The sequence below is a fragment of the Passer montanus genome, unplaced genomic scaffold, assembly GCF_014805655.1.
Source record: "Passer montanus isolate IOZ18808 unplaced genomic scaffold, ASM1480565v1 scaffold41, whole genome shotgun sequence".
In the NCBI taxonomy this organism is placed as follows: domain Eukaryota; kingdom Metazoa; phylum Chordata; class Aves; order Passeriformes; family Passeridae; genus Passer; species Passer montanus.
This window is the reverse complement of record NW_024368930.1, coordinates 1,092,557-1,232,458: the sequence shown is the minus strand read 5'-3', so window position 1 is coordinate 1,232,458 and position 139,902 is coordinate 1,092,557. Positions and strand designations below refer to the sequence as shown.

The 139,902-nt window shown below is 48.6% G+C and overlaps 2 protein-coding genes across 6 annotated transcripts in view; both read left to right on the top strand.

The window, feature by feature from the left end:
• Positions 1 to 43,654, top strand: part of ATP9A (ATPase phospholipid transporting 9A (putative)) — a 48,228-nt gene extending 4,574 nt beyond the window's left edge. For 2 of the 3 annotated variants that reach the window (XM_039719341.1, XM_039719340.1), the window contains exons 2-28: positions 2,021 to 2,165; positions 2,479 to 2,592; positions 4,016 to 4,124; positions 9,135 to 9,193; positions 10,054 to 10,105; positions 10,652 to 10,746; positions 11,094 to 11,174; positions 11,364 to 11,439; positions 13,491 to 13,567; positions 14,160 to 14,320; positions 14,993 to 15,135; positions 15,856 to 15,968; positions 17,764 to 17,976; positions 24,028 to 24,189; positions 27,767 to 27,859; positions 28,706 to 28,789; positions 29,670 to 29,840; positions 31,563 to 31,661; positions 31,918 to 32,007; positions 32,551 to 32,695; positions 33,123 to 33,187; positions 33,935 to 34,090; positions 34,432 to 34,496; positions 35,235 to 35,343; positions 36,575 to 36,632; positions 38,472 to 38,675; positions 39,821 to 43,654. In XM_039719341.1, the coding sequence (XP_039575275.1) occupies positions 2,021 to 2,165; positions 2,479 to 2,592; positions 4,016 to 4,124; positions 9,135 to 9,193; positions 10,054 to 10,105; positions 10,652 to 10,746; positions 11,094 to 11,174; positions 11,364 to 11,439; positions 13,491 to 13,567; positions 14,160 to 14,320; positions 14,993 to 15,135; positions 15,856 to 15,968; positions 17,764 to 17,976; positions 24,028 to 24,189; positions 27,767 to 27,859; positions 28,706 to 28,789; positions 29,670 to 29,840; positions 31,563 to 31,661; positions 31,918 to 32,007; positions 32,551 to 32,695; positions 33,123 to 33,187; positions 33,935 to 34,090; positions 34,432 to 34,496; positions 35,235 to 35,343; positions 36,575 to 36,632; positions 38,472 to 38,675; positions 39,821 to 39,957 (3,076 nt within the window). In that variant the 3' untranslated portion in view covers positions 39,958 to 43,654. The remainder of the gene's footprint in view (positions 1 to 2,020; positions 2,166 to 2,478; positions 2,593 to 4,015; positions 4,125 to 9,134; positions 9,194 to 10,053; positions 10,106 to 10,651; positions 10,747 to 11,093; positions 11,175 to 11,363; positions 11,440 to 13,490; positions 13,568 to 14,159; positions 14,321 to 14,992; positions 15,136 to 15,855; positions 15,969 to 17,763; positions 17,977 to 24,027; positions 24,190 to 27,766; positions 27,860 to 28,705; positions 28,790 to 29,669; positions 29,841 to 31,562; positions 31,662 to 31,917; positions 32,008 to 32,550; positions 32,696 to 33,122; positions 33,188 to 33,934; positions 34,091 to 34,431; positions 34,497 to 35,234; positions 35,344 to 36,574; positions 36,633 to 38,471; positions 38,676 to 39,820) is intronic. The other variant, XM_039719342.1, reaches the window with a different exon arrangement.
• Positions 43,655 to 59,933: 16,279 nt separating this feature from the next.
• NFATC2 (nuclear factor of activated T cells 2) lies at positions 59,934 to 133,068 on the top strand. Of its 3 annotated transcripts, XM_039719435.1 has the most exons (11): positions 59,934 to 60,284; positions 67,836 to 68,862; positions 70,240 to 70,408; positions 79,263 to 79,465; positions 81,314 to 81,486; positions 91,263 to 91,403; positions 102,094 to 102,149; positions 102,912 to 103,038; positions 104,561 to 105,250; positions 125,853 to 125,940; positions 130,205 to 133,068. In XM_039719435.1, exons 1-10 carry the CDS (start codon positions 60,128 to 60,130, stop codon positions 125,894 to 125,896), a joined length of 2,787 nt encoding a protein of 928 aa, XP_039575369.1. In that variant the 5' UTR covers positions 59,934 to 60,127; the 3' UTR covers positions 125,897 to 125,940; positions 130,205 to 133,068. The 3 variants fall into 3 exon arrangements, with proteins under 3 accessions (XP_039575369.1, XP_039575367.1, XP_039575370.1); XM_039719433.1 differs by lacking the exon at positions 125,853 to 125,940; XM_039719436.1 differs by lacking the exon at positions 125,853 to 125,940 and having other exon boundaries at positions 60,174 to 60,284; positions 68,353 to 68,862.
• The last annotated feature ends 6,834 nt before the right edge of the window (positions 133,069 to 139,902 follow it).

Genomic DNA, 139,902 nt, shown 5'->3' with positions numbered 1-139,902 from the left:
GGAGAACTAATGATCTTATTGATTCTTCCCCAGTGAAGTTTAAGACTTCACTGAAAAGTTTTAAATAATTAAAAATTAAGGTAATTGGCTACCTATGGGAGGAGTGATAAACATCTGTCTGGAAGAATGAGCACATGGTTCTGTGCTAGAGAAATTGCTCTGTTCTTACCAAAACTTCATTTTAAACTCATTTCAGCAATTCATGGGCTGTTACTGTGAGCAGTTTTTGTGAGATAGCATTCCTGCTGGAGCTGGCTTTGGGTGGTGGATTGCTGTGCCCACAGGAGGGAAAACACAGCCACAGAGTGCTGAGGGTTAAACACCAGCACGGGGGTGGAGTTGGTGCCTTCAGAACAAAAATCCTGGAATGTTTTGGGGTAAAAGTCAGGATTTGCTGTCAGGATTTTCCTCCCTGGCACAGGAGGCTGCAGCCCTGGGATTCCTGAGAGCTGAGGAATCTCCCCAGTTCCAGTGGTGCAACCTGGGGCTGCCAGTGCTGGTTGTAGCATTGTGTTCATTGGGAATTTTCAAATTAAATATTTTACAGAAGCCTGGTGCTGTAAGGCTGTGGAGGAGACTCCCAGCAGAAATTCTGGATATTCTTTACTCGGGCATCCATGCTCCTGATATTTGCCTTCAAACCTTGCTGGGCAGGAAGTTTTTCTTTTGTTTGTCTAATTAGTTTTTCAGTTTGCTTTCCCTGTAATTCAGGAGCTTGCAAAAACTGACTCCAGCCAGGCAGGGATTTCACAAACCTGTTATTTTTACTCGGCAGATTCTCCCATGCCCTTTCTTGCTTGTTCTTGGAGCTGCATTATTTTTAGGTTGTTTCTCAAGCCCTGTAGTAGCACAGCATTTGTAAATTACCATTCTTACAGCACCAAGTGTGATTGTGGGGGAAATGCTGCCAGGGTCACCCTATTGTAAATATTATGATATAGGTGTGGGGCTATTTTGCTGTTGAGTACAATCCCTGTAAGAGGCCCAGCCTCAAAAATAAACAAAGGTAAATGGTTTCAGCTGTCTGATTGCAGGGACTGGCTGATTTTTCCTAACTGGAAAGCACATTGTGATGAAACAGGCTGGTGGACACCAGGTTTGCTCCCTTGCTCTCTGCACTGAGGCTTGGATTGTTCCTGGCACACACTGGAGAAAATCCACATTTCAGGGCTTGTCTAAGACTCTTCATGAAATAGAATAATGTCCAAATAGTTTGATTAGGCAGGAGTGCTTTTGTGCAGTTCTAAAAGCCTGGGAGAATTCATCTTGCCAGTCAGGCTGGTGGAGTGAAGGGCTGTGCCTGCTCAGGGAGCCCTGCATCACATGGTGACACCTCTTTATTTTTGGAAGCAAAGTTGAGTTTTAGTCCCCTTCTCTACTCAGGGAACTGACTTAACTGGTAACACTTCTTTCTATTTGCAGCCAGCAGGGCTTGAAAGATGAAAAATTAAGTTCTTTGTAGATGGTCACCTTCTGTGAGCTCTGCTCAGTGCACTGTGTGTATCCCTGGCAAGACTTCCAGAGTCTCTTGCACCTCCTTCAGTAATTATTTCTTTGTCAGCTGTGCACTGAGCTGAACTTTTGGGGCAGAATGCTTGAATCAAGAACAGATCTTTGTGGTACACTGTGGAAGGATGGAGCTCTGGAGCTTTAGGGGATCAGTCTGGCTCTGCCAAATGTCGGTGCAGGTCTCTAGGTCTGTTCTTAAGGAGCAAGGGCACTGGCTGTCAGAAAGCAGCAGGGACAGCAGAAAAAGGCCCTTTTTGGCTCTGGGAGGTGGTTTGGAACAGAAAGGCTGTTCCAAGGTGCAGGGAGGATGGCTGGTGCCTCTTTCCTGAAGGGCCTGACCTGGGATTGGTTCTGTGCCTCGAGTCAGGGTTTGTAACGTGGGGCAGGGCAGGGTTTCCTTCACTGCAGCTGCTGTGAGCAGAGCTCCTGGGGCTCCTGGGGCGGCAGGGGTGTGTGACAGCTAGAGGTGTGCTGGAAATGAGCTCACTGATTGATCCGTGTCCCTGTGCAGGTGCTGTGAGTGCCTGAGATGCTGTGGCAGGAGGGAGCCGAGGCCTCGCAGTGTCTGGCTTGGCCACCCCGAGAAGAGAGAGCAGAGGTACCCCCGCAATGTCATCAACAACCAGAAGTACAACTTTTTTACCTTTCTCCCTGGGGTAAGCATGAGTGAAGTTTTTTTTTTCAATGTCCCACCCCACTGCTTTCCCCATTTCTCAGTGGTTTTACAGTAGATAAGTGCAGAGTCTGGAGCTGGAGAAAATGATGGGCTTGTGTTTGGTGGAGTTGATGCCAAGGCTGCCTCAGGGCAGCAGCAAACCAGACACAGAAGTGTCCTGAGCGTCCAGGACTGCTTTAAAACTGCCCCAAGCCAACATTTAGTCACTAGGAAAGCATGCAGAAATGTTTCTGGTGGTTCCTTCAACATGCATAACATCCTCCCTCCTCTTGTTGTCTGCTTTTTTTTTTTAGGTGTTGTTTAACCAGTTCAAATACTTCTTCAACCTTTATTTCTTGCTGTTGGCCTGCTCTCAGTTCGTGGTGGAGATGAGGCTTGGTGCACTTTACACATACTGGGTTCCTCTGGTAGGTCCTTCAAGGTTTATTTATCCAAGAAACGTCTGGTGTTTGACAAAATTTCTTGTGTTGCCTTTTCTGTGGGGTGTAAGTTTGCACCTTCAATCATATTTTTAACTTGTTCCTGGGGCCTGTGCTGTGCATGTTGTGGGGTTTAACTTTCAGTGCAGTGAGATCCCTGCTCAAAGCCAGAAAGAAGTGAAGGGGCAGCTTTGGGACACTGCTGTTAAAATTCATTTCTTTTGGAGCCTGGATCTCCATGCATTTTCCATGAATGACACGTGAGATGACACAGTCAGCTGGAACATGGGAGTATTTTGGGGTGATTATTTGAAGTCTCTTCAAACAGCTGAAACCTAAGTTGAAAATAGCTGATGCTTTTTGAGTTTTATTTTGGGAATCAGGTAATAATTTCTAGGTAAATGAATGAATGCATTTCATTGCTATATTAATTAATTAGAACACACTTTTACATGTATGTAAGTACTAGAAACCTGCAGTTTCTAACATCACCTTGCTCCCTTCCTAAAGTTCCTTCTTGACAGAGATAATCAGTACCTGGTTGCAACTTTCAACACAAGTTGTGAAAAAATCATTTTCTGTGCTGCATGTGTTTTAACTGTCTAGTCTGAGCTAATAGTCTCTGGTAGAAACATGACTTTGTGATACCAAGCCCACATAGAATTGGCTTGCATCAGTTAATTATTTTTTACACAGTGAAGGATGTGATGCAGGCAATTCCTCATGGCAAGAGGAAATGAAATGACTGCTCATATGTACAGAAGAGTAGGACTGAAGCCCTAATCAGGCAAACGTGTAATTATAGCATGAGTAGAGCACATAAATATCTTTAGAGTGTTATTTGTGTAGGTGGAATGTCTGTGTGCACACACATGAAGGCACATGCATGCTCTCTTTATCTGTGTATATAAAAAGGAGTTTGTACAGATTTCTGTATACATTTCCATACAAAGAAATCTCCCAGATGAGTTGTGCTGACTTCAGTGCTCTGAGGTGCTGAGCACTGAGATTTGAGGGGTCTGCCTTACCCTGGGCTTCTCACTCTCAGTTACTCAGCCGTGGGGTGAAATGAGATCTGCTGCTTGCATTCTTCAGGCAAACTCCACAAAGGTTTTCTTGGGGATAAACTTTACAAAGACTCGCTTGGGGGATTACCTTGACAAAGGTGTGCTTGGATAGAGCACCGTGACAAAACTGGAAAGTTTCTGAGGCAGCAAGTGTGTTTTTAAGAGCTGGTGTGAGTTTGGTACTGGGGTTTGCACAGCAGCACATCTCACTGAGACTGAGGACGATCAGCTAGGAAAAGGCAATGCAGATGGTTGTGCTGGCCCTGATAACTGTGCTGTTACTCGAGGCAGATGTGCTTTGCCCCTGACCTTCTGCTCCCTGCTGTCTCCCCGTGCTGTGGCAGGGGTTTGTGCTGGCTGTCACCGTGATCCGCGAGGCGGCCGAGGAGCTGCGCTGCTACATGAGGGACAAGGAAGTGAACTCGCAGATCTACAGCAAGCTCACGGCCAGAGGTCGGCTCCCAGGCCGGGGAATGCAGCCCTGCTGACAGCCAGAGCAGAGCTCAGGCGCTGGGAGGGGGCTCGGGGCTCCCGGGCGCGTGGCTCGGTGGCCACGCTGCCGGGCCTGCTCCTGGGTGGCTCCTCAGCAGGCTCTGGTGGAGCTTGGGGTTGGCTGAGGGGTTCATGGGATGGTCTGGGTGGGAAGGGACCCTAAAGGTCACCCAGTGCCACCCTGCCATGGGCAGGGACACCTCCCACTGTCCCAGGGTGCTCCCAGCCCTGTCCAGCCTGGCTGTGGGCACTGCCAGGGATCCAGGGCAGCCACAGCTGTGCCAGGGCCTGCCCACCCTACAGAGCCTAAAAAGACCCTAAAAAGACTGTGAGGTGTTTGTCAGCAGCAAGCACTGTAGTTCTGAGGACTGGCAGCATCAGCTCCTGCATTTTCCATGTCCATCCCCTTGAGGCTCCTCTCCAGCCCAGGGAGTTTGGAGCCCCAGTTTGGGACTGGACTGAGCCCAGGCTGGGCTCAGCTGAGCCTGACCCGGCTCTGGCCATTGTCTCCAGCTGTGCTGTACCTAACAAAGACATTTAAATTCTCATCTCAACAGTCCAGTGCTGCCCCACTGTGCAGTTACTCCTAAAACGACGACAAAGATGGTGAGGCCAGGGTTTTGTTTCAGAAAGGGAATTAACAGAATTTGAGCAAGTTTTGGTCCTTTTCCGTTTCCAGTTTCTTAGTTATCAAAGTTTATACCCCTGAATTAAGATGCAGTGATATAGGTGTAGTAAAAAAATGCTGCATTTGTAGGAATAAGGCTGCTTTTCAAAGGTAATTGCTTAAGGCTGGATATATTTCACATGCCAGGAGTTATGAGGCAACTCCAAACTGGGGAGTTTGAGTTTCTGAATATTAAATCCCCTTTTAATAACATGTTCTTAGTACAACACTTAAAATGCTTGGCAACCAACAAAAGCCTCATCCAAGAGGGGTGTACTACATCTATTTAAAGATATAAAAGAGTTGCCTTCTGGATTCTATTCAGTGATCTATAAGGGGCCTGACCTCTCCTTTAGTTCTTTTCATATTGCTATTACGTTTCCCATGAATGATTTCCCTCCCCCCAGTCCTTTAACTTTTCTAATTTTTGTGAAAGAAGCCAAGAAGGATTGGCAGCTGGGCACTAGCTGAAAATCTCAAGCCACTGCATTTAACATTAATTTTGTGCAGAAACAGGAATGAGACTGTAGTATAGTTTAGAGTAGAAAAAAATGCAGGAAATTATGATTGTCACATGGTTTGGGGAGAAAAGTAATTTTCTGTCCCTCACTGAATCTCAGAAGTTAATTTTTTTGGAGAGCTGATCATCTTTTCCACTGATTAAAGCCTCAGCTCCTCTGGGAATCACCTGGAAGCAGGGAAGGGCCTGGTGAGGCTGGGGATGGAAATTTGGGGCTTGATTTATCTCACCCCTTTGTACAGTCACAGGAAGGAGCTGTTCAAGGGAGGGTGTCACCAGCTCAGGGGTAGAGGCAGCAAAAATCAGAATAAATTTGGAGCAGCTGATGTCAACAATTAATTGTCAGTGTAGCTGACAGTAGGACTTGGGCTATTTACAGGCTGTTCCTTTTGTTGCTGCTGTGGCACAGCACAGGTCATGCTGCAGGGGTTTGACACTGCCCTGTGCTGAGATCTGATGACAAAAACCTCCATCCTAAACCTTTTTTATCTTTTTACCCATATAACCCATTTCTGTTCCAAAATGATGAAACCAGCAGACTTCTGGAAAACTTTCTTTTTTTTTTTTTTCCAGTGGAAAGCTCTGCATTTAAAGGAGTTGTTTGGATTGTTATAAAAAATAATCAAATTTCAATCCCCTATTCATGAGCCACAAGCCTCCCTGTGTTCAGGGGTCTGTGTTCTGATCTGCTTGATGGAAAGCTCGAACTGTGCTTGCAAATTCCTGGCTTGTTTTTCTTCTCCTGCAGCCCCCCTCCCTGGGTAACACTGCATAATGGAGAGAAACTCCACAGAAAAGTGGGAAGGGACCTCCTACTGAGGGGTGCTACTTAAGATACAGATCATTGGCATTTACCAGCCATAAAAAAACCAATATTTTCCCAAACTCTGCAAGTCCTGCTCCACAGCAGAAGGCTACAAAAGCCAAAAGTTTGGTGCAGCACATCAAACAAACCCACCCTCCTTCTTTTTTATGTTTTAGATGCATTTCACTTGTTTTAGTAAAACTCTGGCTTCATCTTTAATTCCAAAGTAAGTGTTTGGGTCTGTACTTCAGTGCAGCTTTGCAGATCTATTGTGAAATTCTGACCTAAGTGCTCACTTAGGGCAAAAAGGGGAATTTTTTTCTGGCTAATATATTTATTACTTGAAATTATCTGCTTTGTGGTACATCCATCGCTCTGCAGATTTAGTGATAATTTCAAAAACCAAAGGTTAAATTGGAGCAAACTGTTTGCATTTGTTTATGTTTACTTTCTTGTCTTTAAAAAAGATAAATCAGGGCACAGCAGAGAATGAAACAAATACCAGACAAATTTTAACAATATTTTGAATGAGAGCTCAAGACTAGTTCCTTTTAAAAGTGATAAACACCAACTTCTATTCTGATTAACATAAGGAAGTACAAACTGAAAGAGATAAAAATGCTGAATAAACCTGTGTGTATTTACAGGAAGAATTTATAGTTGCACTTAGAAAAACAGGAGTTTATAATTACAAAAATACTTAAATAGCAGAGCAGTTCTGGGAGATGGAACAGTTGTGCTTATTAGCTGCTTTTAAACACATGAGAAAACATTCTGATGTTTAGGTGGCAGTTCCCCCACAGAAAGAGAAGGGAATTACAGAATTCCCAAGATCAAAATAAAACTAATTCGAGTAAATTCTTTATGGGAGCCCTGAGTCAAAGGAAACATCTGGTCCTGGGCCTTCTTAGCAGGACGTGTGGTGCACACTGCAGAGATGTCACCCACGGGGCCAGGGGGGCTGCAGAAGCAGAATTAGCTACCTAAAAAGGGCATCTCATTTATCCAAGAGTTACAAAAACGTGTGCTGCTCAGAAAGGTCCCTCTTTGTTTTACCCCCCAACAGCTGAGCTTGGGAGGGGTCCTGAGCAAGACAAATCTGCTCCAGCTGCTTTGGGTTTTCTCAAATTGGAAAAATTATCAAGTAGATGATACTGTTTTCAGCATAATGATCCCAAAAGCCTTTTATGTACGTAATGGTAGGAAATCATCATGTTACAGCTTTGTCCAGGCATTAATTTCTCTTTTGCAGAATGATTTTTTACCTCGTTAAGGAAAGCCTTACAAAAGTTTGCCTGAACCTGCAGGTAGCACTGCTTCTGCTGACCAGATAAATCCTTGTGATCTTGGAGAGAATACAGAAAATATGGTTAAACAAATCCCCAGCTTTTCTGCACTTTGGGTCAGGAGTGGCTGTGCCCGTGTGGGGAGAGCACTGGGGCCTTCCCCCCTCCCTCTACACAGGAGAATATTCAAAAGCACTTTTTGTTGCTTTGTGAATAACCGTATTAAAAGGGGAGGAAGAGATGTTATCTGTCAGACCCTTTTAGTGTCATAGTACCTAACTTTGTATAGCCCATACAGCAGACTGCCAGGGATGCTTTTTTTGATCCTCTTGGAGTGCAGCTTTTCTTTTCAAGCCCCAGCGTAATGGACTCTTAATCCCCGGTTTGCTTCCTGCCCCGGCAGAGATGTCTTCAGCCCAGCATTTGTTTTGTTTACCTTTTTTTTTTTAACCAAAAACCCTCACAAGTCAAACTGCAGAGTCCGTGAAAGACCTATGAGATATTTGTGAAATGGGCCATGACTGCTTATAATTTGTAGGAATAATTACAGCATGCAAGGAAGTCTGCATTTATTAGCACAGTGATGAAGCATGTTGTTAGGCACACAGTGTGTCACCAAAGCAGCAGGCTGCCCCCAGCCCAGAATGGCTTTCATTGTTAATTTGGAGCAGAAACACTGAAGCATATCCTGAGAAGGATGCTAATGAAGGGACTGCCAGTAGTAAAATCCCAGTGACCTTTGTGCTTTGTGCTAATTTCTATTCCCCCTCCCTTCCCCCTCCTGCTTTCCCCTGAGCTGCTATCTGGCCAGTTAGCCCGTGAATTTTGAGGTACAGTAGGAGTGTTGTCCGTGCCAGGGTGAGCTCCACGTGCCTCCCCCACTTCCACTCAAATCACAGCAGATTAAAGAGGCTTTTGTTGAAATATAACAGACACGTGGAGGCAGGGTTCAAATTAACTGATTATAAATCACTAGTTAGTCTGAGAAGCCAAATCTAGAGCTGGCTAATGATTTGAAATTACTAGCCAATTGTTAAATTAATCCCCTGTTTTAAAGCAACTGGGAAATGTTTGACAGCTGCACAGGAATAAATATTTACATGAATTCTGTAGGACCTGTTCTCTGCTTGTTTGGCCAGTCCTGCCAGAGGCAAAGGAGAAGTGGCAGAGCTGAGCCAGAGGCTGGAGCTGCAGCAGGGCAGGAAATGAGGCTGGATTTTGGATGGACCCATTGCACTTCAGCTTCCAGGCCTTGGCTTGAGAGTCCAGCTTTGCATTTTCAGGCACCTGAGGAAAAGGAGTTGGATTTGATGGTTCCCTGCTGTAACTTTCTGCTCTTGCTCTGTCACCTGCCTGAAGCTGGAAGTGTTTCACTCATTCATGAGTTAAGCAGTACAAAAAGGAGTTTAAGGAGTTGTTTCAGAGTTATGACCAGGGAGTGGCTGGGCTTTCTGCAGCCAGGGCTGGTGTCTAGAGCTGTTACAGGAGGGGTTTCAGCCCTTTTTGGGAGATCCACCCCTTAGTGGGGATAGTGGGCTCAGAAGTCTTTCCAGGGCAGCATTGCCCAGTTCCTGGGTGGAAACATTTCCCATTTTCACCCCACAGTGCAGGGGAAGGAAGGAAGGGAGGGGGGGAGCAGCACACAGCACCCCAAAGCCTGCTCTGCTCTAACACCAGCACCTTTCCTTCGCAGGGACTGTCAAGGTGAAGAGCTCTAACATACAAGTGGGTGACCTCATCATTGTGGAAAAGGTTTGCCTTTATATTCTTCTTCCCTGTGTAATTTTTTTTTTTTTGCAAGACCATAGAAAACAAGATCTTTTGAATTCCTACTTACTTTACAATAGGCTTAGACTATCAGGTGTTGAACACCAGTTTAAATATTTAATCACTTTACAGTGTTCTCCCACCTCAACAATAATATAATTTTCTTTACAAATGAGGGCAAATCTGTAGGTATGCCTATAACCTGTTGTTTTACTTGTACTATAGCAAGATAAAGAGCTTCCCTGTCCTTTCTGTGACTGTTGGACACAGGTTACATACCTGGAACAAATGCAGCAGCATCCAGGTGTTTCTTAGGGTATAAGCATTGCAGTTTTGGGAGACCCAGTGATACATTTGTAGATACTGGTATATACAGGTATATTTCCCACTTTGTACAGCTTTTAATATGTTTTTTTTTAATCCACTGATTTTATGTTTTTCCCATCCACTCTCTGCAAGCAGCTGTGACCTCTAAAACCATTAGCATGAAAATACTCAGTACAAAATGAGAAACTTGGTGGCTGCAGATTCCAGATACAACCTTTCTGCTAACATGGGACTCCTTGAAAGGAAACCAGCACTAGTTTAAGATTTCTTCCTACTTCTAGAATTACTTTCCAGCCCTTTTGTAAACCTAACCCTTGGGTCTGGTCAGTGGGAGCTGGCACCAGTTATTATCGTGCACTTGGAATTCTGCAGGGAAGCGAGTTCAGGATTCAAAGCAAACTGAATCCCAGGCTCCAGGCTGACAAAGGAATCCTCTTTGTGCCTCTGCTGCTCTGGGGAAGGCGCTGCACACGCGTGCAGGGCTGCCTGCACAATAATGGCCTTTCTTCTCCCCCCAGAACCAGAGGGTCCCTGCTGACATGATCTTCCTGAGGACGTCGGAGAAGAATGGTAAACATCTGGAACCAATTGTCAAAATAGCCATTAACCTTTCACTGGTTGTTTGGAGAAAATTATCTTTTGGAAATGTGAAAGAAATAGATAATAGTAAAATTTTAGAGAGAGGGGGAACTCAAGTGGTTTTATGGAGCACCACTTCTCAGGATGTTATACTTTAGTTTTGTTTGCTAATCAAAGAATGTAGGGGTTGAGTCCAGGGTAAATGAATCTGGTTGCATTTTAGATACATTTACTTACTGCTCAGGCTTGCTTTGTTAAGTGTGGGATAAGGAAATGTTTGATCACAAGGATTAGAAAACAGATTAATGGGAACATTTCAAGTGCCTTGAAAAAAGTTTAGCACAGAGAATTCTGGCCCAGTGGAGGGAAAGGAATGTGCTGCAGGAACGTCATCATTCCATTATTAACAAATGCAAATCAAACCCTGTTTCCAGAGAAAGAAGGGTGTGCATGTCCCGAGGGGAGCCATCCCTGAGTGAGCTGTAGGTGTGCCCAGCTCAGGGCTGGCAGGTCCCTGACTGCTGTTCCCATCCCCAGGGTCCTGCTTCCTGCGCACGGACCAGCTGGACGGGGAGACGGACTGGAAGCTGCGGCTGCCCGTCACCTGCACCCAGCGCCTGCCCACGGCCTCTGTGAGCCCCTGCCTGGCACGCCGTGCCCGGGAGCGTGGCCAGGCTTTGCCTGGAAACCTGGGGGTGCTGCACTGCTGTTCTCAGGAACCACTGAAAGGAAAGAAACCACTCCTGAGGTTGCTTTCCTGGGGCGCAGATAAGTCTCAGGTGTCACCCCGGGAAATGCCCTCGGGGCACTGCTGCCCCAGGTGTGTTTTCTGGGGGACTCCTGGGCTGCAGTAGGTATCAAGATAATTCTAAACCGTGCCAAGTAACTCTTGGTGAGGTATTCTGGTAAAAGTGCTGTACATTTAAGCTGTGGCTGGCTGGTAGGAGCTGGTAGGGCTTATGGATGTTCTGTTTGACAGGACCTACTGCAAACCCGCTCCTACGTCTACGCAGAAGAGCCCAACATTGACATACACAACTTCGTGGGGACCTTCACCAGGGTGAGTCTGCTGCCAGGGCCTGAAATCAACCTGGGAGTCACCAGGGGTTATAAAAACTCTCCATCCTGTCAGAAATCCTGTGCCAGCTCGCCCAGCATCCCTCCCCAAACACCTCTGTGGACTCCTCTCATCCTCTGCTCTTTTCCATTACTGACAAGTTTGTTTATTTTTCTCTTTTTCCCATTGTAGGAGGACAGTGACCCTCCAGTAAATGAAAGTTTAAGCATAGAAAACACCCTGTGGGCCAGCACAGTGATTGCATCAGGTAAGGTGGAGACCCATGTAACATTATTTTTGAGGGAATATGTTAACAATTTTTAAAGGTATTTCTGTGATGGAATAATAATTCTGTCAGTTGGAGAAATTAGCAGTTGGAATGAGGTTTCCCCCTTGTCCTAACACCTCTGGGGAGCTGAGCTGACATCTAATTGCCTCTTGGACATTCCTAGATGAGAAAGAAGTGGAGTGGCCTTTGGGGCCCTTCTTTAGCATCTAGGAGCAGAATAGCACTTAATTGCTCTGCACATTGACATCCTAATCTGTAACAGAAATGGTGTCAAATGGATTCTGGGAACAGAAGCTGAGATGAAAGATTTCCAGGTAAGTGCTTCCATTGAGTTTGTCCTATATACTCTTAAGAAAGGAAAAAAATCAAGTCTTTGGCAGATTTTGACTCATATTTACGATAAACTCCCGAGGCCTGAGATTAATCAATGCCCCCCTGAAGGGGCTTGTCAAAGTAAAAGCCTTGTTCCTCCCTGCCCAGTGTGTTTGCTGGGCAGTGGCTGGAGGAGAGTGCAACTCTGGAGTCCAGCTCTGGAGTTAAACTTGTCAAATGGAGAGACTTGACAGTGCATTTGCAAATATAATTTCAAAGGGTTTATGCAATTGATTCTGTTTGAAATGGCCATAAACCAACTAGAAACACTCCTTTTTCACAGATCAGTGTGTCCTCAAGCTTCTCCTAGTCCTGGCAGGTGCTTCCTTTCATTTTGACTGACTTATGAATACAATACTGGATTTTGTTTCTGCTGTGGTAGTAACAAATAGCATGTTGTAGGTTATTTCTGTTAGGAGAAAATGGGGATATTATTTCTCTTCTGCTGTGAGTGGAAGCTGTGGGGTTGTGGTGCCATCTCACTGGGGCAGCCCCTGTAAGGTGAAGCAGAGCAATGTGTCTCTCTCCATCTGCTGCAGGAGGGCTGGGTCTGACTCTGACTGTTTGCAGTGGATTTGGAGTAGCTGTGCCATCTGCTGATCTGAATTGTGATGATCTTACCACCACCTGCCATCTGGCTCCAGGGATTTGTTGTTGGTTTTGAGTTTGTTTTTTTTTTTCAAAGGAATGATTCTCAGCATATTTTTAGAAACCACCTCTCTTGAATCAGCCTTATTTAAAAATAAGTCACCTGCAGCTTGTTAAAACTGATCATAGGTGAGAGCAGGGGAGCAGTAGAGCACCAAGTAGCAATGTATTGGCAGTAGTGCTTTTTTTAGAGTTGGTTTTCTCCATTTTTACAGACTCCTAACACTGACCAATTGCAGCTTTTAAGTTGCTGATGGTAGACAGTTTTTCTTCATGGCTCTTTGCAAAGTCTTTAGGAGAAAACCCATAGAAACCCTGTAATTTATGGTGCTGAACTGAATTATGTTTCTGCAAGAAAAAAAATTGAGGACTTCATTGCTCTCAGCTCTTTAGCAACTGTGGGACAGAGCATTGAAATTCACTGATGGGCTCCCAGCAGCTCCATCTGTTCCAGGAAGGTAGGAGTTGGTATGATTCACTTTGTGGTAGGAAGAGTATTTAGATAAAAACTTAAAGTGAATTGTAGATTTTAAAATAAGGTAATTCTGTCTTTGAGCTCTGGAATTCATTGGATTTGCTCTGATTGTTTCAACCTTTACCAATAATAACCCTAGCCCAGAGCTGGTTTAATTTGGACACACAATGAAGGTTTGGTGGAAGGCAGCACCAGAGTGAGATTCCAAGTGGTGGGAGGAAATCCAAGAAATCCTCCATCCCTACCAACTTTATTTATAGTCTGGAGAGACAAGTGGATCAAAAGGGGGTCAGGGAAGGTAGAGCAGAGCTGGCTGCTCTTCCCATGAGCTGATGGAGTCTGTGATGCTGCATCAAGTCCAGCCCTGAGCCTGAATTACTGCCTGGGAGGATGTTTGCTGTGCCAGTCTGTGTTTTCATAGGTGTTGTGTTGCAGATACCAGCTTCTTGAATTTCTGGTTGCCTCTGAAATCAGCCTGCTGAAAATGCTCTTCACCTGAGAAGTATTTTTATGGGGAAAACCTTTGTGTGTGCAGGTACTGTGGTGGGAGTTGTCCTCTACACGGGAAGGGAGCTGCGCAGTGTCATGAACACCTCCAACCCAAGAAGTAAGGTATGGTGAAGGAACAGGTTGGTAATAAATAACAAGGGTCTGAAACGGGTCATTTTTTTAAAAGAAGAGCCTTCCCAATCCATAATGTGCACACTGTAGGGACAACCTGATAGGAATAATTCATATTTTCCAGCGTGTGATTTAAGATGCCAGAACAGAACCTATTTCCTCTGGATTTCTATAGGATTTTTTCATCCTATTATATGTATGTCCTGACACTTTTTTCAGGTTGTCAAACACTGTTTTATATGTTTATAATGAGACAGTCCCTGTTAGAATAGAAAAGCTTCTTTGGTTGCATTCTTCCATTGTAGAAGACAAGGTGCAGGGATTTTTACACAGCTTTTGGCAGCGTGAGCCCCTCACACCTCTGCATCCTCTGCTGAGCTTCTGAGGGATGGAAATCTCATTTAATAAGCTGGCAAGAGCATTGATTATAAATTTAAATATGTTTGTAGTGTTTTAAAAGAAGAGAAGCTGACTAGTGGGAATGGCTCTTTGGGTGGAGTGGCAGCTCCCTTCCTTTGTGACTATTGCCCTGAGCTGACACCTTCATCTGCGCGCCTGAAATCTCTCTCTCCTGCTCTTCTAGATTGGCCTCTTTGATCTGGAGGTGAACTGCCTCACCAAGATCCTGTTTGGGGCTCTGGTGGTGGTGTCCCTGGTCATGGTGGCCCTTCAGCACTTCGCAGGCCGTTGGTACCTGCAGATCATCAGGTTCCTGCTGCTGTTCTCAAACATCATTCCCATCAGGTGGGCACAGCTGGCAGTGCTCCCAGCACTGCACTGCCTGCTCGGGCACCTGAGCTCTTACCTGTTCCTCATCTCACAGCTCAGCAAGGCCACGAGTAGAAATGGAGTTAAAACATGAGAATTGCTTTGTAGTTTCTGCTGAATTTGTTCAATTTATTAACCTGTTCACTGGCTCAGGCTGTGGATAAGACATTTAAATTCTCTTCTCAGTGTTTGGAATACCTGCTGGAACAGAGCAAAAAATGGAAAAGGAGGGTGTTTTATACAGAATGTAGGGGAATGCATTTAGAGGGCAATGAAACTTTGATATGAAGTTGTACTGTATTAATAAGTACATTAGTAACTTACTTTGGGTGCAGGATGGGATTCATTTCAGTTCCATTTTTAATCTGCTCTCTGGTATCCATCACTGTCCCTACTCTTTCCACCTTCCCCTCAAATCATATCTGCTCTTCCCATTGTAATTTTGTCATCTGTCTTTGAATGGCAGTGTAATTACATTGGCCACCAGAGCACTGACTTTGAATAAACTTCTCCTGAAACTCTCCTTTGGCACCTTAGGTTCCCTGTGGAGCTTGTCGTTCTTTCATTGCACTGTGGCAGTTCACGAGGATTTTTTCTAAATTTTATCTGATACTTTTTATTTTCCTTTTTCTCCCTCCTCCTGTGCAGTTTGCGTGTGAATCTGGACATGGGGAAGATCGTGTACAGCTGGGTGATCCGCAGAGATTCCAAAATCCCTGGCACTGTGGTTCGGTCCAGCACCATCCCTGAGCAGCTGGGGAGGATTTCCTATTTGCTTACAGACAAAACAGGTACTGGTGCAGAAAATACAGCTTTGACCCATGGCATGTTGTTTGGATTTTGTTAAGTTTTTAGCCAGGAAAAGAGAATAATGCGAGATTTCTCTGGACTGGAAGAAATATACATTTCCTGTCACTTTGACAATATGATTTAATCAGTTTTTGAAAAAATCTTCTGCTTCTTTTTGTTCTGAATGTGCTATAAGGTAGGACAGGAATATTATGCTACTTGAAGGAATACTTAAAGCATGCTATTACAACAAAAGCTGAGGGTAAAAATAGTATTTAAATCAACTTTTTAGAGCTAGTTCTCAAAGCCAGGTTAGGATAACTTACATATACAGGCAGAAGCTGTCTGCTGCTGTCCTTTGAAGCTGAGCTTGAATTGGAGGCCTGGGCTGTGATGGAAAGCTTGGTCTGACATAAAATCCTGGTCCCACTGAAGTAGTTTCCAATTGTTTTGGTTCCGGTGGGACCAGAACTGTTCCTGCAGCTCCTGCTGGCACTGCCTGTGGGGTGAATCTCACTGTTATTTACACACCCCCACCTCCCAGGAGAAGCAGCCCTCAGGTCTGTTATTTTGGGTTTTTGCCAGCCCTGGCTGTGCTGGGAGTGGCGCGGTGGCGGGTTCAGCTGCTGGCCCACGTTCAGGTTTCTGTGCTCGAGGCACAGCAGGACAGGAGCTGTGCTGGGCTGGGGGGTTGTTCCCACTCCGTGGTGCTGTTTTCCCAGGGACTCTCACCCAGAACGAGATGGTTTTCAAGAGGCTCCACCTGGGAACGGTGGCGTACGGCCTGGACTCCATGGACGAGGTGCAGAGCCACATATTCAGCATTTACACACAGGTACAGCCAGCTGCCTTCCCTGTGCCCAAAACTGCACAGCACTGGGGAATTCCTGTGGTGGGGATCTGCTGATGAGCTGCTTTGGGGAAAGCCTGAAGGTCACTGGATGCCTAATTAACAAATAAGGTCATGATTGTTCGTTATGTTCTGTGGGTCATTTCACATCATGTGCAAGTGTGTCCTCTTGCTGAGTCTAAAATAACTTTTATTTAGATATCCAGCTATCTCTTTTCTTTCTCCTTCCTAGCATTTAGTTCTTCTCTTGGTGTTGAGACCCGTAAATGGCAGAACTGTATTTAAAAAAAAACAAAACCAAACAACAACAAAAAGCCCCCAGACTTCAGCTTTATTTGTTTATTTGCCTTCATTTTATACTGAATCTCTAGAGAAAACTTGACTACTGATTAATTTTTTTTCCAAAGTGCCCAGTATTTGTCAGGAGCATTTGGGTGACTGACTAGTCCAGTGTGTGAGCAGTGACTGACACTTCAGTTGAGGGTTTGCTGTTGGATTTTGGCAGCAGTGCTGATGAGCAGTGATACTAAATTTGAAGATTTTATGAATCCTAATCACTAGTGTGGAAAATAACATGTGGAATTACCCTGGTAATGGATATATGTCTCATAAAACTTTCATAATTACCAGGTGAGATTCCTTATAATGAGAAGCATTTGCTGGCAATGATTCATTTTGAACTGTAGTTCTTATTCTCTGTTCTTATTTTTACCATGTTGTGGCCCTTTGACCTGGAAGTGAAACTTTTGTCCTCTTGACACTAAAGGTTAACAGAGCAGGAAACTGGATCACTGTGTGTCCCTTCTTCAACTGGGATAATTTAGTAATTGTGCAATTATCTGAAGAGTCCCATTCTGATACTAAAAATAGTATTAAAAAATAAATGAATGTAATTAAGATTTTCTAGCTCCTTGCCAGTCATCTGTTTTGTGTTTTCACCAATTATATTCTCTTGCACATGAAACCAAGTGACTCTAAATTTCCCAAACCACTGGTCCTTTGTGGAGTAAAAAAAGTGGTTTCGCTGAGTCTTTTGAGGCTGGCGTGTCCCCCTTTGGTGGATTTGCAGCAAAGGGGCTTTTTCTTGGTGTACTGTCCCAAAACTTCAATCTTTTGTGGCCTTACAGCAGAGTGCTCCAGGGCTTTTTCTTGGTGTACTGTCCCAAAACTTCAATCTTTTGTGGCCTTTCAGGAGCAATGCTCCAGGAGCTGAGCTGCACTGGGGTGTTCCTGGGGTGGCCTGAGTGAGGGGGTGGGATGTAGAAGTGTACCCCATGTTGACAGACTGACAGAACTATCCTTTGTCCCCCAAAAAAGGAAAGAAGCCCAGAAGTTTCTCTTGTCGATTAGGTGAAAAGCCACCTCATAGGACCCAAAAGACTTCACCTCAAACTTAAGGGCAGCTAATTGGATAGAAGCCAAAAAGTCCCGCCTGACCATTTGGGTAGAAAAAGAAGAGAACAAAGGAACTGAGGGCTTTTGTGAGGTGTTCTACCAGGAGCAGATCTCTTGTACCTGGCTGGGTTTTTTCTGTTTGTTATTTTGCCTTTTATTAAACCCTTTTGTCTGTAACACTGCTTATTTCATGCCCCCAAAAGCAGCTGAGCTATCTTGTGTGTTTATATATTCCTCCAAGAGCTTGTAAGACCTGGCTCGAGGAAGAAAATATAACAGTGGGAAGAGCGTGCCTGCTTTGTGGGGACACAGGCCTGCACGAACTGAACCAAAATGTCATATTTCCCTGCCAGTAAGAGCGTGTGGTGTTGTCCCCTGTCCCCAGCAGCCGCAGGACCCCCCGGCCGTGAAGGGGCTGTCCCTGGCCACCAAGGTGCGGCGCACCATGAGCAGCCGCGTGCACGAGGCCGTCAAGGCCATCGCGCTGTGCCACAACGTCACGCCCGTCTACGAGTCCAACGGCGTCACCGACCAGGCCGAGGCCGAGCGCCACTACGAGGACTCCTGCCGGGTGTACCAGGCCTCCAGCCCCGACGAGGTCAGTGCCGGGCCCTCAGGAAAGCCCTGCTGGCTGTAAAAAACCCGCGGTTGCTTGGGGGAAGGGCTGGGGGTTAGCAAATGTCATGCCGGGTGTACCAGGCCTCCAGCCCCGACGAGGTCAGTGCCAGGCCCTCAGGAAGGCCCTGCTGGCTGCAAAAAACCCGTGGTTACTTGGAGGTTAGCGGATGTCGGGGTCAGCTGTCACTTGTCTCTGCCCCAGCATGGGAAAAGGTGGTTCTGGGCAGGCCGCACTTTGAAAATGAGTCTGGACTCTTGCTTTTTCGGTCTTCAGTTGAGTTTATTGTTCCTTATCTACAAAGTTTTTCTGTCTGTCCAGCCGAGGTCTGATCAGCAAGACAGCCAAGGGCACTCTCCCCCGCCCACGGGGTGGTTGTCTCTTTTATAGTGAAAACGACGTATTAGATATTTACCTTCAATTTCCAATACTTTTCATCCTTGTTAGCAAGTGTACCTTCTCCACAAACCAATCCACACATGCCAACATCATCCTGAACATGGATGCCAAGGAGAGGAAAGAAGGAGGACAGGGCACGCCCAAATCCCTCCATCTGGGGACTCCTGACCCCCATGTACAGGATTCCAAAATCCCTCCATCTTGGGAATCCTGACCCCCATGTGCAGGATTCCAAAATCCCTCCATCTTGGGACTCCTGGCCCCCATGTACAGGATTCCAAATCCCCCTGTACAACATACAAAACCTCCCGTACAGTGCATTAAAATCTGTGTTTTACCCAGTGAATATCATCCCCTCGCCATTCAAACTTGAAATTCTCTCAGCTCCTCATACTCAGGTGTCATTTCTTTAGAAGGATCAAAGTCAAGCCACCAGGCACTTTTGGCAACATTTCAGGGCTTCTGAGCCCTCCAAGGGTTGTCTCAGTAGCTCTGGACATCCGGAGTGATGTACTGAGTTCCCACGAGCAAAGGGGATAATATTGTAATGGGTTTGTTGCTCTGGTGAGCTGGGAGTGGGCTGTAAGTGCCCTCTCAGATGTTCTGCCTCTCTGCCTGGAGCTCCAGGCTGCTATCTGGCTGTTCTGTCAGCCTCTGCATCACAGAATTTTGTGCTTGTTTCTGGACCTTTTGTTCTGGGTGTATTTTTCATTTCAGCTCTGGGAATCCCTTTGACCACGTTTGGTAAATTATGAGCAATCTTATCTTGTCTGGGGGAGGACAGCTTGTAGAAGAGGGTTGGAATGCTCCCTCAGCTCTGTTCTGCGAGGTGTGTGACCTTCCAGAGCTGGGAAAAGCTGGAAATCACTGTCAATCACCATGGCACATCCCACGGGCAGGTGGGCAGAGCCAGTGCCCAGGGTACTTCTGGGGAGGGAGTGACGTGCACAGGCTTATTGGAGAGCAGAGCTGGGCCCTGCCATTCTCTGCCAGCACCCAGTGCAGCCAGGGCTGTGCAGGTGGCACAGGGGGTGGAAGCTTTGGGGCTCTCCAGACACTCACAGGAGACTTTTACTGAGCATTTAGGAGATCAGGTTCAATGCAGCACTTACAGTTTGAGTGCTGTTTGCCACCCCCTGCAAAATCTGGGAAATACAATTCTGTGACAAATACAGGAGGAATAAAATGTGGTTTCATATATTGGTTATGCTTCTTGGATACACCTTTTAGTGCAACAAAAGCAGCACAATTTGTTTTCTATTAATTAGTACAATTGTGTTTGCTCTGTGCTGGAGGGACACTGAAGTTTGAGAATCCCACTGACGGTGTGAGATCAAATCACCCTTTTGACTACATTCAAAAGGTTCTTCCATGTACTGCCTCAGACAAACCAGCTTTGCCTCTGATAATAACCTTCCCACCTTTGCCATCAGAAGAAAGGCTGGCTTGCCTCTTGCTGGAGAAAAGCTTTACATAGAATTGAGTGCACTCGTTGGAAGCCCAGCTGAGTGAGGATTTTGGGGCTGTTGAAAGGCTGGCACAGAGCTGGTTTGCACATTTACATACATTCAGAATATTCCCTGTAGTGTTTTTCTCCCAAAGCAGGCAGTTCATTTGTTTCATTTGTGTTTATATATATTCATTTTCCTCTGTGCATTTTCCAAAGGCTGCGTTTCTGCCGTGCCCCCTGCATGGCTGGGCTGCAGTGAGTGCCAGCAGCAGCTCCTCCCTGGGCAGGGTGAGGGGGTCCTGGCTCACGGGCTGGGGCAGGGCTGCTGTCCCCTGAAAAGGCAGTGTACAGAAAGCAACTGCCTTTGCACTGAAACGAGTTCCAAATGATTTCCAGATGGTCATTTTTGTCATCTGTATCTAAGTTGGTTTTTTTTTTCTCCTAAAGCATTTACAGGCAATTTTTGCACAGATTTCTGTTTATTTACATCTATACTGTGGTATATAGTGAAGTCAGTGATTTTGTCTTTTATTTTTACTCTTTATACTGTTCTGTCTTTAAAATATTTACACAGCAATTTGTCTGAAATACCCAGGGGATATTGTTTATTTGTTTTACTATAGCATGATAACTAATCCTTCCAAGATTATTGTTTAAATTCTTTTTTCCTTGCTTGTGATATCTTAAGTAGAGAATTACAGCAGGTTCAGAAATCAGATATGCTTTGCTGCACTGAGGAAATCTTGTCTGTAGGTCTTGGATATACAAATATTATTTAGCCGTGCTCTGTATGTCATCCTAGATGGTACAAAATGCAGGAGCTACACAAGTGGAGCCCTTGAGAAGGGAGTAATGCTGTTAAATAACATTCCCTGTAGGGGAATGGCTTGGGACTGCTGTTAAAGCCAGCCTTTGAAATCCTATATCAATAAAATATTGCCATGGCAGGGAAGGTCAGTTTATGAAATGAGTACAAAAACTTGTATTCTCTTTACTTTAACAGCAAGGGTAATTTCTACCAGTTGGCATAGGATTCATTTCCTGTAACAGAAAGCAGGATTTCCTAAATTTGTTTCCTGTGCACGCTGCCATTTAGAAGTCTTGAAGTATCTTTATTCAGATATCAGTTACAGCCTTGGGGCTCTGCGAGCCAGTTGTCAGTTGTAGCCATACAGTAACTAACAGGGGAAATGAAATAGATATAATCTGATCAGAGATAAGAGGGCCTGGGATTCCTGGGCAAACAGTCTTTAACCCTGACAAGGGCGGCAGCTGCCAGGACATGAAAGGGTGTGGGATCAATTGGTCTCTGCCTGCTGTCTGCCTGCCTGGGCAGCCCAGAGGGGACCCTGCCGAGCAGCTCATGGCACACAAGGATCAATTTGTCTCTTTAGGATGAAATTTATTAGTCGATATTCACTTCAGTGGTGGCTTGGGTAATTTAATTGTCGGGGAGAGCAAAGTTGGAGGGTACTGTGCTGGGCTGCTGTGCTTTGAAATGCTCAGATCTGTGTCAGGCCTGGCCTGGCTGGAGCTGCAAATGCTGGCAGGGACTTCATTGGTTTCCCTCATCAGTGAGCATGGGCTCCCTTTAACGTGTTTGAGGGATTTCCAGCCTGCTTTTAATTGTTCTTCCTCTAAGCTGTAAATACACTTCTGCATCTTGAATATTTCTCATCTTTCTGCTGTGGCTGAGAGCACCTTGGGTTTTAGAGGGGGCAGAGCAAACCTGTTCTGTCTGGGAGAGAGCTGGGCTGGGCTGGGGAGCACATCCCAGTGCCCAGACACTGCCAGAAGAGCTGCCAGTGCTTCTGCTGCCAGGGGTGCTGCTGTCCCCTGGTGCCACCTCCCACGTGCTGCTCATCCATTTGCACAAGGCTGTGCTTCCAGAGCTGTATGGGATGGCAGTGGGTGCTGGCAGGGAAGGAGGGAGGAGGTGTCTGTGCAGAGATCTTTAATACACCAGGCTGGAGCAGAGATTTGTTCCTCTGTGCTGGCAGGGAAGGAGGGAGGAGGTGTCTGTGCAGAGGAGATCTTTAACACACCAGGCTGGAGCAGAGATTTGTTCCTGTATGCTGGCAGGGAAGGAGGTGACTGTGCAGAGATCTTTAACAGGCTGGGCTGGAGCAGAGATTTGTTCCTCTGTGCTGGCAGGGAAGGAGGGAGGAGGTATCTGAGCAAAGATCTTTAACACACCAGGCTGGAGCAAGGGTTTGTTCCTCTGCTCACCAGCACAGGCAGAACAGCCAGGGCTGCACACGCTGAACATCATGCTGGGAATAATTCCCAATCATTATTTATTAACCAGAGTATTAGAAAGCCAAGCTCCATCTCTGCTCTGGGAGGCTGCTAGGAGGATTATCCAACTGCACACTTTAATGCACTGAGCATGGCTTGAAGAAACTTTGGAGAAAGATAAGCTTGAAAGAGCCTTTGATTTGTCGTAATCTTTGTGAGTAAGCCTGCACAAACTTGTTAATATTAAGCCAAATATTGATTCAAATTGACTTAAAGGTCTTTCAAGGCAAAGCCAACTCAATTACTTTTTTTTTTTTTTGTAATCTGACAATTTAAGACTACTTTATGAAAGGAAAAGTTTGGTTTAGGTTCTCTTTTAAGCTTTTGGATGAAAAGGAGCCGAGTTCACAAAAGCTTCTTCAGTTAGTCCCAATTGTATCAATTCATTAATAAAATCTCAGTGCAAGTATTTACAGGTTCTGATTTTATTTGTATCTCTTGTATGTTATTTTCCCAAAATCAATTTCATTTTTAACTGAGGTTTTTGTGGTCGCTTGAGGCAGTAGAGTCAGAACCTGAAAGGCAGAAAGGATAATTAACCTTCAAGTCGACAGCAACCATGTGCCCAGCACTCTTGTGCCTTTGAAAATGTCACTGTAAAACACTTCCAGCATTTCATGTCTGTTTAGGGAAAGTATCCCTTGATCCTTTCTGGGGCCAGTGATAGATGGGCTCGTGTCAGCTGCTGCTCCATCTGTTACTGCCCAGACAGTTCTGAGTTAAATCTCAGCAAGCTCGGGCTGAGATGGATGTGTCAGCTGAGCTGGGCACTCTGGGGCATTCTCAGGGAAGCAGAATAAAGGCTTTGGTCTTCTGAAAGCTTGCAGGGAACTCAGTTTTATAGGTCCTGAAATAGTAGAGGCTGCAATCAAAATGATGCCCATCTCAGTTCAGTTAAATCTTGAACAATCTGTGGTTTTTGGGAGTGTGTTTTTTGTTTTTTGTTTTTTGGGGTTTTTTTTTTATGTTTAGGGAGAAGGGTTCTCTGCTAAGAAGTGTCTGAGCCAGCCTTCAGCTGTCTTGCTGATCACTGCAGAATTGTTGAAATTGGTTGATGAGCTGTTGCTACTGAACACACAGAGAATACCACAGAGCTCGTTTTGTTTGGGTTTTTTTAATATGAATTTTTAATGTGCTGCATTAGTGTCTCTGGCTTTGAAATTGTAAATGCAGGGTGAGTGTGTTGTTTTGAATTCTTAATTTCGCAGACAGCAAGCTGGGAAATGGCTTTCCAAAACAAAGTGTTTGTAAAGGGGTTTCCCTGAGGTGCCCACGAGGTTTGGGCTCCCTGGGGCTGGGTGGGGGATTCCAGTGCCTGCCCCTTGCTGAGGGCTGTCCTTTGGAATGAAATCATGGAATCATTTAGATTGGAAAAGCCCTCCCAGTGCAGAGTCCCAGCTGTGCCCAGTGCCCACCCTGTCCCCAGCCCAGAGCTCTGAGTGCCACCTCCAGGAATTCCCTGGACACCTCCAGGGATGGGCACTCCAGCCCTCCCTGGGCAGCCCCTGCCAAAGCCTGAGCGCCCTTTCCATGGGGAAATTCCTGGTGTCCAGTGGAACGTGGCAGTGAAAGGCAGGGAGGTGACCACAGACACCTGGGCAGTGCCACAGCAGCATCAGACGTGGCTGGGCTGCCCAAAGCCTGCCAGGAAGGGTCTGAATCGGGCAAAAGCCACTGGGAAAGCCATGGAGGAGCACCTGTGTTTGTCAGTGGAGCTGTTTGATAGCACTGTTAATTAATAATTAATTTAAAAATTGGTGAATTGATGACTGGTGAATTGATGACTGGTGAATTAAGGACCGATGAATTAATGACTGGTGAATTCTGTGCAATCCCTGCCCTCGGGAGGTGTGGCAGGAGCTCTCACCGTGCCCTTCTCCTCTCAGGTGGCCCTGGTGCAGTGGACAGAGAGCGTGGGCCTGACGCTGGTGGGCAGAGACCAGTCCTCAGTGCAGCTGAGGAGCCCAGGGGGGCACATCCTCAACTTCACCATCCTGCAGATCTTCCCCTTCACCTACGAGAGCAAGCGCATGGGCATCATCGTGCGGGTAAGGGCTGGGGGCAGCCTCACCTGGGGCTCACCTGGGGACAGCCACACCTGGGACAGCCTCACCTGGGGACAGCCACACCTGAGACAGCCTCACCTGGGGCACCTGGAGCTCACCTGGGGCCAGCCTCACCTGGGGGCAGGCACACCTGGGGCACACCTGGGGCTCACCTGGGGAAGCCTCACCTGGGGCTCACCTGGGCTGGCCTCCTGCTCACAGCTGTCAGGGCACAGCAGGGCAGCCAGCGCTGGGGTATCAGCAGGGCAGTGCACTCCCTCCCTGGGCAGCACGAGGTGGAACACTTGGAAGGTTCTGGAATATGGACACGTGGCCAGGAGCAGGGATGGCAGGGGAAGGGAGCTGGGAGGCTGAGCTGGTGTAATCACTGAGCTAATTCTGGAGTTCAGAGAGCCACAGGGTGCATTGAACAGACCTGAGTGTTCCCACAAGTACCTTGTGCTGCAGGGGACACCTGCAACAAGTGCACTGCAGCAAGGGTAAATTCTTGAAATTAATTACTTCTATAATGAAAATTATCTGGGCAATCTTTGCCTGACCTAGCATAGAAATATTATCAATAGAAGAGGGAGGACTAAAGAACCTCTCTCCCCATTGCTTTTATTGCAAGTGCAAGCTTTTGGTGAAATGCTATTTTATCAAAGATGTAAGAGGTGGACAAACCATCAAAGCCAAGGGGAGCTTCATTAAATTGTGGTTTTATGCTCAACAAAAGTGAACGTCCTGAAATTTTCTTATCATGAGTATAAGAGTGCTCCTTTTTCTTTTCCTTTCTTTGATTTGAAGTTTATTCCTTTTAAATTACTTATTATTTATCTTCTCCCCCACTAGGGATAAAAAGGTTTCTAGTTTGTATTTCTCTTTTTAGATTTTGCCATTTGTATTTAGGCAAAACCAGCAAAACTCCCACTTGTGGTCAGTGGGAGCAACGTCAGGCCTAGATCCTGACTGTAAATAACTTTAAAGAAGCATTAATCCCTCTGTGAATTGTCTTTATTTTGTAGCCATTCAGCTGCGTCAAGCCACTAAAATCAGCTCTGGGTGTGCCCTGTGCAGAATTAGGGTTGAGTAGCAGGCCTTGACTGCCTGGGTATTAATTTGCCACATTTCTGTATATTCCAAAATAGTATATTCAAGCAGGGTTTTGATTTACATAAAAAAAAAAGAAAGGCATTTATAAATAGATAGTTATTAAGCAAAATTTTTTTTAATTAAACATTCATGTGTGGTTGTGTAAGCACTACATTTAAGTACAATTTTCTTTAATTAAACATTCATGTGTGATTGTGTAGGCACTCCATGTGGTTTGATCCACAGCTTGAAGGGTGTTCACCTTTTCAGTGCATCTCCTAAACTGTGCAGCTTGTTTAAAATGCAGAAATAGAGGCAGGGAGAGCAGCACGAAGCATCCAGAAGAAAACACACCCAGGGAGGGAGATGAAGCTGCACCAGCCCTGCAGTGAGCAGAGCCCAAAGGGAAAAATTCCCACTCACCTGGACTGGTATTGCCTGTCCTTACAAAGTGCATTTTTGTGCTCTTGAGAGCCCTGTGAGGATTTTGCCAGGCTTCCTGCCCAGCCTGGGGGCAGAGTGTGAGCAGTTTGTGTCCAGCCCAGAGTGCTGTCCCTGCAGGCAGCATCTCCCTGCACATCCTGGCTGCTCTGCCCCCAGGAATGATCTCCTCAGCACAGCCTCTAGTGAATGAAGCAATAGTTAGCAGTGGAGACAAGTCACAGATGTTGACTGCTTTGGGATATTTTTGCAATATCTGAGTGTTTCCTCACACTCAACTGTCATTTCTGTACCTGATTATTTCAGTTCTGAGAAATCCCTTTCTACCCGAGCAGCCTCCTCACCATGGTGTGCACTGACTTATCTTCCTCTTTGAAGAAGGCCTGTTTGTTTGACCACAATATTTTCCATTCTTCGTTTTCTTTGGTTTTTTTTCCCCTTACCCATGTGGAATGATCTTTGTTGTAGAGCAGAGATAGTGCTATTGTCATATCTGGAACTGAAAGGAGCCTTTGAACCGTGGCCAGAGGCAGACCATGGTGGAAAAAGATGCTTCCCCAAAACAATATAAGTGGCAAATCTGTGTGCAGATTTATAGAGTGATCTTGCCATGATCTGAGAACGCACTAACCTCCTCCTGAACTCGGGCAGAGGAAATGACTAATGCAAGGAGATAGCTGATACAGTATTTATATTGGACAAAAAATCTAAACTCTCTTAAGCCAGCTCTGCAGCACGGGAAGTGCAGTCTTTATTCAGTTTCCTACAGAGATGTTGTTAGACACTCTTTAATCAAATAATTCATAGATAAACCTTTACCTTTGGCTACTGCCAGAAGTGGTGTGTTTTATTGAATATTTTGGAAGAGTGACACCCGTTTTCCTCTGGGGATGTGGGATGTGTATCACTCTGTGGGGGCTGGATGTTCCAGGACATTGAAACCACACTCGGGCTCAGTTATGAGCATCTTCCTCGTGAATATCTCTGTGAGCTTGGCAAAGACAGTCAGCAAAGGAGCCTCATTATCCTTGGCTACTTCTTCATTTCCTCAGCAAAGACACTTTATTTCTTTGCAGTTTTAGTGTCCACATCAGGCGCTACATTTTGCCAATTTTTCTTTTTTTGCTATGGATTTAAACTCTGTTTTGCCAATACTACAGAACTTGGGGCTCTTAACCTATTCATGTGTGAGAGCCTCCACCACTAATTTTTGTAACGGTGGAACAGACTGACCCAAATATTAAGTGTCCACTTTGATGAAGAAGTGTCCTCTTTGCTTTTCTGTCGTTTCTCTTATTCCTAAAGTTCTTTGGTCCCTCCACTCACAGCTGTTTATTTCAGACCTTTCTGGGCTTTTTGGTTTTGCATTTTAAGTTTGTTTTCCTCCTATCCTGGTGACTGTCTTGGTTTAAAAAGCAGTTTGTTCCTTACTCATAGTTTTGTCTCCTTTGAGGAAATTGCCACAGTTTCCATGAGCTTGTAGTACTCAGAGCTGTGGCCTCCTTACATATCTGCCTGCTTAGAAGGGACTTTTTAATTAGTGGTGATGTAAATATGCTTTGCTTGCAGCCTGTAAACTCCTTGTGTCAGATAAGGCAGGCAGCAATCTAAGCTTTCTGTGGCAAGCATGAGCTCTAATTATGTTTATTCCATATGGTGTAACAGGGCAGGTAAACCAGAGTGATTTTTACTCTGCTGAGCTTTGTGCATCTGCTCTGTGGTTTCAGGTGAGCAGGGAGTCAGGTTTCCAGGTGAGGGCTGGAGGTTATTCTGGAGGCACAGGCAGGGCTGGCAGGGGCTGTCAGTGTGGAGATGCTGATTAAAAAGCTGATCCCCTTGTCCCAAGCATGAATTCCTGCTGTGAGGAGCTGAGTGGCAATTGAGGGGGCATCTCCTTCTGGCCCCAGACACGAAGCTGAGCTGGTGGCCCTTCACCTGCCCAGAGCAGACAGTTCTGTGCCTGCTGTGCTGAGAATTCATGGCTCACTTTGGGGGCCCCCAGATCTGTGGGTGCTGCCCCAGCTGAGCCTGCTGTGCTTGTCTGCAGGATGAATCCACGGGAGAGATCACGTTCTACATGAAGGGGGCAGACGTGGTGATGGCTGGCATCGTGCAGTACAACGACTGGCTGGAGGAGGAGGTACGGGAGGGCTGGGCTGGGCTGGGCTGCTCTGCCCTGATCCTGGCAGTTCCTTGGATCAGCCCTCATCCACAGGAACAAGGCCATCAGTGGCAAGTTCAGAGTATTTAATGCAGAATGAGTCCTGTGAATAAAACGGGTTTGTCTCCAAACTGATCGACACTTACCAGATTTATCCTGGGCTTGATTCTGTGTTTGAATCTCTTTCAGCCTGAAGGGTCTGATTTCAAAAGTGCATTTGGCAGCTTTGTGCTGGGGTGTGTTTGTCAGGTTTGCAGTAATGGTGGCACAGAGTTCATGGAATCCCAGAAGGGGTTGGGTTGGGAGGGACCTTGAATCTCATCCCACTGCACCCCCTGCCATGGCAGGGACACCTCCCACAGTCCCAGGGTGCTCCCAGCCCTGTCCAGCCTTGGGCACTGCCAGGGATCCAGGGGCATCCTCAAGAGTATCTCCACTTAATGATCTCTGGTGTTCAGAGAAGTAATAATGTCTTGGTCTTATTTTAAAGAGTTGGTTGCCAAAGATGTGAAGTGTACAAATCACAGGCTTGTGCCATTTCACTTAGACACAGAGAAAATCTAATCAGTGGGGTTGTTTTAGCCCCCCTGGTGTAGCAGAGAGGACATTTTTCTTCCTGATACTGGGCTAGGTCACAAACCACTGCAGATCCCCTCCTTCCTCTCGAGTTTATCATGCACTTTATCAGGTATTGTAGACTCACTGGGGTTGCTCAAATGGGATGGGTATTTTCTTAACCTGCTATCTTACACTGCCATCTCCACACTGCTGTGCATAAATCATTTCAGTGCACTTTCTGGTTTACAATGTGATCCTTCTTTGCAGTGTGGTAACATGGCTCGGGAAGGCCTCAGGGTTCTTGTCGTGGCCAAGAAGTCTCTGACAGAAGAGCAGTATCAAGACTTTGAAGTAAGTTTTTATTTGGTTTTTTCCCCTTTGTTTTTAAACAAACAAGCACTGAAGTGATTCTCACAAAACTCTTGGGATAATGCTGCCTCTCACCTCCCAACTCTCTGCTAGAATCGTTGTTCTGAAATGTCTTGGTATTCTTTTTATCAAAGTTGCTTTTCAAGTGTTAGATGTGAAGTCTTTATCCCAGGAAAGACCCTCCCAAGCAGTTCCTGAATCCTGAATAACCAGAATATAAACCTGGCAGCTCTCTGGCAACATGGGCTCCACATGTGGGGTTTGGGTCTCTGCCCAGGGCACTGCCTGGCCCATCCAGAGTGGGAGGGGAACTGTTCAGTTAATGCAGGGACGTGGTGCAGCTGTGGTGCCATTGTTTCTGGAAGTGTTCCTTGGTGGCAGGGAGCTGCCAGGCTCTGCAGGTGTCCCTCCAGCAGCTGCTGTGCCTCTGTGTGCCCTGAGCTGCCCACCTGGGGCTGCCCAGGGACAAAACTGCAACAGCGCCCTGAAAGTTCCTCCTCTGATTCCTGGAACCAGAATTGCCTGGGTTGGAGGGTCCCTTAAAGAGGACGTGGTCCCAAGGCTGTGCACGGGGACACCTTTCCTTAGGGCAGGTGGCAGGCCACAGAGGGAGGCTGGCTGCTTCGCCCTGCAGCTGGCCAGCCCTGTGTCCCCAAAGCCAGCTGGCTGTGCTCTGTGTCCCCAAAGCTGTGCCCTGTCCCCAAAGCCACTCTGGCTGTGCTGTGTCCCCAGAGCCAGCCTGGCTGTGCCCTGTCCCCAGGCTGTGCCCTGTCCCCAGAGCCAGCTGGCTGTGCCCTGTCCCCAGAGCTGTGCCCTGTCCCCAGAGCTGTGCCCTGTCCCCAGAGCTGTGCCCTGTCCCCAGGCACGCTACGTGCAGGCCAAGCTGAGCGTGCACGACCGCTCCCTGAAGGTGGCCACGGTGATCGAGAGCCTGGAGATGGAGATGGAGCTGCTGTGCCTCACTGGCGTGGAGGACCAGCTGCAGACAGACGTCAGGCCCACGCTGGAGACGCTGAGGAACGCTGGCATTAAGGTCTGCCTGAGCCAGGGGGGCTCCAGCAGGAGCACTGAGCCCCTCTGGAGTGCCTGCCGCTGTGAATTAAAAGTTGGGAGCCCTGTGAGGGTTTTAAACATCACTTTGGGAACAGAACGTGCTGCAGGGGGTAAATCTCAGCACATGAGTGTGGCACCTCTTGTGCTTTTCATCCCCTCACGTGCTCTGGCTCCTCCAGCACAGAAAGGAATGGTGTGGGCACGAGGATGGGTCCAACAGGAGATTTTGGGGCAGTTCTTTCAGGGAGTGCATGAAACAAGGCAGGTTTGGGGCTGGGTTTGCTTTGTGGTGCTTGAACCACCGTGCTGGGCTTGGGGCTGTGGATATCCACATTTCAGTAGCCACTAGAGGGGAGTCTGAGCCAAGAGAATCAGAGACTGGATTTATTTTTTCCAACTTTCTGGGCATCTGTGACTCCACACCTACAGCCTGAGCTGTGCTCAGCAGTGAGGGAGCTGCTGTAAGGTTCTCTCTCTGAAAAAATTGTCAGGCTTGCAACAGGGGAAAAAAATGGATTAAACATTCAGATTTGGGTAAGAAAAGTAGGTGAAAGGTCCTGGTTGTGGTTTCTCCGCTTTAAGTTGCAAAGTGAGCAAAAATCCGAGGCTGTGCTGTGAATGCAAAGCAGGGCTGTGTGCTGGGGGCTGAGGTAGGGCAGGGAATTCAGTACTTGGGATGAGCTTCCAAAAGTGCATTTTGTTTGGGGCCACCCCTGTAAACAACAGAGACTTCAGCAGAGAAGTGAGAGCAGGGGAATCAGAGCTCCCCAGTGGTGCTGGAGTCCTGCCCCAGCACTCCAGAGGGGTTTCCTGCTTCCCTGTCTCTCACCTTGGCTGGAGCCGCAGTGCAGGTGTGGGATGTGCTGGGCACTGCAGTGTTCATCAGGGCATTGCATGTGAGGGGTAAATCCAGAGTGTTGGGGGTCTTGCAGTGCATGACAGGGACCGTCTAGTTAGGATCAAATCTCTTCCAACCTCAGATTGTTTAACAAATGAATGAGTCTTTGTGTGGGTTTTTTTGTTGATGTTTTGGGATTTTCTTAAGGTTTTTGTATTTTTCATTAAATATTCTTGGGCAGTGTCTTGGAAGAATAAAAACACCAGTGGAAAAAGCCAAGCTCACTGTGATATATTTACACTGGAGAAGGAATTCCCAGCCATTGCTGCTGACATTGCTTTCTAACTCCCTCCCCTCACCAGCACAAAATAAAAGGAGCAGTGTAGGTTCAAAAAAAAAATCTAAAAAAAAACCTCAACCAAGTTAGTGTGTTCCAGACGTACACATCAGCACTGAGCTAACCCCAGTTGCATCATCCACATTTCAGGCTGGGCCAGGAGGGATCTTTCTGCAGCAGGGCCCGGTTGAGAAATGGCTGGGGAGGGACACATTAACACACAAATACACTTTTTTTTTAACTTGCATTTCGTGGGTTTATCAGCAGAATCTTGAAATATTGCAGGTGGGAAAAATGTTACCCAGAGTTTGTAACTTCCTCTGTGTCTCAGCCTCTGAAAGAACTTTGCTTTCTTTCACGTGTGAGAATTTTCTTGCGTGTTTTAAAATAGGCTTTTTTTAGGAGAATAATTTGTACATGTATTTTAACAGTCCTTTTATAAGCCTGAAGGGGCAGGTGGTACTTGCAGAGGTCCTGCAGACGTGGTTGTTAAGCTTCACTTAACACGTGAAATGTTTGGATTTTAGGTGTGGATGCTGACAGGGGACAAGCTGGAGACAGCCACGTGTACAGCCAAGAACGCTCATCTGGTGACACGGACACAGGACATCCATATATTCAGACTGGTGAGTTACACCCACAGACCCTGTCCTGAGGGGCCCAGACTCTGGGACAGGAGGGCTCTGAGATCCCAGCTGTTTTCCAGCAGGGTATTTTTATTCTTTTGCCCCAGCTTTGTACCCCAAGTTTTTGTTTCTGTGACTGCGTGCCCTAACTCAGTGTGCTGCCTGTCCTGGCTGTGTCACGTGTGTTCCCTCTGGGACTCCCTGCTGTTTTCTCACCCCAGTGGAGCACACCTTGCTCAGTTCCATCCTCCCCCAGGTGACAAACCGAGGAGAAGCCCACCTGGAGCTGAACGCCTTCCGCCGCAAGCACGACTGTGCCCTGGTCATCTCGGGGGACTCGCTGGAGGTACTGATCCCTCAAGGGTTGGCTTTTCTACTTCCCACCTTCTGCACTGCATTAGTATGTAACTCTGAACTCCAATAAAGTGTTAGCAAGTTCTCCTCACAGTTCAGCCAAACAATCCTTTTCCAGCCCCAGAACCAAGATTCCATTGCAGCTCCAGGCCCAAAAAGTACAAACAACAGGGAATTGAGGAGAGCAGTTTGGGAGAATGGGACTGCTAAACCTGGAGCTGGAATTGGATAATTAACCCCAGTATGGAAATGGACCAAAACTTATAAAAGTGTGAGAACTCATGACTCGGGGTCCATCTTGGGCAGAGCCACAGCCAGGCTCTAGTACTGCCCAAGGTGTATCCTTTGAAGGCCTTTTAATAAATCCCTACTTTATTAAAGCATTTGTTTGATTTATTTGTAGTTTAGTTTATTAAATCCCTGCTGTCTAGCCGCTGTTCCAGGCAGCAGCAGGGCCAGCCGCAGAGCCCGGGCTGGAGGAAGGCCGGTGCCCGCAGAGCAGGTGTAACCCAGGTGTGTGCTGTGTGTAACCCAGGTGTGCCTGAAGTACTACGAGTGCGAGTTCATGGAGCTGGCGTGCCAGTGCCCCGCCGTGGTGTGCTGCCGCTGCGCGCCCACGCAGAAGGCGCAGATCGTGCGGCTGCTGCAGGAGAGGACGGGCAGGCTCACCTGTGCCGTGGGTGAGTGACAGCCAGGGCAGCTGCCTTGTCTTCTCTGTCATCTCACCCCCTGGAAATGCTGATTTAGGGAGCCGTGGTTTTGTGGGGCCGTAGAGAAAATGATCGGAATTTTGCACATCACCCTTTCAGGTGGCATCTTTGCAAAGCAGAGCTTGGACCTGATCATGTCAAGTGCCACTGTTAATCTGAGCTCTGTTTCAGCATTGTAGATGTAATGGTACCACCTGCAACTGAGATACTTCAATCACTGATCTGGGGGGGTCTATTAAAACAAAACTAAAATTCATGATTTCTGTTTAAAATCTTGCCTTTGTTGACTGGGTTAAATGTTTCTTATAATATTCCAGTGTGGTGCAAATGACTTTGGCGGGGTTGCAGGTTGCCCCTGTTGCTTAACTCCCAGTTTTGTTTGTGCTCTGCCCTGCAGGTGATGGAGGGAATGATGTTAGCATGATTCAGGAGGCTGACTGTGGTGTTGGAGTTGAAGGAAAGGTGAGATTACCTCATCTTTAATGAGAATTTCTGTGGCCAGTTTTCAGGCAACTCTTAAATGATTCCTCAGATATTTGTGGAAGAAAGGGAACAAGCTCCCACAAGAATCACCATCAGACCAGTAGCCCTATAATGAGAAATAATTTGGCTATAAAGGAGACTACTGTTAAAGGGAGTTCAAGTTCATTATTTGGTTCTTGGCAGAAGCCTTGAATTTGTACCCTCATGGTTAGTTTTGGGGGTTTTTGATGCTCCAAGTGCTGGAGTTATAATTACATTGATAAGATATACCCTACATGCACAGTTAAAAACAGCTCAAATTAGTTTGCAAAACAAACTCTGGCTTAGAGCTCTGATTCCTGCACCTGGGGCTGTGTGGGGCTGCAGGACTGGATTGGCAGCAGCAGCCAGACTCTGCTTGCAGCAAGCCAAAATTGTGTGAACTTTTGAGACTGAGAACTTGTTCAGCACTGACTTGATAGGAGTGTCACGTTAACATGTGTGTTGTGAATCAGAATCCAGAGGTTGCTTAGAATTGGAGGCCAAGGTTCAAATGGGAATTCTCATATTTTTACTCTTTGCTTAAAACCCACAGTGGAAGGAGGAGTACTGAGGCAATGCTCTCCCTCACCTAACATGCTGCAAATATTCCTGGAAATTGTGTCAGTGATAACTCAAGAATAACATGATATTCTTTGTTTCCAGTGCTGAATGATCTCAGTGTGCTTTCCTTGCCCTTGTTCCCAGGAAGGGAAGCAGGCATCACTGGCAGCTGATTTCTCCATCACTCAGTTCAAGCACCTGGGTCGTTTGCTCATGGTCCATGGAAGGAACAGCTACAAGAGGTCTGCAGCCCTCAGCCAGTTTGTGATCCACAGGAGCCTCTGCATCAGCACCATGCAGGTAATGGGCTGCCAGGAGGGGCTTCCAAAACAGGTGGAGAAGCCAAATCACAAAGGAAAGGTCCTGGGTCTCATTTGGAATGCTGCTATTTCTTCTTCTGAAAATTTTCATGGGTTAGGACTTGAGGTTGTTGATATAAAAACACATGAGAAAATTCCTGGTATTGAACAAATACCAGCAACTGCTCCAAAGGAACAGAAAGGGTTGTGTTCCATTAGTCTGTCTTCATTTCAGGAGTTGGGAGAACCCACTGCAAGAACGTTCCAGTTTGAACAGGGTCTTTTTAAGCTGTTACTTTTACTGCAGTATCTCAGTGCCTAAAAAGCTCATTTCTTTTCTAGGCCGTTTTCTCATCAGTGTTTTACTTTGCTTCAGTTCCTCTCTACCAAGGCTTCCTCATCATTGGGTAAGAGCTCACTTTTCACTAGTAATGAGGAGACCCTCTGCACAGTGAACACTTCTGGGCTGATTAACATGCAAGCCATGCCCATCTCCGCTCTGCCCCCAGCCCTGCTTCAGGAGCTGGCTGTGAGCCTGGTCCCCTTCAGTGCAGACACTGCACAAAGCTCTCCAGCAGGGTGGTTTGCCATGTTTGTGAGGCAGCCCATCCTAGGAATGCTCCTCTGATCCCAGTAAAAGCAGAGGGACAGCTCTTCTGGGCTGGTGTCTGCACAGTAGGGAGAGGCAGTGCCAAGAAGAGAGACAACCCAACCTTAGTTCCTGCCCAAAAACTGTCTAAAACAGGGCATTGCAACTGTAATCCCACTATGGCTTCTTACACATTCGAGTACATAATTTCAAAACCAGCAAATTCATCTCCATTGCCTTCTGCTGCAAACAGAATCAGAGCTGAGCTCTGGAGCAGACTTTGGGCTGGGCACAGGTCAGTCCTTGGCTCCATTAAGAACCCCCTGCAATATTTGAACCAGTCACTTGTGTGTGAGCATTCCTGATCAAAAGTCACTCAAAAAGCCAATCCTGATGGCTTTTCCCTACCTGCAAAACTTGGTGTGCTCCATTTGCTACTTTTTATAGTGTGTACATTATTGGGCACTTCAAGAATGTGGTATTTCCTTTCTGGAGCCTAGCATTTGTTTGCTCATCTCCACCTGAGATATTTACTGGCCTCCTGCCTTCTTCCCAGGTACTCCACAATTTACACCATGTTTCCTGTGTTTTCTCTTGTCCTGGACAAGGATGTGAAATCTGAAGTTGCAATGTTGTACCCAGAGCTCTACAAAGATCTTCTTAAGGTGTGTGAGACTCTTGTTTTGCTTTAAGGCAAGATCCTCATTTGATTTCAAACTGTAAATGTGAAATATATTGCCAGGAGATCCAGAACTTTATCAGGCATTTTCAGGCAGAATTCTGTTAAAGTCAAATTTGAATCCACAGATAGAACCAGAATTCCTGGCAGTTGTTTGTTGAATGCTGCATGAAATGCAATTTATTAAAAACGGCTGGGCAAGTAGAAGTTCTATTCTGTGGGAAATTCTAGGGATTTAATATTACCAATTTGTTCCATAATAAAGGGAAAAGAGAAATTGTTGGGGATTTGGCACTGTTCTGAAGCCAGAAAAGGGAAGAGAGGAAGGGATATGCTCATTTGATGGAGGCAGGGGCTTATCCCAGAGTTTCTTCAGTAGAAATTTGACTGGAGCCTGATGTAAAGGTTTGCTTGCTGTGCCATTTTTGTAGCTTTAGCATCTAACTCAGGTCCTTCTCCTTAAACAAAGAAAACGTTATGTTATGTTTATCATAGAAATATGAGGAAGGTGGATCTTGTCTTAGGTTCCTTTTTACATTTTTTTCTTCCTCCCTGGAAAATGTTTTGAATAACTGGGGTATGCAGCCTGGGAACATCTTTCTTAGTTGGAGGAAAGGGTGGACTGAGTCCTCCCGAGCTCCTTTCCCTCAAGGATTCCTGTTAAACAGATACTGTGAGAAGCACAGCCTGTTTTTCCAGAGCCTCAATAAGTCTCCATCTGGTTTCACTTGGATGTTGTCTCTGATGTCATAAACCACTAATTCTTCAACCATCCTTAGGCCTGGTCTAAACATAGGGGGTTTTGTGCTGGTATAGCTGTGTTGGCTGGAGATGTTTTTTTAAAATCTATCTGCCTTCAATATGAGGGTGATTTGTGTGTGTCTAGAAATGCAGCATTAATGTACTCACATTGATGTGTGTACACACATCTTCTATTTCATGCTGGTTAAACTCCTGAGGCATCCTTGCACTGAATTAATTGTGTGTGCAGTGAGGGCCAGGTTGTGCTGGGGGAGCCCTGAGCTTCCACAGCCCCTTCATGCACCCAGAAAAATGGGAATAACGGGGCACTACCTCCACTTTGCTTGATTTGTTTAATTTTCTATTTTTTTCCAAAGCAGCTTCCAGTTCTCTTACTAATTTCTAAGTTGATCAATAAGTGAATTTTCATAAAAGAAAACTCTAATGGAGATTTGTCTTTTTTTTTCCCCACCCAGGGACGGCCGTTGTCATACAAAACATTTTTAATCTGGGTCTTGATAAGCATTTATCAAGGTAAGAAATCAACTTCTGCTTGTGCCTTCAGATGTTGTAGTGCATGTGACTATCTAAGTTTTGGTATTACAGAAGATAAGTAAGGCATAAAATGAATTTCTCAAAGCATCCTTGTGGTGATGAATATATATATTTTTTTTGTCTGGGAAAATGTCAGTAGTGTAACCAAAGGAAAAAATTATCTAAACTCAAAAATGCAAACCATTGTGCTTCTTCCCATCAGAACCATCCACTGTCACTTCACTCTGTGCAAGTTCCTTGCAGGGCTGTAGTTACCCCATCTGTAAAGCAGAGCTCAGTACTCTCCCTCCCCTTCTTTTGGGAAAAGTTCTCCAGTCTATGGATTTTGCAGGTTCTTGTTGACATGGAAAATGCAGCACCTGTAGCCTTCTGTATTTTATCCAAAAAGGGAAGTGGCAAGAGTTCTGGTTCCTTCACAGGCATCTGTGATCCAGGGTCACAGCTGAGCTGATATTCTTGATCATATCTCATGCACTCTAATTAGGCTGCTAAAGCAATTAAGTAAATGCATTAATTACAATGTGTTTTCAACAGTGGATGTGGTAATTTGGGTATATATCTAAGAAGACCTTTTCTTTCATTTTGTCTTTTTTTAAAATCAAGTATCCTCAAATTCAAATGGTCTCTGTAGGTATTAATCAGGGAGGTGTAGGAAATGAGTCAGTAATGTGGAGCTGAAAGCTGAAGTGCCAAAATTCCTTGTTTTGTCTTTATCAACAAGAGTGAGAATAAGGGGTCAAAATAAGCAGGTAATTCTTACAGATTTAATTAATGTTGCCATCCTCAGCAAGGAGTGAATCTAGGAGTCTAAAATCTCTGCTGGCTTTATTTTCTGAAATCTATCACAGGCATCCTACAACAGGGATCAGGGCCGTGGGGTGCTGAGTGACACAATGGCAAAGCCAAGGCATTGAGAGAACACTCCCAAGAGGTGGAAGGCTGCAGCCAGAGGGTGATGCACGGAGGGAAAGATTCCTCCTTGAGCTAAGAGCACTCTCTGGTTACAGGATTTGGTTAAAGTGACTTCACCAGTGCTGTGCTCAAGAACCAGCAAACAGCGGCCAAACAACGGGGCCAGTTGCTAGCAGAGATGAGCCCGACCAAAACTTGAGCAGCCCAAAAGTTTGGAAAGTTCACAGCTGGGTTTGACCTTGTGGCTGGAGCTGGGTTCCCTCGCAGGTTTTCCCTCCCTCCCTCCCGGAGGTGGGCAGCCTGAGTGATGGATGTTGGTGTGGATTACTCATGCTGCTCACATGAGTTATTTGTGCAGGTGGCCTGCAGAGCCCTGGCCAGCATAGGAGCACAAACAATGCCTCGTTAGCAGAGCTTCAGTGGGATCCTCTTAGGGGGAGGTGTAAAGGGGAGAGATCTCAGCCCAGGCAGTGCAAATTGAGGCTCACTTGTATCCACGGAGCTTTTCAACACTTGGCTGCCTCTTGGCACCGAGGCAGTGTGGTGGGATATAGAAGAATTTGATATCTTTCAGCTTCTGAGTAGTGACCAAGTGCTTTTGTGGGAGGATAGAGTTTCATGATGTTAGAGATCTCCAGTTGCCAAAACAGCATGTATTAATTTCCTATCTCCATGTGTCTATGAACATGATAGACTGTTAGAAAACTTTGGGTACCTCTTCTGTAACTTTTCCCTGCCTTCTCATCAGTTCTGTCTCCTAAATAGTAACTGATTCGTTGTCATTACATCCATCGGGTTTCATGAAAAACAGCCTCAAGATAGGAGTGTTTCAGCCTTTCCAAGACCTAACTGTGGGTTTTAGAGCTGAGCCCTGTGTCTGACTGAAACAGTTCCATTCCCTTGCAGGTAGCATCATCATGTATGGAGCGCTCCTCCTCTTTGAGTCCGAATTTGTGCACATTGTGGCCATTTCCTTCACGTCCCTGATCCTCACCGAGCTGCTGATGGTGGCACTGACGATCCAGACGTGGCACTGGCTGATGATCGTGGCTGAGCTGCTCAGCCTCTCCTGCTACATCGCTTCCCTGGTCTTCTTGCACGAGTTTATTGGTGAGGTTTCATGCTCTCCCCCAGGCAGTTCGTGGTCTGGATGGTAACTGAGCAAAAGGCTCTTGGTGGGGCCAACAGCAGGCACAGTGACAGTGGTGCCACAGTAAGCTCTTTGTGATTTGAAGGCACTTGGAAGATGTTTTATGGTTTTGTCCCACAGCAAAATGCTAGAGAAGGTAAAGGTGGTCAGCAGAGTGTGCTACCCAGTGAATCTCATCCATTCTTTGAGGAGAAGAATTCTCCATCACATGTCAGGTGTCTCATGGGCAGTGACCTTTATTTCCATGTGGGAATTTGAGATGGGAGGTTGAAGTCTCTGCTGTTGGATTGAAAGATTTGGGATTTTAAACTGAGGGAAGGAGCTGCCTCCTAAAACTTACCTTATTTTATCTGTTCACTGGGACCATTCTCTTATGGGTTTGGTTGTTGGTGTTTTAGCTGCCTGAAGCAGAGCTAATTCTATTCCCTGGCTAGAGGAAGAAGGGTGAGGAGTTCCAGATTCCCCCAGTAATGGTTGAGTTGCAAATACCAGACCAATGGGCTTGCTCACTGTTCATTCAGGAACCACAAGATGTCACTGCTTCTTCCATAAAGCTCTTTCCTAGCTGAAGACAGCAGGGATAACTTTCTCCTGGATGGACCTGTCTTTTGCATGTGGTTGTACCAGTTCCATTTTGATGGATGCTTTAACTCTTTCTGTAAAGGTTCTGAGGTGTTTTGGGTCAGGAGCTGTGTTTGCTGGGCTCCGCCAGGCAGCAGAGGCAGCTCCCAGGGTGGGAGGACACGCAGTGCTTGGCAGTGCCAGGAGGGTGTCCCTGTCCCAGGTGGGGTTTGGGAGGGCAGTTACCTGTGGGAGCCACATGCCTTACACCCCACTGCTCACCACATCTCTGCATCTGCTGGGGCAGAGAAGGGCAGAGGGGTGAGGAGCCAGGTATCATATGGGCTTTGATCTTGGAGGTGGGGCAGCTTTAAGGATTGTAAAGTCATGGAATGGCCTGGGTTGGAATGGATCTTAAAGATGATCTAGTTCCACCCCCGTGCCATGGGCAGAAGGAAGCAGTGGGGGATTGAGCTGCATTTCTCCACCCCTTCCCAGAAGGTTCTCCCCGTGGCTTTGACTCGGTGCTCGTTTCTCCACACAGATGTTTACTTCATTGCCACCCTGTCGTTCCTGTGGAAGGTCACTGTCATCACCCTGGTGAGCTGCCTGCCTCTCTACGTGCTCAAGTACCTGAGACGGAGGTTTTCTCCCCCCAGCTACTCCAAGCTCACGTCCTAGGGCTGCTCCTGAAACAGAGACAGGCATTGCCCAGGGCCCCAGACAACCCCAGCTGTTCCCACAAGGAACACGTCCCGTCCCTGCCCCAGGGCCCCGTGCTGATCTCTGGTACCTGCTGCTGTAGTGAGACTGCCAGACTGCCCTGGATGGGAACCCAGCACCAAAAGGGACTGTCTGGAGGGTGGAGGCTCTGAGTTCATCCAGTTCTTGGCACTTTTGTTCTACTCAGCTGGGGTCAAATGCGTGGAACTGCGATGGCAATGGGTTTCTCTTGCATGGTTCAAAGTCTGTGGAAGCTGCTACCTGACCTTGGGATTTACATTTGACAATTTAAAGTGAATTTTTTAAGTGTCCGCGCTGTTCTTTACATTGTGTTACTTTTTTTTAAGTTTGTTATTTGTCTTTTTGATTCAAGTAGTTACATTCTTTTTACATCTTGGAAATCCCTTAATGTAGGTGATGCACTACACTGCTGACAGCTGATTCCTGATTTATGGCATGTTGTTTCCATAATGGGGCTCCAGCCTGTCGGATCTACACACACTGGAGAATCTGAGCGTGTCTGAGATTTTCCTTCCGTTGAAATGTGGTCACCCCAGTGATTTTGGAGGTATCCAGCCATTGATAAAGACAGAGAAGTGGTAGCTCAAAACGAGAGAATTCGGTTTTGTTTAGCTTTTGTGCTTCCTGTTAAAAGGAGCAGTGACATAATAGTTTTACTCTGTATTTATTTGTGTAGGAGAAAATTATCTAAACTAAAGCAAATCCTCTTTGGAACAGAACTTTGCAGTTGATCATCCTTGAAATGTGTCGACAACGTGAGAAGAGACTCGTACTGTTCTGCAGACAATGTGGCAGACGTGTCTTGAATCCTTGGAGACTGAAAGGAGAGGTCACAGAGCTGCTACTCCTCACAGCTCCATGAAATCTGTTTCCTGTTAGTGTGAAACTTTGAGGATGAGCTGCAAATAAGCAGAGGCACTCCTAGGTGGATGTTTTAATGACATGCTCCCTGCAGAGAGGCAGTTTTTGGAGCCTTGCACTTGCTTGGCTCTAAAAACCAAACCTGAATCACAGGAGTGGGTTCATACAAAGGCATTAGGCTGAGTGCAGAGCAAATTAATTCTCAAAAATTAAACTCGGTGAGTTCTGTCATTGTTATAAACTTCAGTCCACATTGTGATCTCATGAGGAGAGCCACAGGTACTTGGGCTTCTCAGTAGGACAGAGACTTACAGGGACCTTCTAGAGCTGGGTGGGTGCACCAAACACGGATGGGCTTTGAGTGGCAGCCATCCTTGTCTGAGGCTCCTCAGTCTGTGCTAAATCAGCTGCTTGCTGTCTTCTTCCCACATCAGAGAAACCACGGCAGAGCTGGCACTGCTTGGTGCCCTTGTTCCTTGGCTGCCCAGGGGGGAAAGAGCCCAGGGGCTGAGCTCGGGTTCTAGAGCAGAGCCCAGATCCTGAGCTCCTGTCCCAGAGCAGGGCCTGAGCTCTGTCCCAGGGCAGAACCAGGGCTCCCTTCTGGGCGTTGGGCTCACAGCCTCCTGTGGATTAATTAATGCTGTTTTGCCAGGAAGGTCCTTAACATTGTCTTCATCATGGCTGGATAGTGTTGGCCATGCCAATGTTCTGGAGTCCCCAGGCAGCATTTCACAGAATCATGGAATGGTTTGGGTTGGAAGGGACCTTAAAGGCCATCCAGTGCCACCCCTGCCATGACAGGGACACCTTCCACTGTCCCAGGCTGCTCCAGCCCTGTCCTTGGGCACTGCCAGGGATCCAGGGGCAGCCACAGCTGCTCTGGGCACCTTGTGCCAGGGCTGCCCACCCTCACAGGCAGAATTTCTTCTCAATATCCCATCTAATTTGCTTTCATTAGTTTAAATACAAGAACCAAGGATTCCTCCTGGCCCCAGGTGGTGCCTGGCTGGCTCTGGTGCCCAGCCCTGCCCTCTCTCCTGTGTCTGGTACTTCAATGTCCTGCAACAGCAACAGTGCCAAGCTACTGTATGTAAATATTTGAGACGTATAAATGGTAGAATTCACTGTTTCCTCAAGTCAATACAGTTTACACTGAGTGGACCATATTTGCAAACTATTAGCTTACACCAAGAAAGGGAGTGAACTGTGATTTCATTTGTATTTATTGAATCATAAGTTTAGTAGCATATTTAGTAGAGTTGATAGTGATCTCGAGCTGTGTTTTGGGGTGTGGATTATGTTCTTTGCAGTTTGTGCTTTTGCATAAGGTAGTAAATCCAGAAGTCATTTCTGCCTGGATATACACTACATCTTTTCAAAGCAGTCAGAGACTAAAACTGCCATCTAACAAACAGCAGGGAAGAGGAACACTTCTGTTTTTCAAGTTTAGCACTTTATGTTTGCAACCCATTTCTCTTAAGTTATTTAAAAATGTTTTTAAAAGCAAAATTTAATACACATGTTCCTATTTACTGTACATTAAAATAAATGGATTCTCTGCTGGAAATTTCATCTTTTCCTCTAGTATGCTCATAATTTGTACTTCTGGGGAGTGAAGCATTGTTTTCTTCTTCTGTACAGTATCTTGTTTGTGGCCTTAGTGTTCTTCCTATTCCTGTGTCTGTGTGGGCTGTGCTGTAGCAGTTCATGTGTGACCTGTGTGCTGTGGGGCTGCTCCAGGTGGTGCCCTGGGTGCCAGTGGAGTCTCACTGTGCTCCTGCTGCCAGCCCCCCGTGCTGAGCTGCTGCAGGCTGAGCTTTTGTGGCACGCTCTGTTCCCTTCCTGCACTCTGCAGCAATTCCAGCTGTGTCACACCCTCTCTACCCCCTTACCTCTGGCTTTCTCTGCTCTGCAGAGCTTGTTCACCTGTGCAAACACTGTTCAGCTCAGCTGTGGGGCAGTGGAAACCCAGCACTGTGTGTTCCACAGTCTGGCAGGGTCTGATCAGAGCTGAGGGGTGCTCAGGACCCTCCCTGGTGTCCCCTGGGGGTGAGCACTGTGTGCTGGGGCTGCACCAGGCTGTTCTCCTGTGCTGGCCCAGCCCAGCCCAGGCCTCTGGAGCTGCTGGGGAGCTGTGTGGGGGGATCTGGGTTTGTCAGGGAGCCCCAGCACAGAGGGAATCCCTAAATCTGCTCTGTGGCTGAGCAAGCTCTGCTGCATCACAGAGCCCTGGTTTGCACAAGCAGAGCTCTGCCCCAGGGACTGACCCCTGCCTGGCACAGCTCAGTGTCCCCAGCTGCTCCTGTGGCACTGGGCTCATCCCACAGCGTTGGGGCCACCCCAGTGCCCGCTTCAGCAGGGTGGGCTCTTTATTTATTATTAGTTATTTCATAAGTGTTCAGCTCTATGATTTGCATGAAATCCTGTGGTTCACAGCTTTGCCAATATGGTCCATTACTACTGCCTACAATAACTTGTGTACTTATATGCCTTTGAGAACAGTTTTACTTGTTAAAATGGTTTAAAAATCAGTGTTAATTTAATTTTTAATGGGGAAATGGATTCTGGTGTCAAAATGGTATTTACTGTGATGCCGATGTTTTGTACCTGTCATCCAGCTAAACAACCTGTAAATATCCTGAGTCAAGAGAAACATGAATGCCAATTATTTATTGTTCTGTGGAGTTACATGTCGCAGATGTGTAAGACCTTAAAAGGGAATGTTGTAAAACAAGGTGGAAAAAAATAAATTTTATGCAACTTCTTTACTTCACCCCTGTACGATGCACCTGGTTAGTCCTGGAGTGATCAGCCCCAGGCGTGTGGGAGTTGTCAGGATGTAGGGAAGTTGTGCCATGAGCCTTTAACCTGTGTGTGGGAAATGCATCTCCAAGAGGTGATCAGAGCTGCTTCGTTGCATTCCTTCTGGAGCCAGCTTTGGTTTTAACAGGGGTGGTCATTGCTGCTGGGAATGAGGAGGGGATTGTGCTGGGAGCAGGGATCTGTCTGCCCTGGGAAGAGCAGTGATGCAGCAGCATTGCAGCAGCTGTTCTGGGCATGTTCTCATCCCTTGCACGTTTGAGTGAGTGAGTGGCTCGGCACCAGAGCACTCCCAGGGTCAGCAGCAGGGGGAGAGGCAGGATTTAACTCTGAATATTCTCCACAGGGGAAACGTCAATAATGGTGAGTACAAACACAGTACAGCAATTTTCTACCAAAGATGTAATAGAGCCATAAACACTGCAAAAAAAAAAAAAAAAAAAAAGAAAAGAAAATTAAGAGTGCAATTGGATAAAGGAAATCTGTAACTTGGGAGATTGTTTATTGAAAGCAGTGCTGAACTGTCCCTGGGATCACTGACCATCTATGGAAGTGTTCTTTTAGATTCTATAGGACACAGATGCCCTTTTTAATGACTTGTTTTTTTTGGTATAAAGTAGTTAATGCAAATATTAAATAAACTATTTTTTTGTGATGTTTGCACACATCAAATGAATGGTCTAGACTCCAGAAATCACAGGAACAGACTTTGCTCCCAAGTGTTACCAATTTCCCACTCTAAATGGGTTACATAAGCCCTGGCTAGTGGTTCCTTTAATTTATGGACGGTTTCTTTTTAATGGTGAAATGTGTAATTAAAAAAAGCTAGAAATAGTTTTTCTAAACTCACTCTGGAAGGGAAGGAGAATTTCAGCAATTTTCTTCTTTCACCCAAACATTGCATAATAGTAGAAATGTCAAAGATTTCCATGGGCTTTCATTTCATTCTTCATGTGGCTGTGGTCATGCAAGAAGTTTGAACACTGCAGGGGCTGGCAGATTTTTGGAAGATCACACATCCTGGGGTAAGTCTTCAGCCTGGGCTTTACCAAAGAATGCCAGTGGCCTTGTTTTCCAAACTGGGGTTGTGTTAGACGCTGGTTTTCCTTTTTTCTGAGGAGAAAGAATAGGTTCTGGCTGGAATTGGGTGTCTCGCTCTGGCCCTGAGCCTGATGGGGCTGTGGAGGCCTCCCTGCACAGGAACCATCTGGGGAGAGGAAAACCTCATTGAGCTGCTCTGTCCTGACCTTCAGGCACTGCCTCCTCTCCCCTGCATTGCTGTGGCATTAAATAATTGTCTTACATCCTCACTAGAGGGAGGGAACAGCTCCTGTTCCCCTTTCCCAGGTAGGAGAACCAGTGGTCTGGGCTGGCCCCACAGGTAGAGCACAGGAAACAAAAAAAAATATTTCTTTTTCTTTTTTGGTGATAAGATTTTCTCAGCACCTGAAACATGGGAGTCAACCTTACAGGAAAGTTCCTTCTTCCAGAGACTATTCAGATGCCTGGTTTTAAATGAGAAATGTGATTGCAGGCTCTAAAAACCCGATGGGGAGTGTTGATAAACCCCAATCCAAACATTTCAGTGGATTCTCTTTGTCTTCTCCTGGAGCTGCAGATCCCCATCACCCCTGTGCTGAATGTGAAACCTGAGTGCCAGAGGGAGCTGTGGGCTCTGGTGGGAGCAGCAGGAGCACCCCTGCAGCTGCGCAGGCACTGCAGGCAAACCTGGGCTGTGCCAGCCCCACTGCTGCTGCACACCCTGCTCAGGGGTCATGCAAGAAGTTTGAACACTGCAGGGGCTGGCAGATTTTTGGAAGATCACACATCCTGGGGTAAGTCTTCAGCCTGGGCTTTACCAAAGAATGCCAGTGGCCTTGTTTTCCAAACTGGGGTTGTGTTAGACGCTGGTTTTCCTTTTTTCTGAGGAGAAAGAATAGGTTCTGGCTGGAATTGGGTGTCTCGCTCTGGCCCTGAGCCTGATGGGGCTGTGGAGGCCTCCCTGCACAGGAACCATCTGGGGAGAGGAAAACCTCATTGAGCTGCTCTGTCCTGACCTTCAGGCACTGCCTCCTCTCCCCTGCATTGCTGTGGCATTAAATAATTGTCTTACATCCTCACTAGAGGGAGGGAACAGCTCCTGTTCCCCTTTCCCAGGTAGGAGAACCAGTGGTCTGGGCTGGCCCCACAGGCAGAGCACGGGAAGCAGAAAAATATTTCTTTTTTGGTGATAAGATTTTCTCAGCACCTGAAACATGGGAGTCAACCTTACAGGAAAGTTCCTTCTTCCAGAGACTATTCAGATGCCTGGTTTTAAATGAGAAATGTGATTGCAGGCTCTAAAAACCCGATGGGGAGTGTTGATAAACCCCAATCCAAACATTTCAGTGGATTCTCTTTGTCTTCTCCTGGAGCTGCAGATCCCCATCACCCCTGTGCTGAATGTGAAACCTGAGTGCCAGAGGGAGCTGTGGGCTCTGGTGGGAGCAGCAGGAGCACCCCTGCAGCTGCGCAGGCACTGCAGGCAAACCTGGGCTGTGCCAGCCCCACTGCTGCTGCACACCCTGCTCAGGGGCACTTCCACTGCTGAGGCTGGGGCTCCTCAGGCCAGCAGCATTTCATGGCCTTACACCTCTCTGGGTGCCGTGGGGCTCTCTGGGTTACGTGGTGCATCGCTGAAATTCTGCTGCTGTAATTAAAGTTAGAGATGATGAGCCTCTTGCAGGATGTGAGAGGAATTCCTTCCTCGCTGCTCTTCCTCCCTTCGTGGCCCAAGACCTGAGTGGGTTACAGAAAGGGGTTTAAAATCACTGCATTCCCACTTTAAAGCCTCCTGCTCTGGGCTCGCTGGAATTGTCCACGTAAGGCAGAATATTGTCTGCTCTTCAGATTCCCTCAGAAAGGAGGAGTAACAAGAACAAGCTGTGCAAAAGAATTTAACGCAGTAAAGATGGGGGTAATAGTCATTCTCATTTGTCCTTTTATGTGAAACAGATTTTATTTTAAATGTACACTGAGTAGCTTAACCATATCCAGAGAGTTGTTTACCAGGGTAAGAGCAGAGTTACCCCAGGATGAACTGAGAGCTGAGTGGCTGCACTGAGGGGGGTGCCCATCACCCAGAGCACACCTTGGTGGCACTGGGACACAGGGATGCCTGCCCTGTGCTGCTGGCAGGCAGCAGACTGACTCCTGTGCCTCCCACCCGCTCCAAAGAGCTGTGCTGGGGTTGTGGCACTTCTGTGCCTGCCCTGTGCTGCCTCTGCTGCCTTTAAAACCCCACCTCAGCTTGCTTTGGTGCAGATGCCACCAGCCTGTGACAAAAAGTGGAACAAATTGCTGTTGAGCAGGACTCCTATTAAAAATAAGAACAAATCCAATGCCCTGTAATGGTCTCACTGAAGCAATTCCCTGCTCCAGCAGCAGTGGTGTCACTGCCACGGGGAGAAGCTGCACTCAGAAAAGCTCTGGGAAAGGCAAGGGATGGTGCCCACAGAGGCAGAACTCCTCTGCACCTTTGTAAATTTGAGATTACGGTTTGGAATGACAAGGCACATTTATAAGGATCAGAATTGCCTCTGTCAGGTTTTAATACCTGATTTTTCCTAAACACTCCAGAAGACAAATTGTGAGTGAAATCTCTGTTTGCAGCCCTGACCCCGAGGACAGGAGCTTCCCAAAGCAGACAGAACGTGAGCACGGAGTTGGTGTCTGCTGCAACAGCCAGGGCTGGTGGAAAGGAGCAGGTCACCCTCACCCACCCCTCACACAGCCCTCGGGTTTTGTTCAAGCCCGAGCTGAATTCTCGCCAGTGCTCGTTACTGAAGTGTGCAGCTAATTGTTACAAGAGCCGTGCTCTCCATAAATTCAAAGAAAGAAAGCTCCTGTGTTTCACAGGTGAGTGCCAGCACCCCTGTGATGCCCCCAGGAGCCTGAATTACACAGCCCCAGTTCATCCTTCCTCAGCTCCTGCTGCCCTCCAGCCCTGCAGAGCCCAAAGCCCTCAGGAAAGCAGAGCCTGCAGGAATCCCAGGTGGTAACACGCAATAAAAGCTGCCACGCTTGGCTGAGCCCGGCCCAGGCAGGCCTGACCTAATGCAGAGCTTGTGGAGGTGGCAGGTAAGGACTAATTACAGACCTGCACTCCGTCAGGGCTGCCCTGTCAGCCCAGCTCGGGCTGAAGTGCCTCGGGTCACTCGGGGGCTCTCTGCCCCTCTGCATAACTCCCTGCAGTTGGCTCCTAAAGAGAGGTGGGGAGTAAATCTGAGGTGCTGAAAGAAATACTGCAGCAGAAATTACACTGTGGGGAAGGTTTTATACGTGTTGGGGTGAATTAATGAATGGGTTTGGGGTCTTTGGAAAGGAAAAAAACACAACAAACTTTGTGCACAAATACGTGGTTTAAAATATATTCTCTTTCAAACGCCAGCTATTTTAACAACAGTGTAAATCAGATTTTACAGACCACATATTTCAAGTATGAAGTTCATTAAATGTGTGAAATTCTAGATTAGCTGCCGGGTGTGGCCAGAGCCCCAGTAATGAATTGTAAATTCTGTTCAGGATATAATATCAGATTCCCTTGCCCTGGTGCTGATATGAAAGGACTAAAGCCACCTTTTCAAAACAGTCATAACCTTTCTTTATTATCTTTATTTAGTTTAGCCATCATACCATCTAATGAATGACTGCATCAGTGTTTCCATCCTGAGCCTAATGCACAGGTGTTTAACCTCATTAATTTGTGGGTTTATTATTATAAAACCAACTTCTCCCTCAGTGTAACTGAAATGAATGCTATCAGTTTATACACATTTTTGCCAGTGCCCTGATAGTGGCTGGTTGGCTGTCTCTAGATTGAAGGATATCACTCTAAACTACAATTCCCTTGGAATTTGCGTGAAAAAATTCATCAATTAATTAATGAAGCTGTTCTCATTCCATAAACCCTGCCATGGGCTGGGAGCTAGGTGCCAAAGGGGGCAGATCCCCCTTGTGCTGCTGCATGCAGTGACATTTAGGGACAGACCCCAGAGGTGTGCAGCTCCTCTGGACAGAGCAGGCAGGACAGAAATCCAGGGATGCCGTGGGCTGACCCAGCCCTGCCTCTGGACCTGCACGGCCTGGCCTTGCTGTTTCTTCCTCTCCCATTCCCTCCTGCACCATCCAAAGGGAAGGAGGTTCACAAGCCACTTCTAGTCCTGATATAACTAATAATGGGAATTTTCCAGGTAGCTGGGCCTGAAAATCCAGGGCTAAGTAGAAGAATTGGCACCTCTCACTCATGGCTGTTGGCTGGAGACCTCCAAAAGCAGAATTTCCAGTGGTAGATGAGAAGCAAGCTCTCACTTGGAGGAAACTGGAGCAGCTCTGCTTCCAGACCTGGAGAGCTCTGTGTGGGTGGATTCCCTGGGCCTGTGCAGCTCAGCACAAGATCCCACACTCTGTAACTCAGCCGAGGGAGTGAACAGGTAATTCGGACAGTGCACGGTCAGGAACGAGCCTGGGGCAGCCCCGGGCTCTGAGGATGCTCCGGGGGAAGGGGCGGGAGCTGCTCGGTTGCCGGACCACACTCTGTAACTCAGCCGAGGGAGTGAACAGGTAATTCGGACAGTGCACGGTCAGGAACGAGCCTGGGGCAGCCCCGGGCTCTGAGGATGCTCCGGGGGAAGGGCGGGAGCTGCTCGGTTGCAGCACCGGGCACTGCCGGGGCTGGGAGGGCAGCGAGGGCACGGCCGAGGGTGGGAATCCTGCTCAGCCCCGCTCGGCTCGGCACGGCACGGACGTGTGGGGCTGCTCGGGAGCCTCGGCTGCGAGGGCACACGCGGGGAGAGCGCTATTTACTTTGGAAGGGCGAGCGGCTTTTGTCAAAAATACTTATTGTTGCTGCGAGACTGAAAATACCTTTTGCAAGTGGAAAACAGAGATGTCTCCGTGAAGTCTCTGATGATAAAATCCAGGCAGCTGCCCCAATGGCCTGAGAGCACATCCTCAGGAAGCCTCGATGCCTTATCTCCTAAAGAGCATGAGAAATAATAATAATTTTTGAAAAATAATGGGTTGGATTGCCAAATGCCTGCGTGGAGCCGGGCAGGGACGCTCATCCTCCGGCAGGGCGATGCTGTGGGGCTGCCAGGGGAAATCGGGGACCCCCCTGGGGCCGGGACCCCCGGGACCCCCGGCCCTGCAGCTCTCCCTGATTCCTGCAGCTCTCCCTGATTCCTGCAGCTCTCCCTGATTCCTGCAGCTCTCCCTGATTCCTGCAGCTCTCCCTGATTCCTGCAGCTCTCCCTTGTTCCTGCAGCTCTCCCCAGCCCTGCAGCTCTCCCCGGCTCCTGCCGCTCTCCTCTGCCGGGCACGGAGCTCCTTGCTCGGCCTCCTGGGCTGCGAGCCCGGCGAGCACCAGCCGGGGACAAGTTCAGCTTCCAAATCCTCCCCCCGAGCCAGGGAGCTGCTCGGGGTCGGGGCCAGCAGATGCATCTCTCCCCTGCCCCCAAAGCCAGGCACATCCCAGAGGGTGCCACGGGCATGGGGGGCAGCTGGGTGGGTTTTTGGGGGATAGGGATGCAGTCCAGAATGTGCCCCTAAAAGGAAGAGGAAGTATTCTCCTAAAGAGGGAATAACTAGCTAAAAATATTAGCTATTAATAGCTCCCTACCTCCAAAAATAAAATCCCTTAGTGATACCAAAATAAGAAAGCAAAGGAAAGTCGGAGGTATTTGGCCTTCCTTTGAAAAGGGAAGCTAAAAATAACTTATATATATAAAAATCTCTCGTTTCTAGGGAAAGTCTCTGCCCCCGCATCCAGCCTGCACAGTTATATAAGACTTGAACTACATCCCCCTCTCCTCGCGGCCGCTCACAACGCGCTGGAGCCGCGGCCAGATGCAGAAAGGTTCCGTCAGGAAAGTTTAACTCAGCGGGGAAGCTGCAGCCAGTGGAGGACACGATTCTCTCGCTGAACTCTCCAAAAGCCTTGGAAATCTTACAGTTGTGTCATATGCTGGTTTGGGGAATGCTAGTCCGGAGGCAGCCGCCAGCCCTCTTTCACTTCTTTATTTATTTATTTCTTTTTTTTTTTTTCGCGTTGCACTGAGTTTAATTTGGGTAGCAGGATTCAGCAGTTTTAAGTTGGAAAAAACTTAGTGGAAGAAGATATTTTAGGAAAAGCCTGTCATGTGAACTAGCGGGAGCCGATCAAACCGGGCTATTAAAAGAAAGACATTGTATTTTTAAACGGTGCAGCCCAGGGCAGCCAACCTGCGTGCCCGGAGCCGCGGGCCGGGGCTGCTCCCCCGCGGCAGCTCCGCGTGGGAGGAGGCCGAGCTTTCCGTCGGGGTGGCCCGTTCTCCGCTCGCTCCCTCCGGGATCCCCTTGGCCCCGTGCCCCGCCTCGTGCTCCCCTCCCTGCTCGCCCCCCGTTTGCCCCTTTCCGTCTGTGCTTCAGCATCGCCCCGAGCCCGTCCCCATCGCCCCGAGCCCGTCCCCATCACCCCAATCCCCATCCTCATCACCCCAATCCCCATCATCCCAAGCCTGTCCCCATCGCCCCGAGCCCATCCCCATCACCCCAAACCTGTCCCCATCATCCCAATCCCCATCCTCATCACCCCAATCCCCATGACCCCAATCCCCATCCCCATCGCCCCCGCGCCCCCCAGGGCAATTCCAGCGGGGGGTCCGGGGGTCCCTGCTCAGAGCCGCAGCGAGGAGCCGGGGCGGCGGGGCTGGAAGCTGCGCTAATTACTTATTTCTCCCGACTGGGAATTGATTAAAATCGTTTTGCTCTCCACGCAAAGCGGCAGCTTTGGGAAACCTCGGTTTCCCCTAACTGTTCCCAAAGAGGAATCCGGTGGTTCCGGCTGTGCTGCTGCCGGTGGTGGGAGCGCTCGGGGCCGGCGGGGGGCTCAGGTGTGCCACCCGTGCCAGGTGCGGGATCTCAGGTGTGCCACCTGTGCCGAGGGTGGAGGAGCTCAGGTGTGCCACCTGTACGGGGCTTCAGGTGTGCCACCTGTGCCAGGTGCGGGGTTCCAGGTGTGCCACCCGTGCGGGGGTGCCGGGTCCTCCTCCCGAGCAGCGCCGGGCTCTGCGGGCCCTCTCTCGGTTCGAAGCCGCCCGTGGGGAGGGCTGTGAACGGGAACAGCCTCCGGTACGAGCCTGAGGGTCCGGGGCAACTTCCCGGCCCTGCCCCGCCACGCCGGGGCTCGGGAGGAGCATCCTCAGGGATGCTCAGCCCTGCGGGCCGGGAGGAGAGGGCTCCCCGGGATCCGGGGGTGCGAGGGGCTCGGGGGGCCGTGGCCAGCGGGGTCCCGGCCGGGGTTGCCCCGCTCCCCGGGGGAGGCCGGTTGCATAACGGGCCCGCGGGGCTGGGGAAGGTATTTCCGCCCCGACGTGTCCAAAGATGACAAGGGATAGGAAAGTGAGGTGCGCTGAGTTTCCCTGGGCTGCCTGCAGTTGCTAGCCTGCAGGACAACAAACGCGAGCAGCAGAAAGTTTGATTGCGATACCTCCTTCGAGTCGATTTGGGGAGCGAGGGAGTGAAAGATGGAAATGCGGGGCGGGTGCCAGGCAGCCCTCGGCGCTCACCCGGCCAAGTCCGGCTGCCGTGACTCACCGGGGCTCCGCTGACCCCGGCCGCTCTCCCCGAGGGGCGGCAGAGCTGCCCCCTCCCCGGAGATCGTTTATATTCGTGACCTCTGCATCGCTGCTGGAGCGAGCTCTGTGCAAGTGCAGCCGCACGGGGAGCCCAGCGCCGGGGAGAGGCAGATGCTCCTCACACGGCAGTGAAAACCATACATTGGGAGCCCGCCGCGGTTCATGACATCCCCGGCTTTATTTTCCTGTTTTCTTTTGCTTTATTTTCCTGTTTATACATAGGACATGTAAACACACGCGGGTTGTCTTGGTTTCGGAGGCTTCCTTGGCTATTTCGTTCTTGCTAAGCTCCACGTGTATCAGTGGAAATCCATGGGGTTGCTCCTCTCCTAAATTGATCTAAAAATAGGAACAGAGAGAGGTCTGTGCAACGGCACTAAACAAATTGACCGATTCTTAATTTTTCTTTTGGTCTTTGTATGAAGAATTGAGCCAGTGGTAATTAGAAGCCAAAACCTGTGCCAGTAACAAGATGGGTATTAATAGAGTGCTGCTGAATTTAAAAGACATAAATATAAGCTGGGGACCTCGCTTTTCTGAATGATTTATTCAAAGGTAAAAGCAGCAGCAGCCTGAGCTTGTCTGTGCTGGGAAGAAGGAAAACTTCTGCACAGAAGCCCCGTTGCTTTGAAAGGCTTTGCAGTTCCTGCAAGTTTTGTTTAAAAAGCACACACTGGGATTTTTAACATCATCCATATTTCTTTCTTACTCGCTCTCTAACTTTCTGCTCAACAATTAAGTGCTTGTGCTGCAGACTGAGAAAGCCGCAGAGCTGCCTTGGCCCGGAGCTGCGAGACGTCATGGATTCCTGAGTGTGAAGTTGCAGGAAAGCCCTCAGTTTGGGAGATGGAGGCGATCCAGGGGTTTCCATGGCACTGGGATAAACAGGAGGAAACAGTGAGGGAATCCCGTTATTTTACAGCATTCAAAGACTATAAACACTCGGAGCAGGGAAGGAAGTGGCCTTTCCCTCTCTAGTAACCCTCATCTCAGAGCAGAGAACTGACTTCACTTCAGGAACACGCTCAGCCCAGTTCGGATCCCTCTTTGCACCTCCAAACGCTCACCGAGGAGGCGAGCAAGAGGGGTTCCCTCTGTCCGGGCGGCACTGGTTGAAGATGGTTTAAAGAGGACTTTTTTTCTTCTTCTTTTTTTTTTTTTTTTTTTTTTTTTTTTTTTTTTTTTTTTTTTTTTTTTTAATTTTTATTTTTTTCTGCTATAGATTTTTTTTAATTTTTTTTTTTTTTTTAATTCCCGATGCAGCGAGAAACTGCCTGCAGGCTGGTACACTACCACCACATCATGAGGTCTATGGATCAAGGTAGGGCGTGAGCGCTGTGTCCGGGTGCCGTGTGTGTGTGTGTGTGTGTGTCTCGCTGCCGAGCCGGGGCTCGCTCCGTCCCCGGGTGGGCAGGAGGGGCTCCCGGCGAGAAGGGCCCTGGGGAAGGGGCTGGGCTGCCTTCAGCTGCGCTTTGCTTTGGAGCGATACGAACCCGTCTGCAGCGGCCTCCTTTAAACTCCAGCCAGGGGGACTCTCCTCTTCCGAGGCATCACCCCGGCAGCCTCGCTGAGTAACGCGGCCGCTTAACCCTTGCGCCGCCCGCCCGGCCGGGGCTGGGGGCCGCGGCTGCCCCGCGCCCGCCGGGGGCTGCGGCAGCTCGGGGCTGGGGGCGGCGTGCGGGGTTTAGGAGGAGGCAAGAGTTAAGAGCGGCGAGAGGAGGAGCCTGCCCCGCTGTCAGCCCCGGCACCCCCGGGGCACCGGCCGCTCCGCTGTCCCCGCCGCCGCCCGGGGACGCGGCGGCCTTCGGGGATGCTGCGGCTCCCCCGGGCATCCTTCGTGCCGGGCAGGGCAGGGCGTGCGGAGGCGGAGGGGCTCGGCTCGCACGGAGCGGGGCACGGGGCACCTCTCCGGGCCATGCCGGCCGGGCTCGGTGTGCGGGCGGAGGATGCTCGGTGCGGGGGCAGCCCTGGCAGCCGCAGCCCCGCAGCCGGGGAGCAGCGCTCGGCTGTGACGGCGCTGCCGGGGCAGGCGGTGCACAAGGGAAGGGCTCTCCCACCGGCAGCTCCATCCTCGGCTCCCGATCCCCCGCCCGCGCTGGCAGCGCCGCTCGGCCGCTGAGTCAGAGCCGGGATCCGGGGGACGGGGAGCGCGGCTCGGCCGCCTTGGAGGGCCCTTGGTAGCGGCTGTTTGTTTTCTCCTGCCGGGGCGAGCTGCCCGGGCACCTGCCAAAACACACTCGTTAACACCTACACCCAAAGGGGATCATCCGAGAGTCCGGTTCTCGGACAGGCCAATGGAAAGACTCTCGAGTGGCTTTATACCGCCTTAGGATCAGGCCATTGCCCTGCCTCGAGTCTGCTCGGCTTTCTCCAGACGAAACTCCCTGTCTCCCGAGCGCTCCAGCTGCTCTTAGTCACTCTCACAACAGCCCCTGGAAGTTATTTCGCTGCAGAGCAGCAAAGGGACCGAGGAGACTCCGTGCTCCTGTCGGGGACCTGAGCTGCATCAGAGCACAGGGCAGCACCGGTGGCAGCACCACAACCCCTCCCTGCTTCCCCAGGGCCCTGCAGTCACAGCCCAGAAGGAAAAGCATTCATTTTAATTTTTATTTCCAGAGCGAATAGCTGAGAGCACAGTAGCCAGGGGAGCAGTGCAATCAGCTGCACGGCAGAGCCTTGAGATGCTCCAGAAGGAACCTGCTCCTGGGGCCAGGATGTATTTTTGCCTTGTGTAAATGCTTGCTCCTGTCAGTGGTGCAGTCCCTGCTCCCGACTTGCCTCTGTGTCACAAGGCTGCTCCCAGCATTTCCACAAGGGAAAAGCAGATGAAACTGCAAGGGGTTAATCACACATGGCATTTTTGGGATCAGTCTCTGCCTCTGGGAGGATTCCTGCACCCACAACAAAGTGTTAGAGTCTTACTAATGCAGGGTGTGTAAATGATGATGTGTTAATAATTTTAAGCCCTTATCCCCTTTTATGATTGGAGCAGGCTGGGGATGAGGAATGAAGGCTCTGCACAAACACCCTGCCAGCAAAAAGCTGCTTTGGAGGCTTTGCTCCCCGAGCTGGCCTTCAGCAAATCTCAGCCACAGCAGAGACCTTCCCCAGGTGCCCCCTGTGTCAGCCTGGGCTGCCACGGCTGTGAATTCTGTCCCCGACCTTCCTGTCCACCAGCCTGTCCTGTGGGACACCAGCTACAGCCAGCAAATGATTCCAGAGGCTTTCGTGCAGGGCAGGAATCACATTCACAGATGGGACCCTGTCAGAGCTGGAGCACTCTTTTATAATATTCCAGTAGATATTCTAAGTGAAATTTCATCACTCTTTTTTTAAAAAAATAGCCAAGGATAATAATATCCTAGAACTTTTTTTCCACTACTGGGCTAATCTATTTAAAAAAAAAACTATGATATGTGCATTCCTTTGGTTTGCCCAGCAGACTTCAGAACTTAATGGGAACATGGAGATATGAGCAATTTTTCCATTGTCCTTTCTTGCCAAACCACTTGAAGCTTGAAATTGGGGGGTAATATCTCTGACTCAACCTGACCCCAAAATTGAAAAGTAGTTTGTGTGTGCCTGTGCCTCTCAAAGGAACTACCAGATATTTCTCCCTTCTCTCTCCCTCTTTTTTTTTTTCTCTAATAACACTCCCCACTCTCCAGACCAAGGAACCAGTCACTCACAGGCTGAGCTCATTTTAAAGAGCTTGGATTAAGTCCATGTGCAAGTTTTAGTTGCCTGTTAAATTTCTAATGCCTGCCACATACACCATTAGAACACTTAGATTTTTAAGACAGCATTGACTCATATTTTCTTTGGGTTTTAGCAGCTAAATAGACATGCAGCTTTCTTTATCTGCTTTTTTTCTACCTTTTTTTTCTTTTAAAAAGTTTTATGTGAAGGTATTGCAGTATTAGAGGTGCAGAGTAAATTATGTATCATGTGGGACAAATAATAATTAGCACAGACATTTCTGAGATCAAATAAAATTTCTGCCTCTCAGAGCACCCTCTGCTCCCTTGCATTAGTGAAGTTATTGGTGCAGGGAATACAGTGGGGCAGTACGAGCAGAAACTGAAAATAGTAAATGAGAAGTTACATTGGCAGTGCATTTAAACACAGAAATATGCGAAGTACTCTCTAACTCCCAGTCTGTATTACACTGGAAGTGCTCTTTTTAGCTTTGTTTTTGGATTCCCCGTTCCCCAGCACCTAGGTAGTCCAGTATTCACATTCTTCTGAAGTTTTATTGAGGTGCAGCCCTGCCAAAGGCCAGCACGGATCCAAGAATGTGGAAAAGGGACTGCTTCCATCCTGCAGTTCCCTGAAATGGCAGCACAGTGGATTTCCAGCCCTGCTCTGTGTGCAGCCTGCTGCAAGCTTACGTGGCTGCAATTTTTGTTAATGCTGCCAAGGACAGGCTTTGCTTCAGTCCTTCAAACACCTTTTTGGCTCATGAAAACAGCTTTAGAGCAAAAACCCCGGAGCTAGTGGTGACTGCTGGATCTCAGGGTGGGTGCTGAGAGCCCGAGCAGAGCTGGGACCACTCTCCATGACCCTGGACACAGGGGAAGTGCATGGAGGATCCCTGGGGAGAGGAAGGCTCTGATGTGAAAACGACTGAGATTTAGGAAAACCAAGCAGCATTTGTACTGCACTCCAGCCTTTCACTCCAGCCCTAATGGAAATCAAGCTTTGGGAAGCGTTTGTCACGTTGTTGGGGTTTTTCTTTGATGTTTCTGAGTGCATACACTGGGCTGAAGAGCACACAGTCTAGTTCAATCTAGGAGCTTCCCTGCCTTTCCTTCACCACTGATTAATGACAGACTGTGGGCAGTATTTGTCAGTTATGTAGTTATTAACAGCTAAAAATTTATAATGTTTTATTTTCACTGTGGGCTCAAGAGCCTGTTTTGGGTCTAAACTAAACTCCACTCAGCCTTTGGAAGGCTCCAAACGCTACAGCTGCCACCTGAGCTGGATTGTGCAGCTGCCTGCACCTACCAACAGCTTCATGCCCCTCTGATATTTAGGCCAGATCTGTATTTTTGTGCGTTTGTAACATTTCTGCTCAAAATAACACACAGGTAGGTCCAAACCCAGCCCACAGAGAGTTCCAACTCACATCTCTGTGCTCTCAGAGCACGTGGAAACTCTTCCTGTGGGTTCTGAGTCGTGCTCATACAGGACTGGTGTCCTCGTGTGCCCTGCGAGCTGCAGGGGGGAGCAGCAGGGACACACTGCCTTAAAGCCTGGTGGCTCTTGCTCCCTGACAGCTGTCGAGCTGTCTGCTGGGCAGAAATCCTTGAATCCTATAAGCTGAGCTAATTCCTACGTTTCTCCAGCACTTTTCTCACTGCTGCCTTGTCACCCTCATTCCTGGGCAGAGCAGAACTGATGATTACGTGTGTCAGCAGGGAGACTCTGGCATGACACGGTCCTCTTGGAAAGCAAAAGGTACATTTTCCATTTGTGGAGTGTTACTAATCCTAGGAGTAGCTGAGGATAAGTCTGAAGCCTTACTTTCCCCAAGCAAAGGAAGGGACAGAGCTTTAGCAGAAGTCAGGGTCGTCTCCCCACGCCCTCTTGCCAATCACCTGTATCTCACTCAAAAAGCCCAAAGTTTTTGTTTGTGTCATTTCTTTCTGAGGCTAATCCAATTGATGCTCTGCAGTCGTGCTCCGTGTGGTGTCAGCTGTGAGGATGACAGCTCTTTTTAGTGCTAAGCCAAGATCAGCAAGTATATTTTGTTTTTCTAATGAATTTTAAATAGAAGAGGCAATGATAAAAGGCCAGTGCTCAGCAAACGGTAAGGATCACTGGACAACAGATACAAACAACCCAATTTAATAGATGTTTAAACAATTCAGAACAAACCAGGCTCTCAGAGGGAGCAGCACAGGTTCCCCAAGGGCTGGCAGCATCTGTGAATACCTCAGTATTCTGTCTGCAGGCTCACCTGCCCGTTCTGACAGGCACTTTTCCTATCCCCTGGCACCTTCCAGTAATGAATTAATGCCACAAGGTCTGATTCTGGTGGGACTGCTGCCCACCTGGCCTGATGCAGCCTCCCAGCAGTTTGGCTGCACCCTGAGTGCCCTTTCAGCCCTGCCTGGTGTTCCAGGAGCTGCAGGGGGACCAGCCAGTCCTGGGCTTCTTCACAAACTCAGTGAAGAACCTGACTGCAAACTGCAGGGAAAGTCTGAGTTCTTGTCCTCTGGACGAGCACAGGATGGAGCAAAAGGGTGTGATGAGAAGGCAGTTTGTCATTCCTTGGCTGGACACATTAATGAGAAAGGCAGTAGGTTATAAGCCCAACTGCAGAGATTCTGGTCCCTGTGTGTTTTAGAACAGACTTTCTGTGACCTTAGACGAGTAACGTAACTTAAAGATTTGTCTTGCAGTTAATGCCGCCGTGCTGACAGGCTTAGCAAATAAAAACAAGCTGAAGTAAACACCAAAATAGCTTTTTAATGATCTTGGTCCCTCTGCCTTTGCCTCCCTGCCCTGTCTACAGACTAGGAGCATTTTTTAAACTCACAGACCTGACGACAGCCATCTGCACACTCATAAAGGGCAGCACCAAACAGGTAAGGGAGGGAGCAGCCCCCTGACCACAGAGGCTCTGAACACACAAGCCCAGGGTCCCCAGTCAGCCAGGAGTGAAGTCACTGCTGGTGGCAGCAGCCATCCCGGGGCTGTCGGGGGCAGTGGCCAGGGCAGATGGGATGAATGCAGGCAATGTGGTGGAGGTGGCAGGGGGCACCTGGGGAGGCTGGCAGCACCCGGCTGTGGTCAGCAGGGAGCACGGCGAGTGCCCGTCCTCTGAAACGCTGTTTGTGAGCGAGGCAGGAGGAGAACGGAGCCCTTGTGCACAGTGGGGCCGGCGCCTCTAAAGGTGCTGCAGCGGGGAGAGGCTGTCCTGTGCTCACAGACACGGTGCTGGGAATGGCAGCACATGGCACGGGATGTGCTCACAGACACGGTGCAGGGAATGGCAGCACATGGCACGGGATGTGCTCACAGACACTGAGTGAGGGGCTGTTTGTGAGCGAGGCAGGAGAACGGAGCCCTTGTGCACAGTGGGGCCGGCGCCTCTAAAGGTGCTGCAGCGGGGAGAGGCTGTCCTGTGCTCACAGACACGGTGCTGGGAATGGCAGCACATGGCACGGGATGTGCTCACAGACACCGGCCGATTGGAATGGCAGCACATGGCACGGGATGTGCTCACAGACACGGTGCAGGGAATGGCAGCACATGGCACGGGATGCGCGAAGCCCGGAGCAGGCAGCGGCCCGGCCGCGCTCCCGGGACCCTGCAGTCCGGGCTGCGGGCAGGGCAGGCGGTCACGCCGAGCGTGGGGCAGCGGGGCGGAGATGCTCGGCCGATGGCAGCGCTCCCGCAGCCCCGAGCCGGGGCAGCCCCGCCATCCCCGCCGCTGCCGGCCCGGTGCCGGCTCCTCCCCGGGGGCGGCCCCGGCGCAGGTGGCAGCGAGGAGCAGGAAGCTGCCCCGCTGCCGCCCGGCCGCGCCGTCCCGAATGGCAGCACATTGTGCTGTGCCGTGCCGTGCTGTGCCGTGCTGCCCGGGGCTCGCCGCCCGCACCCGCCGTCGGGGCACCGCTGCCGCCCGCCGCAGCCTCCCCGGCCAGGGCATTTCTTGGTGTTTCCTCGCGTTGTTCCCTCCGTTTCCCCGCTCTGACCGGCCGGCTCTCGCTGCCGGAGGCTCCGCCGGGTCGCGGCTCTCGGGGCAGCCCCGCTCCCGGGCCATGAGCGCCGCGGGCCCCGGGCCCGGGCCCGGCCCCGACCCCGGCCCGCAGCAGGGGGAACCGGGGCACGGCCCCGGCCCGGCCCGGCCGGACAGCCCGCAGGAGGAGTTCGACTTCTCCATCCTCTTCGACTACGACTACCTGAAGCCCATCGAAGGTTGGTGAGGGGCCGCCCGGGCGCGGCGGAGCCCCCGGGGCCGGCCCGGCAGGCGCGGCTGGGCCGCTGCCGTGAGGGCCGCTTGGCCGGCAGGTGCTGGGCCGGGCCGTGCCGTGCCCGTGTCCCCCGGGCCGTGCAGCCGGAGGCGCTGTCCCAGCCCGGCCCTGGTGCCCGCAGCTCCCGGGGCTCGGCAGCCGGGGCGCTGGGGCGTGCAGCCCTCGCAGCCGCCCCGCAGCGATGGCAGCGGGCCGGGCACCGCTGGCTCCAGCCCGCGGACAAACGGCGGCAGCTGAAGTTGGAATTGGGGAGAAAAGAGAGGTTTGCGGACTGTTCTGCTTTCTGGGCTTGTGCGGTGATACTTTAAAGTGCAGGAACAAGTGTTTCCCTGATTTTCTAAATGGTAATTCTGTCTGTTGATGGTACTAAACAGGGATACTTCCCATAAAATATAGATTTGTGTGAACCAGGCAAAGCCGAAAGAGAGGACCCAGAGGAATTATTTGTTAAGATATTGTCTCTATGATACGGATACGTTGGTTTGGATTCTGCTCAGTGGAGAGCTGGTGTTTCCCTGGGGCATCCCAGAGATGTGTTCCTCCGAAGGAGGAGACCTTTGAGGCCTGAATCGTGGTGTCATCAGTGAAGTGGAGAGTTGTTGCTGAGTTTTATTCTCTCTGTCCTTGTTTAGGTGTACAGATGTGCACCAGCATTGAAGCTGACTGGGGATGGTTCATGCCATCAGGTGGACAAAGCTGAATTTTCTTTCAAAGTTTCATGCAAATCAAAATAAGCTACATTAAATCCACAATGGGAAGGGGTTAATGATTTTAATGAAAATGCACTGGACATCAGTGAAAGCTTCAGATGCTGGTGTGTTCACAGCTTTGCAGTAGACAGTGCTGCTGTGAAGCCTTAAGTGGGAAGTTCTACAGAATATAATCATACGTAGGTGGGGGTAGAAAGTTTAATCTTCAAACCACATAAATGCAGAGCAGGGTGTGCTTGTTGTAGAAGTAACTTCCTTCTCGAGCCTGCTTTCTTCACTTTTGAATGACTGGAAACCATAATTAGTAGTAATTCTGTTCCCAAGATGGAAATCATTAGCATTAAAACAACAAAAAAAAGATCCCAACTGTATATATGAGCATTGTAATCTGGAGAACATTCTCCCTGGCTTTGAAAAGGCAGCAGCTCCAGTCTGTAAGCAATCCAGGACACATCCGCAACCTTCAATGTACAAAAGATTAAAGCATGTTTACATGAGAGCAGAAAATGGTCCATTTCTGAGCAAGGGCTTTGTCCACGTGCTGCTGGAAACTGATGCTCATTGTTCATGGGCAGTCCTGGCCTCGTCTGAACTGCACTCGGGCAAACAGGTCCTGTGCAGAGCAGGACTCAAAGTGCAACCAAAACCAGAGGAGCGGGTCCCAGCACTTCAGCCTGGTTCCTGCATTTGGAGGCCTCCCAGCCTGGGCTGCTCCACCCACTGCTCATGACAAGTCCTAAAATAACAGCTATAAGCATGCTAAAAGGGATTTTTTAAACTAAAAAAGTATGGAAAATTGCAAATTTTGGGCTCTAGGAATGGACTGGGTTGAATGTTTATTCCTGATAAACAATTTTTTGAAAGGTAGTAGAATTTGGCAGTATCCATCCAAAGTAACTAAAAAAGTATGGAAAATTGCAAATTTTGGGCTCTAGGAATGGACTGGGGTGAATGTTTATTCCTGATAAACAGTTTTTTGAAAGGTTGGAATTTGGCAGTATCCATCCAAAGCTGTGTTTTAAAAGCAGGACCTATATCACAACTTGTTGTCATGGGGATGCCAGAAATATCCTTCCTGCAAGTGTCTGGCATTCAGTAGAGCTTGTGTGTGCCTGGGCCAACAGGAACATGGACTGCTATAACAGCAACAGGGGAAAGAAGGGTCAACAGAAACCCTGCAGTCAATATTGTTAATATTAGGTGTTCCTCTTGAAGCCAGCCATTTCCAAAGCAGCAGTGGTGTAGAGAGTGTTTTTTACCTTTACTTGCCAGACTTTAATTAGCAGTCTTCTCAGGATTTACAAACAAGAAGCATCTGCTGAACTCAGGGCCCTGCCCAGGAGAGCAGGATTTCGGGAGTGTGGGCAGGGCACGCACTGCTGTCAGGTGGAAGCTGGGATTTCTTTTGGCCACTGAGGATGTTTTCTGTGTCCTTTGAGCAAAAAAAGTGTGAGATGCATTCCCTGCAGAGCTCCTGTGCAGGTGTTGGTAGTGGTATCACTGACAGCCCAAATTTTAGCTGTTTCAAACATGCCGAGTGAGTTAATGAGCATTTCCAAACGAGCTCCTGCAAATGAGGGCTCCCAGAGGAGTGAGCTCTGATAGCTGCTGGGTGTGCTCTTCCCTAGCACCTGTTGCTGGCTGCTGAGAGACAAAATGCTGAGCTGCAGACACTGCTCTGCCCCTGCAGCTCCCTCCAGGGTTGTTGGGTTCACTTTGTGATGATCTGCTGAGAGCTGAATGCCACATCATTTTTAATGTTGAGAGCAGCCCTTTTGGGAGCTGATGCTCTGAGGGATGCTCTGCAAATCCAGACCAAACCTGTGTTTAAATCAGATTGCAGATGAAGCCTGCCCTGAGCAGCAGGTAGGAATGCAGATGGGAAGGAGCATTTCCCGAGGCTCAGGCCCTTTGTAGCTCATTAGGCTCTGAGGCTGCATCTGCTGATGTGAATCTACAAGGTCTGAGTGTGTGTGGTGTAGAGAGGGGAAGCAGGGAGCATCCATAAATATTAATATTCCTCCAAATGCTTGTTTGTGTGTAGACAGGCTCCCGGGGACATTGCCACGTCTTGTAGGTGTCAAGCCCTGAATAATTTGCCTCATTCCTTTTTTTTTTTCTTCTCCCAGATGCAAAGCTATTAAAAGGAAAAAAAAACTGAAAGTGCATGCTGTCAGGTCCTGGGGCTGGCTCAGGAACACAGGAGGCAGTGTTCAGCCCTGCCGTAAAGAAGCAAATATGCACATCTACCAGAGAATTCCAGATTTCACTCAGGAAACCAGCTCTCACTTGGAGCTTCCAAGCAGTTAGTGTAAATAGCAGACAACTCGGCTTTTGAAAAATGCAAAGAAGCTCTGGACTGGCCCCTTCAAATGACAATAAGCAAGTTAATTAAGAAAAGAAAATCGTCTCTTTTACTTATGCAAATGAGGGACTGCAGTTAAATCCCGGGAGCTGCAGCCAGCGGATGTGAGGTCAAAGCCCAACTTGTGCCCCTGGCCTGCACAGGGCTATCTTTAGCTTTTCCTAGAGGATGGTTTGGATAAACCCAGCATGGAATGCAGCCGCTGGGTGGGCCTTTATTCCCTAATTTCATGCTAATTGTCACATTTGGCTGAGTGGCTGGCTTTGCAGGCGCTGCCTTGTTTTAGAGCAGCGCAGGGTGGCCCTCCCCAAGGCACGTGTGCTCACACTGCTGTGGCCCTGGCCTTGGGGAGCCTCGGGAGCCTTCTCCTTTCTGCCCTTCAGAGATGTGTGAAAGGGAGTTTGGCAAGTGGCTGGCTTTGCAGGCGCTGCCTTGTTTTAGAGCAGCGCAGGGTGGCCCTCCCCAAGGCACGTGTGCTCACACTGCTGTGGCCCTGGCCTTGGGGAGCCTCGGGAGCCTTTTCCTTTTCCTTTCTGCCCTTCAGAGGTGTGTGAAAGGGACTTTGGCAGATCAAGGGTCAAGCCCTTTGAAACTGAAATCCCTTGGTGTCTTTCTCCTGTGATTCAGCTCTCCCTGGGTTACTGAGGGCACTCGAGGGTCTCCCCCTGGGGGGCTGCCTGGCAGAGGAGCTGCTGTGGTGGTTATTTGCAGTGCAGGAGCATCCAGGGCCCTGCTTCATTCCCTGCTGTGGTGGGAGAGACAGTCATGGGGGTGAAACCTGTGGGGAGAAGGGGCAGTGAGAGCTGGCAGCTTGTGGGCAGTTTAGGTGGGATCCCAGAGGGCTTGGGCTGCTCTAGGGAGAGGAGCTGAGTGACACAGGGAAGGATGTTTGCTGGCAGCAGAGCGACTGGGGGCACGAGGAGGTGCCAGTGCTGCCTGGGTGTGAGACTCGCTTTCTTTTAACCCCCCTGTGAAAGCAGAAGGATCTTTTGGTACTGAATCAGAGGGTGAATCAGCAGTGAAACCTTAGGCTGGGAAATGCTTGAGTGCAGGGAGGGGGGAAGTGCTGGAGCTGCCCGTGCTGAGGAGCTGTGTGTGAGCTATCCATCAGAACAGCAGTGGGGAGGACAGTCCTTTGCTGGAGTATTGCAGCCTGTGTTCTGGATGCTGTGTGAGAAATGGATGAACTCTGGAAGGTGGCACAGCTTTGGGAGCAAAGCTGTACCTCTGAGTCACTTCAGTCCTTGGAACACACCTCTGCTGGGCTGATCCATCCCGTACCTGAGTGGCACAGCTTTGGGAGCAAAGCTGTACCTCTGAGTCACTTCAGTCCTTGGAACACACCTCTGCTGGGCTGATCCATCCCATTCCTGATCTCTGTAAGGGCTCTCCCTCCCTGGGAGCCCAGCTGGAGGGTGGCAGGGCTGTTCCCTGCCATCCCAGCGTGGCAGAGGACCAGCAGTGTGAGCTTTGCTGCCCTACCCAAGCTCTCCTTGGCAGCTCAGGGAGAAGCTTGGGTGGTGCTGGGTCCATCTGCTTGGAGCCATTGCTGTGTCCTGGGCTCTGTGTCCCACTGGCATCTGCCAGGGCAGAGAGAAAGCAGCTGAGCTCTGGCCAGCATCCTCTGCCCCTCACAAAGACAGAGGAGCATGCTTCTGCTGCTGGTGATGCTCCTCTCCTGGGGCTCTTTGCTCTGCCCTTTCCTCGAGCAGATTCCTGACCTCAGCCAAGCTGGCTGGAGCAGAGCAGCCAGTTCTGTCCTGCTGGCTGAAGCAGCAAGCAGAACTCCTGCTGATTTCTACGGAAGAGCCGTTTATTTGTGGGAGCAGCAGTGGCTGCTTCAGCCCTGCATCCCTCCCCGGTGAGCTCAGAGCCCGCATCACCTGCAGCATCACCTGCAGCATCCCGGCGTTGCCATGGGGACAGCCCGCGGTGGCAGCGGCCGGGACAGTGGGTGCGTTGTGCCTCTCGGGGCCGGCAGAGCTCCCAGAGCCTGCCGATGAGTCAGGGCTCAGCCCTGGCGGGGCAGGGCAGGGCTGCTGTGCAGCCGTGCCCACGGGCCCTGCGCTGCCAGCTTGCCATGCGGGGGAGTGTAAATATTGCTGCTCACAGGAGCTGGGGGTGTTTGCTGGGCTGGGCTGTGTCCCGGTGGCAGGGGCAGGCTGGGGCTTGCCGTGTGTGTGTGTGAATGTTGTTATTCACACCTGGGGCAGTGCCAGGGTGAAAGTGCTCTGTGAAACGGAGTGTTTCAGGGTAAGCTGAGAAAATGTGCGTCGTCTGAAGCCGGGCTTTGATGGGCTGTCACTGTGGGTGAGGGGTGTGTTTGTTATTCAGCACACTTTTACAATTACAGATGCACATACAAATACGTTTGCTTGTCCCATACCCCTCAGATGAGCCTCCCCCCGCTGGTTTTGCTGCTGGCTGTGCTGAGTTTTGGTTCCATACCTGTTGTTGTCTGTACCTGGCACAGCTAATTCAGTTTAGGGTGTGGGGAGGGCAGCTCCAGCTGGGTGTGCTGCATGGGGAGCTGAAAGGCTCACCTGTTCAGCCTGGAGAGGTCTCTGCTCCTGCTGGTCGCTGCACAAATCCCACCTCGAGCCTGGCATCCAGCCTGGCTCTGCTTGGGGCTGGCTGTGCCCCTGGCATCAGCTGGCATGGGGGTGGCTGTCCCCAGGGCGGTGGCAGCGATGTTTGGGGCTGTGGGGGGTGTGTTCCTCTGCTCATTGCAGAGACGTGACGAGTTCTGATCAAAGGCAATCTCAGCAGCAATCTCCAGGCTTGATGTGTCAGACCTGAGTGATGGGGATGACACACTGCTCCTGAGTGCCAGAGCTCTGAAATCACAGTGCTAAAAATATGTCTGGCTCAGAATTCAGTGACTCGTTGCTGTTTTCCTGTCCCCAAAACAGCTGTGTGCTGGGATTAAAAGCCAGAGGGAACCTTAAGAAATGTGCAAGCTGGACTGTCCTGTGCTGCTCCCCTCCTGTCCAGCCCTTCTGTGTGCTGGTTTGTTTGCTTGGCTCTTGGGGTTCCCCACTGAACACAAAGGCTCAGCAGTTCCTAAAAATGAACAGAAGCCCGCTGAAAATAAGTCAAAATCTCCCTGCATGCAAAAGTTTCACTAGGAACTTCTGCTACTTTTGCAGAAAGCACAGTCAGCTCCGGCCTGGCTTTCTGTGTGGTATTTTCTCATGGGAATTGCTGTCTAATGTCATGTAGGAGTTAGAGAAAATGCTGGAACGGTAATTTAAATATTTAAATGAAACCCTCTGCCTGTGGCATGCACTGATCTGTGCCCAGAGCGAGCAGATAGGGTGAATTAATCCCAAATTGTGGAGCTGTTTCCGGCATTTCCTGCTGGATACACTGAAATCTTTAAAAAACATATCCTGGTAATGTTTTGTATGTTTTTGTGTGATGACAAATATTCAGCTCCCAGGCCGGGGCAGCTCCAGGAGCTGGTGTCATGGGAGTACCTGCCATGTCTCTGCTCTCTGGGGTGCCACTGCCATTGCACACCCTCGGGTGCAGGGACCAGGCTGGAGCTGGGCTCTGCAGTGCTGCTGGCAGCTCTGGCTGCCCTGGGAGCATCCCTGTGCCCTGCAGCCTGGGCAAAGTGGGAATCTCTGAAAATGGAGGGTTTTTAGTACCAGCAGAGAGAGAGTTCTACTGAACACTCTGCTTGTTGTGTATTTTATAATCCCTGTCTGAAAATGTTCCCTGGGCTGAAATTGGAATGTGATTGCCCTTAACCACAGGGCTGGATTCTTTCTCCCTGTCTCTCTTCTCTAACAAATATTTGTGAATGTGTTTTCTAACTCACATGAAACCTGTCACCAAACTTGCTGTCATGATACAGAGCCAAACAAATCATCACACAGAAGTGACTTTCCAATTTAAGAGTTTGAGCTCAGCTTTGGTTCACGAAGCCTTTCCTGGCTGGGTTTGGAAGGTGTTTCTCCCTTCTCCAAAAGCTGTTCCTCAACATTTGGTTTTATGTAGACCTGTTTGGAAGTGATTTTGTGATGTGCTGGTCTCAGTCCAGCTCCTAGTTGGCAAAATGTGACCAAAGTGACAGCGCCTGGGGTGTCCTTGGCAGGAGGGCAGCCCTGCCCTGGACAGTGGGGCTGACACTCTGCTGCCCCATCCAGGGGATCCCTCGGGGGAGGCTCAGGCAGCAGGAGCCTGGCTGGAGGTGTTTGCAGTGCTTCTGTCCATGCTGCACCTGCCCTGAGCTCTTGGGCTTCCCTGGCTCTTAATCCAGTACTTCTCACAGGCATTAACTGCAGCAAAAAAGAATTAAATAATAAGCTAATCTCAGATCACAGCCAGTTTATAAATATGCATTTTTTTAATCCATGATTGCTCAGCTTCTGTAACAATATTTACAGTCTTAAAGAGACCCTTCTTTTTCCAGAAGAACCGACTCCACATAAAACCAACAGCCCACCCTCTGGAGTTACATACGCTCATGATGTCTTGGACTGTGGCCTCAAGCCATGCCCCCTGCCTTTTCCTAGCCTTCCTGCAGATCCCATGGGCAGATATGGACAGCCAGATAGCATAGGGCCAACACCTCCACACCCTGCCAACGCTGCAGGGGCCTCTGCTCCGAGCCCTAGGATTGAAATAACTCCATATCATGAACTGATTCATTCGGGGGGTCCCTTCCGCAGCAGAGACACAGATGTTCTGTTGGCAGAACATCAGCCAAACTCAGCCACCACTAGCCCGAGGGTTACCCTGCCTGTCCCTGGCTTTGAGGGCTACAGAGAACCACTGTGTCTGAGCCCAGCTAGTAGCGGCTCCTCTGCAAGTTTCATTTCAGAGACAAATGTATCTCCTTGCACATCACCATGTGTTTCACCAAATAATGGTCCTAGTGATGACCTTTGTCCACAGTTTCAAAACATCCATACTCATTATTCTCCTAGAACCTCTCCAATAATGTCACCACGAACAAGCATCACGGAGGAAGCCTGCTTGGGACGCCACTCACCATCACCCTGTCCCAACTCAAGGTCCTCGTCGCCAGGTGCAAAGCGGAGGTTCTCTTGCACCGGGCTCTACGGCACCCCGCTGCCCTCCGCCTCTCCTCGGCAGTCACGGAGCCCCTCTCCACAGCCCTGTCCTCGCGTGCCCCCGAGAGAGGACACCTCTGCAGTCACTTACACACAGCTGGCCAGCGCTCCCCTTTCCATGGATGCTATGAGCAGCCTCCCCGCGGATCCTTCCTGCGGCGTCCCCACGAAGATCTGGAAGACCAGCCCCGATCCTTCGTCCATGTCTTCCCACAAAAACAGCATTCCGTGTCACGTCTTTCAGACCGTTGACTTCCACGGGCCCTGTGAGCAGGAGGACAGGAGAAACTCGGCCCCGGAATCCATTCTGTTGGTTCCTCCATCCTGGACAAAGCAGCTGGTGCCTGCAATACCAATCTGCAGGTATGTAATGCTTCCTGTGGGTGTGTTTTCCATGGTTTTTCATGGTTTGGTGTCCTCTGTCATGGCTGACGATCTCTAGGGAGTGTTTTCTTGGGCAGGTCCTGCTGCAGGCCAGAGCTGAGTGCTCAGGGACAGCAGTGGTTCAGGGGAGCCTGCTCCATTAGGATTCTGAGATGAAAAAGTCAGGGCTTTGAAGAAACATCACCAAAGAGGTTCATTGATAGCGCATACACTACAAAATCAAATTTCCAAATGATTTGTCTCAATAGCAGATTGCAGACAGCCTTTGACAAAGGCTGAGCACTCTGGTGCCATCCTGCTGCTCCTGAAATGGTGGCATTGCTTTTGTAAAATCACTTTCAAATTTCCATCAAGGATGAAAATGCTTTAAATAATGCCTGATTCCAAACAGAGCTCGCTGCTCCAGGTCAGGCTGAGCATTCGGTCAGCTCTGGTGACTTAGTGCTGGTTGTTAATTTGTCAGTTGTCCCTTAGCCCAAATTTCAGCCCTCCACTGTCTGGCTCTGTGGCATCTGCCAGGAGCCAGGGTGCCAAGTGTGTGACTCTGCTCACAGTCCCTTCTGGCACCCTGTCAGTGCCGTCCCACTGGCCACTGAGGCTGTCCCAGGGTGTTCCTGACCTGCTGAACACAAACTGTGAGTGAAGGAGCACAGGCTGTGACTTCCTTGGCTTGTCAGACCGGTCCTGGCAGCAGCCTGCACTCACAGAGTGGCAGTGGTTTAAAATCCAGTGCAGGCTTTAGTTGTACCTTGCACTGTATACATTCCATGTCATATACCCTTGTGGATTTTCATAACAAGAAAACTAGTACCAGGTAAGAATATTTATCATTTTGTTGATGTGCACTTTAATATTTATGGAAATCATAACAATTGTTAATTTACACAACTGGTAGGTAGTGGCAAATGGAGTTAATATTTCACAATACATGTGCTGTGATCCAAGTTGGAGTCACACAGCAAAAGCCAGATAACAGAGGGGGATCTTTGAAAAAACAAAAGCTAAATTACAAAGGGAGATCTTTGAAAAAACAAAAGCTAGATTACAAAGGGGGATCTTTGAAAAAACAAAAGCTAGATAAAAGAGGGGAATCTTTGAAAAAATGTAACTGCTGCAGGTATTTCTGTTTAAGGAACAGAAATATCTTACTCTCTTCTGCAAGGAGATGGGCCCACAGAAATTGTCTTCTCAGCAGAGCTTGCAGTCAGATGTGAGCAGTTCAGCACCATCTCACGGGAATTCAGGCAGACTCCTGAATGTTTCAGGCGGGGCGCTGGGAGGAAGCAGGGACCAGGCTTTGAGAAGTCAGGTTCTCAGGAGTTTCCCTGGTGGTGTGTCTCTCTCTCTGTGCCCCAGCCTGCCCGTGCAGTCCCTCCCTCCCCTGGAGTGGCCCCTGTCCAGCCAGTCTGGCTCCTACGAGCTGCGCATCGAGGTGCAGCCCAAGCCCCACCACCGCGCGCACTACGAGACCGAGGGCAGCCGCGGCGCCGTCAAGGCTCCCACCGGCGGCCACCCCGTGGTCCAGGTAAGGCCCTGGGGATCTCCTGGAGGAAAAGGGGGGGCAGGTTCATCTCTGAAATCCTTATGGGGGCTGTCCTTGGAAGAGGAGCGCCCTGTGAGGTTTTGGATGTGCTGAGCCGTGGTGAAGTCCAGGACTTGGGGAAGGTTGGTTTGGATCGGCTTCTGAAAGCTCAGAAATGTGGGAAATGTGTTTGCTGCCTTTTCTGGGCTGTATGAACCTCGTGTGATCCCCTGTTACAACTGTCATAAGGTGCCTGGGAAGTCACTGCTGAAACAAGTGAGCAAATTTCAGGCTGTCAGTGGTGGAGAGAACAAATTCGTCCCTTTGCTGACCTGAGAGCTGAATGAGCTGAACCCTTCTTCTGTTTGGAGTGTGAACAGCTTTTCCTTCACCTTTCAAAGGGTGGTATAAAATACTGGCTGAGTAGCTGCGGTGTAGCCAAGTGGGGGCACATCAGTCATTTCCCTCATTTCCCCTGTTTTCAGCCCACGTTTCCTGAAGGAAAGCCAAAGCCAGGCTGGGGTCGGGGCTGTGCTGTGTCAGTGGAGAGTGTGGAAGCTGAATGATGTGTGGAAGCTGAACAGGTCAGCCACGGCCTCAGCCTTCACTAAACAAAGTTGGCTGCATCCCACAGATGTTCCTGACACGCTCAGGGCTTGCAGGAACCAGGAAAACATTAACATTTATGTGTAATTTCAAGCATGTGATCAATACCACTAATTTCACTGGGTTGATTTGTGCTTAACTTCAAGCATATGTTCAGTATTCCCCTGCAGGCTCACCCCCTTTTAAAATCAAGCCATAAATTGTTAAATCAATGAATTTGCTTGCTTTGATGGAGCTGGATTTACATGTATGGCCTGGGTATTTGAGTAGAGGGTGCAGGGTAATAATAAACAGCAGTCCCATGTGCCATACCCCAGCAATGCAGGCTTTTTGGTTTGGGTCTGACAAGCTCACAGCCTCCTGTGGTGTGTTTGAAGCTGCCTAGAAGCAGGAATGATACCAATCAGCACTTCTCCTTTCTCAGTTTGCTTGCAACTGCAGTATCACTTACCCTCCCAAGGTATTCCTACCAACAGGGTCCTTATTGCAGTGAAGGAGTTTCTTGTGGCATGGGGAAATAGAATTTGTTTCCTTCCTGCAATCAATATCAATCAAAGAGGCATTTATATTTTCTGTTGAAGACAGGAACCAATATTGCTAGTTTTATCATAATTTGCCATCAAGCTTCAGGATCTAAAGCTATAAATTCAAATGTCCACTTCAGTTCCCCAAGCAGATGTGCCTCTGCACAGCTGGGCCTGCATCTGGGGAAAATATGGGCAGTTTCTTTCTGAAGCTTTCTTGTAAAGCTGGAAGTATTTGTTGAATTTGTGTTCACTTGAACATAACCAGGTTCATATGGATGCCAAGTAATGAGATAGTTGCACCTGTATGGTTTATGGCATCTCAGACTGGGGGAGGCTAGTAAAATCCAAAGTTTTCATGTCAGAAGTTATTTGGCTTCAAGGGATCTTTTTTTTTTCCCACTCTCCTTCTTTCCCCTCTGTGAAGTTTAACTTTTGTGTTCTTGTTAGATTAAACAGAGTATTTTTCTAATACAATCTCTTTTGAAACAAATCTGATTTTAAAAAAGCCTTCAATTAACCCTCCACATGACTAATTACCCAGCTGAACCTGCTGGCAGAAGGGATCTTGGCTGGTTTTTGCAGCACGGTGCTGCCCTGCCATGTTTATTTTTTGGAAAATGCATTTTGCATGCAGATTTCTTCTTTGGGGTGCTCTGAAGCTACAGACCAGCAGATCTCATATCCTCTGAACCTTATCTTGTGGTTTATCTTTCTGATGCTGCTTCCTCTTCTTCACGTGTCACGCCTCGGGTTTGTGCTCCAGGCTCTGCACCCACTGTGCACTCCAAGCATGGCAGGAGAAGGCTCTGGTGGTCAAAGGCTCTGGAAGCTGGGCAGGTGGAGTGGGACATGGGCTGTGCCAGTAGCAGGGGAGAGCCCTGCGTGCCCTGGAATGCTCACATGTCTGATTTCATGTGTGGAGTCCTGTGGAGAAGCACAGGTTCTGAGCTCAGGTGTTTGAGTCACTCCTGGGAGGAGCCTGCAGCTTGTGTTAACTGCAGAGAGCTCAGGTTTTAGGGATGTGAGTTGGATGTGAGCATCCCTGGATGTTAAGGTGCTGAGAATGGCCAGGAGATGCTTTGTAGCCAGGGCAAAGCTGAAGTTTGCATGCTCCTTCCATCCTGTGGGTCCCCCTGGTCACTGAGACCACAGAGGCGGGGCAGGCACGTTTGGTTCCCAGCTCTTTTTCCCCAAAACTGCTTATTTGTGCCCAGCTGCTCCAGGAAGGCTGTGGAAGAGCCTGTCCTTGGGAAAGGCAGTGGCTGCTCCTGTGCAAAGAGCTTGTGGATGTGATTGGGATAGAGACAGCAGAGCAAACACAACCCTGGCGTGTAATGAGAGCTTAAATCCCCACTGTTTGCCTTGGTACAACACCCAAATGCAGAGCAGGGCTGCAAAATCCCCGTGCTCAGGTGAGGGCAGGGCAGGCACAGCCCCAGCCCCTCCAGCCCTGTGTGCCAGGCTCCTCTCCTTCTCCTCTCCAGAGCAGGAAAACTGTGCAGAGAGGGGCTCCTGTTCAGCACGGCCAGCCCAACGTTCCCCTGGGCTCTAACTTTTAAAATTGTGGTGACTTTCACTGCCTCTTTTTATTTTTCTTATTAAAAAGAAGCTGGAATGGCAGAGTTGTTAGTGGAGCTCACAGGAGCTGCTTTGCAATAACAAACGTATGTTCCACTTTCCTTTTATATTTGAATTTTGCCGTCTGTGTTTTCTTGTGGTTTCGCAGTCAAAGGAGACATTGTTTCTCAGCCTGGGCTTCCCATGGGGCTCTGACTTTTAACTGTATGTGACTTCCAACATTCGGCTAATTCATTGGTGTGTTAGTGAAACCAGAGCCTTTGATGGAAACTCAAAACCAAATCACAGCTCGTGGGGTGATTCGCACTCTCACAGTGGGGCCGGGCTGCTGAAACCCTGTCAGCCCTCCCAGGGGGGCTTGCTGCCCAGGGCACATGCCAGCAGCTGAGTTTGTCCTTTTCCCCAGCTTCCCGAGGCCCCTGTGCAGGGAAGGGCAAGGCCAGGCCGTGCTGGCCCTGCCTGGTGCTGCACAGCATCTTCGTGCCACTCTGGTGGCCACCACTGGCCTGGCCTGGAGCTGGGTTTGCTCCTGCAGGGGTTGTGGTGTGACAAACCACTGCACCTTTCACACCTGGTTTACCTGCAGGGCTCGTTTGCACACTGGGATCCTTGTGGGGCCTCTTGAGCTTTGACAGGGAGCAAAAGGAGCTAAGGCAAAGATTTCCTTCTGGTTCGCGTTCTTTCGCAGTGTCCCGAGTACATTAAATTGAACAAAACCATGTGAGAAATTGGGCTTTGTTGCTCAATGTCAGCCCTAACTGAAGCAGGCGGAGGAGCTGCTACACGATACAGTGGCTGGACGAGGTCTTTGTTGAATTCCTGACAGTTATTGATATGCCACTCTCCCTGAGACAATGCAGTGACATTTTCCATCTCGCTACGAGTATTGTTGAGCAAAGACCTCCCCAAAAAAATCCTCGGCATCATTGTGGTCAGCGGCTGTTAACGATGGGGATTAATGATCCAAATCCAAGTCTGGAGCCGCTTGCAGCAGGCAGGGAGTACAGAAAGGGAGCTGTTGGCCCAGAACATCTTCTCGGAGGGGCTGAAGGGCTCGGAGGGAGCGCTGGGGCCGGCGCGGGGCTGCGGGCGCTGCCGGAGCGGAGGAGGACGGGCGGCCCCGCTTATCTCCGGCACAGCAGCAGGAAGGGCAGCCGCGGGAGGAAGCGATTTCTCACGGCTCTGTGCTCCCTGCTCGTTAAACGCTGCTTGCCGGGCGCTGTTTTCCCTCCTGTCGCTGCCGGCCGGGATGAGTGTGAATGACCCGAGCTGACCGCACACATGCACACACATCCCAGCGACTTGCAGGGACACAGCCGGTGATGCAGTGTGGGGACACAGCCGGTGATGCAGTGTGGGGACACAGCCGGTGATGCAGTGTAGGGACACAGCCGGTGATGCAGTGTAGGGACACAGCCGGTGATGCACAGTGTGGGGACACAGCCCATGATGCAGTGTGGGGACACAGCCCATGATGCACAGTGTAGGGACACAGACAGTGATGCAGTGTGGGGACACAGCCGGTGATGCAGTGTAGGGACACAGCCGGTGATGCACAGTGTAGGGACACAGCCCATGATGCACAGTGTGACCCTGAGCTCATAGAGCTGGCCAACTGAGTGCTTTCCAGCAGATAAAACCCCCAAGCCTAGAGAATCCATTCCCCGCGTTTATACTTCCCTCCTTGCCTTGTCTAGACAGGAAGGTGCTTTAAAGGTGCAGCTTTGTCCATCCCAGGGAGAAAGACCTAAATGCCCGACAGGCAGAGCTCTGTTGGGGTGAACGGGAAATAAACGACTGCCTTTTACTCTCTAGAGCAGTCAGGCTCACACAGGCTCCTACTGGGGCTCTTCAAACACACCAGTACCAGCTGCAGATGCTGCTGCTTTCATCTGCAAAGAGCATTTTGATGTGCAGCAGCCAAATTAGAAATCCCCGAGAAAATTTGGCTCCGCAGCCCAGCAGTGAAAAGGCAAAGCTTGCAATCCTGCTGGGAGCTGAGGTGCTGCAGCTGCTGAGGGGTGCCTGATGTGCCAGTCTGGGGGGCTTGCAGGACAGGGTCAGCATTCCCTGCAGCAGGGCACAGGGCACCACGGGTTTCTCTCTGGGCTTTGGCTGCTCATCCTCTGCAGGACCTGAGAAATCACTGCCCCTCTCTGGCCTGGCTCGTGGGTAAGAATAAAAAAGTAATCTTATCTATTTCCTATGAATTGCTCTTCTTCCTGCTAATAATGTAATTCTGCATAAATTATAATAATATTTAAATTCAAGAAAGCATATTCTATTGAAATATATACATTTCAAAATTGCACTGATTTCCCCTTGTATAGATATGTTGCATCTACAGCTGATCACCTACAGAATCTTTAAAGAATTTGCCTTGCTTTTTGACTCTGCTGTCACTTTATCCCTTGATTTCAGCACAACTGGGCAGTGTTGCAGCCTTCACCTGTGCAGAGCTCTGCTCTTTGTGCAGCCCAGCAGTGACCCTGTGCTTCACATCCCCCGGGCAGGGGCACTGCCAGCTGCCTGGGTGCAGGGTTTGGGTCGTCTCAGCCCTGGGTAGGGAGTGGTTTAGAAGGGAATTAACCTCTGGCTTTGAGTGCTGTGTGTTTGGAGCTGGGGTCTCAGTTTGTGACGTGACCTGAGTTTTGGAACAGAGCAGGAGAACAGAAGTGTTTCATGTGCCTGATGTGTGCTCCCGATGGCTGTGGTGCCAGGGAGGGTGTTGGGTGTGTAACTGGACAAACTCAGCAGCTGAGGGCACATCTGCTCATTTTTGCATGCAGAATTGCACAGGTGCCTTCTGCAAATGGCACTCAAATCCCCCCCTTTCCCAAATTTGACTGGTATTGATCCATGGATGGAGTGCAGAATGAATTTGATTTCTGCAGAGGAGAGATGATGCTTTTAATCGTGCCACACATTTCCATTTTGTTTAGAAACCAAATCATAGCAGCAAACCAAACAAGAAAAGTCTCCTTGTTTTTGGAATGATGTTATTTGTTTATCTGCCAAAGTGCTTTGCATTTCCTCAGGTCACAGACCAGCCCATGTCTGGCTGTGTTAATATTGTAAGAGTTAGGCAAAAACGAAGTTTAAGAAAGATCTTTTAAGTGAAAGAAATAGGATCTTAAAGTCCCAAAATAGAGTATGGAAAGGTACACATCATGTCTGGCTTCTCTTTCCCCTTGTGGCAAATGTGACTCAAAGGAGTTGGGTTTTTTCCAGCTCGATCTGTATACAGTTTGGGGGAGTTTTATTGTGAATAGGTCACCTTATAATACACAAAAATATTTCCTCCCAGAGTTCTGTATTCATAAATCTTTCTTGATCCTCGCTCTCTGGAAACTGAAATCCAGATGATTTTGTTTTCTTCATGGAAAGAAGAGTGAGAAAGAGTGAAGGCACACCTTGGTGTGAGGCTGGTGCTGCCCTGGAAGGGCTTGGAGGGAGCAGCTCTGATGAGCAGAAAAACACTGAAACACAGATTTTAGAGCAGCTTGGTTCTTGCTAAGGGAGAAAAAAAATTTCAAAATTAGTATTTTAAAAAGCATTTTAAATCTTCACTTCTCAAAATTTGTTTAAGGGTCAAATTTATTCCTCCTTTGTTTCTCCAAAGAAAAGATTGGCGCTTTGGTTAAATATTAAAGCAGCTGCCTGCTGTAGTGGAGTGAGTGTTTATTGACAGTGACAATCCTCAGCAGTTCAGTTTTCAGAAGAGATGTCTCTGAAGCATAGCTTTGGTGGGTTCTTTCATTGGAGCTCAGAATTTTCTCTACACAGAAGCAGCACAGAGCAGGGTGAGCATCACTGCTCCCTGGTGCAGGTAAAGAGAGAGCTGGTGTGACATGACCAGAGCTGTGCTAAATTGGTGGTGAAGATGAGTGGAGAACTCTGATTTTCAAGCTTCTGGATTGTTTCTGTGAGCTGTTCATCTCCAGTTTTTTATTCTTAAGTCATCCTGCTGTGATCATAGCAAGTGGAAGGTAGATGGAAATGGTTATGGTAAATGATCACCTATATTAGCCCTGAAAATGTAATCAATTAGCTCAAGGATAAACCCTTTTAAATGGGGACACTTGACTCTTTTGCATATATATTTTCTCTTGCATTTTATAATGCTATTCTGATTTTACAATTACATCATCCCACAGTATTGCCATAATACCATAAATTACAAAAAAAAAAGTAGTTTTCCTCCACTGACCAAACTGATTTAAAATCTGGTTCTGTGGAGGATCAGGAGGCCTTTTACTGTGTGTTTTATGCCCCTGGGCCAGCAGATGATACAGACAGTGCTGTATGAACAGGGAATCAATTCCTCTCTTCTTTAAGACTGTGTGCATTTATACAGCACACACCCACAGACATGCACATTATTGGACAGCCATGAGCAGTTGTGTCTTGGGAACTCATTCTGTACATGAGCAAACACCACTTAAAATTACTTTTAAAGGTGGCCAGTATTAAACCCCGTGTATGCAGCCAGTTCTGTTACAGCTGCTACTGACTGTGCTCACTGGGGGCAGATTTTCTTTTGTAATTTATTATCTGTTTTCCTCCATTTCAGTCTCCCACCCATAACTCTGGGATTTTGTTCTGCCAGGACAGAGGGGAGGGCAAAAGCTGCTTTGCTGTCACTGTAATATCCCCTCCTGTCCAAAGGATGCTCTCGTTGTTGTAGCTGGATCCACAGAGAGTTACTCTGTCAGACATGACAATAAACACACTCAGTGCTTAAAAACTGCTCTTCCCCTCGCCCCTTGTGAAGACAGGATGGCTTTTGGTGATGCAGGGGCTTTGCACTGGAGGCCAGGAAATGCTGGATGCTGAAAGTCCTGTGCTTAGGGTGAGTTTCTGTGTGGCTCCCAGTGGATCAGCAGGGGCTGACTCCTCCACCAGTGCCTGTTCCCAGCAGATCTGTCAGTTTGGCCTCTGTTGCCTTTCATCTCCCATCTGCTTTATCCATTTCTAAATGTGCCCGTGGCTGCTGCTGTATTTCTCACATTCCTGGCCGTGCTGTGTGTCCATACCAGCCATGGCACTCCGAGCCCAGCTCCTGCTCCTCCCCTGGCTCCCAGAGCCAGCTGAAGGTTTGCACAGAGCCTCCTGCCCCATTCCCTCCTCCCCATCTCCAGAACGCTGGTGCCAGCCAGGGCTGGGATAGTCTGGGCTGTGCCTGGGCTGGGCTCTGCAGTTTGCTCTTGCACAGCCCCTGCCTAGAGCCTGGTGCCTTCAATGGAGCCATTCATGGGCTCTTCGTGCCAGGGGAGGCTGCTCACTCAGGCCCTGCCTCAGGGGTCTCTGGGGCACAGCCCCTGCCTCTGCTGCCTCCAGAGTGAGTGCTGGATGAGGAGAGAGAGCTCTGGAGAGTGAGTGTCACTTACATCTGCCATACTGGAGGAAGGCTGCCAGCACTGCATTGATGCTGCATGTGGTCCCCTTCCAGGGGGGAATTAATCCTTCTGTGCAAGGATACCTCCTGCTGACTGGTGAAAAGAAAAAAAGGGAAAAAAACCCTGGTTTGGCCATGAATACCATTAGCTTAATCTTCCTTTTCTCTGATCTTCCAGTACTATTTGCTTTGTATGGCTTCATCAAGGTTTTGTATGTGGACAGAGTAATTGAAAACAAATTTAGCATGTCTCAGACCATAAAGTTCCCTTTCAGCTCAATTCCTGGCTATGTGGTAGATAAATGTCTGGTTCTCATTTTTGGTCATGTGAGAAATTTAGAATGGTTTGATTTGTAATTTTGAACGTTAATAAAGAAGGAGAAATTTCCTTGTCTCCCACTCTATGGAGGCATTCTGGTTTCCTCACAGCAAATGGTGTTTATAAAAAAAACCCCAAAAACAACCAGAAGAATCTGTGTCCTTGAGGCCTGGAAACCCCAGGCTCTAAGGTCAGCTACGACATCCTTGTGCTGTTCAGTCCCAGACCCAAAATGCCATCTCTACCTGTACAATGTAGTGCAAGAGGAATGCTTGAAGGTGAACCAGCAGCTGGGGGAAGGATGAGCTTCCAAGAGCCCTGAATCAGGGGCAGATACCTACATTTCCCTGAGGTGCCTGCAGATCTCCTTGCTTTCCCCAGGGCTCTGCAGGCCCAGTGTGTGACAGCAGCTTTTTCGTGTCTTGCCAGCTGCACGGGTACATGGAGAACAAGCCCCTGGGGCTGCAGATCTTCATTGGCACGGCGGACGAGCGCATCCTGAAGCCCCACGCCTTCTACCAGGTGCACCGCATCACGGGCAAAACCGTCACCACCACCAGCTACGAGAAGATCATCGGCAACACCAAAGTGTTAGAGATCCCCCTGGAGCCCAAAAACAACATGAAAGCAACGTGAGTAGATTTCTTTTTGTTAGCAAAGTTGAGGTGGGTTAAGTTGGTGCTGAAGTTCTTTCTCTTTGGAAAGGAGTCACTTAAAAGGATAATGATGCTCTGGAGGGATTTCCCTTCCCAGCATGTTGGGATGGTTTATGAGGGCAAGACCCTTTTACAAAGGCAGCTACAAGCACGTGGGTTAAAGCTGCTGGGACAGTTCCCATCCAGCAGGTGACCATGCAGGCACTGCTGCTCTGTACTCCAGTTTCTGCAGTGGCTGTGCTGTAATCACAGAGTGGTTTGGGTTGGAAGGGCCCTTAAAGCCCATCCAGTGCCACTATGGCAGGGACACCTTCCACCATCCCAGGCTGCTCCACGCCCCATCTGGCCTGCCCTTGGGCACTGCCAGGGATGAGGCATCCAGTGTCTCACTAATCCATCACCTTCACAGTCAGAATGGGTTTGCAGTGCACTCAGGAAAAGAAGACTCAAATCATCTCAAGTCCTTGTGCTGCAGGGACACAGTGAGGAACAGGGGTGGGGATGCATTTCACAGCATTTAATGGACTACAAAACATCTCTGCTGAACTCAGTCAAGTGCTCTGGCCGTGAAATCTCCTCTTGTAATAGAAAAGCAAGTACAGGCACATCTTGTCTGTATTACTCCTTCCAGTTTTATGGAGGCAGAGGGATGAAGTGGGCACCAGTCTGAAAACTTCAGGCTTGAATGTGTGCCAGGTGTGAGAGTGATTGCTCTGCAGAGGGAAGAGCTGTATCTCCATCCTTCAGAGGAGCCTGACAAAATTGGCAGAGCAGTTCTGTTTTTAAGCCCCCCTACTTCATTGCAAAATCCACATTCTTTCTTCATATTTTTTTTTTTAAAATATACCTCATTCCTAACAAGGAACCCTGGAATAATAAACCCCTGTACATATGCAAGGGCAAGGAACAGTGTGGGTGTAGGGAGCAGCTTGGGGCTTATACCTCCCCAAACATGATTTTAATTCATATCAAGAGAAGAGAAATGATGTGTTTTTAGAACTGATATCAAAATGGGCTGGCAGTGCCTGCTTAATAGCAGTGCTCACTGCCTGCTCTGAGAGCTATTGCTGAGCTTGACAAATAATTGTCACATTTTCCTAACACAGGCATGTTTGCAAGGTTACACTGGGCTCTGGAGAAGCTAATCTGCACTTACACCAAATATTAAGTTGCAGTGCTGATTTAAGCAATCCTAATCCTTTCATTGCTGCTCAGCCCCATCCTGCTCCCTGCCCCCTCCCTTTGTGCAGGGACACAGTGAATGGGAGAGTGAATATCTGCTCTTGCCTTGCCTGGGAACATGTCCCCGGGCTTTGGAGGATGGCACAGCGACCTGGGCCAGGCTGCAGAGCCCAGTGTGGCAGTCAGGAGGAGACAGCAGTCTGGTCCCTGCTTTGGAGCTGAGTTCCACGTGCCTGGCTGGTGCAGGCAGTGGGGGTTCTGTACCCAGCTGCTGTGATTCCCCATGGGGCAGAGCTGCCCTGCCTGGGTGTGGGAAGGGATGCTGGCCAGGCCCTGGGAGCTGGGCTCTGGGGACAGCTGCTGATGGAGGCTCCTACCCTGGGGAGGGCTCTGCCTGCTGCTCTCCTGTGCTTAGCCCTGGGAAACAAGATTTGGGGTTTTAATGCTTGGAGAGCAGTGGCCAGAGAGAGGAGAGAGCTCCAGCAGCGCCCCTCGCGTGCTGCACTTTGGGGTTTCTTCCCTGGGAATGTCTGCATCCCAACCAGAGCACATCCTTAGAGCTGCCTTAGCCCAGAGCAGGAAGCCCGTCCTGGCAGGGCTGTGAGCTGGGGATCATCCCCTGGCTGTGTGTGTGTGTTGCAGCATCGACTGCGCGGGGATCCTGAAGCTGCGCAACGCGGACATCGAGCTGCGCAAGGGCGAGACCGACATCGGCCGCAAGAACACGCGGGTGCGCCTGGTGTTCCGCGTGCACATCCCCGAGCCCAGCGGCAGGATCGTGTCCCTGCAGGCCGCCTCCAACCCCATCGAGTGCTGTGAGTACCCCTGCTCTGCCTCCGGGCTGGCTAGCCCGCAGGTTTGAGTGTTCGTGTTCCTTGAATGACAGCTTGCACATGTTGTGTTAATGTATGCTTTAAAAAATAAGGCAAACGTTACAAATAATTTATAAGTAAAGATGAAACACTTTTTTTACATGCTGTAGATTAATGGTACCAGTATGCTGTGACAGAAATAAAGCAAGAGTCGAGATTATACTGAATATTGGATGTTTAAAACTCCCATACCTCAGATCTGGGAACACAGAGCCTAGATAACGGAATAGTTAAGTGTCTGATGCCTGGGAGGTCTTTCTAGTGCCTGCAGTGGTGGGTGGGAATTTGACCATGGCTATACCTTCTCTTGCTCGTTAATAGATGCCACAACTCCAATAATTGGCACCTGCCCTCTGTGCCAGCCGGGCAGTGGCTGCAGCTCTGCCCTGTGGGCACTCCCTGTCCTGAGAGAGCTCTGGAGGGCAGGTGGCTCTTCAGGGTGCCTGGGGCTTGTGAGGGCAGCAAGCTCTGTGCTGAGAATCTGGGGGTTCTGCAAAGTTCATTATCAGTGCATTGTGCTGGGTGCTGCTGGCTCCCGGGTGGATCCAAGGAGCAGCCTGGGGGTGTGTAGGGACACACCTGCGCTGTCCCTGGTGGCAAAGTGTGCAAGCTTTCTGCTTTCCTGGCTTTGTTTCGAGTGGAGGCACAATCAGAACTTGTCCTCCACAAACTGGCAGGTGGCTGAAGGTTTGAATTCAGGCTGGGCTGGCTCTGAGCACTGTGGCCAGTGCTGTGCCAAAGGAGTGAGCAGAGTGCTGTGGTGTGAGCTGTGGCAGGAGCACGGCTGAAACGCAGGGACGGCTCTGATTCTGAGGCTCACGTGCATTCTGGTCATTGCTTTTGCTAGCTGTCAGTGCCAAGGGGTGCACAGCTCAGGAGGCTCAAGCAGGGAAAGCACAGGTGGTTCTGGTATTCCCCTGAGGGACAGAAGAAAACTGGCAGTTTTGATTTCTCAAGTGCAAATCCCATAAGTGTGTGAGCTCAGAGCCTGCACCTCCCACTCGTTATAACTGACTGGATCCTGAGAAAGAGAGGCCTCTGATGAGGCCCCCCGTGTCACAGTCATTTCTGGAAGGGTTCTGCCCACTTTAGTGGTTCCTGTGCATCCTGTGATGCTTTTTGTTGTTAAGTGGTGCCTTTTTGGTGGTTTGGGGATTTCACAAATATATAATGAACAGTTTTCCTGTGCCTTTGCTGAATGACTCACCCCTTTAGCAGAACCTGCCTTGCCATAAGTCATGTGAAGAAAGCCATTGAGTCTCTCGTGTGTGAGTTGTATTTATTGAGATGCAGACTTTACTTAAATACAGCTGCTCAGGATGAGAGGAGCCAGTTCTGGGTGGGAAATCAAACTGGCTGAATTATTGATGGCAGCTTTTTAAAAAGCAGTACAAATGAATAACCCAGGCAAGGCTGGGACAGGATGATGGCTGTGGATGATCTCTTGGCAGTGTTTCTGAGAAGGTACCAACTGCCAGAGCGTTTTAGCAGCTGGGTGAGGTGTCTGGGCGCTGTGATGGGGAAGGGACAGCAGTGGGAGTAGCCACCCCCTCTGTCCATAGGAAATTGTCCCGTTCCTCCGTGGGAGCAGATGGCTGAAACAATAGTGGCCTCCACCCCAAGCGTGTCCCTGCTGGAACAAAGGTCCATTTGCTAAAGGAAGCGCTCCATGAGGAGCTCCTGGGGTGGGGAAACTCCAGGTGTAACTCCTACACCCTGCGGGCAGGAAAACAGCACCAGGGCAGGGGAGGCTGGTCCTGGATCCCGCAGGGAGCCCCACGGATCACCCCCCACCTACTCAAATTCTCCTCAGGAAAAGCAAGTATGAGTAAGGCAGGCTCTCCTAGGGCCCAAACACAATGGCATGTTGTATTTGTGCCCATCACTGCGTTTCAAGCAGAAATCCAGGCATGGTTTGCAGAATAAATCACATTTTTCTGAGCTGTATGCACACACCTAATTTGCCTGTGCAGTGACTGCTGTGGCAGAGCTTTGGTTAAGATGTTGAGGCATTTATTCTGAGATGTCTTTGCATTGATGAGTCTTAGGGGTATTAAAAAGCCAAGGGTGGAGATAGAAGTATAAGTGGCTTATTGTTAGTGAGGGTTTTTTATAATTAAAGTATTAAAATTTTGGCTGCATAGAAGACAGCAAAGCTCCTACAAGAAAAAATGTATTTGATCCTCAAGGAAATAAAATGAGAAAGCTTTATTTTTGGAACAGTGGCTATACAGGCAGTTTGGGGAGATATGTTAAGGACTGTGCTTTTCTGAGCTTGAGGAAGCAGGGAATGAAGTGACCTGGAGTACTAAGCTCTGCCGTTTAGTGTGCATGTTGCATATTTAGCACTGCTTTTGCATTTCAGTAGCACTTCCTGATCTCAGCCCGGTTCTGGGAAGATAGTTAAAAACATCAGGGGGCTCAGCCAGCGTTAGCAATGCAGCCTAAATCTCACTAGAGATGGTCACCTCAGCTTGTCCCAGCCAATCTGCAGCCTTGCAGAGCTCCCAGGCAGTCCCAGGTGAGCTCAGGTGCCCTGGGGCTGGGGGATGTTTTCTTCTTGTCCCACCTTCTGTGCTGCTGGCATTCACTTTTTTCCCCCTTTGTTTTCTGGTTTGTTTGGGTGTTTTTTGACCCGGCCACCTGAGAACCCTAATCCCCAGGGGCTCTCCTCAGGATCCCCCCTGTCTGGTGGCAGAAATGCTGTCCCTCTGGGGAAGCCCTGGTGAGCAGCAGCTCCAGGATCACGGCCCGTTTCCCTTGCTAGGGCTCCCCCAGCACTGTTGCTACCAACAGAGTATGCGAGTGCTCTCCTCCCCAGAAGCTGATCCCGAGGAATTCCCACCAGTGTCAGCAGATCATTAGCTGCAGTGAAGCAAGAACTGCGAAACAGCTGCTTTTCAGAGGGCTGGTTGATTCCACCTCATCTGTGTCACACTGAGCACTTGACAGATTTTCGGAGGGGATTTCACAGGTTCAGAGCATCACCCCGAGCGGGTTCCTCCCCAGGCAGCTGTGTGGGAGGACCAGGGGGTGGATGTGCTGTTAGATGATCAGTTGTGCCTCAAAATGGACCTCAGACCCAGACAAGCCTGCAATTCAGCAGCTTTTTTTCTGCTGTTGCCTGTTGATTCATCCTGAAGCCACTGAGGAGGCAAAGGCATTTTGCCTCCTGCTCTGAGAATACAGATTTTCGGAGGGGATTTCACAGGTTCAGAGCATCACCCCGAGCGGGTTCCTCCCCAGGCAGCTGTGTGGGAGGACCAGGGGGTGGATGTGCTGTTAGATGATCAGTTGTGCCTCAAAATGGACCTCAGACCCAGACAAGCCTGCAATTCAGCAGCTTTTTTTCTGCTGTTGCCTGTTGATTCATCCTGAAGCCACTGAGGAGGCAAAGGCATTTGAAACCCTCTGAGAACTGTAGCAGCAGGGCTCAGGCAGGTGTGGGAAGCCACGCTGCTGTAGGTGTGTGCTGGAAAGGTGAGAGGATCCCTTCTCCTGCTGCTGGTGCAGTGAATGCCAGCCCCACGGGGGATCCTGAGCCTCCTGAGCCCGTGTCCTGCTTGGCCTGGCTGCTGTCCCCTCCCTGCTCAGGGCTGGCCGTGTCCCCACGTCCATCCCTGTGGGACAGCTCGCTGCTTTAGCCTGGATCCAGCTGCTGGGGGTGAGTTCTTGCTGGGCCAGCAGGGCTGTGACAGAGCTGCTGGTGACATTGCAGGTGAGGGGTGACTGAGGTCACCTGTCCCTTCAAACACAGCCACGTGGAAAATCACCCCTGGAGAGGTTTGGCACTTGCAGACTGTTATTTTTGAGCCATGAGGACGATTTCTGTAATGTCAGCTCCATTCCTTTGCCTTTCACCAAGAGCTGGAGCTCATTTCTTGGGGAGTGGGTGGGCTCTGGTGTTGCAGAAATTGTTAACCCTGCGCTGCCTCTCCAGGAGACAGGTTTGTCATGACCTCTGGGAGTCAGGCTGGGTGCCCCAGTTCTGTTTGCCCTCCTGGACTGAAGCATCCTGGAGCAGATGGAATCCAGGGTAGCAGGGCAGCTTGTGCTCCATTCTGTCAGCACCCAAAAACTGCTTTGTGCAAATGTCTGAGCGTGAGGCTCAGGAGTGTCCTCCACTCCAGTTTTTATTCTAATGAATCCTGTTTAACCTTCCCAAAGTCTGCCGCAGTTCTTGCTTTGTAGAGTCCATGTTTGCTGACTCTGAGCTGTGCTCATGAATCCCTTAAAATGCAAACTTAAATTGCACTTGGCACGAGAGGAGGAGACAAAACCGTGTTCTTATAATAGATGTTCCGAGGTGCTAAAAAAGCAAAACAAACAAAACTTATTGCTAAAGAACCGTGTGTCCATCCTGAGGAATGTAAATAGTTTCTATTATTGACCGTATTTTGTTCCATTAAATTGGGTCAAATTTCTTATTTCCCTTTAATCAATTTCCCTGGAAGTTTCCTTTATTTTTCTCTCCTTCTAGTAGATTTTCCCATAATATTAGACAATCTGAGCCTATGATTTGTGACACATTAATAACTACAGAGGAAAGAGCTAGTCATGTAAAAGAATGTTGTCTTGGCAAGGCAGCGAGTGCTTTTCCTCAGCTGGGAGTTGTGCTGCTTGGAACACAGCAGCAGGCGAGAAGGAGCCCTGCTTTATTCAGACAGAAAAGCAGAAACAAATGGTCTCTTTGCACTTGGGAGATACCTATTTGCAAGTTTAACCATAACCCTGATTATTATGGGAGTCTCATGGTTTCCAGTTGAATTAAATGAATTCTTTTCTCCTTTCATTTCAACTTCAAGACAGTCACACAGTTGGCTGCAAGTGCAGCTGACAGAAAAACTGCTGCTTTTTCTAAAGACCATCTTCTCATGAATTCTTTTCTCCTTTCATTTCAACTCCAAGACAGTCACGCAGTGCAGTTGACAGAAAAGCTGCTGCTTTTTCTAAAGACCATCTTCTCTCTCTTGCAGCACAGAATGTAAAAGCTAATTCTGACAGCATTTGCCACTTTGAGTGTACAACCAAAACATTTCAGTCTTTAAGGCTGGAGTCAGAGCAGAGGGGATGGCTGCCCCTGCTGCAGGCTGCCAGCCTTGCTCTGGGGTCAGCTCCTGCTTTCTTCTTGTCTTCAGTGCTGCTGTGGTAAGAGCAAAGAGCCCAGCACACAGAGCAGGGACTGCTGAGCAGCGTTTCAGATCCCTGCACAGGGGAGTGAAGGGAATTGCTGTGCATCCCCACAGGGATGAGTGACAGAGAAGTGAGCCCAGGCCATGGTTTTCCTGTCATTCATCACACGCTGGCTTGCTGAGCTGGCTGCAGTTCACAGAAAGTACCACACTTATCTGACACTGCTGCCATGGGTGCTTGTCACTCCTCCTTTGCGAGGACATCGTAAATTATCTGCAGAGGAGGAGGTGGAGAAAAGCTCTCTATTTTTGGTGCTTTTTGCTTGGATGGCTCTGCACAAACTGCTGATTAAGTCTTGCTGGCAGCAAATTAGAAACTGTTGTCAGTCACACTGTGTTCTTTTCAGAGTGTTTGAGCCACATTCTCAAGGTTTCCCCACGAGGGCTGGAAATTAGCTTTATTTACTTGGTTTGTACTTCCACTGCTCCATACTCCTACCAGGAGGGAAATGATCCTGTCCCTCTGATCAGAAATTTGCTTCTCTCTGGGGTGTTTCACTGATATCTCCCTGGCTGCTGGAGCTGTCTCCTGCCCTTGCTCCTCCCGTGGCTGCCCAGCCTCTGTCTTTGCTCCACTGCAGAGCTCAGGATGCTTCAGCGAGCGATGGAGGGGATCAAAGTCTCTCAAACATTAATGAGTTGTAGAAGTGTTGAGCACAGCAGCTCTGCTCCTATCAATCCTACCACAGGCAGCGCGGGGTAAATGAACCCAGTGTGACAGCAGGAATGAAATATTTTCTTTGGCTCATTGAGGTTTGCAGTGAGGTGGAAGAATTAATCCCATAACAAATTACACCTCTGCTGTTGCTTCAGGGGTCAGCAGCAGCCATCCTGCTCTAGCTGCTCTTCTCAAACCCAGCAGCAATCAGTGGCTGGAGGTTTGGAAATCAGCCTTTGGAGGTTTGGAAAGACGTGTCAGGGGTGGTGAGTCCCAGCTCAGAGGCTTCCAGCAAGCTGAGGTGAGCTGGGGCTGCTCTGGGCAGGGTAAGGACAGGGATGTCCAGAGAGGGATCTGAATAATTTTTCTGGTGAGGCCCCTGCACTGGGGTGCCAGTTGTGACCCCACCCCTCTTAAACAGGCTCATTTTTGGTTTATTGGCTTGTGAGTTCATCGCAGGTAGCAGTGGCTCTGTCCTCACTGAGCTGCAGGTGAGCCTCAGTCCTGCTCCTCCTGATCAGGTGTCACAAGGATCAAATCTCTGCTGTCTCACTGTCAGCAGTGGGGACAACAAGAACCTGAGGTCTGGACTCAGTGCTGCAGGTGTGGGAGAGAGTGGAGAGGCTTCACTCTGGCAGGAGCTCGTCACAGAATTATGGAATTGTGGAATGTCTTGGCTTGGAGGGGACCTTAAAGCTCCTGCAGTCCCACCCCCTTCCACCAGACCAGGCTGCTCCAGCTGAGATTGTCCCTTGTCACCTCCAGCAGCAATGGGTGACACCCTCGTGGGGGAGATTTGGAGCTGCAACAGACTTCTCCAGGTGATCACTTTTCTCAAAACACCCTTTTCCCCTGAAAGGCAGATCTCCTCTCTGCTGAGAAGCAGAGGGATGGATACTGTGGGCACGTGGGGAAGCAAGAACCACCTCTGGCTGCCTTGGCACAGTCCCCTGGCCAGTTGTGCCTCCCCTGGGAGGTGCCAGCCTGCTGCCCAGACACTGAGCCCATCCTCAGCTTCCCTCAGCTGCTGGCACAGGCTGGGGGTGCAGGGAGCCTGGGTGGGCTGTGGGCAGCAGGGGCTGCTCCCTGCACCCTGGAGGTGCTGCAGGGCTCTCAGACAGTGGCTCCCTTTCTGTCTTGTGTCACTGCATGCATTGTATTTCTTGGCACCACGAATCCATGACATCTTGATTTGCAAACAGTCAAATAAAATAGAAAAATAATGTCCCCTGTTAATAGGTTGACACACTGCTTCAGGCCAAGTGTGAGTATTTCTATTGCATTTGCTTTGCTGCCTTATGTCAGTAACTGTTGCTATTGAAAGTAAACACCCCAACTGGTTAAATCAACAGCGTTTTGTTTATTCAAAGCTCATAAACTCCAGTAGCTGTAGGTCACTTTATGAAGTGCCAACCCCTGGGGGAAGAGAAGGAATAGTGTGAAATTATTGCATGCAGTGCACCCATCATGAGCCTTAGAGGAAGGGGATTTATTAGCAATTAATATTTCTTGCAGAGGAAAAAAAAATAATCCTATTGAGGCAGCTCCACACTGAGCCTTGAACCTCTCTACTGGTGGAAATGGGGAAGGGGCTGAAGCCTTCTTACACACTTGGGTGGAAAAAACAGACCTTGGAAAATGAAAAGTGGCTGGGGTTTTTATTATTAGAGAAGGATTTCAGACCACCCAAAGGGAGGAGAAGAATTCAGGTGAAACAGGGCAGGGGAAGCCCTTCAGTGTGGTGTCTGCCCTGGGAGCTCAGCTGGAACTCTCCAGGTGGGATTGTTCTGAGGCACAGGAGCTTTGCACACCTCTTGTCTCAGCATGGGCACAGCTCTGGAGATGCCCAAAGCCATGCCAGGTGCAGCAGCTCCAAAGGGAACTGAGATGAGTCAGTGTGAAAACCAGGCTAAAATCTGTCCTTCCTCATGCTGAAAAAGCCTTGGAAACCACTGATCTGTGGGGTGGGTACCAAGCTCTCTGGTAACACAACAAAGCTGGAAAGAAATGTAGGTTAATCTGGAATTTTGATGATTTAGGATGTTTTGGAAATGAAATTTGGTGATTGAATAGGAATAAAGAGTGTCCAGGGCAATGCTTAAATACTTAAATATTTTCTCTTGACTGTTGTAGACATGCTTTTTGATTATTGCTATTTACTCTTAAGCCTTTGAGGTTACAGATCTGTCTTTGTGATAAATCCAATTAGGAACTCATCAGAAATGTTAGTGTTTTGGGAAATAAATTAATCCTACAGCCATGTGAAAGAAATTATCAGTGTCTTTGAAAGTAATCTGAATATATATTTTTTAACTGGCTGTATATTAGCCCAGATGTTACATGCTTGAACAATGAGTCCTAGAGTAGTTTTAAACAGATTTCAAAAATGCCTCTCAAATGGCATAAGAAAGTTACAAGTATTGAATTACTTTTATTCTTCAATAAGAGCAGAATCTCTGTCTCGTGACTGAGGGGTTCAGCAGAGCTAGAAAAGTTGCCGTGAAAGGTTTAATGCTTGAGTTTTCCCACCAAATCCTCCAACATCTTTTCCAGGCGATGAGACAGTTTGGTCTCTGCGAGGGTTGCAGGGCAGCAGAGCAGTGCCAGGGCAGGTCTCAGCCTGCCTGGTGTGAGGCAGGCCAGCCCTGCACGTCCACGATCGCATTTCCTCATTTCTGGCTCAGCAGCCAACGGTGTTCACTGAAGGCACAAGTGCTCAGGGTCTCTGTCAGGGAGAGCTGAAATCCAGCCAAGGCAGCTGGGAAAGAGATGAGCAGGAGCCTCTGGAGGCCTTTCCAGTTGGGGTGGATGAGTCTGGAGGAGTTGGAGTGCAGGTCATGAACTCGCAGTTCACCAGCCCCAAGCTGCTGCCCACCTGCTCTGCTCACAGGGAAGCTCCTGATATTTTCCAGCTGTCTGTGTCGTGGGGAACAGCTCTCACATCTTCACTTCCTTCAGCTCAGACAGTTGGGATGGCTCTGCAGGAATGGTCACCAGGGCTCTCCAAAGCCTTTCTGACCAAGCAGTGGCTGTTTTAATGGCATTAGAGGAAAGTGGGTGGAGAGATGGTGCTCTCCTGGTTTTCTGGCTGGGGAAAGAGAGAATAGCTTGCTAAAGTCACGCTCCAAATTCATGGCCAAGAACAGTAAAGACCTTAGAAAGCCTTGCTGACGTCCGTGTCCATCTGGATCCCACCCTACCTTTCCTTCCCTTGCCTTTTGTATCCAGACTCAGGCTGTGACACAGGGCCCTGCTCCTCAGATGTTCAGGCTGAACATGCTTGGAAAAACCCTGGGCTGCAGCAGTCCTGGTGTGACCCCTCCAGATCACAAGTGGGGCTTGGTGGCTGCCCCACCAGGGCTCGGTGCCCACACGTGGAGCTGGAGCTGTTGCTGGCAGCCCCCTGTGCCAGCCCTGCCCTGTGGGAGGCAGTGGGATTTTGGAGAGAGGTTCATTTGGTTTTTTCCCCCCTCTGAAGGAATTCAGTGTTATTCCGTGGAATCCTCTGTGCAGGTGGAATTTTTGGGCTCTGGGGCTGCAGTGTGCCTGCACTTGAAAATTTGGCCGTTGGCTTGGAAACAGGCATGGGCAAGTTTCAGCTCATTCATCCAAGCTGTCCTTTCTCAAGGACAAGAAGCAGGGCCAGCACAGCTGAACCACTGCAGCCAACTCCTGAATGTTTCCAAATAAAATGCCTTGAGTAAGTTTATTTTTCCCTCTCAGGCCTAAATTTAGCACCCTGGAGAAGCTGCTTTGGCAGTCAGGGGATGGTAACGATGACAAGATCAATCTGTGGATAGTTCTGGGAAGATTTGGAAAGTCCTGGTAAAACAGAGCTGGTTTCATTCATGTTTGCAATTTGTCCACAGCCCAAAGGTCTGCTCATGAGCTTCCAATGGTTGAAAGACAAGACATTGACAGCTGCCTGGTTTATGGAGGACAGCAGATGATCCTCACTGGACAGAATTTCACAGCAGAGTCCAAGGTGGTGTTCACAGAAAAAACATCAGGTAAGGCAGGTTTTTCCTAACTTTCCCTAATGGGATAAGACAAATCTGTAGTGCCAAATCTTATCATAAGGTTTGTGCTCATGATACTCAAGTGAGTAGTCCCATTCAAGTTCATGTAAGTAAAACCATGTGAGTCAAGTTAGACTTGGGAGCAACTGTTTGTGTTGTTGCTTCACAAGAATCCAGGCACTGGGAATCAGCAGGGACAGATTTGTTATCAAAGACAGGAGATGAGTGCTACGTGTTCCTCTGTGCTTGCTTAATCTCATGTTTAGTGAATTAATCTCATGTTTAGTGAATGCTACTGTAGAACTCATCACTGAAATTATCATTTTTATTGATGTGAACTGCAGGCAAAGATTGTGTTTGCTTCCCTTTAGAAATCTGTGGAGAATAAGTGTCTTTTGATATAAAATAATTTTTATACACATAATGAGATACAAGAATCCATCCCTTCTTCCATATTTTTGATTGTAAACTTTGTGTTCCCTTTTTGCTATTAAGAAAACCTGGTGTTTGTGAGTTTTCTGTCAGTGAACTGAGGTAGAGGTATCTTCAGTGTTATGCAGTGACTTGCAAGGAGTTTAAGAGACTGCATTGCCCAAGTGAGCAGCATGTGCATAATCTATGGGGTGATGCCATTGGAAAAAAGTGAGAATCGAGCAAAAAATGAATGTACATTCATGAACATACATGGGCACCAGCTGGTGACATGGGGAAAAAAACATCCTGTGGGTCCCAGCTCCCTCGCACAGCAGCAGCAAGCCAGGCTGGTTCTGCAGGTATGAAAGGCTCTGAAGAGCTGTGGAGGTTCAGATGAGCCTGTGCAGTCAGAGGATTTCTTTTGGCACGCTCCGTTTCCTTTCAAGCCCATGGATTAATTCCTTCCCACTGTGCTGCCACTGTTCCACCATGTCAGCGCCTCGGGAAGGTGCTTGGGAACATCTTGGCAGCCTGCAGTGCTACCTGTCCCAAGAATGCTCTGCAGCAGCTACAGGAGATGATCCACTCAAAGGAGGCAGCTCCTGATGCCATTTCGAGGAAACATCCCAAACGCCCTGCCCCTGTTTCCATCTGAGAGCAGAGAAGGCTCTGGCTGGAAGAGATGTTAGAAAGTAAAAAGAACAACAATATTTTCCACACTAAATCTAAAGCTTTTCTTCGCTGCTGGGGAAACTGCAGGGTTTTTTCCTTTTTTTACCTCCTGGTAGGGGAGAGACAGGACTTATCCCAGCAGCAGTGCCCAGTCTGGAGCAGGGATTTGCTTGCTGGTGTTCCATATCCTGCCTCCCCCCCAGCCCTCGGCCTCTGCAGGCAGCCCCAGTCTGCTGGACTCTGAATAAATGACTGGCAGAAGGGGATTTGGAGGATGGGAGGTCCAGAGTCAAATCCTCAGGCTGAATCAGAGGTGTGTGTGGTTTGCTCTGGGTTATCTGGGGGACTCTGTGCTGAGTGCTTCTCTGTGTGCTCCAAAATGCAGCAGCACCTCTGGCAGAGGTGCCCTGAAGCGCTTTTAAATGAAGATTTCTTTATTTAATCGTATATCCTAAGGTGAGGAAGGTTAAGAAGCTGAGCTGGACGTGCAGATCATGCGTGGGCTGAGTGCAGCAAACAGAATTGTTTTGTGCCTGGCTTGTCAGAGGTTGATGAGTATCTCAGCTCCCCTGAAATCAGGATCTTGTGCACCTGAGGCTTTCAGCCTCCCTCATTCTGCACTGTAGGCAATTCCAAATATCTCTGGGATGTCTGTTGATAGCTGCCACTGCCTTGGGCTGCAGGAGCCCAGAGCCCTGAGCCCAGAGCCCTGAGCCCAGAGCAGTGAGCCCAGAGCAGTGAGCCCAGAGCCCTGAGCCCAGCCGTGCAGCCCCAGGCGTCGATGGAGCAGTGCCTGGGTGGAGGGAGGAGCAGCTCACCCACACCTTGCCCTGCACAGCCCGTGCAGAAAGTGCTGATGAGCTGCTCAGGGGCAGGGTAAGCCACAGGCACCGTGCTGGGGTGGCTGGCAGCCCAGCTCTGCTGACCCAGCTGCAGCAGGCTGTGTCTCTCCAGAGCGCGCCGCTGCCGCGGAGCCTGTGAGACAATCACACCTTTGTCAGGGCAGGAAGATGCAGCAAGCTCGCAGGGGAAGCTTGGTTTGCTTAGAGTTTCATTTTAACAGCTCACAAGCCTTGTCTGTGCTAGCAAGTGGTGCTGGATTTCCCACTTTTGCCACCAGTTTTAGCTGTGCTGGTAACAACAATGGTGAGAGCAGCAGTGTAGGCAACCATGCCACAGCTTTTGGCACTCCAGGCTCCACAGAGCTCTGGCTTGGGTGTGCAGTGTTTAGGGTGAGAGTGGCAAGGCTCTTTTGTCCCCCAAAAAAATCATTTTTCAAGTATTTTTGTGCAGCCAGATTTTCTGCTGGTCATTGTTGCACAGACTCCAAACTCCGGGTGTCCCTTGGAGCCGGGTGAAGCCGTGCTGGGAAGGCATCACTCTGCTGTGCAGAGCTGAGGGAGCTGCTGCTCGGGGTCACAACTGCAAATTAGGTTTCATCTCTCAGGGAAACACTCAGAACCTCTTCCCATTTCCTCTGGATCTTGTAGACGATTCTTCTACTCTTGTAGATTCTTCACCCACCGCTAGGAAGGTGGAGGAATGTGGAACTGGTCACATTTGTGACACAAATACGTGTCTCCGTGAGCAGTAATGAACAGGCTTTATTTATCTTTTCACAGAACTGCAGATAGTATATTTTTCCATAGAAATACCTGGAAAAGGAGGACAATTCCCCGAATTGTGGGGGGATGTCATTGTGAAAGCGAGTGTCCGTGTCACGCGAGCCGCAGGCGGTGGCAGGGAGCTGCTGGGGACAGGGCTGGGACAGGCTCAGCCTCGGCTCACGACAGGAAATGGCAGCAGGAAACGCAGTGAAGGGGCTGGAGCTCAGTGCTCTGAGGGATAAAGTGCTTGTGTTTGAAATGCTGATGCATAAATAGCATCAATTTTCTGAATGCTAAAGTTTATCAACATGCAGGCCTCAGAGTTCTGAGTTCTTCTTACGGTTGTCTCTTGCTGGTGCAAGATCATAAAATGTAGCTGCTGTGAGCCAGGGGAGCTGATGAATTCAGAAAGCAGAGTTTGGCTGATGGAGTTTGAAGATCTGAACTTGGAGACACGTAACTGAGCCCAGCTAAGTTAAAGTAGGTCAGGGAAGCAGCTAGATTGGACTGTATTCTTGTAATTTTGATCTGGAAGAGAAAGCTTGAAAAGCAGTCTTGGAGCTATCAAGGATTTGGAATAGGGTGAAGGTCAAGGGTGTTAGTGTTTGGTTGGGGCCCAGATCTTACAGTGCAGTTAAAAAAAGAAGACATTTGGAATTCCCCTTTTTATTTATTTTAATCGTCATGTAATAATTTGCAAGTCAGATGCTGGTTGCATTGTGTTTACTCCCATTTGTGTACTGGTTGCTGCTGCTCTGCTGTCAGTGATAGAGGAGATTCGTGTTTCTCAGGGAGAAAAGTGCAAATGGGCTGTGATTTCCCCTGCCAAACTCTTCTGGTGGCCACATGGACACCGTGAATCATCTCTAGGACAATGTGGGTGGTGGAGGAACAACCCAAACACAATGTCCATCCCTGGAGTGGCTCCACCATAAATCTCCAGCTTGGGCCAGGCAGGGTAAGGAGAGGAGGTGCTGCCTGTGCCCTTTGAACTGGGGCAGCTGCCAGGGCCCCCAGGTGTGGACATCCACAACCCCTGGGACACAATAAATCAGCTCTGGAGCCCAGCAGTGGTGCTTGGGCACACTGGGATGTGTCCTGGCTGCAGGGGAGCTCAGCCAGGCTGTGGCTGTGCAGTGTGGGGGTGCTGGGTTGAGGTTTTGTCTGCACCCCACGTGCTGGAAACAAGGCATGGAACGTGTGCCAGGGGATCCCAGGAGCCCTGCAGGACAGTGCCCTGCAGGACACGGTGGTGGGATGGCATCAGGGCAGGTTTGATGTGAAGAGAAGCTTGCTGCTGTGTGGGTTTGATGTAGGATTATGCTCTCTGTGGGAGAGATGAAAGGAAATTCCAGCTCTGTCTGCAGCAGTGTTCCCCTTTGTGCTAGGTCAGTTCCTCACCGTGCTCCAGACAGGGAGCTGAATCCCTTTTTGTAGTCTGACAGTTTCATGAATGATCCAAAAACTCCTGGGGAGTGCAGAAAATAGCAAACTGTTTTCAGCAGTTAACTCTGTGAACTTAATAATGCAACACTAATGATGCAATTTTCTCAGGCAAATTCAAGATAAAATAGACAAAAAGCTTTTAAAAAAAACTTGCGTGTTTTCCCAGGTTCATTCAAAAGAGGTGTTTGCTACTTGAACAAATAAACAAGTTTAAATATTGAATGTGAGGGTAACAAGCATTAATCAGGAGGATTGGTTTGCCTGGTTCTGCTGTGCAAATTACAAAGTTTCAGGGTAATGGGGCACCTTGTGCCTTTCCTTGCTGCTGTGGCTGCTGAAAGCCAGCAAACCTTTCTCCCCAAAGGTTTCCTCCTGTCTGGAATGTGCTGCCTGCCCCAGGTGTTCTTGTAATCCTAGGGGCAATCACCCGACCAGGGATTCCAAAAAAACACTGCAAAACAGGAAAAAATCTAGGGCTCACACAGAGAGAAGTGCAGAAGAGTGTGGCTGCAGAAACGGAGTTGCCATAGCTGTTGGAGGCTCAGCGAGACAGGGTGGAATCCAGTGTTTTGGAAGGTTTCCCCGTATGACACAAGATTTTGGAATTTTACAGCTGGTAAATCCTTATTAACACAGGCAGCCACTGCTGGCCTGGATTCCCTGGCTCACTGTTTACTATGGGGGCGCCTGATGGAAGTGTGCCTGGTCCTGATTATTCAGCTTAATTGTTTAGGGAGAATATTAAAAAATAATCATAACTCTTGGCATAAACAAAAGGCAGAGAGACAAGCTCCCATCACCTGTTGACAGAAAATTGATCATGAAGAAAGCTGGCATGGGGAGTGGAATTCCCTGTTCTCCCACTTAGTCATCGCATCCTGGTGTGACTCATTTTATTACATGGAGGTTCCCAGTGGTTTTATTTTGAGAGAAGCTTTTGTTTAATAATTTATACACACACACACACACAAACACACTTATAATCTTAGAAAAACAACAAATCTATTCTGATGAATTGGCATGAGGGATCATTTGGAAGATTTCTGGAATGAAATGCTGTTCCTCCTGCTTCGCTGTTCAACTACTGTATTTATGTTTTATTTTAATGGGAATTGAATTTCTCAACAATAGATGGGGAGAATTTGCCTCTAGACTTGTTCTCACTGTGCAAAATGTCAGATTTGGGGCTGGGCTGGCTGGTGGATGACTAATCCATTGCCCTTTTACCTCCCAGACCTTGCCTTGTATCTCAGCCGTGGTGACTCAAACTTCTGTCCTCAGTGCAATGAAGGCACTGGCCTCTGCTCTTAACAAACAGAGCTCCATTAACTGCAGTGGGCACTCTTGCTTCAGAAAGAAAAAGAAATCCATGGAAATGAAGCTCAGGAATAAATTTAATAGTTCCACTTTTCATGAGTTTTAAATACACTCATGCTGTGTTTGCTGTAAAGTTTGAAAATTGTTTTGAAGTAAGAGTTTAGAAGGAGACAACTGCTCAGGACCAGATGCTGAGCAGCCTTGTGCTGGCTTGAAGCAGAGTAACTTTCCAGCTGAAATCAGAATTTGTCCCTGAATTTGTCTGGAATGTGTCCAGAGCAGCAGGGATTCTGAGTTCCTCACAAGGTTTCTGCTGCCCAGAGTGGTTTTGTCCTACTGGAAACCATTCACTGCCCTCCCTTTGTTCTTGGGGTGGCTCTAAAAACCCTTCTTTGTGTTCCAGAGATGTCTGTCATCTACTGATAAAAGCTGACAGAGGTAATTGTGCTTTTCTGGAAGTCCTTCTCAGAGTCAGAGTGAATGGGGACAGTTCCCTGCAGGCCCAGGGGGAACTGTGCAGAACTGAACTGTGCAGAGATGTGCAGAGATGTGCAGAAATGTGCAAAACTGTGCAGAACTCTGCAGAAATGTGCAGTCAGAGCCCTGCCCCTCTGGTCACCAGGCTGCCTTTCTCTGGGGAGCCAGTAACAGGTTGTTCATTAGGTAATTTGTGTAATGCTTGACTGAAAAGCAGTGTACATTTGCAGGCCTAAAATCACATGCAGGCGTGGAATCCCATCCAGAATCAGCACAATAGTATATTTAGTCTTCAGCTGCAGAGAACTGCAAAGAACATTTCCTGAGCCTCTCAGTCCATCAGTCATGCTTGTTCAAATAAAGCAGTGAGTTTGTTTCCCTGCTAGTGACTGACCCCAAAGTCATGAGTAAGGGATCCTGAATAATGTGTAAAGGCTGTAACTGGTTCAGAAAACCTTTAATTGGCTAATTAAAAAGGGTCCTATAAGGGGCTGCAGAGAATCACCCCGAATGTTCCTAATGCAGCCTGACGTTTTGATTTCCCCCAGTTTGAAGCAGGACTTTTGGTATGATGGCAGTTTGGGTTAGGAAGGGTAGAATTACTTTCTTCCAACAACTCATTCATTCCCCCAAAGAGTGCTGACACAATCAGATCTCTCATCGGGGTTTAATGCTAAGTCTCATAGCCCTGAAGCAGCACAAAAATCTCTATTTCCTGAACATTTCACTGACCTGTGGTGTTAAGAACTTGCCAACTAAGACAAACCATTAAATGAGCAGAGAACCACAACAGTAAAAATACTGCATGAGGCAGCCATGGCTGGTAAGACCTCAGGGTCTAAACCCAAGAATATTTTATCATCTTGAGTGCAACTGCTGCCCTTTCCAGAGGCAGGGATTGAATTCCCTGTGTGGAGGCACAGCTTGAAAGGCACCACACACGCAGACCTGGCCCTGGACTCCTCAGTGATGCTTTGCAGCTTTCTCTCCTGTCCATTGTCGAGGCAGGTTTAATTCTGTGCAATAAGCAGCTATCAGCACTTGTAGACTTTGGATTAAATTATTAATCAAGCTGGGGTTTATTCTTCTGTGTTTCCAAGCAGGAGCTGTTTGTCCCGTTTGTGGCATGACGGAATTATGGGGTAATTAAAGCCAGAAGGGATCTCTGGAGGGTTGAGCACAGCCTCCTGCTCAAAGCTGAACACATTTCTGGTGCCCAGGCACCACCTGGCTTCCAGGGCAGGGCCTTTGGTGTGACAGGTTTTGCACTGGAGCTGTGCTCCACTGTCACATCAGCCTTAGGATTTTTAGCACATCCTTACAGTCAGAATCCCGTTTTTGTTGAGGACTTTCTGCAAACACCCACTATAATTTTCTCCTGAAAAATTTTACATTTATGCACATTGTAAAGGTGATGAATGTGTTGACAGTTTGGTGCAGGTTTTCTCTATTCAGAATTTCCTGAAATGATCCTGAGACTTCTCAGTTTATTCCTCCTGCTCTCCATTAGCTCCCAGGGTGTGCATAACCAAAAGCTTTCTTTTCATTACCAGGAAAAAGAATAGGTTAAAGTAGAGAGAGAGACTTGTGAATGCAGTTGAATTTTTCATTTTCCTGACAGCCTCCCTCATCCTTCTGCCAAAAGCTCCCCATAATGTGCATATCCAGAGCGGCTGAAGGAAAAGCAAATATTGATTGTCTCGAGCTGAAGTGAAGCAGTGAGACAGATGGAGCCACATCATCATATTGAAGCATAAAGGTCAGGGAGTGAGCTGCAAAGAGCTTAAATTCAGCAGGGCTCAAAGAACGGGGATTGCTGCTGCTGACAGATTTGTTAGAAACCTGTTTAGCTGCCACAAATATGGAATACATCCAAACAGAAGCATCCATCATTGTTGGAATGATAACCCCAAATACATTTATTTCTTGTTTGCCTTTTCTCATTCTTACTTTTGACCCACACAGACTTTGGACTCAGCCTGAACATCATTTGATTTTTCTGGTTGGCTTCATCAGCTTTTAGTGCAATTTCAGTGGCTCAGTTACTAAATCAGATCCCCTGTGGTTGTGGTTGCATGTGTTCCACAGGCCCCTTGGATGTGGCACATGACTTGGAGGCCCGTTTCTGCTTTAGTTTATGCATTTTGGACCAACAAACCCTTTTGATTTCCACCTTCTTTGTGAAGTTAGTGCTGTTGTATCTGCACAGACTGTTTGAATTTGGCAGTACAGAAACAAAGATGAAAACATTCTGCCTGGAGCAAAACCAGTGTCAAACATTCCTGCTTGGCTGTCCTTGTTGTCAGGACATCTTCATGTGGCATTGCTGAGACAGCTCTGATGTGTGTCTCTGTCAGAGCTCTCACTTTATGATGTATTTTCTTGTTTCCTTTTCCCTCCTCTTTTCCTCAGAGAACTCTAAAAACTTATCCCTTGGGATGTTTAGGATTGTGGGGAGGTTCCTTAACACACACTGTGATGGTTTCTTTTCTCAAAGCTCACCTGTAAGAGGAGTGTCCCCACTGAGCATTTGCTGCCTCATAATCAGACAAGGATTCCCTGGATAACCCCCAGTATTTTGGCTCCCCCTTCCCTGTTTCTGTCTCAACAGCAGAAGGATTTGGCTGCATTGACAGGGGTACAGATGGAATATAGAGATGGCCAGAGCGGTGCTGATGTTAAGTGACATTAAATAATGGAATATTTCCATGCTTTGCAGCAGTCCCTGGGGGTGGGCAGTGCCACAGAGCTCTGCCGAGGCCATGCCAGCCCCAGCAGCCACTCAGCCCAGGGTGGAAACGACACCTGACTCACAGGAGGGAACTTCAAAAGAGACAGAGAAAACTGGGATTGTTCAGTGTTCCCTCCTTGCAGCTGGGAGCCTGGGATCTCCTGATGGGGAATCCCTGATCTTTGGGATCTCCTGATGGGGCCACACTTCCAACTCTTGGGATCTCCTGATGGGGAATCCCTGATCTTTGGGATCTCCTGATGGGGAATCTCTGATCTTTGGGATCTCCTGGTGGGGCCACATTTCCAACTCTTGGGGGTCTCCTGATGGGGAATCCCTGATCTTTGGGATCTCCTGATGGGGCCACACTTCCAGCTCTTGGGATCTCCTGATGGGGAATCCCTGATCTTTGGGATCTCCTGATGGGGCCACACTTCCAGCCCCTCCCTGGCTGTGTCCACTGCCCAGGGAGGTTGGGGTGAGGGAGCCCAGTAGGGCTGGTGCCCCCTGCCCCACAGCAGCCCCAGGAGCCCATCCCACCATTGCCCAGGGAGGTTGGGGTGAGGGAGCCCAGCAGCGCTGGTGCCCCCTGCCCCAGGAGCCCATCCTGAGGGAGGGATGAGAGCCCTGAGCTCCAGGAGAAGCTGCCTGTCCCCAGTGGGTGTGAGCAGGGCTGTCCCAGGTGTGGGGTGTGGGACAGGTGAGGGTCTGTCCCAGGGGATGGACAGAAGGGACCCTGGGGTTGTGTCCTGGGAAGAGGCTGCCCAAGAGCCCAGCACATCTGTCAGCTCATTGTCTGAACAAAGAGCACAACAACAGAAGAAATGCAAAATGCATTTTAAAATACTCTTTCATTTCCCTTTTTGCCAGAAGCAGAAGTGCTTAAATAACAGAGGACAAAAGCAGCTCTTGCAGAACTTCCAAGAGCTGGGAAAAATAAAAAGCTCTGTGAGAAGGACTGGGTTTAGGAGATTTTCCCCCTTGTTCTGCCCAGTCTGGGGAACCCCCAGAGCAGGCAGAGCTGCTCCCCCTAAAGCAGACAGCAGCTCCTGGCTGCAGCATTCCCAGTCCATCGGGTCCTTGGGATATGTGTCCCCTGGCCAGTTTAAAAGCAAGCTTTCAGAAAGGTATGAAGCAATTTTTTTCCCTCCCATCAGTACTTTTCTTCTGCAAATTGCTTGGCTAACAGGCTCAATGGAATATGAAAAGCAAAGGGGTAAAGATTAAAATCTAAAAAAAAAAAATAAGGAAAGCATTGCAAAACATGTTTCTATATTTAAGAAGTGTTTGTAACCAGAGGAAGTACCCAGTCTGTAAATGAGTGTCCTGTCACTGCTGATACACTCTTACAGTGCAGGGGTTACTGTGGTGGTGCTCCATACAGGGGGATCAAATTTTATTTTCCTCTCTAAATGTAATTTTGTGTAACTCAGGATGGGGACGAGCTGCATGGATGCAATAATTAAGGGCAGCAAAGCTTGCAGGGGTTCAGGGCAGAGGCTGTCCCACATGCAGTGGAGTGTTTTTGCACTGAGTACAGTGAATATTTGGTGCTTTACCACGGCTTTGGGGCTGTCAGTGGCATTCTGTGGGAATCCAAGTGGTCTTGGCTCAGAGCAGCAGAAGGTTTGCTGAGCTGCTGACCCAGTGTGACCATTCACGAGTTGTGTGACCTTCTGGTGCCCTCCACCAGTCAGGCTGGCTGGACTCAGGCCTGGTAAAAAGCAGATGTTGCACCTGTGCTAAATATTTCATTCCTCAGTCTGGCTAATTTTTACATAAACATTGAATTTTAATATGGATGTAAGCTCTTTCCTGGCAAGAGAAGTGTTCAGTGATGTGTTTCAGTGAAATGCTGGTGCTTTCTGTGAGGACTGGGAAGGTGCTTGAAATCAAGTCCATTTTGAGAGCTTTGCTAGCTTAATGCCTTTGATTTGTCTCACTTTTTTTTTTTTAATAAGTTCTATGATTTAGAAAAAAAGCCCACAGTGAGGTTAATGTTGTGATGTTCTTCTAGATGGACAGCAGATCTGGGAAATGGAGGCAACGGTGGACAAAGACAAGAGCCAGCCTGTGAGTATGAAACACGGGGTGTTCTCTCCTGGGCAGCAGCTTGTGCTCAAGGGGGGCTTCTAGAAGCAGAAAGAGCAGCAGTGCCACAGTGAACATGCTGCAGCAGTGCATGTGCTGCAGGAGGGATGGATTCCTGCAGAGAGACCCCAAGGGAGTCGCTGCTGCGTTCTGTCCTGCACAGCCACGGTGCCAGCCCAGGCTCTGCGGGTGCTGCCCCTGTGCCAGCCCTGGGTGCTGTGCCCAAATTCGGGGTTTTCCTGCAGCATTTCCAGTGCTCTTTGGAGGGAAGGAGCCCCTCTGTTCCCTTGGCTTGCTGGGACCTTGGTGGGCAGGCAGAGCTCTCAGGAGCCAGCAGTGACTCTGCCATGGGCTGTGCCTGCCGGGAGGCAGCAGGGTCTGCCTGTGGATAAACCAAAAGCCTACAGAATAACTGAGTTATTCTGACAAAAAGAGGGAATTCTGCAGTGCACGCTCCTTTATCAGGCTCTGTGGGATTAGCAGAGCTTCTGCATTTGTCACCATTTTGTGTTTTATTTGTAGCTGAGACTTCTCTCTCCAAGTGCAGGAGGGATAGTCCATAGAAACCAACTTGTCAGTGCCAAAAATCTTCTGGTCTTCCACCATCTGCCCCTTTTTTTCATACCTTTATAGGGATGAGTAGGGAGATTCCTCTTGCTCTGGCTATAGCAAGGGGAGCTGCAGTCAAACCCTGCCCAGCCTCAGGTGCTGATCCCTTGCTGTCCCCTGCATTATTTCTTTCAGAGCATGCTTTTTGTGGAGATTCCCGAGTACAGGAACAAGCACATCCGCACAGCCGTCAAGGTGAACTTCTATGTCATCAATGGCAAAAGAAAAAGAAGCCAGCCCCAGCATTTCACCTATCACCCAGGTAATTCTCAGGGACAGAGCCACTTGTCATCTAAGTTCATGAGCGGGATTTGATTTTCTGCTCTGTCGTTTTCTTGCTGTTCTTTGAGGATCTAAATTTGCTAATTTAATTCAGCTCAGCCCTCAACAGCTGCTTGGTTTAAAGATGCCTGTGATTTATGATGAGGAATTTCCATCAGTTTGGGGTGTCAGTTATCTGTTATTCTGGCAATGGGCTGATGCTGCCCCATTCACTTGGTGGAAGTTTGCCAAGAGCCTCAGTGGGAACAGGCTCAGTCTGGGGCATGCTGTGACCCTCTGAAAACCACGAGTGTTGCCTTCTCTGACGTGTCCAGCAATAAGAAAACATCACATCTGGGAAAGGGCTTGGAATGGAGGAAGGCAAGCAATATATATTCTTCAGAGTGAGGCTAGTTGAGAAAAATACGAATGCTTTTGTGATGTCCTTGCTCTGGGGGGTTGGTGAGCCATGGCACAATAAATGCAACGGCATTATTAATGAGATTCCCAGAATTTCTCAGCTTTGGCTGGGAGGAAAATACTGTGAGAAAACCAGAGTATTGTGTTTGTGGAAAGCAGAAAGCATAAAATAACAGCACCACATTTTATGCAAGCTTCAAATGATGTCTTAATTTGACTTGTCTCTAAGGAAAGGCAAACATCCGTTCAGACTCTTATTTTGCTCTCCTTCAGCCTGAAAATCTCTGGTGCTCTCCCTGAATTTATGAGCTCTATAGGGTATCACCAGTGTGAAGGGTTTGTGCAGGTGCTCAGTTGTTCTGCTCTGGAACAGTATTGAGAAGCACACTTCTCTCTCAATACAATCCCTAAAACAGACCACTTAGGAGGAGGAATCTTTACTTCCAGACAGGAATTTTGCATGACCACTGCATGGTTTCCATTGTGTGGTGTTTCTGTAGTGAGTTTTGGGGAAGATTTGACCAGAAGTCATTGGAAATGCAGAGGACCACCATTTACCCCATGAGGATTCAACCAGCTCTTACTAAATCCTGGTCTTTTAAATGATGGTGTCAGACAGGTCTTCAGCTCTCAGTGCTGAAGAAAATTTGTGCAGCAGAGACAAAAGCTCTGGAATAGTTCAGCTCTGCCTTTGGTCACTTGTTAAGTATTTAACAGAAAGATGGGCAGTTGTTTATGTCCTGGGATTTCTATTGATTGGAAGTACTGCATGAAACACCTATCTATGACTTCTTATTTGGTGTGTGTTCCAGAATAGCACTTAAATGAATTAAAACAGGAGCTGAAGTGTTGAATTTTTCAACTTTAGCAATTTGGGGTTCATTAGTACATTAAAGATTTTTCAATAACCTCTTAGCACAGAGTGCTTTGAGGAATCTTTGCCGTGGTTGCATGTGGGTGATTTATTAAACTCAGTGCTTGTGACATATGAATGTACACACACAAATCTTGTAAAAGGCTTAAATCTCTTATTGCTTCAAGGAAAAGCTCTCTGTTTGTCCTCAGCTTGTTACGAATAACGTCCTTTGCATGCTTTATTCTAGTACCATCAATCAAAACAGAGCCCATTGATGACTATGATCCAGCCCTAATCTGCAGTCCAGTGCACAGTGCTCTGGGGACAGTAACACAGCCTTACTATTCACAGCACTCAATGGCCACCGAGTCCCCTTCCTGCCTCGTGGCCACCATGGCTCCTTGCCAGCAGCTGCGCTCAGGCCTCTCCTCTCCCGACTCGCGGTACCAGCAGCAGAACCCGGCTGTCATTTACCAGAGGAGCAAGAGCCTGAGCCCCAGCCAGCTGGGCTACCAGCAGCCCGGCCTGATGGCCGCGCCCGTGGCCATGGCGGACGCGCACAGGTCCGTGCTGGTGCACGCCGGCTCCCCGGCCCAGAGCGCGGCCGTGCTGCAGCACTCCCCGCAGTCGTCTCCCGTCATCCACTACTCTCCAACCAGCCAGCAGCTGAGGTGCGGCGGCCACCAGGAGTTCCAGCACATCATGTGCTGTGAGAATTTCACGTCGCGGCCCGGCCAGGCGCAGGCGGGCCAGGCGCAGAGGCTCAGCCCCAGCGCGTACCCCACGGTCATCCAGCAGCAGCAGCAGCAGCAGCAGGCGGCCCCGGGCCAGCGGGCGGCCAAGAACGGGCCACCAGGCAGTGAGCAGAAGGACGTGCTGCCCGCAGGAGTGACCATCAAGCAGGAGCAGAACCTGGACCAGGCCTACCTGGACGATGGTAAGTGCCGTGCCCTCTCAGGGCTGCTGTGATGGAGGGAGGGGTGAGGTTGGAGTTCTCAATGCTCTGTTCCTCAGCGTGGCCCCTTGGTGATGGAGGGAGGGGTGAGGTTGGAGTTCTCAATGCTCTGTTCCTCGGCGTGGTCCCTTGGTGGGTGTGGACATTTGCTGTGCGTTCAGGCTGTGTTGGAGTCTCTCATTAGGTGCATTTTTGGTTGATGGCAAAGCACTTTGGGCAGTCACCCACAGGACCCCTCTGCTTGCTCTGTGCCACTTTGAGCTGGTCCCATTTTGTCTGCCTTTGCCAAAGGTTCCATTGCCAGTTTGGAAAATGGCGGATCTGAAATTACTTCTTCATTATTTTATTATATTTTTTCATATCAGGGCAAAGTCCGCTTTGTAAAATGCTGTTGTACATTTTGTACCAAAAAAAAAGCCCATTGAGCAATCTATCAAGGCCTGTAATGAATGGGGTAGTGCTGCAGGCAAAACCATTGCAGATGTTCTAGATGAACAGTGGGACATTGATAAGTGAAACAATGCTGTTCCTTTGTTGTGAGCCAGCTGATTTAGCCTTTAGGAATGAACATAAGTTAGAGTAAAGCTTTCTTTGAACATATCCTGCTTATTCTTAGGTAGGCAGCTATTGGCAGTCTGGTTGATTGGTTCTTTTATTAAAGCATGTTTCTGGCAGGAGGAAATCAATGCAAAATTAATAGTGCAGCTGGACACTGCAATCACAGAGAGCAGCAGCAAACCCAACATTGATTTTAGTGGGAGCGGAGTGAGGCTGCTGGAAATATTGCTGCCAGTGCAGGATGTTCCTGTGCAGGAAGTACAGACCTGATTGTCACAAACGTAGCTCTGCTCTCCTCTCAGTGCAGGCACTTGCAGGCTTGATCTCCCGGGTGTGCCCCAGGATGTGCTCCAAGCACCCAGCAGTTTGGGATTTTTTCTGCACTTACCTGGAGTTGTGAAATTGTGCCTGTGAAAGGTTTGCTTTCCTGAGCTTGGGTCCGAGTGCTCTGTATCGTGTGCAGCCTTCACTGCTGGCTTTGTGGCAGAGTTTGGATGCTTTCCTCTGTTACTGTGTTTGCAGAGTGCTTGATGCAGCTTCGGTGCCATCGCAGTGAAATCTGGAGAGTTTTTACTGCTTCCCTTCTCAGAGCAGGACATTCAGGAGTCCTAAATTTAACTTGGGAGATTCACTTTTCATTCAGGGAATTGGGCATGATAACAAAGCAAGAGGGTCTTTCTGACAGGAGAACTAAACACTGTTATTTAGGGTAATTTTAATATGAAAAGCTGAGAGATTCTTCCACATTTCTAAAAATACTTGGTACACACCTTGTAAAAGAAATAACAGAAAGAATCTTGGAGTAAAAGCTGACTTGAAAGTCAAGCCATAGTCCACTTAAAAGAACTCCCAAGACAGACTGCAAAGTTAATTTTGCTGAGTTTTGAATCAGGGGCAGCACAGCTCACCCAGAATGCACTCAGCTCCTGCTAAGGGAGCCATTAGGCAGAACAGCAATTAATAATGAAATCCCAGGTTTCTCCTTGGCTGCCTGGATCATCTTCAATTGACTGCAGCTAGAGATTGCTTTATCAACAATGCCACCCATGTCAGGCCAGGCAAGATGGGCCACATGCAGTCTCTTTACTGACCTCAGTGAGTTTATATCAGCTGCAAGTGTGACTTAGAGAATTGTGATTTACTTTAGGGCTTTGCAAAGCATTTCATTCTGAAATGTTCAGGACTTGAATTGAAAAGCCACATTGTTTGCTGCTGGGGAAAAGTGACTCAGAACATAACAAAAGCCATGTTTTTCCTGACTAGAAAGTTTGGGTTTGTGCTTTATGGCATTAAAAGAAAGCAAACCCAAAGGATTACGGAGGCTTTGCCCTTAAATCCCTTTTATCCAGAAAGCCCTTGTGAGATAAAGTGAGCTGTGAGGTCTTGCAGTGATTTTCACGGGCAGACACGGAGCTGGTGCTGGCCCAGGCAGGCTTGGCACGAGCCAAGTGCTGCTGCTGCCCAGGCTCTTGGGCAATCACTGCTGGTGTCTCTCACTTCCCTTCCCTCTTCCTGCCTCCCCCATCTTCCTGCTCCCCCTGCCTTGTTCTCCTTTCTCCAGAGTTCTGCTGACATCCAGCTTTCGTCCCTGTGCTCTCGTGTCTCCTCTCAGCAGCCCTGCCTCCATGGTTAACACTCACCTCGGTGCTCTGGGCTTTGTTTCTGTTCTGTTCTGAGTTTGTGCAGTGACCTGGCCATGAACCACGCTGGCAGTTCCTCATTCCTGGAGCTGGTGCCTCTCAGAGTGGGCACTGAGAGTGCTGGGGCTGTCCTGGCAGTGAGCAGAGCAGGATATCCCACAGCTGACCCTGTTGTCATTTCTCTGCACCCCTCTCAGCTTCCTGAAGTCACTGCTGGCAGCAGCCCTCATTGTTTTCTTCTCTTCCCTGCTGTAAAAAGATGTCATTTGTCCTTCCTGAGACCATGGCTTGGTTTTGCTCAGAGCCTGCACTGCTCCACAGGGCACAAAACACTGGGAATTCAGCACATTGAACCTGCCTTGAAGAGATGAGAGCTGTTCTCCCCTCTGCAGGAGCAGGCTCTCGAGTTGAGTGCAGCCAAACCAGCCCAAGGCAGGTGATGGCAAGGATTTACCATCTCTTTGCCATGTGCCAGGAGTGCTCGGTGCCCAGCTGGTGCCCTGCCCAGCCCCCTGGTGATCCCAGCAGAGCTGTAGCTGGTTGCTGGCCCTGCTGCAGATGTGCAGAGCTGCCCCTTGCTTTCTGGAAGGAGACTTTGGCCCCTTTTCTCTTTCTGTGCAGCCTCAGGTAGGAGGTGCCCGTGGTGCCTCCTGCAGCTTCCCAGCCCTGCCCTGCCAGCCAGAGTGACAGAACAGGAAGGAAGGCTCCTTTCCCCAGTCAGAGAGGGTGCATTTGGATGTGCACCCATTAGGGACTGATGCAAGTTCAGCACTGCCACACATGACTGCCTTCACACACTACCCCTCCATATTTCTCTGTAAAATAGATATAGCTGTAACTTTCTGATATCAAATACTGGGAAGAATCCCCAGAGGAGGGGACTGTTCATGAAAAGTGCCAGGGAAACCTTTGTTACACACCTCTGCCTCAGAGATTCATTGCTGCTGGAGTTACTTTGGGGTGAGGAGTGGCAGGAGTGTCCCTGAGTGCAGGAGACCTTGGGGGTGCATCAGGTGTCCAGGCTGGTGCTGGCAAGCAGGGACCAGCCTCAAATGCAAGTGAAAGCCATGGGGTGACACAGTGATAAGCTCCTTTCAGCCCAGGCCTCATCTTAATATTATTCATAACCAAACCGCCCACGATGGTAAAAGTTACCCAAACAACCACATAAATATGTTGACAAATAGAATGTAGTTCCTCCACCACCCTCAGAGCACTGAGATTAACTCTTTACAGCACAAACCCAGCCCAAAATGTAGTTCTTTGCAGCACTGTCTGCAATGCCCTGCTGGGGCAGGGTCAGGGGGTGAGCCAGGGCTGGGGCACTGATTGTGCTCCTCCTGCAGAGCCACAGGGCTGCCATGGGCCACAGACACCAGGCTCAATTCCACACACAGATTGTGGCTGTGTAGCTTGAGTGGTATCAGCTTAGACTGAGATCTTTCCAGCTGTCAGGCTGAGCTTTGCAAAGAGAAATGATTGTCATTATTCAAATAGTAACTGTCTAACCACATCTGACACTCCGAAGTCTGCTGGATACAGCAGCTCGAAATTATTTTTGGTGCACAGAAATGTCCTCTGGGGAGGAGGGGAGCAAGGCAGATGCTGTGTAGTGGTTTATCAGGCTGCTGATCAGCAGAGATGTTTTACAGTGAGCTCAGGTATTTCGCAGAAAACTTGAGACACGTCAGATATTTCTTTAGAAAGCGGCTGTGCAGGATGTGCAGTGTGGTCCTCACATCGCCCAGATCACTTCAGATCACCTCCAAGACAAGCTGGGTGTTCCCTGTGCAGTTTTTCCTCACCGGCAGCACTCAGAGTGTTACATCCCTACATTTCCTTCCTGTGTTCTTTCATTAACAGTGACAAAACCCTCAGTCTGTCCCCCTGGTACCATGACATGAAATTCACATCCCTTCTTTCCTTCACCTTCAGCAGGAAGCTTTCTTTTCTGGCCAGCTCTATTCTCCCTGGGCAGGGAGTACCTGCAGGAAGCCCTGGCAGAGCTCAGAGTGCTGCCACCAGAGGATGGTGGCTGTAGGGGCATGTTTTAGGTTGGTTTGTAGTTGTTTTCATCTTGTGTCCACGCACAGAGTAAAGTAGCAAGCCAGGGCAGAGGGGAATGTTCTTGTTTGCTGGCATTTTAGACAGGGGTGAATTTGAATCCTACAAATGGGCTGGGGTTCAGTTTCGAGCAACAAGTTGCATCTAAAAAAGCCATGCTCTGTTTTTAATTAGAATTTTCATAGAAGGTGTGGTCACTTCTGCTCAGGCAGCGTTTGACTAAGAGTGAAGCCTGTATATGCTCCAAAACATTTTGCTCAAACACTCTAGCAAATCTATGTATTCATCAGGCTCATTCCTGAAGCTCTGACTCACATTCTTACAGATTTTCTGTTCTCTGCTGGGACCTTGCAGCACTCCCTCGGTTCCCTGCAGCTTTATTTTTGGATCACTGCTTGTGTGGGTTTGGGTTAGGATCTCCATGCCCTGTCCTGTGCTCACTTTTCTAGAGGCAGTATAAAAAGAGAAAAGCCATCGTTCTGCTCCCAAAACCCTGAAGTCTGTTGGCAGGAAGCAGAAGGATCAGTCTGTTAGGAGCAAAGTCTGGGTTCAGTGTGAGCTTGGTCTTTCAGCAAAGAATTCAACTTCCCTGCACTTCAATTTACCATTATTAAAAAGTACCTTATCCTTCCCTCTTGTGCAGTTAACATTAATTAATTTGTGTTAGCAAAACACAAACTTCAGTTTACCATTATTAAAAAGTACCTTATCCTTCCCTCTTGTGCAGGTAAGCATTAATTAATTTGTGTTAGCAACACACACGTGGATTCTCAGAAAAATCCCTACACTTGCATACCTAAATATGAATTATTTCTATTGTTATAGCAGGCACCATCTGCTCTTCTTCACCTCTAGCAACAATTCAGTGTTTAAAAGTTCAGACAAATCCAGCCCCATTTGAAGACTGCCCTTTCCCCAGCAGCCTCAAAGCATGCAAACCAAAACAAAGCGAGAAAAAGAAAAACCCATACATCCCAAATCAGCAGCAGAGGAAGGAAGAAAATGAATTGAGTGATTAAAACCATCGTTCCACTGGCACCTCTTTGTTCTGGAGCTCAGGAATCTCTAATTGGTGCAGTCAGTGCCCACAGGCGAGTTGTGTCACAAAGCGCTTCCTGTGGAGCAGCACAGGAACATGCAGAGCCCACGACTGCAGGAGGGCACGTGGGCACTGCTGCCTCCTCCCCGGGCAGATGCCCACCAGCACCTGGTCAGCACAGCCCAGCTCCAGGGGTTTGGGGTGGAAGGCACGTCCCCCTTTGAAGGCTGGCTGTTATCAGCTGAAAGCACTCAGCTTTCGGGAGGCATCAGGCAATTTTCAATGATAGTTTTGAAATACTGGCAAAGAGTTACTTGAAAAAAAAGAACTTGTTCGTGCAGTTGGGAATTGAAAGCTTCTAAACCACAATAAAGTCCTTTCCCAGACTTGCTGTCCATTTAGGCCAAGCTCATGGCATTCCTTAGACAGTCTGAATCACAGGCAGCAGACAGCTCTTACAAAGGAGACCATAGACACCCATCTGTTGGGAGGCATCTGCCAAAATAGACCATACATTTACTTTTATTCCTTCAATCCACTTTCAGTTTAAAGGGATAATAACAATAACATTTTTCACTCCAGTGCAGAGAAACGGTAATGAATTAAAACGATTCCACTGCAGAAGGAGGCAGACAGGCTTGTCCCCAGCTCTCACAGACGGGTGAAGCAGGATCAGAGCTTTTGAGGGACTTGGCTCCAGCTGAGGCAAGAAATCAGTGGTGGAACTGTGGCTTTCTTGGGCAATCCCAGACGTCCAGGTCCCCCCAGGTGTGCAGGAGCTGGAGCAGCACTGGCTGTGCTGGAGGGGCTGTAGGTGATTAAATCATGTTCCACTGAAGGGAGGGACTGGCAGAGCTCCTTCTCCTTTCTCTCCTTTCTCTCCTTTCTCTCCTTTCTCTCCTTTCTCTCCTTTCTCTCCTTTCTCTCCTTTCTCTCCTTTCTCTCCTTTCTCTCCTTTCCAGAGGCTCTCTCCTGTCTTGCTGTACCTGTCAGAGCTAGGTGCTTTCCAGCAGTGAGCATTGCCTGGCAGGTCACTGTCGGGGGTCAGCCTGCCAGAAACATTCTCATTTCTTGGGATGAGTCTGGAGACTGAGCAAAGCTGTTGTGTGAGCGAGGGCAGGTGTGAGGAAAAGGGATCTTCCTACAAGCTGGGAGTGACTCCGGGTGCTTCACACAGAAATTCTTTCAGTGCAGTCAAAATCCTAGCAGTTTTGACAGCAGTTTTTAAAAATGGGGACTTTGGTGATGAGAGATGTGCAGCTAGAAAATGGTTTATAACAAAACCATGCAAAGTAGGAAAGGTGATTCTCCATTTTGTACTGAACCAGAGAAGTGCTCTCTGGAAACCTCGAGCAGGGCTTGTGTTACACTCCTGCAGCTCACCACAGAGCTGGTTAAGGTGGTTGGGGTTTTTTTTTAAATTTTATTTTGCTAACACAGCTATTATGGTGAAAACCCTTGTTGCTGGTGTAAAACCCTGGGGTCAGCACCGTCAGGCTGAGTCAGGAAAGCAGCAGCTCTTTCACGGCAGGGATTTGTGCTGGGGTGACTCTGCACGGGCAGGGGGCTTGTTCCTGCTCAGCTGGGGTAGCTGACAGAGCAAATACAAATGTGGGAAATAGAAGGGATTTTTCTGTGACAGTAATTGCAGAGCTCAGCCTGCTTGGTCTGTTGAGCACCTCAGAATGAATCCCAGTAACTCCCAGCACTGAGCTGGATTCAGGTACAGGAGCAGGCTGTGCTGAGGGACCTGGTACCTGCAGCCAGGAGGGTTTGCCCTCACAAACAGGGAGGGCAATAAAATCCTTTTAGCTCCCCTTCAGAATGAGCATCATGTAATTGGATATTAGTCAGTGAACTAGCTCATGAACGTGGCAGCTCGAGGCTCTTGCTAATTCTCTGCAAATTTCATTGCAGTTCTTGGAATATTAATAGCAATTTAAAAGTCCCTGTGCAGGAGACTTTTCTTACTGACCTTTTCAGGTCCTATCCAAGAAAAAAACCAAAATGTTAAAAATACAAATGGCATGTTTTGGGCTTTCAAAATTGAGACAGACAAAACTGATGCAACTTTGGGGCGGGAGGTTGATTGCATGATTTAAAAACCAGTCTCATGATTGCTGGAGGCCTGACTCATGAGCCCTGAACGCCTGGGTTTGGCATTGCTGCTCCTCACAGCTTCACTTGCTGCAAACTGAGTTCATGCTAGGAATGTGCAGAGCTGGGGAAAAGGTTTTTCTCCCCTTAAAGCTCGATGTAATCATTGGGAGGATTCAGCTCCTCCTGCCATGGCTCTTGAAAAGGCGACTGGAGTCCTTTTTGAGCTGCACTTTGAAATGCTGGGAGCAGCTGCGCAGAGCCTTGCTGCTCGGAAAAGTTTGGAAAACATCTGCGCATTTTTTTAACTGTTGTGAAATAAAATGCTTGGCAAGAATAACCATCTTAAAGATCCACAGTCTTTTTATGGTGCAAACTGAGCAGTTACAGGCAGTTATAAAGTCTTCTACTGTAGAACAGTGCCTGGATTCTCAGCATTACTTGCACTAGCAGAATTTCTCAGCTCAGGTCTCCTCCTGCCAGGGAGCAGGGATAGTTGGTAGGAGGACTTTTTGTCTGTATAGACCTCTTGTCTCACAAGAATGGAGACCTAGAACTTATTAGCTTAAAATCTGGTTTTTTTCCACCTGTTTTTCGTAGTTTGTTATAAGTAATAATGCAATTTATTTATAATTAACTATACATATAGAAATATAATAGTAATTTATAATCAGTATTTATTATTAAATCTCTGGCCATTTTTAAATGAAGAAAATGAGGATGAATCATCTGAATTTCTCATCCGAGTTAGTTTTCTTGAGGGAACTCAGAGCAGTGAGAGCTGCTTTTCTGCCCAGCAGAAGCTGGTATGGCCTTACACTGCCCAGCCCTTTCATTGCTGTTTCCTCACCAATTCCAAGAGATTTCTGTGCTCACACTTGGATTGAGTGAGTGCTTAGAGGCATTTTTGAAGCAAATGTATGAGACAATCCTGCACTGGCTGTGCGAGGTACTCCATGACCTGAGAGGGGACCGCAGCTCCTCTGATGTGCAAAGCAAGCAGCACATCAGGGGTGGGGGAAGAACAGGTACTTGGAGACCACAAAACTCCCTGCAGCACGTTAGCTGCTAGTTTGATTTTCAAGCAGGTGCTGGCTTTCACACTCTCACTCTGTAATTCAGCAATTTCTGTGTTTACCAAGAAGAAACCTAAAATGTATAAACAATGCAGTTGTGTCTGAATCATCACTCTGAGTCTCCATGCTGCAGTTTTGCAAGCACAGAAATCTGGGCATGCATCCAGCTGGGAATTTCACAGATGACTCCTCACTCTAACAGGGGTCTGCAAAAACCTGAAATCCAAGGATTCCCAATTTTGCAAGCATTCATATCCTTCAGTTTGTGTGCACATCTCCAGGGGATGCTGCAGTCTGTTTGGAATTAAAACTCTGATCTCTACAAATTTGCATGACTAATGGTCTGCAAATGACTGAGAACTTGGTCTTGAGTTGGATTTAGCCAATATTAGATGTAAAAGAGTTATATCTTCAGCTACTGTTAACTGGAGTCAAACCACTGAGGATCACAGAGCTTCACCACGAGCAGCTCTTAGTGACCCAGTGACAAACCAGGCTGACACTCCTCATCTCCTTCCACGTTCTCCTAATCCACACAGTTCCCATTTTAATCAAGCCATGTCCTTTTGTGGATTTTTAGTTTGGAAACTTTGCACTCCAAAATATAAACTAACCTCTGCCTTCAGATGAACAAACACTGCTTCTTTAGGGTGAGATTGCAGTTTGGATGTAGTGAGAAAAGGATTACTGACTTGTGCCTGTGGATGTTGGGGTGCTAGGCTTCCACCCGAGGGGGGATTCTTCCACGTGGATAATTGTCAGGTGTGGAAGCAAAGGTCAGAAGGGGCTGTCCCTTGCTCCTGGCCATGGGCATTGGGAAGGGCTGGTTGTGCACCAAACAGTGTGCTCTGCATGAGCCTGAGACCCTGCACAAGCTGTGGGGTGATGTCCCTGCAAAGTGCCAGCAGCGTGCTCCTTTCTCAGTGTGACTGCAAGGAGTAACTTGGGCCAGAGCAAAGGCAGCAGTAAATTAGAAAAGTGTGAGTTTGCAATCATTCCCTGTGATCAGCTCTGCCAGGGCAGTCTAGTCAAAGATTCTCAAATTGTGGTGTGGTTTGGTTTGGTTTGGTTTCTTAATGATGAATGACTTCATCAGCCATGAATGAATGGAGTCAAATGTAGGACAAATAGTGAGACACATGAATGACTCCTGTGACATTTGCAGTGGATGGGTGCTGGTTTATTTAGGTGGTTTCTAAGCTTCTTTGGAAAGAGTGAGAGTGACTAAAAGAAGGGGGAACCACTTCATAAGTATGGGGGTCAGTGGTGAAAGTACAGTGACACTTAAACCTCCCTGGGCTCAGCCTCTGTCATTATGAGCAGCCCAGCCTGTTTTTTGGGGAGGTCTGGGTTCCAGGAGACTCCACAGCCACGGGGCCAGAGGCCTGGCTGGTGGAGCAGACATGGCATTCCCTCTGTGGTCAGATACTCCCCAGGCACTTGTGGGCCTCCAGCTCTGCCCAGGAGCAGCAGGGCTGCCCTGCTGCAGTGTCCCTGTCGCCAGCAGAGGAACCTGTGCCTCACTCAGGGAAGTGCCCCACTTCAAGGCACTGCAGATGAAGTCATTATAATTCTGTACAAATTATGTTTGCAAAGGCTGGAAATAGTCTGGACACATCAGGCAGATCCAGATTTAAATCAGGACTGAGGCAAACATGAGGGGAACTTTTAGCAGCTGCATTTTTTAATTGTAGTTGGGGTTGTGTATCTTTCTTCCTTAAAATTGCATTACATTTTCTCTTATCTGATTTCTTCTGCACCTTTGTTCATTTGTTTTGGGTGGGGTGCTGTCTCCTGCCTTGGAAAGGAGTCCAAGATTGCAGCATCTGAGACTCCAGCAGGTAGATCCTGATTTTCAGCTAGGTAGGCTGGGTTGCATGAGGGCTCTTCTGAGGCCGTCCTGCAGCTTCATACCCTCAACTTAGTGGTGTTGTAAGACATGCTTCTTTTTTTTTAATGCCATTGATTTTTATACAAATTTTTCTTCAGGACAATTTTTATTTGGAGGTTGTTACTAAAACCCAAACTAGTGCCATGTCTGTTTTAGAAATTGGTATCTCTGGCCCTTTGTTTTGTTCTTGGTTACACTTCATAGCTCTTCAAAACTAACATAAATTTTAGATCAAGATTATGGCTTCAGAGAATTTCGGGCTGTTCAGATAACAGTCTTGGTTTAGATGCAGCACTAAATGCTCCTCCAGTGTGTCATGCAGAAACACATCTCTGCTTTCAGAGCCTGCTGCTGAGCACCGTGTCCGTGCAGGGGCTGGAGGGAGCCCTGCCACGGGGCACAAGCAGTGCAGCACCCTGGCAGAATACCCAGCCCTTAGCCCCAGTGAGGCTGCAGTCTCAGCAGTCTGTGGGAGCAGCAGCAGGCAGTCCTGTCCTCCTGGGTGAGGCACAGCTCAGGCTGGCAGTGTGGGAGCCTGCAGGATGAGGGGATAGCAAGGGGCAGCAGTGCCCAGCTCAGGCTGGCAGGATGAGGGGATAGCAAGGGGCAGCAGTGCCCAGCTCAGGCTGGCAGGATGAGGGGATAGCAAGGGGCAGCAGTGCCCAGCTCAGGCTGGCAGTGTGGGAGCCTGCAGGATGAGGGGATAGCAAGGGGCACCCTGCCCAGCCCAGCCCCTGAGTGCCCCAGGGCAGAGCCTCTGGGGTCTCTGTCCCCTCCACACCTCGGATGCTGGGTTGTCTGGGGAGCCCCTGTCTGTGGCACGGAGGCAGAAATGCTTTGGCAGGGCAGAAAGTGAGGAAATGAATTTTCTTGTCTTTCGAAAACAGCGCGGCCATCACGCCTGGACAGCTCGAATTTGTTATGATAGCAAAACAAGTTCTATGGAAACCATTGTGAGCCCTGAGCGAGGCTGCCCAGGAGAGTTGGGGAAAGCCGCTTTTGTTTGTTGTGCTTGGCATGGCTCTGCTCTGGATGAAGATGCTTTAATTTTGTGGGGAGACCCAAGAGAGCATTCCTCTTTTTCCATACCAGAAAGCCTTCCAAGCTGGCATAAGCGTCCCCTCTTTCCAGCTGCTCCTTTCCAAACACACTGTGCCTCCTAAAGATAGTCTCTACAGTGGCTGGGGCTGGTGGAAAACATGAAGCCTGCATGGATTAGCACAGGAATTCATTTGGGCTGACGAATTGGGTTTCCCTCTATAAACAGCAGTAGTGTTTTCATCTTCTGGACAGCACAGCCAGCTTCACGTCCTGCTGCTCCTCGCCCGGCCCTCTGCCTGTGTCCAGCCCGGCTGAGAGCACAGCAAGGCCTCTTGTGGGGGATGGAAACCAGCACGTGTTCAACCAGCTCTTTGCACCTATCTCCCCTCTCAGACAGGTTTTTTCCAACCCTTAGGAGAGGTGGTGGGGTTATTTTGTTGGGCTGGTTTTTTTTTCTCCAGTTTATTTTTCTTTCCAGGTAAAAGGGAAATTAAAGCAGTCCCTTCTCCCTGGCTTAGTGACCTTACAAGCAGCCCACACGATGTGTTTTCTTTTCTACTTTGTTTAATTTTAAGTACAATGTGCCTATCATCTGCAGGAGTTGGGGATTCTCTAGAGAGGATTTTGCCTCCCTTTTTTCCCCCAGGACCCTGCACAGCAGTGCTGCCTCCAGGGCCATCCTGCCCCTGCCAGGGGAGCACCCCCAGCACAGCACTGCTCCAAACACACTTTCCTATCACTTAGACTTTCTTTTAGAGCTCACTTAGTAAATAATGAGTTATTAGTCACCCCGCATCATTCCTGTGGTTGCTCAGGAGGGGAAAGGTGTGCAGGCCAGTTTTGTGATCAGGCTGCATTTAGAGGTGGTTTGTATTTACCTGCCTGTTCAGTGATGGATGGTTTTGTCCATGTCCCTGAGTAACTGAGTGTGGAATTGGAGTTGTTGTGGATAAAAGTAGGGGATTTGGTATTCAGCTGTCAAATGGAAGAATTGTTCAGGTAGTAAAGCTCTGTCCCTTAACCTTACCTCATCACCCTGTTTTCCCATGTATAACCCACACCCTGTTAAAGGTTTGTTCCTTGGAAATAAGTCTGAGCCAGCCTCCACCTCCTCCTAATGCTGCACTCTGCCCTGCCCTTTCACAGCACTCTGATCCAGCCTGTCCTCTTTCTCAATCATAGATGGCATTGATTTTTCCCATCTCAAGATGGGATTTTAAAGAACCAACTGCAAAAAAGCAGAAAACCAGAAAGTGGGTAGCAATGCCGTAATGGTTTGCAGTTTTCTTGATGAGTACATATTAGTGCAGTCTCCCCACTCCCCTGGTGTGATCACAGGGGAGTTTAGCCCCGTTCCCACCCGAGTGAGCTGGGGCTGCCCAAGGGGAGCCCCGGGGTGCTCTCAGGACAGCCTTTCATGTCTGGGTCCTCCAAGCACACTGGCTGGCTGCCAGGGCTGTGCAGCTGGAGCAGCAGCCACACGAGGCAGACAAAACCCAGCAGATTTCCAAAAGGCTAACAGCTGCATGCAGATGACATTCTCGAATTTAGAGGAGCCCAAAGCAGTTGCTCCCTGGCCCCTTCCCATGCTGGGCAGTGGCAGGGCCAGGCTGGGCACCTCACACCACTGGGAGAAAAACAAAACAGCCTGAGGTGTTTCTGCACCTAGAAATGAGAAGGGGGGTCCCCAGTGGGGCCAGTCACCCTCCTGAGTCACAGGAATTGCCTCTCCTGGTGGCCAGAAGGCTGCAGCCTGTCTCTCCTGGGGGTCACCCCTCCCTCAGCCAGGGTCAGCAGTGACCAAACCCTCTGGAGACTCTGCTGGCTGGCTGCACTCCCCTTGGTGATTTCCAGCCCAAAGACAAACTGGGTGATTATTTTCAGTGTTGATTAGTCATGCTGAGGGGTTGGTCAAGGGGACCCCAAGGACAGCCCCGTGGTGTGACCCGAGTGTGACCCAGCCAGGGCAGAGCACACTCCCAGCTCACCAACAGGATGCTGGCTGCTGACTTGGCCATGAGACATAACCCAGCTCTGCTTGACGGGGCTCTCCCAAGGCCTCTGGTTGCTGTCAGTTCAAAACAGGGGAACTTTCCAGTTCTGTGATGCCCCTTCTGCCCTCTCCCAGCACCTACAGCAGCATCAACTTGTTCTGAAGTTGCCAAGGCTTAACCACCCACTTCAGCTTGAGCAAATTTTAACTTCTTGGCCAAAGAGCAGGAACAGACAGCCTCGGGGACAGTCTGGATTTTCCCATCACTTCCATGTTTAGGTCTCTTGATGTGGCATTTTTGCATTCCATCCCAAAGGCCATTCCCTTGGGCCATCCCAAGGCCATTCCTGTCCAGGAACAGGAACATCTCTGTGGTGTTCCTGGAGGTGCTGGGCACAGCCTGTGCCACATCCTGAGCATGCCATCCCAAGGGTGCCACCCCGAGGGTTGCCATCCCTAGGGTTGCCACCCCGAGGGTTGCCATCCTGAGGGTTGCCATCCCGAGGGTGCCATCCCAAGGGTGCCACCCCGAGGGTGCCATCCCGAGGGTGCCATCCTGAGGGTGCCATCCCTAGGGTTGCCATCCCAAGGGTGCCATCCCAAGGGTACCACCCCCAGGGTGCCGTGTGCCTGTCCCTGGCTGTGTTTGATGTGTTTGATGTGTGACACGTGGCTGGGTGTGCAGCCCCCGTGCTCAGCTCAGGGTGAGCTGCTGAGGTCCCTCGAGGAGCTCCCAGGGCTCGTTGTGGCTGCCCTGCCCTGTGTGTGTGTGTGAGCAGGGCATTTCTCTCCTGCTGGCAGCCACCCTCCTCCCACACTGCTCACAGGTTTCAGGGGACGTGCCCTCGCTGCTGCTGTGTGTTCCATCTGTCCATGGCTGCTTCCCCAGAGCAGGACAGACAGACTCCCACTGACCCCATGCACAGCCTGCCAGCTGCTGCCGAGGGTGGGCTGGGCTCCGATGAGATCATGGCAGACCTAAGCAAGTTTTATCTTTCTCTTGGGCAGGAGGGTGTTCTGTCGAGCCGTGGTTCCAAAGCCGCCGTTGTGAGGTTGGAATTCTCCCAGGAAGTGTAGTGGTGCGTGGTTAAATGCAGAGTAATAGCTTCAATATGAGGCACAGCCAGGGCTCTGAGCTGGCTGAGCACACTCGTGTTTAAAGGAGAACGTTGTTACACAGCTGGTGAGAACTGGGCAGAGATCAGGACGGGTTTGCCAGGTATCCCAGACTTGGGAATGCCCCTGGGACCCTGCCTGAGCACAGGATTTACCTCCTGCCTGCCTGGCCTGGGGATCCACACAGCCCCCAGACCTCCCAGCTGGAAAACTGGGGATGGCTCATCATTAAATCCCAGCAAGGATTCCCTGGGGCAGTCTCTTTGGGTGGTGGTTCCTACATCTTGATCTGGAATTGGGATATCTGAACTAGTTGAGGGAGATCTGGAAATAATTGAGGGCTAATTTCTGAACAAATGTAGGTTGTTGCTGTTGTGGTGAGGTTGGGAATTGCCCAACCTCAGGAGTATGGGCTGCACTTCAGCTAAAGGTGAACCTCCACTGGACATGGAGGAGCTCATTCTGTTTCTGGTAATTGATAGCTCTTCTTTTCTCTTTCCTTTATTTTTTTTTCTTTTCTTTTATCTTCTCTTCATATTGAAAACAAAAGTTTTCTCATTCATGCCATTGATTCAGATTGAAAGTTTGAAGCCTTTGGATGATGCAGATAACATTTTTCTTGTTCTCTCAAGCTGTTTACTGTCAGATGTTCCTGGCCTTCTTGAGGCAAGATGTAAAACCAGTTACAGTATCTGCTCCCGTGGTCTTCTGCCCTCCTTTTTCCAGTTATCCTTGTCTCTGTAATTAGGTCTGTCTCGTGGTCTCTGATTTATACATATACCCCATAGTATTATATAGTATCTTTATTAGTACATTATTTTATGGTAGAAACCCCAGCACTCTGTTGTGGCAGATGCTGCTTTGACTCCAGAGTTAAAAAAAGCAGTTCCTGCCTCAAAGGAGTTCCAGTCAAAGTGCAAAATAAGAGCAAACAGCTGGATGTGGGCAGACACACAGTATCTTGTATGTGGCACCTCCTTGACATTATTAGATGTGAATTGTAACACTCTGTCAGTAAGCAGTTAAATATTTCATGGTCTGGATGCTTTCCAGCTGCCTTGGGAGCAGTAACTGCAGCCCCCAGTGCTGGGCTGCTGTTGGCAGGAGCTGCAGAGCTGCTGCCCATCTCTGCCCGTGGCCTTGGAGGCAGTCCCCGAAGGGGGGAAGAATCTTCCCCCAAATATTCCTTTGTGGAAGGATGTGGAGGCATAATAGAAAAAACAATCCGTGTGTTGAAGTGATGTTGTGTGTTCCCCTGCTCATGTGGTGCCTGTTGCCCACAGTCCTCCTGACAATCAAGCAGATGGGAGCAAATGCCTTGTGCAGGCTGGCTGGGGCTGTTTGTCAGGCAGAGGAGTTGCAGGCAGAGGGAGATTTGCATGTCTGGGCCAGAGGGGAGCTGTGTTTGCTTGGCAGAATTCCTCACAGGCCGCTTGTGCATCCTCCCTGTTACCTTAGGATAGGATTTTCTGCTGTTTCCCCCTGAGAACCAGGCTCAGAATTCAGCTCAGACGTGTCAGGAGGGAAAGCTGGAGTGGGGAGAGGCTGGGGTTCTGCAGGACCCCACAGCCCTTCAGAGTGAAGACACAGCACAGATAAGATGCCAGAGAATTAGAGCCAGTGAATAGTTTTGTGGATTAATAGACATAAGCACTAGAGCTCAAGGGAGAGAAACAGATTCCATTATTGACTGTTCATCCCCTGCAAAATTGCCTAAAGGGAAGGCTAATATGGTTTGTTTTCCCTTAATTAAATATTTGTTATATGGTTTGTTTCCCCTCAATTAAATATTTGTTCTGGTTGTTCCTTTGTGACAGAAATAAAAAAGAGCAGCATTGCCTATCTTGTACTTTCAGCTAATCCTGAACGTGCTGTAGCTGTTCCTCTGTCCTCCCCCAATTATTTCCTGTAAAAAATAGCTTTCTTGCATCCATTCTCTTTTCTCTCTCTGCTTTTGAATCACTTTGCTGAGTGACTCATCCTGCCCCAGTAAATAGGTTAACTCTAGGAGAATGATGAAACTGCACAGTGACATGTGGATAGCGAGTTGTGTGCTTTCCCTGCAGTTGCTGTTTTAGAGGTGCTGTGGTATCCAATACCAATTTCATCAGGTTTTAAACCTTGAGGTGCTGCTGCTGCAGGGGAAAGTCATCACCAGCCTCCTCCGGTTGTGCTGGTTTTGATCTACAAGAAATGTGTCTTAATACCAAATGGCACTGCTTGTCCCAGCAGCTTGGGTGAAATCCCTGAGGTGCAAAGCAGGCACAGTAAGCAGGCAGGAGCACACTTCAGCCTTGTGCTTTGCAGCAGCGCAGACAAGAGTTAGCAGTGACAAAATGAGGACTCTTGCCTTGTGTTTCCTAAGCTTCAGTCCATCAGCCTATTATTTCTGTATGGGTTTAGCCAAGTAACATGGTTTATAAAATGAACTCCGTCCCCTTCTGGTATAAGTTTTTGTGTATTTATTTATTATGTGCTCATTCTACTTGGAATATTTTACTTGGTCTTGTTGCATGTAAACTAAAGCTAAATACAAACTTCATCTTTTCTCAGTAACTCTCTGAGTATCAACGAGAGAGAGCCAACTCCATGACTCAAACACGTGTCCCTTCCCTTGCAATTGCAGCCAAAACTCTCTGGCATCAGAGTGCTGCAGAATGAAAGTCAGATCTAAATATATGTGAGCAGAAAGAAAGTCAGTTAAAAAAAGACTTTGTTATGGAAAGCTACTACAAACCAAATCCACGGTGGCCTGGAGTTCCTCATCACACCCAGGCTGATCTAGTTTTCCACTTTCAAGGTACTCTTCCCAAAGCAGCTGCTGACCCTGGTGGAGGAGCTGCACAGAGCCAGCTGAGCTCCTTGCAGCCCCTCTCTGCCTCCTGCGTGGTGACTGAACAGACTTCAGGGGTTTACCTGACAAAGCACAGGACATTTATCACCCTCCTGGCAAACAGGAATGCAGGAGCTTTTGTTTCATGCCCATGTAGCTCTGGCAGTGCCAGATTGATACTCAGGGCCAGTCCTTGGTCAGTAACTTGGGAAGGGCTTGGGCAGAGCCTGGCCCTGGGCACCACCCTTGGCTTTGGTGCCAGTGTCTGCAGTGCTCTGGGCTGGGCAGAGAAAGGGGGCAGAGAATAAGATTTGAAGAAACAGAAACAGCCCAGTTTGCTGGGCTGCCTCGCCCAGCCCTGCTCCAGGGGTCTGACACAGCCCCTCTAAACTCAGCTCAGGCAGTCTGAGCCTGCAGAACAGCTCCAAGGGCTGCCCACAGGCGTTTGCTGAAGCCTGCTGGGGCAGGAGACGGGCATGGAATTGTTCCTGAAGGTTCCTTCTTCCTCCAGTCTGGGGTTGCACCAGTCTTAGAACTACCTGATGAAAAAAGTGGTGACTAAATACTGAAATCCATTGAGCAAACAGGAAATCACACTCTGGAGCAAAAATTGCTCTTTGTGGTGCTGTTGCAGCCAGCAGCCCGGACAGAATCCCAGCTCGTATGTGCATGTGTGTCCTGCAAATATCACAGTTCCCTGGGCCATGGAAGAGTGCCTCGAAAACTTAACTCAGTAGATTCAAACAGGGATCAAACGGATGAAATTACTGAAAGCTCCACAAATGGGACATCAGCCTTAGGACTGTTCCCTTCAGCTCACTTAGGGCTGCCTTTGGCAGCTGTTTGTGCAGCAGAATGTGTCATGTTAGGACTGTTCCCTTCAGCTCACTTAGGGCTGCCTTTGGCAGCTGTTTGTGCAGCAGAATGTGTCATGTGTGCTCTGGCTCTCCCACTGCCCCATGTTCTGTGTCATTTCTTCTCTAACTCTCCCACTGCCCCATTTTCCGTGTCTTGGGCTGTAATTCTCACACTGCCCGAGTGAGCTCAGCACCTGAGGGTGCTTTGGGATCTAAAGGGTCTGAAGTCCTGCCTGAGGACTTTAAAACTCTCCCGTAGGGCTCTTGGGAGTGCTTGCTCCCTGCTCCATGCCCACACGTAGCAGAGTGGATTTGCTGAGGGTGTAGCTCATCCTCTCAGGCTGTTTTCTCTGAGCTGAGCAGGGATTATTGCAGTTCCAGAGTGTGACCTCACAGACTTGGTGTGTTTTTCAGCCCAAAGCAGACCTGAACCAGGTCTGGTCCTTGCTTTGGCCAGGGCCGTATGGCAGGATGATGACAGAGCCCCAAGCCCTGGAGTCCCCCCATTCCCCTCGAGGTTCTGTTCCTGCCAGCTTTGAGGTGTTTCATCGTGGCTGTTGATCTCTTCTGGAAGTACAGTGACAATAATGAAAGTGCTTAGAGAGCCCTTAGTGTTTCTGAGGTGGTGTCCCAGACAGATTTGTGTTTTGAGTACTTCCTTCCTGCTAGTTTTGATCTACAGTGCATTTAGGGCATTGAAATTTTTTTAGCAGAAATGCTATCTTTATTTTTTGCTCTTTTCTTGCAGGCACACCCAACTTCCTGTTAAACATTTTGGGTAGGACAGTACTAAAGACACCAATTGTTTGATTTTTGCACCTCACTCTGGCACTGTACTGCAATGTAAGGGAAGGATATTTAAAAGCCATGAGTGCAATCCAGATCCTGTAAATCCAGAGCAGTTCAGATATTGATTTCAGTTGGGATGGGCTTTAGCCAAAAATATGCATTTTATTTAGACTCTGTTTTCCATCAGATATCTGTATTATGTTGCTAAATTCATGGAAATATGCCAGTGGATTTGGAGTCCATTGATACTCCTACAGCAAAAATGCATCCTGGGACTTGACTTGCCACTTAGTTTGAGGTCAGCAACCTCTGCCAAGAGTTCGCTTAATTAACGGAGGTGACCTGATTGCTGTTGGGCTGGAGGGTGTGGAGGAGGCTCACAGTTCACACAGACTCCATGGGTTACAAGCAGGACAAGACAGAAAAGTTGACAAGACAGATGCAGGCTGCATCTCTTGGCATTATTTCAGTGGGGAGGAAGCCCTGGTTTTGATGTGTAATTAAACCTTTACAGCTGACAACACCTCAGTGACTGTATGTCCCCATTTTCCAGGGAAAAAAGCCTTTAATTGCTGCTGATTTCTAAAAGAACCCCACACACTCCAGTACTTTTCCCCAGCACAGTTTGTTGGGCTGGGGCTCCCTGTGCCTGGTGCACCCAAAGTGGCATTTCCCAGTCAGGGAGCTCTGTGCTCTCGTGTGCAGAAGCTGATTTTCCAGGATGCAGAATATAAAATAGGCTGTGTACTGAGTGGGAGGTTCCAGGGTATGATACGTGGCTGCACAGTCCTTGGGAGCCAAGTAAAATACTCCTTTTCTATATATAGTCACCTGAAATCCAGCAGCAAAGACACTTCGGAATCTTGCACTCAAAACTTTAAGAAGCACTTTTTGCTCCTTAATATTGCCATTTTTTAAATTATTATTTCCACATGGTTTTGCAGGAGTGCTAAATGCTTTCATGGTGAATTCAAAAGAAATCTAAAAATATGAAGAAATTTAAAAAAAGGCAGAAAATTTTAAACGCTGCCTTTTCCTGAGGAAAATAATTCACCTTATTTGTGTGTGAAGCAAAGACTGTGACTTCCATGATTCCTTTGCCCAGATCTTTCCTGTTCTGTACAATTAAGGCAAAGATTTTCACAGCCACTGTGGTTGGATGTCTCAATTAAAAGGGACTGACTTTGCATCTTTATTTGGGCTCTGGGGTGACAACAGAAGTGAATTTTGCAAGAGCAGTGACGAGTCTGACCCGACTCCCAGGGACCCCTGGGCCTCTGGAGTCTCAGACCAAATCAGCAGCTTTTCACCTTTCGTCACCAATTTAGGAGTGTACATTTTGGAATATTCATTTTTAGATAATATCAGTTGAGAAAAGAGGGGGGAAAAAAGTAAAATCCAGTGCTGGATCTGAGCAAACAGAGAGGTCAGTGGTTAAGTTCTGCCTTGTGTGTTGTATATGCTGAAATGTCCTTTTATGAAATGAACCCACAAAATGGAAGAGTAGCTGAAAGCTGTAACACTTGGCCATGCAGCATAGGTCAAAGGTTACCTTTTTTTCTCAAAAATGGTTTTGCAAATCTTTTTCAGAGCTGATAGATACACACCTTAGCTGGATACAAAACATTATATGAAAAAGAATGACTGTGATCTTTGATCCAAGCAATCAAAAAGAAAGGTAATTGGTATTTTTCTGCCTTTTCTCCAGCTGTGTGTTTCTCTTAACCTTTATTTATTTATTTTTTCAATTAAGAAGTCATGCCCCTTTTTATTTGGCGTAGAGGGTTTAAAATATTTAATTTAATTTAATATTTTTATTTTATCATTCTTTTTCTTCCCCACTTGTGTAGCACAGAGCTGTCCTGAGGTAGCTGGGGTCTGGTGGGCAGGGAAGGAGAGCTGGGGCTGTGCATGCTGGGCTGGAGCAGCTGAAGGATCCTTCCAGGCAGGGCAGCTTTGAGGGCACTCTGCCAGCCAGGGCCAGCTTTGCTGCACCAGCTCCTGCCCAGGGCTTTGCTTTGCATGTCCCAATTTATCCTGGGCACTGCAGGACGTGGAGAGTGCAGGGAGGAGCCCCTGGGGCTGAGCTTTGCCTTCTCTGAGGAGCCCCTGACTGCTGCAGGATCCCCAGAGGGTCAGTGCCACACGTGTGGAACCCCCATGGCATCCCTGGTACCCAGGGGATCTGAGGGATTGTCGCCAGAGGGTCAGTGCCATGTGTAGGGAACACCCATGGCATCCCTGGGTATGGGGTGGCGCAGGTGGAGCTGTCCCCAGAGGGTCAGTGCCATGTGTGTGGATCACCCTTGGCATCCCTGGTACCCAGGGGATCTGAGGGATTGTCCCCAGAGGATCAGTGCCACACGTGTGGAACACCCCTGGTACCCAGGGGGATCCATAGGGTGGCACAGGTGCAGAGGGTGTGAGCGTGGCACCCTCACAGGGTGACATTGCCACCTCCAAGGGGCTCCTTTTGTCTCTGGGCTGCTGGGACACAGCCCAGTGTCACCCCATGGAGCACACCCCCATTTCCAGCTGGGAGGAGGTGAGGGGGGCTTGGCTGTCAGTGGGGCCTGAGCAGGGGCTGGTGCCCACCAGAGGCACACAGACTGACCCCAGGTCACCTCCCTGGGCATCCCCAGGGCTCTGTGCCACAGCAGGAGGTGACACAGGACACGCTGAAGGGGGCCCAGGCGTTTCCTTGGCCTGCATGGCTCCTGGCAGCTGTAATTTCAATATCTTTCTTTATGATTTAATCTTTCGTTATCTTTGCATATGTGCCTGTGGCCTCATTTAATCAGCTCTCTCATTAAACAGATCAATAGTGGTGTGATCCAGAGCAACCAGTGCCAGGCACCTTAAACACCAATGTTTTATTTATTAATCACATCATCTCCTGTTCCTCTCAGCTAGAAATGAGCAAATAATGAGAACTGATACTGGAGATACATTTTAACCACACTGCCAAAAAGAGACAGCTGGGAGTTCAGGAGAGCAGGTTCAGCCCATGCCCGGGGCTTCCTCTGAGGTTTGGGCACGGCTCAGTTTGCTGGTTTGGTCCAGGCAGATTTGGTCAGGCTCAGTTTGCTGGTTTGGTCCAGGCAGATTTGGTCAGGCTCAGTTTGCTGGTTTGGTCCAGGCAGATTTGGTCAGGCTCAGTTTGCTGGTTTGGTTCAGCCAGGTTTGGTTCAGGCTCAGTTTGCTGGTTTGCTCCAGGCCCAGTTTTCTGGTTTGGTCCAGGCTCAGTTTTCTGGTTTGGTTCAGCCAGGTTTGGTCCAGGCTCAGTTTGCTGGTTTGGTCCAGGCAGATTTGGTTCAGGCTCAGTTTGCTGGTTTGCTCCAGCCAGGTTTGGGTCAGGCTCAGTTTGCTGCAGCCTTCTGCTGAAGCCCAGGTCTCCTGGGTAGCCCTGGCTCTGGGCACACGTGCTCACAGTTCTGGAGCAGATCCCCAGGGGTGTGTGATTTCACTGGCCTTGGGCTGGAGGTGATTTCAAGCCTGGAGAGCCAGCCATGCCTTGGGATCATTTTGGTTGGGTTTAGGGACTCTGGTTGTAGGTTTTAGTGCTGGGACAAGCCCTGACACACTCCAGTGATGCCCACCTAACCTGCACTAACACTCCTCTCAGCACTTGGATTTGGGTGAAGTTAGGGTGACTGTGGGATGTTCAGGCCAGCTGATAACAGGGAGCTCTTGGCATTCAGGTTCTCCCAAAAAACCCAATTTTCCACGTGGAAGAGCTGGCAGGGAGCAGTCCTGGCTGTGCCTGTCCAGGGGTTAATGCTTCACACTGCTCCCCTGCAGCTTTTCAGCCCTGTTCAGGCTGCAGCCCCCTCTAACCTCAGCCCACAGAAGCCACTGCTGACCTCAGGGGAGGGAAAGTGAAGTTTGCAGGCTGAGTCAGCACTTCCCCACAGCATCCAGCCTGCCCAGAGCCAGCCCCAAGCAGGGAACAACCAAAGCTGGACCCCCAAAGCATCTTCAGGGAGCGCCACTGAATTTTCTGCTCGTGTTTCACTTAATATTTAACCCTTCCGAGATGCAGATTTTCCATGACTGTACGAGAGAAAAGGACTAGGTAAAACTCCTCTGCGGTATTTTTGGTAGCACAAACAAATGCGTTGATAAATAAATCGCCTGCAGCCTCAGCCCACTTGTTCCTCAAAAGGAAATGACCCTCTAAGAGTGGGTGCCCACTTCTTTTACCTCACTGCTATTTTTAGCTGAGGCTGTGAAAACTTTCCATTGAAGACCTGCTCCTGTCATTTCCTGGGCAGAGCAGGCAGGAAGCTGTGAGCGAGCAGGAGGAGGCTCTGCCTCGGGCTGGACCAACCTCCCCTCCCTCCGGCTGCTGCCTGCACTGCAGAGCCCCCAGATGTTCCTTCTGTGCCACAGCTCACCCACAGCCAGCAGGTGGGATGCTGGGCAGCAGCATTGGGCAGGAATTCTGCTTTTCCTGCCCAAATCATCTCCAGGAGGCACCAGGCTGCCTCAAATCGGCATCTCCCAGCTGGAATTAGGATGGGCTGTGACTGGTGGGATTTCTGAGCATGGAGTTCCTGGGGTACAGCCCCCCACGTCCAGCAGCAACATGGAGCCTTGAAAAAATACAGATTTTACTTTCTCAGAGACAAATCCCAGCATGCAGAGAGGAAGGAGATTCAAAACCATGAATTGGAACTATTAAAAACTAATTAATGTTAGAGACTTACCAGAGACTGGGCACCAGATTTTTTTTAGATAGGGGGAAGTAGTGAAATTCTATGTTAATTAATACTATGCTAATTAATACTCATAAACATTTATTAGAACTTGGATAGAATATAGAGGAGTCTTAGAGCTGCAAACGTGAGGATTAATCAGTCCTGGGTGAGGGCCTGCTTTGGTTTGAGTTAGTCCCTGTTTTAGCCCTTAAATATCAACAGGGAGAAGTCATTTAGATCTGGGGTGTGAAACTTAGAAAATTTCGTTTTCTTGTTTAAAGGCAAATTAGTCAGAGTCACTAAGGAGTTTCCACACCGTGATGAATACAGCACCAAGGGGCTGCAGGTGAAATGGAGCCCCAAAAAGGCAGTTCTGGAGTTCTGCATCAAAATGCTCATGGTTTAGATCTCTCCTAATCAAAGTGCAGAGATTTCTGCATGAAATTCTAGGGAGCACCTGAATTCTAGAGAGAGAGTTGTTGTTCCAGGAGGTGCCAGAGGGTGCTTTAGGCAAGTGAGTGTGAAAAGTTGCCAGGAGACATTGGCTGTTGTAAATAAAGTGATATTTTTCTGACTTTTAAACAGAGCAGAGTTCTTCAGTGTCTCCCCTTGAGCTTTATGAACAAGCCTGTCCCAGCCTCTCACAGCAGCTGGTGCTGCATGCAGGTTGTTTGTGCTCCACTCTGCAAATAAATGATAATAAAGATGTAAAGCAGCGAGAGTCTAGAGAGGGATTAAAAAATACCAAACATAAACCACCCAAATGCAAACTTCTTCACCTGAATTGCAGTCTCTGTGTTTTCATCACTGTCCACTACATTTCCTCCACACCTGGCCCTTTTCTCTTTCAAATATTTTTCTTTCAGCCTAGTGAAGCTGTTCTAATGCTTAGGTACCTAGAGATGTTCCTTCCTTTTCCCCTGGGGTAGGGGCAGTGTCTGTGGCAGAGCGAGTGTGTGTGAGGGATGTGGCAGCCCTGGGCAGTGCAGCCTCTCTGTGTTTTAGGGCACCTGAATCACACTGAACACAGTGAAACCCTCTGTCCACTCCTTCCCCCTTGCCTTCCAAAAATGTGTAACCTGGGCAGACAGGACCATTATTTATTATTTAAATTTTAATAAATTTGCGTATGAATGCAGAGGGGATGTTTGCAGCTTGACTGCCCAAGGATTGCTTTTACTTTTTCCTTGTCGTGATGTTGGAAGTGTTTTAATGTTTCCTCCTCTTTCTTTTATTTCCCAGTTAACGAAATTATCAGGAAGGAATTTTCTGGACTCCCTGCCAGAAGTCAGACATAGAAGAAGAGATTTGTGAGACAACTTTTACCGAACCCTTCCATAAGTGACCTCTTAGATCCTTCAGTGCCCCTGCAACCCCCGGCTTCCTTCACAGTTCATCTCCAGGCAGAGACTCAGTGCAAGGAACAATGAATTGGCACCAAGTGACAGCCTTGGCTGAGCACCTCGCCACCTCTGTGTGTAAACAGCACGAAGGACACCCTTCCTTTCATCCAGAGACCACATTGTTCTCCTGGAACAGAGCATCTGTCTGAGGAAACACTTCAAGCCTGCTGCAAGCCATGTGTCTGTGCGTCCGTCCATCGCGGGAGACAGAGCTGTCCCCTGGGCAGGGCTCAGAGCCTGGGGTGGCCCCTGGGGGTGGGCAGGGGGGAACAAAGAGTCATCTATTCCGTGGAAGAGCAGCACCATCCTGCAGGTGATGTGCCCTCCAGGTTTCCAAGCCCTCCTGAGCAATGTTATTATTGCAGGGAACTGAGGCAGCCGAGCTCACTCAGCCTTCTTCCAGTCCAGGATCAAAAGCCAGTTTGCTCTGAGCACTGTGGTTGGTATTTCAAATAGGAGATCCCAGCTGAATCCAGGGATTTTCTTCATTTTTCTTGTCAGACTGGATAGGAATTTGAAGGAGAGGGATTCTCATAACCAACCAGTGAAAAGAGCAATTCAGCAGTTGCAATGCCTGCCCCAAGGTAAAATAAACCCAGGTAAACCAGAGATTAATATATAGGAGTCACAGTAAACACCAAAGATTTTATGATTGATCCTTATTAGTATTAGGCAGTGTATGAACACATCTTAGATATTTTCTCTCTAACAAATGGTTGCTGTTTCTTTTCATGTAGAACCTGCTCTTGGCTCATAACTTGTCTCATTTAGCAGCTGGAACATTTACTCACCTAAGCTGCAGAGGAAAATAATTGCATCTTACAGAAGCCATACATTCCAGAGAAAATAGACACTTATTTATATTCACCTGGCCTCTTTAGCTTTGCAACGCTACCAGCAGTTCCTGGAAAGGTTCCATTTCCATGGGAGTTAGTATTTTGTTATGTTTTGCTTCGTGTGTTAGAATATCCTGTCCTGACTCCTGCTTAGCACATTCCAGGTAACCACTGCCACCTGCAGTTTAGAATATTTAGGGGAGTCAGGTTGGAATATTTAGGGGAGCCAGGGGTAAAAAGGCTTCTGAGTGGGAAATCAGTGTACAGTGAAAGATAGCCATAATATTTTAGGAATTACATAGTAATCTTTCCTGGTTTTATAAATAAGGAATGCTGATATTTTCGGGAATGCAGAGCCTGAGTTCTGCTCTAGAGCACAGTGAAATTAATCCAGTTTTCAGTTGTGTCACAGTAAACTTGGCGGAATACCAGTGTGTCCCCTGCTCACAGCAGGAATGAGGGATGGGAATTCAGCAGAGCAGCCTCCAAAGTGGTTCCCCAATATCTCAAGAAAGATTTTGCACAATCCCTGCAGAGCGTGGCTTGGCCCGACAGAAATCTCTTCAGGACTATCAGGAAGAATATATTTTCTGCCAGTGAAAACTGGTGCTTAAACTCTGCAGGGTCTTGGGGTTAGAGTGGCAAACAGAAGCATTGGGTTCTTCAGAACACCTGAGCTGGGGCTCAGCTAGAATTCGGCTCTTGAACAGAAATCTGAATTTCAGGAGAATTTCTGAACTCCAGATTCAGCCCAGCTCAGATCCAGAACCAGAGCAGAGCCCTGCACATGCCAGCCTGGCATTATTGGCACCCCAGGCTTCTGTTCATGCTTTGTGAGGGTCAGACCTTTCACCCCAGAATGATTTCCCTGTATCCCCACACCCAGAACTGCCGGGGTGCCTCACCCTGGTGCTCTCCTGGTGAGCTCTGCCCTGCAGGTGCCCCGGCCAAGCCCAGCCTGGAGCTGCAGAGGTGAAAATGGCTTTTTGTAATCGCTGCCTTTGCAGGAACAGAAGTGAGGCCGGCCTTGCTGCAGAGGGGATTCCTGTTAGACAGCACTCAGCAGGGCTGGCTGGCTCACACACCTCAAAAAGCTGTTCTGGATTGTTAAAAGCTGTCCGTGGGCCAGCATCTGACACATATTAAGGGGTTTTTAGTGCAGTCTGACGAATTAGACAATTTGGACATATTCTAAAGGCCAAAAGTTGCCTTGTCAGAAGTTCTGTGCTATAGCTGAGTTAAAGAACAGACCAAATGCATCTCCCACTTTCACACTTGGATGTATCAAACGTTTTCCATGATCCAACCTGTAAAGTACAGGAGAAATGTAAAAAACAACCCAGAAACCCATCCACAGAAAAAAAAAAATCCTCAGTTTACTGGCAGAACCTTCTCTTTTGCTGGATTTTAAATTGAAGCTGAAAGAAGCCCAGGAAGGTCTTTTCAGATCTGGGATGTGCTGCTGCTGCTGCTGCTCTGGTGATTTTCTGCAGCAGCTACTCATCAATTTCAGAGAATAATTTTTGCATATTTATTTTTAGATAATATCAATTTAGAAAAGGGGTTGGAAGTAAAATCTAATGCTGGATCTGAGCAAAAGAAAAGGTCAGTGTTTAAATTCTACCTTCTGGATTGTAGATGCTGAAACGTCCTTTAATTAAATTAACCCCCAGAAGGAAGGAGTAGCTGAAACCTTGGGTTTGGAGCAAAGGCTGTTCAGCAGACAGTGCTGCACAGGAGCTCCCTGCAGCCAAAGGACACAGATTTCCACTGTGCTCATGTGTTCTTCAGGCCCTTTGCTACACTGGGGACAGAGGGTTGGGGCTTGATTTGTTGGATTTTTGGGGGTTGCTTTTTTTTGTTTGGTTTTTTGGTTTTTTTTTTTATTTTTTTGGGGCTGATTTTTTTTTTTTTTTTTTTTGGGGAAGGGGTTTTTAATGTGCTACAGGTGCTCTGGCCACGCTTGCATTGACTGTATTCCTTCCTCCTCTTCAATGCACAGGTATTAATCTGTGTACATATACAGTGTACAGTGTCATTTATGGAATACACCCACACAGAGAGGGGCTATTGCCACGGGCTGGTAGTGACAGGACAAGGAGGAATGGCTTCCAACTGACAGAGAGCAGCTTTAAATCAGAAATTAGGATGAAAATCCTCCCTGGCAGGTGGGGAGGGCTGGGCTGGAATTCCCAGAGCAGCTGTGGCTGCCCCTGGGTCCCTGGCTGGGTGCTGGGAGCAGCCTGGCACAGTGGGAGCTGTCCCTGCCCTGGCAGGGGTGGCACTGGGTGGTGGCTGAGGTCCCTGCCAGCCCAGCCATGCCCTGCTCTCTGTGGGTGCATTATTTTATCCGTGGTTAGCAATGAACACCCGTGCAGAGCTGGCTCCAGCTCAGCGTGGAGGCTTCCCCCCTTGTATTCTGTGTTCTAGGGGTTCAGGCTGTGCTGCCCCATCTGCTTTTCCATGCAACAGTAGTTAAACCATTCAGCTTCAACCACCTTTGTATTTATTTCTGGAGAAAAGGAGCATCCTCAGACGTAGTGTTGTGCATTGTTGTCTCTTTAAAAAGGGAACTGATATGTTAAAATCATATAGCTAGGCTGAAGAATTTCAATATATACAGTACTAAATTATTTCCTGTTCTTGCTGAGCAGTGTTTTCCCAGTATTAGGGATTTCTGTCACTTAGTACAGCTTTCTCTCTGTAGAAGCACAAGCTTAACCTAGGAAGAGTTAATAGCATTTTGTGAGCAATTTGTTCTCACTTTATCTGGAAGATAGCCATATTTGCACATGAGGAAATTCTGTCTTTCCTCAGTTATCTGAATGTTTCACCACAGTGCCTTCCTGCCATTGTACCAAAGGCCCACAAATATCTTGTCTGCGGGGTGAACAACTCTAATGCATTTTCCATCAAAGTTGCACCATGTGAAGTTCATGGGGCATGTTGGAACTCAAAAGTTCATCTCTTTTTATTTGTCTTTTGTGCGTGTGTGTGTGTGTGTGTATTTTTTTTTAACTTCCATTTTTCCATCCGAGCTTTGGCTGCGAATACAGGATGAGCTTCTATAAACTCTGCATCAAATATACATAGAATAAAAATCATCATTCATGATATGTAAACAGTCTGAGATGGAATGGGAGTGGGCAGATATCAGGAAGATTTTTTTTTTGTCAGTTCTGAGTGTTGGAAGTCGAGTTTGCCAGGAGAGGAATTGCTTGTGAAGATACTTGCAATGAAATACAAAGTCCTGGTTTTGTTTTTCTCCATGAGAATGAGCAAAATGTAAGATCTGAGCAACAGCAGTGGAGTGAAAGTGTCTCATGTATGTTGTTTTTACTGGGAGAAAGAATGTAGAAGAGTCATGGGTTTTGCACTTGCTTTATTTGTATCCATGTAAATATGTATCCCTCTGTTCTCCCCATAGGAATACAGCATTTCCTGAATGTAGAGGATTCCCCAAACCAGCACCATATTATTCTCTATTGTATAAAAAGCTGCTGCTTCATACCATATCTAGACCAGTTCTCAAAGTAGCTAGCATGTTTTTTTAAAGTGTATTTTGTAATCCCTGTCTTTACAACAAAGGTGACTGTGCTTTTTGTCTGACCAAATATGCAACAACTTTTGAATTAAGGTTTGTATTTATAAAGGATCAGTTTTCATTTTCTGAATGCCTTACTTTTCTATGCAATTGTTGTTGAATTGTTGTTGTCGAATTGTTGTTGTCCTAAAAAAAAAAGAAAAAAAAAAGATGTATTTGATAAATTTCCCAAAGACTTCAAAGACAGCTTTAAACGCTTAAGAAATATGTTTCTAAATATTTCAATCTGACTTTTCCCCCTGCATTTCTTTCCAAATTGCTACTTAATAGGGAACAATGATCTGCCAGATGGGACTCAAGAAAATGACTGTCTTAATTTCAAATCTTAAACTGATTCAGATCCTCATAATTTTTGCACCACTTAAAACGATCTGATGTCCCAGTTTAGCTGCAGTACTGTGTTTGTTATTTATGTTCCATATTCCTGTGCAATAGGAAGAGATGCCACTGCTGGGTCTCAGTGGGGTGAATTGTAAAATTCTCCAGAAATCAGCTCTTTTTCTCATCAGTTACATTGCAGTGGTTTCTTACCTGTGAGGCAGCACTCTGCCATCACACGTTGTAATTCTTTATTCATCTCAGTTCCGAATGAATAATCCACCTTTTGGAATGTTTGACACCAGATTGGCACCTGTGCCTTTAATTCCTGCTGGTTGAAGTGCAGGGCTCTCAGCTGACAGCAGCTCCTCTAGCTGCCAGCCAGTGTCCAGCCCACTCTGGTCTGTTTAGGGTTTGTTTAGACATTTGTGTTGTTTCAGCGGTACAAAAACAGAAATTAGTACCTGCACATTGCAATAAACTTCACCTGAAGGTGCTGATGCTGCAAAAGATGTCCTCAAATGCAAAAAGTTACCTGGGGGGGTGAGTTTCATTCTGTAACTCCTAAAATAGCAAGATTGGGTAGAAAGCTCCAGAAGTGTCAGAAATGAGTGGTGTTTGTAAAGGCCAGAGCCCCCAGGTGTGCTGCTGGAAGCAGCACTTACTGCAGGATGGCCTCGAGCATCTGCTGGTGGCACCTGGGCACAGAGAGTCTGCCAGGCTGGCCTGCCTGGCACTCACGTTTTTCTCTGTGTAATTATGAAGTGATTCCCCCCAAGTCAGCCCTCCCTGCCCTGGATGTTCGGGTAAAGCCATATTTTAATAGACACACGAGTTGTCACTCACATCATCCTAACAGATGTCTTTTGAACCAAGTTGCCTGTTCAAAAACCCAACTGTCACAATTGAAAAGGGGTTTATATCATTCACATTCCTGCAACAACGTTGTTAACCTCCAATGTAATGATTTTTTGCTATCTGTAAAGTATTTTTATATATTGCCTATACTATGGTAGACTAGCAATAAATGAAAGGGCATCATCTGCTGCAAGGGTGTTTGGTCTGTTCTTAAATACCTTTACTGCCTTTGATAAATGAATATTGGGGGCCGAGTCACCCACTTGTCTTCTTGTCCTGTCACCCTCTGAAATACTCAGGAATGGGTGTGCAAAAGGATTGCAGAGCATGGAGCATTTCCTCACTAATGAGCTGCAGAGCATGGAGCATTTCCTCACTAACGAGCTGCTCAGCTCCCCTTTTGGGGGTCCCACCCAGGCCCTGTGCCTGAGACTGGTCACACAAATGAGACTTCTTCATTTCCTCTTGGTGTCTGTTTTCCCTCTTTTAATTTTCTCTCCCCAATAAAAAACCCCAAATAATCCACACCAACAGGTACTGCAGAGCCTTGACCTTAATCAAGGAGTAATTTCCATCTATGTAAATGTCCTTCTGCATCAGTAAATGCTTTTTTGGAGACTGGGGATGGACTCCACTTTTTTTTTATTTCATCTAAATCTTAATTCTGCATTTCTCTGCTGGAGACACTAAAAGAGACATTTTCATACTGCTGTGCTGGAGGGATGCCCAGAGCCCATTATGGCCCAGTGAGAGTCGAGTTTATACAGCGTTCAATTAAAGACATTTACCTTAACAAAATCAATATTATCCTTTGCATTTAAACCCCGAGAATTCAAACCATATTCCATGCATTTGTTGGCCACGGAGCAAGTGTTTTGCCTTGCTTATTCACCAAAGCCTCAGAGCAGGGGCCATGTGGAAGTTCTTAACTCCCAACCCTGCACAAAGGCTGGAACCAGACAGGCTTCGCCAACAAAGAAGCTGTTACTGGCGAGGAGAGAACATTTTATGATGAGCAAATATATGGCACACAGGATTTCAGCTTTATTCAGCAACAGGAAAATTTAAGTAACTTAACCTGGAAATTCCACAGCTCTGGTCTGAGAACTTGAGCACCTGACCTGATCCTCTGGCTTTAATTTATGTCTTGGGGCCGAATTAAAGGACTACAACAATACCCCAGGTTTTTCGTCTTAACGGGAAATTTCCTGGATTTTGTAGACTTAACTCGCTCTTCTGTAACCCTTCAACAGAGCTGACTTTTTTCCCAGTTTTCAGGGTAGCAGCAAGGAAGAAAAACCCATGTTTCTAATGAACATCTGGGTCTCGTATGAGCACTCGCGTGCTCCGCTGTGTAAATACGCCATTTACAGCTTCTTTTTCTTTTTTGAAATACAGATGTAATTTAGTCAATTTAAGGAGCTGCCTTTCAGCTTCAGAGCAGATTCTTTTCTCAATACATCACCACTGGCTTGCTCAGGTGGCCAGGCTCAACTGGGCTGCTCCAAGGGAGCTTCACAGGGAAGAGGAGCTCCCACTTACTGTATTTGTGGGACCCTCGTGGCAGGAGGGAATGATGAACCTGACTCCGTGTTCTCAGAAGGCTAATTGATTATTTTATGATACTATATTATATTAAAGAATACTAAACTATACTATACTAAAGAATACAGAAAGGATACTTACAGAAGGCTAAAAAGATAATAATGAAACTCGTGACTCTCTCCAGAACCCAAACACAGCTTGGCACTGATTGGCCAAAGAGTGAAAACAACTCACATGAAACCAATGAAACAATCACCTGTGGGTGAACAATCCCCAAACACATTCTGAAAGAGCAAAACACAAAAGAAGCAAATGAGATGAGAATTGTTTTCCTTTTTTTCTGAAGATTCTCAGCTTCCCAAGAGAAAAATTCTGCGCAAAGGGATTTTTCAGAAAATATGAATGTGACACTCACCCAACACCAGCCTCATCTTCCCTGTCCCTGTGTGGGACTGGCTGCTGCCCTGAACTCAGCATCTTGTGGGGTAGAGGGGCTTGAATTAATTTTATTGAGAGAAGCCAAAGCCCCAGCAGAGGATTTGAGCTCCCAGTGACCCAAAGGGCAAAACTGCACAGAAAATTGCTGAGGTTTGAGGGATCACTCACCCTGAGATGCTGGGAAAGGGAGGTGGGAGAGGCTGGCAGGAGCTGCCCTGCACACGAGTGGGTCAGAGGCAGGCACCAGGGCTGACTGCAGCCCAGAGGCACCTCTTTATTCCATTTATTTAGACCAAACTACAGCCAAATCCAGGAGGGCACGGGGGCAGCCACTAAAATAAAACCACTCTCTGTTGCTCACACAGACCCACAAACAGCAGGATGCATTTCCTTGGGCTGCTGCAGCACAGGGTGGCAGTGCCACCTGCAGGGAGCTGAGCCACAGCCGGGCTGGGAGCCCACCTGAGACCTGGGGAGCAGGGCTGGCCATGGAGGGACCCCGAGGTCTTGGATTATGCCCTTTCCTGACCCTGAGATGGGGCAGCTGAGAGATGCTTTAAAAACTTTTATTCTATTTTTAGTCTCATGAGAAGGGTGAGACGATACAGATGTTGTAATTCACGCCATCACAAGCAAAAACAATTTCTTAATTACAATGCACTGTAAGTGTTTCTTGGCCTATCAGCTTCAGCCACACCGTGCTGTAACTGCCTTAAAGCCAATCTAAAATCACCCCTGGTAAGTCCTGTTACAATGCATTTTTCATAGTTCTATTTCTCCAAAGTATCTAGTCTTATTTGCATCCTTTGAAACTTGTTTCTAGTTCCATTTCTCTCTCAACAACCTCTATTCCACAGCATTTCTAAGTTAACATTTCTTACCTCAAAGTTCACATACAAATACACACTATGTGAGCCTTCTGTCAGGCTTTAACAAATCTCTACAAATTCATTTCCCACACAAATATTTTCTAACAATATTTTCCCTCGCTGTGCTCTGCTCTCTGCAGTGCTGCTCCCAGCCTGCCTCTTTCCCTGTCCCCCTTTCCCATTTGCAATGTCCCTCTCCAGAACCCCCGTCCTGAGCTGTCCCAAGGCAGCTGGCAGTGCCTGAGCCTCGCTGGAGGTGCTGCTCCTCACACACTGACCCAGGGAGCCTCACCCAGGGCTTCCCCAAAGCTTTTTTTTTTCCAGTTTAGCTGTTAAAAGACAAAAGGGGGAATGGGCAGAGGAGATCATCCCACGAAGTATATTTCTTGGTTGCTGAGAGACTTCAAATCTCCCTAATGAATAAACACAGCACACTTAATTTTGTTTATGAAAACAGACTCATTGTGATGGCAAAAAGCATGAGTCAGTGCCCGGGGTGAGGGGAGAGCAGCAGCTGGAGACACTCACCGAGGAGCAACGCCTCGGAAAGCAGAGCAGCTCTGCTCTCACCGTGCCAAGAGATGCAATTTCTCCTCTAACACAAACCACAGGACACAGCGAGCGGGAGAAGCTTCCTCACGACCCGGCTGCTGAGCAGATATTGCCATGAAAGCTGCAGGTCTGAGGGAGCTGCACACGCTGAGCCCAGCTCAGCTCAGCCCCAGGGTGCTCCTGGCACAGCTCAGCCCAGCCTGGCCTGGCTCTGGGCAAGGGCCAGAGCTGCTGCTGCTCCTCACTAAACCCAGCTCAGCCCCAGGGAAGGCCAAGCTCTGAGACCCTCGAGGAGGAGGAGGAGGAATTGCTGATACACAAAACATGTTCCCCATTCATCCCTGCTCCCCCCGATGTATTTGGCATTTATTTTGCTTGAAAATGAGCCCAATGGGATCTGAAACTGCTCCCATGGCCCAGTGGGGTCTGCAGCTGCTCCCATGGCCAGGTGGGAGCTGAAATTCCTCCCACAGCCTAGTGGGATCTGAAGCTGCTCCTGCCTTCCTGGCCTGTGAAG

Coding starts and splice junctions, on each gene's coding strand:
- NFATC2 (XM_039719433.1), top strand. CDS start 60,128: ATGAGCGCCGCGGGCCCCGGGCCCGGGCCCGGCCCCGACCCCGGCCCG. Junction 91,404..102,093: donor GTTCACAGAAAAAACATCAG/GTAAGGCAGGTT, acceptor ATGTTCTTCTAG/ATGGACAGCAGATCTGGGAA. Junction 102,150..102,911: donor ACAAAGACAAGAGCCAGCCT/GTGAGTATGAAA, acceptor TATTTCTTTCAG/AGCATGCTTTTTGTGGAGAT.